Source organism: Buteo buteo, chromosome 19 (genome assembly GCF_964188355.1).
Source record: "Buteo buteo chromosome 19, bButBut1.hap1.1, whole genome shotgun sequence".
Taxonomy (NCBI): Eukaryota; Metazoa; Chordata; class Aves; order Accipitriformes; family Accipitridae; genus Buteo; species Buteo buteo.
In genome coordinates, this window is record NC_134189.1 from 6,898,508 (window position 1) to 7,020,403 (window position 121,896).

The window sequence follows — 121,896 nt, forward strand, 5'->3', positions numbered from 1 at the left end:
CCAATCTAAATCTATCTTCTCCAGGCTGAACAACCCCAACTCTCTCAGCCTTTCTTCATATGAGAGGTGCTCCAGCCCTCTAACCATTTTCGTGGCCCTCCTCTGGACCCTCTCTAACAGGTCCATGTCTTTCTTGTAGAGGGGACTCCAGAGCTGGATGCAGTACTCCAGGTGGGGTCTCATGAGAGCGGAGCAGAGGGGGAAAATCCTTCCCCTTGACCGGGGAGTCCTCCCCTTAGAGTGTCTAAGATATTTGCTCTTGTGTTTGCAGGCTCTTCTCTTCCAATCTCCAGAACCTTCCCTGCTCAGCACACCTCCATGCTCTCCCTGTGCTGTTCTTCCCTCTCCACTTCCAGGATTTTGACTGCACACCCCTAGCCTCTGCTCTTCTTTCTTGTACACCCTTCCTCCTCTCTACCTTCTCTGTAACGTTTCAGGAGCGAGAGCAGGGTTATGGAGAATACAGATAGGCTACGGATATAATTACAGCAAGTAAGGGAAGAAAATGCAGAAATACCTAAACTGTAACTACCTAACCCAGGATCAGAAGCAGTGCAGGACAGCCCTATGTAGAGGTGAGAATAGCCATATTTGCCCTACGCAATGCAGATATAGCCAGTCATTTCAAGCTGGCATGGAAGCCACTAAAATTTTGTGTGGTGTAGACACTGTTCTTCATGCACTGTCCTGGAAACAATGGCATAGGGAAATAGATTTGAATGATTTCCTCAATGACATTGAAGATCTTTCAGTTTTAATTGTTCATTGACTCTCTGAGCAGACAAGGTATGCCTAAGACATAGGGAATATTCATAAAATGTGTGTGAAAATTTGTTAACAAAACTGTACTGAGGATGTGTAAATTAAGACTATTAAAAGAATTACAAGTTGGTCAAACCTGGACAAATTTTCAAGGGCAAGTAAATGATCCAGCCCTAAAACTCAAACAGTTCTTCTAGAAACAGAACAAGTCCCTGCTCCAAAGTACAGACTCATGATCATTGTCATGGCAACAAGTGTAAGACAATGTGTAAAACTTACCTTGTGAGAAATTGAAACTTAAAATGATCAAAACCAGCCCCAGTCAGACAAGGAAATTCCAACCCAAGCAGTTTAATTTTAGCAAAGTTATAAACAATTTAAAAAAAGCATCTTATATTGAAAAATGTCAGAATTTTCTTCCATATAATGCCTCTAATGTTAAAAGATCTTAAGCTATCTGTACTTCCAATTTCTGCAGCACATGCCTAAGTGAAAATAATGCTTTGATGTTGTACAAAACACAAATTACTTCTTTCCACGTCTCAAATCACAGTACAGACTTTAACATTGTATTATTTGATATTTATTGCATCTCATTGTTTGTAGTATCTTGGGTACAAATTTGGGTCAAAGAGAATCACTGACTCCAAAGGGATAGGTAGTGTTTGCAGATTTTGTGGCAGAAGAGAGTAATAAAGGTGAAAGCAAGGTAAAATTAGAAGGAAAAGAAAAAACGGCCAGTTGAATTAGAATGACATTGTACACCTCAGGGACAACACAGCAGATGAAAATATGAGACATAAGAAGGGAAGATAATTTAGTTTGGAGTATTTAATCTTTCTTCTGCACATATCAAAGGATTTTATAAAAAAAAAAAAAAAAAAAAAAAATCCAAAAAAATGTGGATTAGCTGATATTACCACATTTACATCCAGGATTATTTTCACCAATTTGTGTCTGTTCAGAGACATATTTAAAATAGCAGAGGATCACATCCTACACTCTTAAGTCCTATATTTAATTGCAATCTCCTACTCTCAACCTGTGTATTTATCAGAGTCAAAGGTCTCCTCCAGCTTATAATTCATTATGTTATATAGTTGCTCTTTTTTAAAAAACAACACAAATTACACAGAGGAATTTGCATCCAAATCACCCCACCTGAATCAGTTTTAAATTAACAGTACCTAAAAAGAACTCATAAAAAACATGAAATTAACACTAATACTGAGCTTTTAGTAAGGTACTTGTGTAATTTTATATTTCTATGCTTTGAAGTAATCTTCAGGAGCTATAAAATAAATCTTTGGCCATTATTTTTTAACTGACTGAAGAGCTTTTTTTGAGAGAGAATAGAAGTTACAAAGCGATTTTCCCTTGGGATATGGTAACTTGAAAATGGATATAATGTTCTTTTTTAAATAGAGTGGGAAGGGCTGAGAGCTCTTTTACTGCTAATTTCCCCTACAGTTTTCTATTTGTGAATATACGGAACAATTTAATTATGAAATAGCATCAGATTATTACAGAATTAATCAATTAATAAATAAAAAGGACTCTTTTTATGGAATCCATCAAGCCTTGCAGCTCAGCAAATTTAAAGAAGTAAAATTAGCATCCTAAATAATTATAAATAAGTCACATAAATCAAACAAGCTTCTAGTGTGGTTTTAGTAAATGGACCCATGTCACACTCGTAAATACCAGCATGAGAATCTTCACATCCAAAGTACACTGTAGCAAAAATATCTGAGCATAGAAACCTTGAATCACTAAATCAGATTCTAGAGGGTGGATGCTTCTCTGACAATTAGTTTACAACCTGAAATAATATAAGAACAGATTGCTAACCTGAAGTCAGATTTCATACTTTTCCTTTAGTGTCCTACAGACAGGTGTTACCTTGAATACAGTGAAGCTCAGTTGATCTGCATCATATAAACACATGATTAGTGCTCAAGCAAATGAGCAATCTTCACCAAAAGTGACCAAAAGTATGAGTAAGAGATAATACCTGGTGCAGAAGACCAGTGCAAGAAAAAAACCCCTAAAATGTATGTTGAAGATCAAGTAGGATTTTTTTTTTTCCAAAATTAGTCACTAAATAATCAGTTTTGAAGGCAGAAATCAACTTAATTCCAGATTATATCTAAACCATAAATGTTCTGTTTGAAGTGCAAAACTGGCTATAATTCATGTGCTTTAAACATTTACATGTAGAAGGCATTCAACACTGGCTTAGACATCATGTGGTAACAATATTGTCCAGTAATTAGTATTTCAGTTGAGAATTTTCAGTTAATATTCTAGTATGTACTTGAAGATTTTCAATTCAGAAAACATGACAATATCCAGCCTTGGCTCTCTATCAAGATAGAGATAGAAATAGGCATTTTGAAAATAAGCTTGAGCAAAACTAGGTCTTAGCAAGATAATATACATAATCTAATATTAGCTGTTAGGCGATGGGAAACAAAGGTATACATCTGTCTCTTCAGCAGGACTTTTCAAGCTATATAATGGATCTACAGTGGCAGAAAATACTGACAGAAATGTATTTCAAACAGCATCTGAAAATCATCTCACCAGTGCCAAATGAAATGTATAAATTTAAGACTACTAGCAGTGAAACTAATCTTACACGCTTTTTTTTTTCATATCAATGCTATGACCAGAACTAATACCATAGCTAGACTAAAATATATTCTCAAGGGCTTTAGCAGATAAGTGGTAGCTTACTGTCTGTAGCTTGAGAGAGCAAGTGAAAACCTTTCATTTAGCTGTTTCTAAAGCCTATTGAGTAAGTAATTTTGCTAAAAACGCTGTGGAGATAGTTTTGAAAAATCAGTGTAGTGCATTGCGAATGGTTCCAGGTGAATTTTTATGGAACATAAGGGTGAAGTGCTAGTCCCACTGACATCAGCAGCAAAATGTGTATTTAGTTCCAAAGGACCTTCAGCTTCAGCTGAAGACTTCTTCCTCCACAGCACGGCTACAAGATAAGCAGTAAAAACATACATCTCACTCCCATCTATATCAAACATGAGACCTCAGAACAGTGCAGATAGAGCTATACTTTAAAGGAAAAGACAACGGTTTCTCCTTGACTTCTGGTGAACTTGTCAATTAAGGTTAATTCTAATGGCTCTTTGTACTGCCTTCAAGTTGTGGGCAAAGTTCTCACACAGTAAATGAAACTTCTGATTTCTTTAAATGCTCTCCAGATAATAAAGCATTTTTGTTGCTACAGAAAATTCAGTCAGCGACTCAGAGCTGAAAGACTCATTATACAGTAATAAAACCCACGAGATGATTCCTTAAGAAGTTCTAATATCCAGACTTAGAAATCTAGGAAGCAGCAAACCAACTGCAGGTTTGACACTTGTTGGTGTATGGCATCTAAGCCATAGATTAGGTCCAAGAGCTCTGAAAAGGCACTATTATATTTCAAATCTAAAAAGTATAAAATTTACCTCAAAGTGTCATTTGAAATGTTCTGCTAAAATATACTGCTATAACTACAGTACTACGGCCTTTTACTGAATTATGGAACTAATGTTTTCCACACTTTCATAGTATTCTTATTTTCAAATACAAAAAAAGAGAAGACATCATACTTTCAGGTTTTTGAGGTAGAGTTAATTTCTGAAGAATTTGCCAAGATGTTTTGCAGATTTTTGCTGGTGCTGCACTTTAGCAGCAGAAGCAAAAAAAAGATTTTTCAACAGTTTAGTGGAAAATCAATTATAAATTATGTGAGGTACCTCGAAAATTTTCCACAGAAATGGGAACACATCCATTCATTTTCTGTAAAACAAAATGGCAAAGTTCCCTGCAAATTTCTTCCAATTTTTCACCTCGATTTTTAAGTAGACTCAATGATATTCTTGTTTCATTTGGGTTTAAGACATCTTTTTACAAGACAGTTTTGTTTGTTTTTCATGTGATGTTTTCCCATTTCACTTAGGTGGTAATTTTACTTAAGTAATGCCCGTGAAATCCATTAACTCCAGTCTTTCTGAAATTGGGTTAACCTTTGCAGTGAATACCACATGGAGATTTTGGATATCTGGACAACACAGCTTGTTTGAATATTCATTCAGAAGGAAAAAAAAAGTTTTTGTTGGTTTTTTTATCACTGTGTGGTGGAGGCCAGTAAGTTTGGAAGAGGCAGATGAGAACTTTGTATTTCAATTTGCCAGAGAAGTAGAAAAATATCTGGAAATGTGGAATACATTTATGTGCCTTGTCTGCCTGGAGAAATTATATTCATTCAGGTAATCTATATATCCTACTAACATTCATAGCCCTTTTTCAAATAAATAAAAATCCATTTTAATTGTAATTGGAGTCCATATAAGCAAAACAGGAAAAAATCTGCATACGCAAACCAATACTTCATACACATAGCCCTGGTGTTGAAGAAATTGAAGCCTCTGGCTCTATCACTCAGCCCAGAACCACCTCTGCTTGTATTGATGGGGTCATTTTAGAGCAGAAAAAGTTCCACTTGAGAAGGGATTGCAACACCCAGTCGTGAGATACATGGATGTACACTAAACATATTTGTATGTACGCTAAACATATTTGTATTATGAATGCAAACTAGATATATTCCTTGTATGGAGGCATTCTAGAGATAACTCTATAAGGGATACAGAAACTATATCTTCAGTCTGGAAAGCACACCGCTATGGCTATTGTGCTTACCATCAGGTTTTTTGAGAAGACAGAACAGTCACCCAAAATTAAAATAAAAAGAAAAGAAGGAAGCTACCTGAAGATCTTCAGGAAAGGATAGCTGATCTTGGAATCAAGTTTCAAAGAAATGAGAGGATAACTCGACTGATCACTTCCTACTTAAAATTAAGTTTCTGTTTTGATCATTTACCAAGAAAAAAAAAAAGGAAAGAAAAAAGTGATTATTAAAAGCTCTGCTCTTTTCACTCCGAAATATAAGAGAGCATTTAAAATACAAAACATGAGCAAATCAGAGGCTTTTCTCCCCCCCTCTCTATTACACACAATTTCAGGCTTTGTATGTCATAGACATGAAACAAAAATCCACACAGTTCATATGCCAAATGACTTCAGATTTTGAAAATGAAACATTTGCATTGACAGATTACTAATTCCAGTGTCACTGAAAGCAAGGAATTGCCCTGGTGCTTTACAAAATCAATTGATTCAAAAGCAATTCTCCAAATCATAGGAAAATAAGTCTGCATACTAGGCCATGAACACAGCATAATCTTCACAGGTGGTAGCCTACTCTTAGAGTTCCAAGTCTTCAGGGACTGAAGAGAATATGAACTGTCACATTCAGGCCATTCCCTCTGCTAGCAAAGTTAACAGGATACTCAGACTGAGGTTTTATTTACTGCACCCATTCCTTGCCTAGTGTAAATGCTGCGGTTTTCATTACCATCTTCAAAGCTTGTTAGTTTGAATACTCACACTTTGGGTGACTTCTTTTCAGTAATATTCCTCCAACACATGTATCTTAATTCTGTTCTGAAGAGAATAAAAGTCATGGATGTGCCTTCTTCAGAAAAAAAAAAGGAAAGAAGAAGTTCTTATTAACTTCAGACAGAATGAAAACAACCGTTTTGGCTATATGTCTCAAAAGGATGCTATGCCTTAAAGTTCCTTCTCCAGATCATCTTTCATATTCTACCTTTTCTGTTCTTCAGTGTTGCTAAATCCTTGATCCAGGTCTTCATTATCTCATGTGGGGATTCACTTTATCCAGCTACAGCCTGCTAAAAATTTATCTGATCCAAACTACTTGCTTTTGTTGTCTATATATAGTTAGGGTACACAGACAGGCATGTTCAGAGACAGATTTGTCCCAGCCCAGAACGGAGGTCTCAGATGGTAAAGACACATGCAAAGCGTGGATGTGAAGATCTGGAATCAAGCCCAACCCAAAGGTTACGCCTGGGTTCTGGGACTGAGTAAACAGATTAGCATTATTCATACTGATTAGAAAGAAGGTAAAAGGGATTAACAGGGAAAAGATTAAGAGTCTTCGTTTATCCATATCAGATTTGAGGTAACATCTGGAAATTGGTAGAAAAATCTTAAAGAGACAGTAATTAAAGTCAGTAAAGTGAAGCACATTTTAAAATATATAGCTGGAGTGTGACCTTAATGCTCTGGCACTATTTTTCAAATCCAATATTTATTTTCACATAAAAAGTATTTGGGGATATTATAATAACTATCATCACCATCCAAAGTACGACTACTACAAATCACCTCGCTCTTCCAGTTCCTTTCTATTGATGTCCAATGCACAGCCATTTTTAAGACCTGGAAAATAAGTTCATGTGGCTTTCAGGAAAAAATGTTTTGGTTCTCTGCTAGGCAACAATATATATAGTTTCTTTTAATGTTTTTATTTAATCACTGTAACTGGCATGTCTCCTGTGTCCTACCACTGAAACTGTGTCATTAATCTGGAAAAGGTCAACCACAAAGTAAAATTTTAAATTGAGTCAAGCACAGTTCAGTTATATTATTCTATAAAAACTGTGAGGTGCATTCAGCACACTGAGGATTCATCTAACCTTTCTTTTATCTTTCCTCTTCACAAAATCCTTGTGGATTGGTGTGTCCCAGAGTGCCTCTGTTACAGTTTCTGAGTTTAATGCATCTCTAATCCATTGTGTCTCTTTCAGTGGTCCTATTTAAGTTTTAAAACCTTGGAACAACACAGTTTTTTGTTAAGGAGCCCTTTATTTTCACTCCATCCAGGAGGAAATTGAGGCTGTGGGTCTTTGAGATGATCTCTGCAAGTCTGACTTCAGGGAGGAACTTCTATCCATGTTCTCACTGGGACAATGTCAGGACTTGTAAGGGTACAGTCATCTGTAACTGCTAATTATCATCTACTTAGAACAATAAAAGCTGCAGAGAAAACAGTTCATAAAGCAATGAAGAACTTCTATGCAGATGTAGCTTATTAGGCAGGCATACAGAAATGTTGGAGAGCCTGATTACTTCAGATCTTTTCATCTGTCTCTGTCTCTAATACAGACCCTTGTCCTATTCTGGAATATACGATGTCAACTTTTCATCCATAAGGGTTGGTACAGACAGTTTTAAGATCATGATCTGCCAGACCTCTTTAATCTAATCAAATCAGTATAGGTTATTTCTCAGAGAAAAAAAGACTATGAAACACCCTTGGCAACAGAGGTTAATCACCCTGACAGCCTCCCTGAGTACATGAACTTTCCCCTTTCCCCAGTAACCTTAGTACCAGCAGAAAATGTTCCTTTACCACCTTTTTTACGCAGGAAGATAGTTCCTGGAAATCTCTTAGAGATATTCGATAAGCTTTACAGCATTAATATGATGCTCTGCACATGCCATGCTTCTGAAGTATTCCAAAGTATGTTTTTTGGTTTCATTCTTCAATATGCCAGGATCCACGAACTACAAACAATGTCATATTCTAGAATATCTTCATTACTAGAAGGATTTTAGTAAAATTACTTTATTAATATACTAAATTAAGGTAGTATTAATAATTTATTTTAATATACACTTCCATTTTTTTTCCAGCAAAATATACATCAGCTTTCATCTGGAGAGTTTAGAATGCTGCGGAAAGTGTTCATTACTGATTGTTTGTAGACTCTGTATCAGACATACGCACCTCTGTCTGAAGATCCATCCACTCCCCCATGCAGAGCATTTTCATTGAAGCCAAGAGACGTTTTGTGTGAGGACTGAGTTACTAATTTATTTCTAAAACTCAAGAATACACTTTTGTTTTTAAGTGGAATGCATAGCACAGATGATGTTTGACTATTCTGCATCAGGCTAACACTGTTTCAGCTTCTTGAAGTGGGAGAAGACTGACCCTTCCATTTATGTGACATGGATGATTATTGCTCAATTATCCAGTTTATAAAACAATATTTGCAGTCAGCCTTAAAAGAGACAGATTCTAGCACATCCCCAAATTATACACTCAGCACAATGCCCATGATCGCAAATTATATCCTATCAATGTTTGCGTGAAATAGAAACCAAGTCTAACAGTATTCTTCTGGCAAAACAAGTGGCCAGAGATGCTTCCAAGTATTGCTTTTCCACTACTTACATTTCTTTTAAATCTTCCATCGGTTAGCTACCTGGCCCAAGCTGAAGACAGTTTTGTTCTGAATTAGGTATCAAAATCAGAAGTGGTTCCCAAGCCAGATGTGTCTCTTGTTCCTACTGCCTCTTCTCCCAAGTACTATACTATTGACCCTTGGCTCACCAAGCAGCTCCTTTCTCTTCCTCTGTTCCTGTCATCTCACACGTGTTACCTGAAGGCCACTGTTTCCTCCATGTGAGGAAAGGCCCAATCCTCACGCTCACATTCCCCTCTCTTCTGGCACCACTGAATATTGTTTTGACAGCAACCATGCTAAAATTTGGTTCATAAATTTCAGCTTGTGAATGATTCAGCTGTTTATATCCTGCATAACCGAAAAAGGAATGATGAGGAGAAGAAGAACATCAGGTGAATCCCTTAATAAGGCTTAAAATCATCACAGTCCCAAAGCAAACACTAATTGTCTTTAATTAGCTTCCAAGAAGCGTTATAGAACACTTCTAGTCATTAAGCATACTTCTATTCCTAGATACAAGAACAGCTATCCTAACATAGTCTGATACAATGTGAAATAAGCCTTCTCCATAAAATATTTAATAAATCTACAAAAGTAGAATAGCAGATAATGGGCTACCCCAGCAAATCCATGAAAAGTAGGATTTAGTCATTAGATTTCATTGTTTCTTGACTTCCTAAACAGATTATCCGAACAACATAGCTTACCGCACATCAGAAAAAATAACCACGTCCTAAAACTGAGATGGAAAAAATATGTGGGGATGTTATTCCACTAAGAATTTCATTGGATTTTTTAATTAATTTGTAATAATAGATTAGCTCCATCACCATTGAGATGAGCAGGTTTCAGTTCTCATTGAAACTCCTGAAAGGTCTATGTGGGTGAAGGAAAAATTACTGTGGTTATAACTACCAGTACAGTATTAAAATATTGCCTATATTACTTAATTCAAGAAGGATAAATGTATATAATATGTAAAAATCTCTCCCACATAAGCTAAAAAATTCTTGCTGTGGATAGATATACCCTCTAAGGCAACTTTTGCTTACTTTACTCATCCCAAAGCAAGAAACATAAAAGTTCCAGTATTCTACATAGTGGCAATTGTATAAATCAGGCTGTGTTTGCCCCTGAAGTTAAAGTGAAATAACTCCCAGAAGGACAAAGAAAAAGAATTTACTATAAAACATATCCGTCAATCAAGAGTGCAAAATCTCCTTAGTTTCCAAAGTCTACCTTAGAAGCTATGGATATTAGTTGGTTTCTCCTCATAAAGCTAGATATTTCTTTTAAATTCAGTAAGAACTCCAAATTTCCTAAAAACACTTACATAACGTACAAGAAAGGGCTGAGGAAAAAGTAAAATCCCTGTGAGCTGAAACCTAATAGATTGCAATTGGTTGCTCCAAACTGTTTGTGGTTAAAAGCATTTTAAAAGCACAGTGTTATTACACTATGAGTAAGTCAGGTTTTCTTTCTTTTTTTTTGTTTTTCCTCTCCAGTGTAATTTTTTACCAGGAATTGTCACCTTGAGCAAATCTTACATTAACCCAAATGCCAGATGTTAATTTCCCTAAACTGTTTTTGTGTGACTGCCTTTCCTGAAGTATCATGGAAGCCATAAGCCCAGCTTCAGGGCTGCTGAGCACCCAAAGCTCCAGCTAAATCAGTGGTGGCTGTGGATACTGGGTGGCCTTTAAAAACGAGTTATAAGGCAATGCTGCTGACATAGAGAAAGTAGCCCTGGAAGCTCCTAGCACAGAGAACACCCATTGACTCATCTGATATTTCCATACATGAAAACTTGGAAAACTGCTTTCTGTTCTCAAATCTTAGGAGGTGCTGGGACTTCATTCAGTCTCATTATGGATTTTCTTAGTTTCCATCTCACAAATACACTTATGCATTTTAGAGTAAATTAAACCTAACCTCTGTGTTTGTGTGCATTTATGTGTGATTGTACGTGTGTACATCCATACGCACATTCCTCCCTATTGTATTTTGAGGTAGCAAACAAACTCTTTTTGCTACTTGGACTCCAGCCCAAAAGAATGGAAACAAGATGCATGTATATATTTTAATACCTTTGACAATAATAAAGAGATGATCTGTCTCCTGGAGAAGCAGCAAGACAATCACCTTACTACTACTCACCTGCCACAGTATCACCTCTGTCACTTTGGTGAGGTCTTCCAACTCGGAGAATCTGGATGATGCCCCCTTTACTGCGATGTCACCTTATTTTTGACAAATTCACAGTCTTGTGAACTTTTGCTGTTCTCAGCAAAATGATACAAATGAAACACTTAAGTTTAATGTAGCTCGCATCAATGTTACTAGGATGTCTGGGATTGCCAGAGCCACATGTGCACTTCTGCTAGCCACCAAAAAGGAAGAAAGGTGGAAGAAATGGGTCTGGTAACATGTGGTTCACTATGACAGCTTTATATGCATTTGGAATTCCCCCATATTAAACAAAATAGCTTGACTTCTTTGCATCGTCAGAAAAGCACAAGGACGTGATAAAAGGGGTAAGTGGACCTAGAATAGGTGAGAAAAATGGCTGTCCAATAAGATGACAAAAATTTAACACTTCATCTGCCAAATGCCTACTATCATATTTCACAACTCCAACTTTCAAGCGCAAAAAGGCAATGTTTCTCCCCCTTGTTACAGATGTTCTGCAAAGTGAAAGCTACACCAAGCAAGAAAGAAAGAGGGGTTTATACTGGTTTATTTTAATGGAGAGAAAAACTTAAGACACCTGCAAAAATGAAGCTTTCTTAAGTGTTCCTTAATTAAATTAGACAGCATTGAGCTGAGGCCCAAATCTGTGTAAAAGGGATTTCTCCTGCAAATATAGCCCTTACACAGTGTTCTGAGCAATCCCTTCTAGCCAGTGGCTAGCACAGGGGTAAGGTCTTCCTTATTTTTCGAGGACAGGCCTGAAAATCACTTGTCTCAAACTGCTTTGAAAAGCTGATTTACACCTTTATGCAAAGATAAGGAACCAAGTAATTTGCCATCAACAGTTGCCTTTCCAAAAATAAGTCAATGTTTATTGACTTTCTCAATGTACAACAAAAGCTTTTGAGTTACAAAAGTCACTTCAGCAAAGTTTTTTGGTCAGACAGAGAGCAGATTAGCTGTTCAAGATTTTTTCTGACCTCTCTCTGTGGGTGGAATACTTCTTTTTATCCAGCTTCTCTCTGTGGCTATATGCATGCTGTATGAATGAATGCTGTATGAACGTGAATGTTACAGTTCATTCAGTGATAAAGCAAAATGACAATGTTCCTGTCCACTCCCCCCTCATTCTTATCTCAACTGTTCATGGTGCTGCACTGCAAACAGGTAATTGAAACAAACAGAAAAAGGCCACTCGTATAGCTTTATCAGCGGAATGGAGGGTGAATTTCCATACTTTTTTAGTCCAACTCATGCAAGTTGGCATGGAAAAAGATACCGAAACAGGTAGTGAAAAAGGGAGCAAAGAAAGGGTCCATCTGCAGCCAGATCAGTTCACTGAGCTGATTACTGAACAAATGGTCTCTTGCTAACGCCTGTAAAGGGGAGGTGGCAGGGCAGGAACATACAGTCAGAAGGCTGGGAAGGGAGAGACAGTCGTTTCAGTGACAGCTCTCACTCATGCTGCATTGAAGCGACTGTAAAATCACTCCCTGAGAGGAAAACAGGGTATGGCATAGTGGTGGGGGGAAGCTTGGGTTTGGAATTTCCTGTTCTCTGCTTGTGTAGGGACACAAGTAGTACCCATGGACTCTTCAACATCTTCTCCCATTGTCCTTCCCCTGTTCCCCTCACTCATTTTCTCCCACAAACGTCTCAATTCCTTCGATTCTCATGAAACTGGGTTCTATCCATACAGGACAAGATCCAGCATCTTCCTCCTCAAAAAAGAAGCATATGGGCTTGGTACATATTTTGTTCTGCAGGCTTCCAGCAACAGTTATTAGGTGGCAGGACGTCACATAAACTTATTTTGCTATGTGATGTAATGTTACGCAGACAACTAAGGCCTATGGTTTTAATACGAAGACATACTAGACAGTACTTATAGGTAGAGATAGGCAGACTTCTGCCAGCATGAACACAGCCTGTAGCATTAAAATCTTCAAACATAGAATAGAGCAACTGTGGAATCAGCCAAGGAAAATCAAATTAAAAGACAAGAAAAGAATTTCTAGTGTAAAAAACCACTCCTTTTTTTTCATTAAAACCAGGTCTTTTCATACAAGTAAAAAAGAAAGGAGAAAAAGTGCAAAGACATTTTTGTTCATTTGTTCACCTTTAACATTCAGGAGGACAAATAGTCTACAAGTTGGATGTGGTATTGACATAAGAGGTATCATTCTAATTAATACGGAACACTGAACTTTTATTGGAGAACAAGAGCAATGAGTGCAGAATGGTGACTTTCTGTTTAAAATATTTGGAAGACAGGCTCACACTATGACCTGCTTCCAGTTTCCAGTGGTATTAGGGATGAAGCCAGTATAAATCCAGTTGTCACAAAAGAACAAGTTATAGTATATATTAAACCACAAAAAAATACTTTCAAATAACATTAAGGGTATGACTTAAGCCCACAAAAGCTAGGAAATTCAAAGTTAGGGCTGCAACTCTGTCCTCAACTCACCCCATTTGTTTAGGTATTATAGCAGATATGAAAAGAGCTACATGAAACATGATGGCTTTGGTTTACAAGCGTTAGCGCAAAATTTGGCATTCATCTGTGCTGGGTAGGGTTTGCCAGTTAAGCTGGAGCTGACAAAGCCTTCTCATGGAGTGGAAGATTATATCACGAATAAACCAGATCTCTGCATTAAATGTTAATAATAGAATGCATGCTTCCCTTTACCTGATTAACTTTGTGATCCATCTTCCTGGATTTCAGATAGTTAATTTCTTTTGGAGACATTTGCTGGGAGTCATATGATTAGTGGGCTAACCTGTGTCACATATACAGGTCTGGACAGAGTGAGCAGGTGATCACAGTAACTGGTATTTGAATATGCTGAAGATAGCAGCCAAAACAGAAATGCAGCAAAGTGGGTTAATAACTAGCAATGAATCTAAAGGAAAATACGTGATCATTTGATACAAGTGATGAGATTCAAAAAAGGACACTTAAGAAGTAATAACAGGTTAAGAGATGAGCTCAAGAAGCAACTAAAAGCAGAAAATTAGCTACAGAAGTGAGCTGAAGGAGATTTTTCTCTCATACCCAAGAAGAGTATGACTTGCATCAGTTTGAGTTGAAGTTGTGAGGAAAGAGAAAGAGAGAAACACATGCACACGTTTTATTTAGCTCTACCTATGTCTTATGCTTGCCAAAGTGAAGAGTGACTGCTTTCTGGAACACTCAAAGCTTTTCTATGTTTGCTATCAAAAGTTGAAAAATATTCAGGATTTCCACTTAGGTTTGACTAGTCTTTGAATCATTCTAGCAAATATTATGAACAATTCCCGCATTCCTGCAATTACTCCATTAGTTTGTCTTTGAAACATATTACATTCCGAGGTGTATTTACATGAACAAAGATACCTTTTTGCTGACATAAGGACATCTACACAAGGGTTTTCATAAGTATTGCTAAGTCAGGTAACTTGTAATTTTTCCACACTCCCAATAATGTAACAAAAAAAATTCACACAGGGCCTTGGTTTCATGTTCTACATTATTTTTAAGTAAGTCAGTAACAGCTGGCTTGGGTCCACTGAATGACCTGGCACTGTCAGCTCCTTCACTGGATTTCACAGGAGCACATCAGTGAACTTATCATAGCAAAATCATATGGTGACTGATCCCTGAAGTTTCTTCAGGTATTGATCCATGTTTTCAAAAAATTCACACCATGACTTACTTTAAGGTTTCCCAAACATTTCAGAGAGCTGGAATAGCTCTTGAATTTGCAATGAATTTCACAACTTGCTGAGTTTTAAGTAATTCCATGTTTCTTGATGTGAGCTTCATTGCTCTTCACAAAATACCACAACCTGTGATTCTGTGCTTCTTTGCAATAGCTATGCACGAGGATCTAAATAATAGCTCCATACTTCCTGGGTTGAAATTTGTATTTTAATTTCAAGACGTAGCAAAGAGATTTAATAAAACTAACTGATATACATGGGATTCACTTTTTTAAATCCCTCAGTGCTACTTTGAATTGTGGTGGTTACTATCAGCTCAAAGTACATTTCTAAGGTTTGATCTCCTCACTCTTTAAAGAAACTGGATTCTTGTAAACATACTGCCATTTATTTATAAAAATAATATAAATGAACTGGCAACTTTATTTTAGCTTTCCCTCTGTCATCCACGCTCAGACTGAAGATGATGAAAGTACAAAGTTGTCATCATTCTCCCATTCACATTTAGAGATAAAGTATGGAACCTACTCTTCCTATGAAGTCCAGTCTCATTCAGGTTTCAGAGCTAGACTGAACAGTTGCCAAAGAAAAAATTTTCCTTTTCATTTAAGCCTATAGGTTTGCATCAGATCAAAAGCAAAAATTAGCTGAAACAGGCAGGCTTTACACAGTTCCCCTCCAAAAATTGCCCCATGTTTGCTGGAAGTCCAGCCTATTTCACCAAAAGTTTTGCAGTCTTTGTTAAATTCTATGTAAGACTTGGGGTTCATTTCCCAAAAGTTTCATACTACTAAATAGGTACCACAAGGCAGATGATAGATACTTTTTAACAGCAATCTACATTACAGGGATATAGGCAATGAAGTTGCCATGCACCAGTGGAAATTCTGCTACATTTTATGGTTGTCTTCTTAGCCTCCTTCATATGTGAGGCAATATAACTTTTTTCCTTAAGACTTAAGCTAGGTTTTATTAATATATGACTGACTGGCTGAGAGGATACACAATTTCAGCTACCAAGTCTGAAAAAAGCTTGTATAATTCAACCATGTGCCCAAACATTCATGTTGGGTGACCTTATATTTGCTTTGAGCCAATACCATCCTCCCATGCTATGAGTGTTGCTCTGCTGATGCATGATTTCTTGTTAAACTAATGTGACTTTGTCATGAGTCCTCAGCCTGACCATGCTGAACTCAATTTATATAAGGTAGTGTTTTGAGGAAATCACAATCACAAATGTTATTAAAAAACAGACCTCAGTTTAATCCCCTATGGAGTCATTTTCACATTCAGTAAACTTAATTTAAAAGAACTACATTCAAACTGCCACTTACCTTCCAAATACAAAAATATTTTAACTTTTAACTTCAATCAGTAACTCACCAGAAAAAAAAAATGAACAGGAATTAACTTACAATAGCATATTCGGAAACATTAAAAAGCATAGTCATTTAACTCAGGACAGTGTTCACACCTGCCACCTGAAACTGTTAAATTCAGAATTCATTGCAAGCCCTAAGTACAACCGATGTTCCTTGAAAGGGCTACAAATATTGTGAACAAGCCATGACCCAGTTTTCAGCACAGTTGCGCCAAACTATTTTTGTGTTTAAATAAAAATAACAAAAATGCACATTTTTGCATAGTTTCAGCACAAAATTGAGGGGGCAGAAGGGGAAGAACTGTGGGCTGAGATGAGTTTCACTTTACAGTTTTGGAACAACTAAAACTCAAAGTAAAACGAACATGGTGAGTGCATAGAACCACAATAACCAAAACCAAAGAAAAGGTTGGAATGTAATGTTATTACAGCTTTTATATCTATCAGGGTAGCTAGGTACTATCCGGCCCCTATCACAGTAGTATTTGAGTAATGCATTTTGTAGCAATTTTTACATGTGATTCTCACCAGTGAGGCCATTATTGGAATAGTGTGTGTAATTCTAATGCCCACACTTAAGAAAAAGGTATTAAAAAATCGTGTAGCGCTCAGGAAAGCAAAATAAGAATGAATCATGGTGTGGAAAATTAGTCTCAGAATGACAGGACCGAAAAGCTCAGTCTAGTTAATTTATGCCTGAGAAGTTAACTAGGTGACCCGATAATAGTTTATTAGTGATTAAATGAGAAGGCTTTCAATAGTGGTTTTGTTGATTTTTTTTTTAATTTATAAAGATAAATATCAAGATCTAGTAGCTAGAAATTGAAGCTTGACAAATTAAGAATAAAAATAAGGTGCATTTTTTGGATTATCAAGATAATAACAAATAACTTACAAGTGTTATGGTGAAATTATTCACCACTTTAAGTCATTGAATGAAAAAGAAATGTCTATAACCATTTTTCCTAAATCCATCAAAAGGGGTTTAACACTAAGTTTACTAAGATTTAGAATAAGATTGTGATAACTTTAGTCACAATGCAGTGAAACAAAATGGGAAAATTCCCATAAATGTCAGTATAAGAGACCAACAGATGACAATGCAAGTTGAAATCTTCTATTTCTATGAAATTTCTAATGATTTTTTTTTCATTCTGGTCTAAATTCCATCAAAGTGAATACAATTTTTCCTGCTTACTTGAAAAGATGTAAAGTAAATTTGAGGACTTCTGAAAATCTTACCCTTACTGTCACAAAAGCTGACATTTGACAAGGAGCTGGCTGTTTTTCTCCTTTACATTCTTTTAATGATAAGTTCCTTAAGCAATAAAAGTGCTAATAATAGTTCTCCCATACGGTACTTTTGCTTTCAGAACAAAGTAACAACGCATGTAGCCAGATTAGAAGCTGTAGAAAATAGTCTTTAAAGCCATATTTCTTGCAGCACTATTCCTTTCTTCCAGAAGTATTCCAGATCATATCATTTACTGAGTCTCATAAACAGAAGTGGAGAGACAAACCCCTGCCTTATCCATGAGTGAAATGCAACTATCCTTGAGTGCAGCACAACAAAATTTCCCAGTGGTTTGCTCATCCAAAAGTATGGAGAATTTAAGGTAGTTAGCTGGATTAGCAAAAGCAATCATCTTGCAAGAATATGCAAGTCATTTCTGACTAGATTTTGTTTTTACTGAAAAACAATCAAGAAATTTACTCTTGCTCACCCAGAATGCAGCAGTAGTAACTCAGAAACAAACTCTCAGCTGCTAGAAAAGTGGTACTCTGCATCACCAGCAGCTGAGAATATTAAATCAAGCTGAAGCTAGGACATAAAAGCTCTTTTAGAAGAGGGCTGTTGCTGACCCATTTTTAGACTCAGCTCCTCAGGATTAAGATGGCTTTCCTTGTGTATCTTGCAATGAGACTAACTAAGCTACCAGAGGTTAACATGGGACAATGATTCAAGTTATGCAGTCAATTGAACAAAAGTTCCTCTCAAATTAGTGGCATTTCTGCTCAGTTGAAGGACTCACAATTTGGCCTAGTATTAGAAGGCCTTACTCTAATTAAAGTTATTCATTTTTAGCCCTAAGCATTCCTCTTCCTCAGTGGAGTGTGCCAAGAAAACTAAGAAACTGAGCAGCACAGAAGTAGTATTAAACTTTAACAATGCTTTGCACTGACACGGGGAGGAGTCTCAGAGCTATTTAGAAACAATGGCATGATCTGCAACTGGAGCCAGGGAATTCACAGTATATGAAACTTACAGATGTGCTTTTCATTGGGACCATCCCCTGTTCTCATATGCTCAAGTTGTTCTCATGCCTTATGCTCCTAAGCGGAGTGCTTAACCTAACCACTTAAATCTCACTGAAGTTACTTAGTTACATGCCAGAGGTTGTAAATGCCCAGCTGGAAAGTTAGATGTTTATTTCTTACATATTGCTCAGTTGCAGTTAATATATTTCTACTTTTTATATTTAAAACAGAATTTCATTGAACTGTATGTTAACATTACTGCTTTGGCCTCAGTTCAACAAATAATTAAAATTTGTCTAATTTTTATTATGTAGATAGATCTCTGATTCTGTTGGTCCATAATACATAACACCAAACTAGGCATAACAGTATTACTCTGCACAGTTAGATGTCAGATCTAGTTTTAAAAGAAACAAAAATACTTATAAATCTTTTAGAAACAGTTGTTTACATTTTGCAAGGATTAGTTTTTTCTAAAATTTGGGTTTTTTTCTAAAAAATATTTTCTACTTGTTTAAATCCTTTCGAGTTATTTGCATGTAGCAGTACAACAGCATGTTTGACTGACTTACATGTTCTTGTTTGGTTTTCCTCCTCTGGGAATGTGGGGAGAGGTTACTGATTTCACTCTTCCAGGCATATCTGGTTTTGTTTTTTTACATAGGCACGTACAACCTTTAAATTCAGGGAAATATGCTGGTCTTGAATAGGAACAGTGTAAACTCCCACCTGAGATTTCCATCTCATGGAGAGTGTAGCATGGATGATGATCCTTTAGGGATGAACTTAATGGCAATTCTCACTTTTCAGTGCTTGACTTTGAATAAATGCCTATGTTTTTAAAACAGCAAAGTATGAAATCGGCAATATCCATCAAGTTGCACTATTTTGATACCCACATGATTCATAAGTAGGGCTGATATATTTTGTCATGGCACAGACCACTACCATTTAGAAGAGGAAGGGAGCTGGTAGTTGTCCATAGTAGTTGTTCTTGCCTTCAGCCCCAGCTGCATCATGAATTTGCCAAACAATTTCAGTCTCTCTCTGACCAAATCTCCTTGCTGAACCAGTCCTTGAGTTTACCAGGTTAGGCTTTTTGATTGGCTTCATCTCATATAACAGTGTATATGTTGTCATGTGACTACTCATCTGCAGAGGATTAATTTTTTATTTACTCAATAGAGCAAGGTAAACATTTCTAGAGCATGATTAATCCTTCTAAAGACAGTTTATTGAAACAGGTCCCAGTCTAGAAGTCCCAATAACATTTCACTGATGATTAAAGAGAGCCTAGGTGGTCAGCTCAGTTTTCAGTGTTTACATTACAGACATCTAAAGTTAAGTAAAATGAATTCCACCCTTCATGACCAAATGATATGTGCAGATCAGGTGGTCTGGCATTCAATAAAAGAAGTACAGGCATACAACAAAATCCCTATGACTACCCCTAATAATTTTCAAGTAGCAGATAAGGTTCGCTAGTGGCATATTCAAAAGTTGTTGATGTTTACCAGCCATGTCTTATGAACTAATCTCTATACTAACGGGCTGTTGACTGAATTCAAAGATTACATATAGTCAATGGAAAGTTGGGGAGGACATGATTGCTAGTAATTATTAGTTTCAGATAATTTCAGCTGCTGACTATATGAGCTAGCATTCCCTGTCCCTGCCATAGGCAAGCGGTCTTACTCCCACTCCTGTGCTAGCATCTGCATGGCTACAGTGTCAGCAAACTAATTCAGCCAAAAAGTCAGTAGTCTTTATCTGGATTAGTTCTCTAAAAGTCAAGAAGCAGGAATATGCCACCATTGTCTGGGGATAGGTGAGGTCACCACTTTTGGCAGAAGCATCTACTTAGATCATCTTCAAGTGATTGTGAAAGCACAACCTTAGCTACATGCAGAGAGCTAATTCTCATTATCTTCTGCATTGCCACAGCGTGTAACCACTCATTTTCAGATTCCTGCTAAAATGCAATGTAAAACTCAAGACTGAGTGTCATTTGTTAGTGTCTGAGAAGTCATCTGACAACTGGGGTAGAACCAAAAGAGCACTGAAGAGGTAAAAACCTTGATGTTCAAGAGTAAACAGAATCAGATCAGTGGAAAGCTTCAGTTTTAAGTGGGAAGAAGTTAAGTGCAGAAAAACTGCTGCCAGAACAACTCATAACATCCTGAAATTTTTGGTCAAAACAGGAAGAAAACAGACATCCAACATAAAGATCACCTTTTGAAAATTTTATATCCGTGCTCCAAAACACAAGGGTTCAAATCTTCTCACTAAAAGAGTTGCAGGTTTTTTCTTGGTTTCTTAGAAATAACTGGACTATTCAGAGTAAAATTTTCTCAAAAAAATCCTGTCTGAGTTAGATACATATTACTGAAAATGTTCCTTAAATAGTTAAAGTTTAGCTACTGAAAACAAGGTTTTATAATGAGACACATCTGAAAATTTTAATACTAGGCAGTGTTTCCAATCCCAATAATACTACTTTTATTGTAGAAACCTGTGTATGAAAATTCTGGTGCTGAAGTGAAAATCGAGCTGTGCAGTAAATATTGACTTTTTAAGTGTTCTTTCTATAGACGCTACATGAGCTTCTATAGAAGTATATACACTGAGTGCTATGCAATAATAATAATAACAATAATAAGCACTTCCTATTTAATACTCATCCTTGCAAATATATATGGGATACAGAACAACTGATACTCACAAATAGCCCCGCGGACTAAGCACATAGAAGTATCATGGTGCAACTGCTTATGAACAAGTGAAGCTACACCTCAGAAATAACTTCTAACTTTAGCTCTCATGTCCAATTAATAAATATTCATTATTATTAATTTATACCACAGTACCGTTTAGAGTGTCCAGGAAGGTACTGTACGGACATATTGAAAACACAGCCCCTGCCTTTGAGAGCTTACAGGATTAAGTCTGACCTATTTATAACAAAGATGCTGATCCAGATATTCACAGGGATTTGCTTGAAGTAGTGTTTTAATTGCGTGTTTCTCAAGAACACATATCACTTCAAGATCTTCTAGGTAATATACTGGTAAAAGGAAATTTACCACACACACCCCTCTAAGCCTGATGAGGGCCCAAGGGCTAATCAAAACCATTACAGGCCTTTTAGCAACGAATCTGAATTAATCAAATCATCCCTGCTGTTCTTTGTTAATGTTTGGACAATCTAGCTTTTCTGCAGTATGCTCTTGCCATCTGAGTAGAGGACAGAGAGCCAGAAACTCCTTGAGTTTTAATCCTGGCTCTGACACTGATTCTCTCTGCGGCTTTGGGCAAGGAGTCATTGTTCTATAGTAAAATGCTTGTATTGGCAAGATGAAGAACTACTGTAGATGATCTAATAAAATTTTTCCATCTTTAATTTCTATGATTCCGTAATGCTAACAACCTAAGCTTCAGCCTCTCATCTGAAGAGAGGAGATAAGTACTTACCCAGTTTGCCTCCACATGAAGAAGTATTAAATTTATAGGACACCAGACTTCACAGGACTGAAGCTACAATGCATAATTAGTATCTTGTTTATCAACAACACCTATAGGGACTGAGTAACACAATGCCAGATTGAATAGCCTCCTTTCCTCTCTACTAATCATTGTTCTAGCTGGAGTTTGTTGGAAAATTCTGCCTGTAGCAATTTGGGGACCCTTCCGTTGTGTTTAGGCCTTGCTTCACTAGAATGTTTCAGAAGAGTAAAGCAACCACCAAACTAGCCGATGGTGGACTTTTTTTCTTCTAGGAAAGGTAAGGGAAGAGGGTAAGCGCAATAGGGCAAAGTTCCTAGAGTGATGCTTATGCCAATGCATACAATGACACAGTCACTGTACGAATGCCTGCATTCCCCAGCTGTTATAACCAGCTCAGTTACACCCACTGGTTGCTAACCGAGGATAGAGATTCTTATGGGTGAGTCTAACTTGACCTAGGGAATGGACTGAAGAATAATAGCTCCAAGTTTAGGATAACCCCCCAAAAGTCCACTAATAACAATATGCATTTGAAAATATTATTAAAATTTCTAGGTCTAGAAAGACAGAAGACATGTAGTATAATGGATGGTTCTGCACATACAATTGTTTCATGTTAGCTTAGCTGCTTCATTCACTGTCCGAAGAACACCAGCCATAGTAAACATTATAGTCTACTGCTATGGACCCCATTCTGCCCTTTCAATGTATGTGCAAAAGAGGCAAAAGTGAGGCTGCTGCTGCTAATACATAAAAATCTTGCTTATCAGCTATACAAGACTGGATGTATCACATGGAAGGATACAGCAGAGAAGAGTAACCAGAATATGTTTCAGTGAAGGACAGTTACAAGCAGATCTACCTAAGGACTTTCTTATTTTCCTACAGCTGAAAACTGGCTTTCTCACACCAGGCAATGCACAGAGGCAAGTACTTAAGGAACTGGTTGCTAATGAGTTATGTCAAAGTTTGGTGGGTATTTCCCTCTCTTTGTTTTAGCAGGCTATATTGTTGTTTCCACAACTGAATTTTTTTTCTTAATCTACTTTCTTTGATAAATGACGTCACCTTGGTCCTTGGCTCCATTGCTACGCATCATACTAAGTTAGATAAAGCAGAAAGAAGAGTGATCCTTGCTTGAAGAGTGGCAATCTCTTTGCAGGGCCAACAAGTAGTTGGACTTTCTTTATTCTCCACATGGAAAACAGGAGAGAGCAATATAGACAATATAGAGATATATAGAGATAGCTTGCTGTTGTTGCAGGAGGATATGGTGATCTGAAAGATGAATGTTGCAAGACAGGGATCCATCAAACCAGCAGGGGTACATAGGGAGACAAAGATGATGAATGTCTCTCTCCAAGTTATAGTGCATTTTGGGATTCTTAATGGTATGCCAACAGCTGGAGAATTAGCCTTTGCAATCATGTGACTATCCTGACATGAAAATACTAATAATGATGATACATTGCTCTTATAAACTGAAATTCTGCAAAATTAATTTTTGGCCCAGATCTCTTTGCCATACTATTTTAACAGGTTTATAAGACTTGTGTCAATAGACACTTGCTGCCTTAAATTAGTCTGTAATCTCATGACATTATCATGAAAAATTCACATAATTACTGTTATTTACAGCAAATATTGGTGGAGTTGTTAGGTTAAGCAATCAGGCCAACTACAGAGGAATGGTTGGTTAACCAATTATCACATTTTCTTAGAAATGAATGCATAAACCTCAAGACATACCACAGTTAAAAGCTATTTCAGTCACTGGAAAACAACTGAAAGACATCTAGAAACCTCTGGAAAAGGATACCCCCCCCCCCCCCCCCCAAATTTACTTCATGCAAGTCACAAGAAAGTTATTATCCAAGCTAGGTCACTGACAAGAGATGTTATTAATGATCCCATTGAAATTATTAATGCATTTAACAATCACTTTGCAAACTATAATATTATATCCTGGGAGAATACTGAATCATGCTGGTTACTTGGATGAAGATCAAATAAGCTTAGGATGAAAAGATCAGACTTTGAGAAAGTTGAGAGTACTTTGTGATTAATAAAAATTAAACGCCAGAACTACTTGATTTGCATTTAAATCCACAGAAGTGTGTTGACTGGGATTTACCACATGATTCGGAATTATACAATAACTAAGCACACCTCAGCACACACAAAATATTAACATTAATACAATATAAGGATGAGTCTACTGCTATAGTTATATGCAAATATGATACAGGAATATTGCATGCATAACTGAAACCTCTCTTCAGTTCACAAAATGGACCTTACTGTAACACTTTGGTAATATGTAACTGTTATGGCACTTTGCAGACAAGAATTTCTTGATCTCTCTGTTTACTTCCCAAGTATTTTAATGACAAATAGGCTAAGTTTCCTATCTTATCATGTGATAATAAAATACTGTGTGCATACAGATTTTATACAGTATCTTACAGCACAGGGTAAGACTTGCAGCCTGTTATTCTGTAACAATCTAATGAAATTGTAAAAGATCTCATTACTTTTTAGATATGATATGGACAAGAAGTAAGAATTTTTGCTATGAAATAAAAATGTAGTCAGTGTAAAAGAGGTAAATGCTTGGAACTATTCTGTCAAGAATAATTTGGGGATAGTGAAGCCTGCTGAGGAAACGAATACTGAACTAAAATGCAGGTTTTTTCAACCCTCTTTAGTTCATGTCTCATTTCCATTAAAAAAATTCCTTTGTGCCTAATCACAGCATGGCTCTGAAACAAGAAATCACAAGGCTGCTTCATGTTTCATCTGCCATTCAGAGCACCTCCAAGATGGCATATGCTTCCTGGTTGCAAAGAGCATGACTAGATGCTCTCCTGAAGTCGCTTCCAACCTGATTTTCTAGAACATCCAAGTCCATGAGTCATGTGCCTCCTGTTTTCTTTCTTCTTATTCTTTCTACTTTGTCACTTGTGCTACTTGTGCTACCTCAGCTGAGCTACCGCAGATATGTTAGCACATTCTGTTCCCCCTTCATGTATGAAAAGGGGAAATTTTCCCTATACTATGCTCTTCTCCTATTGTTTTACTTTCCCTTTAGGTCTTGCATCATACTTCCTGGAATCCTAACAAATTACATCCATCACACTGGAAACTTTCTGCTCTGTTGAACTTTCATTACTACTCACAGTCTTACTACCTGTCCGTATATCTCTTAAATCTGACCACAGTTCTAATCCAGATTATGTAGGTGGTGACAGAAATATATTATTCACCAAATAGCATACCATGAGCAGTTCACTTCCCTTCATCAAATAAGTTAGGGAATGTCTGTCAAATACTTGTCACAAGTACTACAGGTCAACAACCACCACCATGACTGGAACCCTTTCCAGCTGGAATTTCACAGAATGGCTGTACCTTGGCCAGTTGTCTCAGCTCTCACTCCTCTAAGTGGCCCCTCAGATAAAAAGGAGGCACTTTGGTGTGAAAAAGTGTGAGAATTTCATGTTACTGTTGCCTGTCATGAACCTATTTAGGCAGTGAATAGATTATTTCTGTCTGGAATACAAAAGAAAACTGGGAAATGAAATTATTTAATTCTGCTCATAAAATACACTTTAAAAACCAACAAAATAAGTTTTCATGTTGATCTTATCTATGAAAATGCCAATGGGAAGAGAGTACTGTTGAATGAGAAAGAGCCTGTTGCAAGGAAAAAGTACTATTCAGCAGTTAGTGAAACACACAGTTAACTGTACTGTTGAACAGAGATACTACTTAACCACATACTGATTTTCTCTGCTGAAATGAGTGCTGAATTAATCCTGCAACCCCTCCTAAAACTCACATATAAAAGAGAAAAGGTAAAACCTCAGTGCTACAGGTATTTCCCTCCTTCATGCATACATTTTCTACTCATTATCCATTCTTAAATTATAATGAATAATCAGAGATAATTATCACATTTCTGTAATGACAGAGAACCTGCACATGCTAAGATAGTGGCATAATTTGATATTTATGAAATGCTTCTTTATTTATGAAGCATCTGTCTAGAAATTTAATTCCCCCCACTGCAGTGTTTCATTACAATTCTAACACAGATGAATAATGAACAAGATTCCTATCTAGGCTATTAAAATTTGAAAAACGAATACCCTTTGATGAATCCAAACCACCACCTCACCCAGCTACTGTATGAAGTTCTTAGTGCTTTCGTTTATTTTTCTGTTTCTTATTTCAGTCAGAGAGGTTAAAATAGGAAAGCCAAAAACTGGAAAAGAAACAAAATGAAAGAGGGACAAGGGAATGGGTGTGTGAAACATTAGGGAGGTTAAACAGCAAAAGGTTCAGATTACAGTGCATAAAGAGGCCAGAGAAATATTAAAAAAATATGAAGTTTATAATATTGGACAGAGACTTAAAAAAACCTAGAGAAGCAGCATAAGAATAGATAGATGACAGCTGTGGGTGGGTGAAGAGAGAAAAAGAATAGGAAAGGCCAGATCTTGTTCCCACGGAAGTCAATGGCAAAGCACTCGTTGACTTCAGTGGGAACTGGAGAGGCCCACAGTGAATGAAAATTCATTGCCACGAGGGAGGGAAAGGGAGGAGAACTGGCATTAACAGACGAATGAACAGGGGTAGGGAAAATAAAAATTGAGAGGAGTAATTGAGGCCCAAGGTGACACAGTCAGAAGAGCATCCATAGCCAAGGCTGTTAGGGAGCTGAAGGCACTCAGCACATCACAGGACTGAGGGTCTGGCTGAGTCCCAAACTCAAAAGCCCTCCCAGCTTTGGCAATCAAAGATCCCAGAACCAGGATCCTTGCATCATTAGTGATTTTGGAAAGTTTTCTTACTAAATGCCAGGTCCTGTCACCTTTGCTTCACAGTAATTTGATATAGAAACCACCGGGACAGTTTGTCAGGTAAGCTGCTTTTGACTGTAGTGAATGGAGTAAGGGTAGCACCAGGAAGCTTTGAGTCGTTGTATATAGCACAGGAACTGGTATCTGTGGTGGAGGCAGCTCAGCGCTTTTGAACTGATGACCCTGCTTTCAGTCACCAAATACTTTACTGTATTTCACCTACTCAGACACTTTTACTGTGCATCTTCTAATACTTGGTGTTTTTCTTAATGTCCTACTTTTTCAATTTTTTTCCTCTTAGTTGCAGAAAAAAGTTTGACCTGAGCATATCCCAAAGCTCTCAGAAATCCAGAGACAGATAAAAGGAAACTAGGCATCATTCTTGGGGTCTGTTTCTACTTTTAGACTATGACTTCCTTATTCTTTGCCTTAGGACGAGTTAACCTACTGCCCCCAAGCCTCATAATTTCTTCATGAGCTAGCAAAGATTTGTTACGCTCACCAGCAAAGTATGTGTATCCATTCCCCCCTAGTGGAAGACAAAAGCCTTCTGCTACTACAAATTACTTTGTTAGCTCAAGTGATAAACAACTGTGTTACACATTTCAAGAACCCAGCCCCACTGATAACCCACATGAGGATCCACAATATTGCGCAGGATTGAAAGTTCAGTGGTTTTTTAGTCTAATTTTTGTTCCTGTGCTGTTACCGCAGTGTAAATTGCTTTATGAAGTTGTGATGTGCCTCCCTTGTGCATATGTATGTGGATACAATCAAGTCCATGATGATACAGTTCTCCCGAGTGAAGCCAGGTCTTATTTAGTGCATGGTGCTCAAGGCTGTGGGGTGAATGAGGAGAGCTACCAGAGTCTTGCCGTAAAGCATAACATTGAGAGTGGAACATGCAGGAGGCAGAGGGACGTCCTCAAGGTTATAGAAGTTAAAGCTTCCCTGGGTAAATAGATTCTGTCTCAGCTGTTCTTGAAGCTCTTAGGTGCTGCTGGGAAAGTCAAATGATGAGAAATTTTCTGAAGCGGACAAGGTGGTTGCTTTTTTTGCTTGTTGTACAGTGTCAAACCGCACAGCAAGTGTGCAGAACTCTTACTGCTGTAACTAAGGTCAGTGAGACCAAAGAGGTCTCAAGATGGGCTCTACTCTTCACTTAGACTGTTCTTATAGTGTCAACTCATCTATGTCAGACTGGCCACCTTATGTCCTTTCACTGTTTTAGCTATAGTTTGTCATAGTTCTGTGATGATAATAGTCTCTACTGGACAGGACTGTCACTAAAATAAAATCATTAATATTTTTTAAGTGCTATGGACAGATTGAAAGGACTAAAATAATGACAGTAGGTCTTCATGTGAATTTAAGCCAGAGTCTACTTCTAATTCTGAGATCTTCTAACACCCATTTCTGTTTCCACGCAATCTTGGAAACACCTAATCTCCATAAGAGTCTCAGTTACCTCACAGTGTAACAAGTATCTAAAATTCTGCTTCTGCATATTCACAGAGAGGTATGCCACTGTAAATAGGGCTTATTTCAATACACAGGCTTTCCTCAACCTGATTTGAATCTAGAAACTCCCATCTATGTCTATTAAAAGGCTTACTCCCACTGATTTCTGTTAAAACCTAACTGGCCAAGAAGGTGGTGCCTCCTGTTAGGTAATAGTCTAGTCCATATGGCATTTCTCAGGGATGTAGGAGGTACACACTTAATTTCCTCCTTCTTCTGAGCTGACTCATGCTCAGAGCTTCCACACAATAGACTTTTGGGGAATGCAAGGAAGGGAGGGTAGAAACACTAATTCCTTTTGAAGCTGTGCCACAGCATGAAAGGATGATGCGTATAAACTTTCTGGACAAGTTGTTAGGCTCCAGGCAATAGCAGGGCTGTATTAGAAAGCCCTGCACTGCATTGTAGGCTTTTCATATTTTTAAAGGATTCCTTATTAGGAAAAAAGCAAAATAGATATTCCCTATCTTAGGCAGCAGCTGCTCACTCATTTCCTCCTTTATTCTCAACTGTATGTTCTAGCCATTAAATTAAGGAATTACAGTTCACCTTGTTCTCTTTCTTGCCTGATTAAGTAAAACTTGAATGCTTTTTTGCACAGTGGAATGGCTGTTGAGTACACATTTGATTCCTCTGTCAGAGAGGGATGGAAATTAACTAAACCTGGATTTCTAACATGCCAAGTGAATGCTTAACTAGCAAACTATTGCATCACCAACATCTCCGCAACAGTACCATCAACTCCTTTGCTGCCTCCTCCTCTAGTCAAATTTGGAAATAATAATGTTCCCTGCTCTTTACTGAAAGCAAGAACTTTCACCAAGGGTGAGGGATAGGGCTTTTGTCAAAAGTGCAGGGATGTGCCTTCCTGTATCCTTCAGTAAGATCCTTCAGTTTCCATGGTGGAAAGACTTGAACTGTACTTTTGTTTTCAATAATCCTCTGTGTGTCATCCCTTGACAGCAGTCTACTCAACTTGATAGTCAATCCGCATAGCCCTCTAGAATATCTTTACCCTCCCTTTACATCACATATGGAGTCTGGTCGCATAACTCCAGGGTTCTGGAATCCTGTCTAAGGTCATGTATTTCTTTTGAACTAATCCATTGGCACTAATGCAAGAGCCCAGTAGAAATATTTCTGTACATAGTAAAAGTTCTATATTCAGGACAGGGTTTGGATGGCATATGATAAATAATGCATAGGGTCATATACTGAAAAATGAGACTGTGAAGAACTACTGAATAAAGACCAATCTTCAATGAGCACCATTTGTCATAGCCATTAATGAGGTTGGAGTTCTGTAGGAAAAGTGAGATGTGGCTGTCTAATTAAAAGTGCTATGTAATTGAAAGTGGTGTCATATCACATGTATGTACAGAGAACAAATTTATGTTGAAACAGCAACTTCACTGTTAGAAGTTCCTATTTTCTTAATATCCTTTAGTAAGGTTTTTTTACATGTCAGTTTAGAGAAGGAAAGAAAATTGTTGAAGGTTGATATAAGGCTAACAAGCAGATATAGAAGATCTCTATATGTCTACTGAGTAAGAAACAGACAACACAGGGTACTGCCTGCAGGTCTTTAGAAGCTGTCTTGGATTTCTTTTTTTTTTTTTATTCCAATGATTCAAAAACATGTAAGATGACCCATTTATTACAATTAATACACTACACTAGGGTGTTGTACTACACTGATAATCCCACCCATTTTAGAGTGCTTTCATGAGGCTTAATGAATTTATTGGCTGGTCTTGCTTTCTTCATGTACTTTCAAGACTGGTTTTTACACAAGTAGAAGTTTTGGATAGTGCAAGAAACATACACACCTTCTAACAAATGAAACAGGTTTTGAAATCTTCCCATAAAATTATTTTGAGAAGTAAACTGCAACACTGCATACGTGATTTTAGCTTAAACCTCAGTACAATACTCTTATTGCCATTGCTAATGCATTTTACCCTAGACTGTCACTCCCCAGGCTGTCATTTTCAAATCAAGTGTCAATGATTCCCAGTGGTCTTTATTAACTCTTTTTTTGTTGAAAGATTAAAGCTGAGCCCATGGGGTATTATCAGACGGGAAATATTAATTTACTAAAGCATCTGAACATTTGGAGTAAATTTGAAAACAGAACCATCTGTTATATAAACTAATCCAATAGACTCCACACTTTGTATAGCCAGCCGCTGTCAAGTAACAGATTATGAAACCAAGTAATAAATCTTAATTCAAAAAATGTTTCTCCATTTGAAAGGTTTGAGAATTTATTTTTCCTTTCGTGTTTTAATGTAAACTTGATGCAAGTTGGCAGAACTCTCTGACCTGTAGGGGGTCTAGTATTCCCTCAGATCCCTATGGGAAGCTGTGGATAGAAGTCTCACAGAGGTCAACTGCAAGGCAAGTCTTGTGATATAGGCCTCTTCTGCGCATCAGTCACTTACTCTCATGCACACCATGCATAAGTTGCTGGGTCTGGTTTTGAGGTGGGTACCCACCTTTTCTGAGACTAGTCAAAATAATGAAAAGAATCTTTCCTGCAGCCAAGATTTGAATCAATAGTTCAGGACTCTATTCATCCTGGGTTGCAATCCCTGCTAAAGACAAACACCCTTTATGATAGTCAGCATTTAAACAGACTCCAAACAGACAAAGTTTCCCTCTTTTTGATATGGAGGTTACGGCTCCATGTACCAGCCACCAACAGGTTTCTTACAAGATGCCAGAAATCACTCTGTTCATGGCAGCTGGTTCAACACAAGTAACTTGACAATTCCTGCATGTAGCGCGTCTAAGTCTGCCTTTCCTCCACTCAATGACATGGCAGAGAACCCTTCTCCTTCTAGTTTTTGAGTATGGTTTGTCCTCTTTACCCACATCACATCAAACTAAAAGAAGTTGTGTAACCCACCCCCTTTCTTCTTTTTATACTAATTTATGTGTGTGTGTGTGAGTGTAACACTCAAAGAGGGAAAGAAATTTTTATATATATATGTATACACACATACGTATATTTTTACTTACTGAACAGAACAGAATGAGACAACATGGTTAGGAAGGATCCCAAACAAGGTGTGTTTCCTAAGTACAAGAAGGATTTTAATCTTTGGTTCCTAATATCCCTGTCCAAAACACAACAACAATTGTCACATATTAGAAGAAAAATTGTTTTGGTGGTTGCTGTGAAGACATTTTGCTTTCCTCATTTTTGTCTTCTGAATATATAACCTATAGATTCACCAACAGGTACAAACAACATTCTTACGCAGTTAGCTCATTATGCAACCTGTGAAAAAATTGTGGGTATTAGTAGATGAAATACTGGAGATTCATTGGGGTTTAGGTTGCTTTGGCTTAGCTCAGGCTGCAGCATGGTGATGTAAGCCAACAATCAGCTTAAACAAGGGAGGAAACTTTTCAAAGCACTGTGCTGATACACAGTGAAAAAAGGAAAATAATGAAAGAAGTTTTTAAACACATTATTTCCTCCGCATCTTTATATGAAAAACAGTCCATTACTTCTCAAGGCCTTCTGCTGCTTTCAGGTATCCCACCTGAAGAGTGACATGCTAATTGTTACGAGCAGAGGAAACAGACTCTTTTCCTAATGTGATATAACTGATTAAATATGTATAATAGGTCAAATTCTACAAAACTTTATAGCTTTCAATGGAAGAAGTATACTGTTAGCAGAAGTCCCTTTTTTACTTCTCTGATTAATCTATTCCAGTATTCGCCGAACCCATTAAACACTCAGACTGCTTAATTCACTGTCCAAGATAGTCTTTGGGAATACAGTGTACAATTGTTTTTCACGTAGGGGAGCACTTTCTGTTGGAGTAACATCACTGACAATCTGATCATGTTAGTGATTAAGTGATTCAGAGTTATATCATCTAGCCATTTATCAGCCCTCTATATTTCACAATTAAGTATGAATTTCTGCATTTCTAGCCTGCATGAATTAGGCACATTCTATGTGGACTTTTCCAAAAGTTTGCATATTCTTAAAAATTCTAAATAGCAAGAAAAAATTGTCAATGGAAAACTACTCAGAGACATCTGTTTTCCCATCGATTTATTCAACAATTTCCCATTAGCATGTACACTGAAGGGAGAATAAGCTCTGCAGAATGCAATAAAAATGTGTTTCACTAACTAAATAAATTCCTTTATATATTGTGGCAAGACAAATAAATAAACCCAGAGATTTACAGACAGCCACCTTGGCTGACATTTCAGAGAGCTGGAGCCTTTAGCAATATTTTTTGCTTAACTCCATCCTAGCAAAGCCCTATCTCTTCTCCCAAAACCTCATTTCTCAACTCTCCCCTGCTCTCCTCTTTCAGGCCCACTTCCCAGTTTCTTTCTCTTTTTCCTTCCAAGGTGTGATTGCTCTCTTCGCTCCCCAAAGTCTTCTTCTTGATTGTTTTGCTCTGCTTTAATGAGTCCAAGGCTTCGCTCTACTCCAGAAATTGCGTTTACCCTTTTTGTTCCCAAGCACATCTGTCTCCTCCAAGCTTTCTCTCCTGTTCTGACCTTCCTGCACTTCAAGATTTTTTTTGCCAAGTTTATTTCCCCTCTGTCTTTCTAGTCTCTTTTTACTGCTCTACTCTTTTTCTACTCTCAGTGCACTAAAACCATGCCACGATTTCTTTTTTTTTTTTCGCCTTTAGCAGTGACAAGCTAAAATTTGAGAATTCAGATTTGTAAGCACAATAAAAAAGCAGTCATTGTTGCATTTTTTTCACCCCGGTATGTACAGAAAAGAGGGAGGCTTTGAAAAACTGACCCAATCTAGACACCACTAAAACAAATAGAAACTTTCAAGCCTCATCTGTCTGTGATATCTTATCCATAGTCAGAAATTCATATGGAAATGCCATTTGATTTTAAGCTACAATTTCTAATTCAATAATGAAATATTCAGTGATTAATGTAATAATGCCTATTTATATAATTTAGATTTGATAATGTGGTATCATCTGTATGCTAATTCTTACAAGTCCTTTGTCCTATAGATTTGCTATTTCTTTCATGTCTACTGTGGCACATGATAAAAATTTAAATTTCTTCTACCTTGAAAATTAATAACATTCCTACCTTATCCTTCACTGATGGACATTACTAAAAAAAGTCTGTTCAAACTTTTACTATATTGAGCAAAAATTACTTGTTATAGGGTATTTGCAGGTTGCCTTACATTTTACTTTGCTGCTAACAAAGGAATTAATTTGATCAGAGGAGAGGGGATTCTTCCCTGTTCCCAGTGATGCTAATAAACATTTTGCTATTTAATTCACTAGAGGCGGGATTAGAATGTAGGCCAACACAATAGATATTTCTTATTTAAATTCATTACTTTCCTAGTGCTCTATGCTACATTCCTTAGCCAAGCAAAACTCCTACTGACTTCCTGTATTAGGTCCATCTTTATTATTTAGCAGATTGACAGAACCAGAGTGGTACCATCTATTACTACTGGCAAATAACACTTGAATTCATCTTCCCCTTATTCACAGGATGAGTCACTCTGTGTCGTACACACTTCATTTTTGATTTATGTAAGACGTACATTTTAACATCCTTTCTGAGACTCAATTATTTAATCTATTTTTGTCATTCTATTCATTCGCTTATTCAAGTCATTTTGCATTAATAATCAGTCTCCATTCTTCTTCATTATTTAGTATTATTTGGTATAATGGAGTGTGTGCCAACTACGACTTCTGGATAAAGCTTCTAGATGAGTGACACATTTACTGCTGAAAGTTAAAACATATAAAACTTCAGACAGTGAAAAAGGCAAGATATTTGTAGAAGTACTGTCTAGTTTTGAACATCATAATTGTGACCTGAGCCAAGTTAGTAATAACAGTATGCTTTTCCCAGCTGTTTGTATCCGTACAGGAAATAAATACGTTCTCCCCAACAAGTCACTACAGAGAACTAGAAATGTAGCTCTTCTCGATTTTTGAAATACCTTGTTAGGTACATCACAGGGAATGGGAAATGTTACTTTAGCAGAAATCTTATCTATGAAGAGGCAAATATTAAACATCTTATTTATTAATTAGTCCATATATGTGGTCTACTTTGCCTGTAGGCTGTGGGCTCATGAAAACTGAAGGACGCTCAATAGTTTCAGACTTCTGCTTTATAGACCCTGTATATTGTTTCCTATAAACAACTGAATGCCAAGACAACTGCCAAAAACTTCTCATGGGCTAGAAAAACAAACGAAATAGGCTTCTTCCAACCAATTACCCCAGCTACACTTCTTTGCTACCTGTATACCCAACCAATTCCTCACAACCCCAGGGAAAAGGTCGAGGCTAAATTAGCATGCACTGTGGTTCACAAAACAACATTTTGCCTTGTCAAACACATTTTCTGATTGTTTCAGTCATGTAAGTCATGACATTTTATGCAGACATACTAGTCTACCTAGTGTGTGGATAGTGTGTGGAAGGTGTAGTTCTTGAAAGTCATTTCACAGAATCATGGAATCACTGGGGTTGGAAGGGACCTCTGGACATTGTCTATCAATCCTTTAACAATATCAGCTGCTTTCCCCTCATCTACCACCTTTCTGGTCTTAGCAGGGTCAACTAAAGCAGATTGCTCAGTAATATATCCATTCAGGTTTTGAATATATCCAAGGATGGAGATTCCACAATCTCTGCAGGCAACCTCTTCCAGCCTTTGAACACTCTCACTATAAAACCCTTTTTCCTTATTTTTAATCTGAATATACTGCATTTCAGCTTGTTCCCATTGCCTCTTAACCTTTCACAGGATATCACTTAGAAGAATCCAGCTTCACCTTCTTTAGCCCCTCTCCCCTTTACCACTTTGAAAAGATCCCTGTAAGCCTTATCTTCTCCAGCCTTAACATTCCAAGCTCTCTGTCTCTCACTCATGTGAGATGCTCCAGTCCCTAAATCATCTTCATGCCCTTCAACGGACTCACTCAGGTATGTTAGTGTCCTTTCTGTATATGAGGGAGTCGAGGACTGGAGTGGGAAAAGGGAAAGGGTGACCTCCCTCCACCTGCTGGCAATGCTTTGCCTACTACAGCCCAGGACACTGTAGGCCTTCTTTTCCACAAGGACACATTCTTAGCTCGTAGTCCACTTGTCTACCAGGATCCCCAGGTCACCAGGTCTTTTCTGCAAAGCTGATTTCCAGCTGGTTGGTCTCCAGCTTGTGCTGGTGAATGGGGTTATTCCTTCCAGGTGCAGGACTTGATATTTCCCTTTGTTAGAAATCATGAGATTCCTGTTGACCTATTTTTCCAGCCTGTCAAGGTCTCTCTGAAAGGCAGCACAATCATTTTGTGTATCAACCATTCTAATTTTGCATCATCCACAAACTTGCTGTGTGTGCACTCTGCCCCTTTATCCAGATCATAAGTGAAGATGTTAAACGGTATCGGCTCCAGTATCCAGTCCTGGAGCACACAAACAGCGACTACTCTCCAGCAGGACTTCATGCTGCTACCCTTTGATCCCAGCAGTTTAGCCAGTTTTCAGTCCACCTCACTGTCTATGTTGTCCAAACTTCATCAGTTTGTCTATGCAGATATTACGGGAGACAGTGTTGAAAGCCTTGCTAAAGTCAAAATAAACGCTATCAGCTGCTCTTTCTTTTTGTCCTTCTTGAAAACAGGAGTGTCTTTGCTGTCTGCCAGTCCTTAGGAATCTTGCCCAACTGCCATGAGTTCTCAAAGATTTTTTAGAGCACCGTTGCAATGACATTAACCAGCTACCTCAGCACTCTTTAATGATAATTTCCTCAGCAGGGTTACAACACATTTAGAAAACACTATCAAAGCATTCCTGTAGCTAATTGATATGTATACACAGAAAACAAATCTTGAATTGTGTGACAGTTGTGTTTTCTGATTTATGTTGCACAGGTAAAGAATTTAAATCTACTTCAGGTGATTCTTTCACTAGCCATTCTCAGCAAAGCCAGAAATTATTTATTCTTCCTATTCTTCCTGAGATGATGAGAGTATCACCTGAGTTCAAATAAATCATGAAACAAAAGCAGAATAAAGTTCATTTCACTAAATAGGTGTCATTTTTTTGAAGTGTCCATGGTAGGAAAGGATTAGCTATGTAAATGGTCAACAAGAGATAAGGTGAACTTGGCTGCTGCAGGTTAAATGTTAAGAAGGTAAGCAAATAATTGAATATCATGTTAGCAGACTTTCACTTCTCATCCAGAAAGAGTACAGCTGGAAGGAGTAACTACTCAAATCTGTGATCCTCTTTATAACAATGCTGGCCATTATTGGAGATTGCCATTTGGCATCAAAAAGGTAGTTCTCTCATACACTCTAAATTATCTGTAACAAGGCGTCAAATTCCCAAACCAAAAGAATATAATTCTTTTTTGACACAAACCTGTATGAATTAGCTACCTAGAAGACGCTTGCTAATCCTTCATCATTAGGCTAATGCAGACATCTCAAAGATATATGTACTGTGAGCAGAGCCAAATATTTTTCTAAGGCATTAACAGTAATATCTTCAGCATAACTGATTTCCAGTTCCTGCATATGTATCCCATGTCACTGTTTCCCATAACTCTGTATCTGTTCATTTTCTGGCTGCTTCCACAATTGCAGTTCAAAAACCATTAATCACTCTGGTGACTCCAAGGAAACCAATGATGATCCTCATAGTCTTTTAGGGAGATATATATTCTTTTTCCTGTTTAAATTCTGTGATTCCAGTAATCCAGTAAAGTGTCCCACCATTAAGAACATGGGCCTGGTTTTGTTAATTATTGTGTCTGCATATAAATCAGTTTGCTTTGTAAGTTCTACCAAGCATAGATTTTTTTAGAATATTTAGGATATCTCTCAATAAGGACTCGGACACACCATCAAGTTGCTTGACAAATTATCATACAACACATGATTTTTGTTTGCCAGTTCACTCTTAGCCAGAAACAAAGTTAAAGTACTGACTTAGCTCAGTCCACAAGAAAATGCCTTAAAGTGAGGCTCACTTTTGCTCATGCTACAGGCTAAGAAGACCCACTTACATTTGCCACAGTTCAGCTGACAGACAGCCTGTTAAAACACCATAACCTCATCTGAAATTGAGGGTGATAGAGTAGCACTAACAATATTGGATCTTGAGCTGTGCAGAAGATATAGGGCTTTCACTGCTGTTTGAAAGCCCAGTTTATTTTTGTGTCTTCTGGAATATTTTATGGGAGAGGAGGTGTCACCCAAGACCTTTAATTAGCTAAAAGTTAGTAACTAAACTAGTAGCCTGGGTTGCCTTCTAGTAGCACAGAAGAGTAAGACTGAGAGTGCCAATACTCATGCAAGATAGATAGATAGATATACACACACTTATCTTAGAAATGTACAGTGACTATTCATTGACTGGAGATAAAATACAGCTCCTAAAAACCATTCACTCCCTTTCTGCCACTTTCTTTTTTTTCCAGATATTCAGTACAAGTCTTTATGTTGAGGTATTATTGGACTATATATCTCTGTGATCTTTCTGTGTAACACTATATGTAAAGAGTTCCCCACAATGAAGAATATTCCATATATGACCGAGATGTTACTAGCACAATGTAAGCTATCAAACACATAATAATATATTACAGTGTTTTAAAGTGAGAAATTGTTATATGCTTCAAGATCACTGAACCAGTTCAACTAATATTGAATATTTCTTTACTAATTTGAAGGGATTCTAAAAGTATTAAAGCTCTTAAGTTCTGTTTGGCTAAAATTTCACACAGTGGTAGGTTAAACCTTTTCAATGATCTCAGGATTAGCCTTAGCTTTCAAAGCTCATACAAAGGAAAATTCTATAGTCCTTTCATCTGAGATCTTATTTTCTTTAGGATTATGAGATAATGCATCTGGAACAACATTCATTCATCCAGGTTTGTGGTTTAGCTGAAAGTCAGTCCAAATTCCTGTAATCGCAAATGACATCTGGCTAAACATGCACTTGGGTCAAGTTTAGACCTCAGCCACTATAAAGGGCTGTGGTTAGATAGCATGTTCAACCTGACACCTCCCAAACAGAGGAATACATGCTCAATCTACACCAACACAACAAGTTAAAGTTACAAATTCTTTTTTTTTTTTTTTTCACTGTACTTCAACATTTTCTTTCAACAGGCTTCAAGATTTATTGTCAAAAACTTTTGTGGTGTTTGCATGGTGCTTTCCACAAGAACTTACGCTGAAAAATGCTCAAAGCTATACCTGATGCCTCCTAGTGTCATTCAAATCATAAATCAGAATTCCAGAGCATTTACCAGTAGTTCCAAAGGTAAAAAGTGTGTTGCACAATCTGAACAGTCAATCAGTTTATGAAAGGGGAAAAAAATGAACTAGTTTGACAGTAGAGAACATACCAGAAAGTCTGTGAATTCAAAATCAGCTAAACTTCAGCTGTACTTTAGTCAAGCTGTAACAAAACTAGGGAGATACAGGTCTGCTTGCACCAGGTGTTTCAGATGAGACTTCTTATTGGCAGGTCTTAGCCTTTTTCATTCTCATTACCCATTCTCTTGTACGGATGCATGTAGACCTTCATTCATCATTATTTGCTTTGGATCTGAATGAGACTGAATTTCATCTCATAGTTCCTCCATGACCTGGAACTGGTCAGTCTTGCTTACATTTTTAAGGGTTCATACAGAAAAATTACTCCTTCTGAATCAGCAAAACTGATAAATCTCTTTCTGCATCTTACATTACTGCAGAACTGAAGACTAATACATGAATGGAAACTTAAAGAGGATCAATTCTAGTCCTCTCAGCTATTTAATGATACTGACTATAACACTATTCTGTTGGGTAGAGACCATGAGAAATGTAAAATGAATGACTGTATCTGTCCAAAATGTAGATATTAGACTTCCAGTGAATACCTCTGCTGTTACATGAAGTACTATTGTAAACTTGTTTGCTGGGTATTTTTCTTTCATGTTACTTTTGATTAATACTTCAGCAAGACATTGAAGACACACTATACTATTTTGAAACAACATAAAACTACAGTCCTTGCTGTCATTCGTCCTAGGCTAATTACACCACTGATCCCACATGTCAATATTTCCCCTTCATCTCACAAGATTTGAGCTATCACTTCTTCAGTGGTCAGACCACACAGATCCATCTCCCATTAGGCTTTGGGCTTCAGAGTCTTAATATTAACTGAATAATTTTGCTGGCACAAGTTATCACACATGGCACCCAATGACCAGACATCCCTCATAGCAAAAAACCTTGTTTAATTAGAAGAAAAGCTTTTCCAAGGAAAATCTCTTGTATACCACCTTCCACCTGAAGTTCACTGTCCTGAATGCTCAACATGGTTGCAGTTAGTAAATAGACAGCAGTCAAAAGGAGAATTTATGCTAAAGGCGGCAGACAACCCATGAAAGTACACACTAATAAAAGTGAAGAAGAGCACACAATACAGGAGAACTACAAAATACTTGCTGCGCTGCAAAATATAGAGGGAGAAAACAGAAAATTATATGGCAAGAGAGAAAAAAGGTGGCATAAGCCCACTATAGGAAGAGTAGAACAGAAAATTAGATAAGCATTTTAGTTAGGTTTTCTGTTGTTGTTTTTTTTGTTTGGGTTTTTTTTTTTTTAAACATGTGATTCAGCTTGACCTTGGACAACTCTCAAGCTATTTCTATACTTTTCTGCTTCTAAAAATGTACTTTTCTTTTGAACATGTACATTTTCTATGCCTTATATGGTCTCTGCTTACTCCTACTGTTTTCTTTTAAGGTGACCCTTTATGTTATTATATTTACAGCTCTTTCCTACTCCTTCTCCCCAGAGTATGTTTTTAACTGCCTCCTTTTCCCTTTGGCTCCAAACTGAAAGCAACACCTACACTGTTGATGGCTTGGTCATGGTCTTATAATTACCCCCAGCTGTTTGTCCAGGAGGCTTTATTTCTAGAACTGTAACTTGTTTGTTCATTTTTCTATTGGTCAGATGTGGAAAAGCCTGTAATCCCAAATAACTGTACAGGAGTTCATTTACTAACCAGATCACCTTCTGTTTGCGTATGATTTTCACCTAGCAATCTCCTACTTTCTTAAAGAGAAGCTTCAAGTTTAGCACTTTTTTTCATTAAGCATTTCCTAAAGGTTTTTCTGGGAGCTGGTCCAGTACCCATTTTATAACAGTTTTCAGTACGTTAATATTTGTTAATACTGCAAATAGACTTTCACATTGGATAAGGACTGCCCAGGCAGTGTCATTGAGAATCAGGACTTTTTTTTCCCCTAAACTTCTGTTTGAGTTCCGTGTGTTGCTGGATGCAAATCAAACTGATTTCTGAATGAACCATTTCTAGAAATTTATCTAATAGTCTTTGGAATTAAAAAAATCCAGTCTACCATATGGGGTAAATGTATAGAGGTATATGGGGTAGAATATTTTAAACTGAAATGATATGGAAGTATGTACCTTTAGGGAGATAAAACTCTTCCCTGTAAAAATCAGTAGCTTACACAGAGTTAAATACCAGCCACCCAACATTAAGACTATGAACGCATTCTTTAGCTCAAATTCTCTATCTTTTCTTGTCAGTATGATTAAAGGCTCAGATTCAATGTAACTGATGTCTAAGGAACTTTAATTTTCCTTTGATAAACTGACAAAAAATCATTTCTTTAATGTTAATCCAAAGGGCACAATGTTACAATGGAGTCCTTGTGATACACTAAAACATGTGAAAATCTGTTCTTATCTTCAGAGCCCTTTACTAACAGCCACTACAATACCCTGCCAGACACGAGGGTACATGCAGTGGATTAGTCTGGAGCAATTAACTATCAACACTTGGTAGTTGTTGCTATGGTGGGGAGAGAGGCATATATAATATCCCATAATGATGACAGTAAAATAATAGTTGGTTCAGAATCAATCCAGGTAGAAGAGGGAGCACGTGAAAGTAAGCAGTAGAACCCGAGGCCTTGCACATTAAGGACATCTTCTCCGAAGTGGTGTTGGGGGAGTGTGAGGGACTAGAGGTGGTGGTGGTCCATTTCTGGGTTCTACCAAATTCACTGCTTTTGTCTGTCTGTTCTGTCACAATTGTCTGAAGAGATGCACGTGCAGCCTTAAAACCTTTGTGCAGAGTAGGGCTATACGGCTGCAATCATTACAAGGGAATTACAGGATATGAAGTCTGTACCAGAAGTGAGAAATGGAGTGTTGTCTTCATGATTCTAGGCCAGTGCTATAGTGTAGGACCACCTTTCTACTCCCTTTTTGCCTCTTCTCCATAAAAACATACATACTCCAGAAATGTACATAGCCACATTTCCTGTCGATATGTACATGGCACGTGTAACATTTATCTATATTTTAATTTGTTTCCTCTGATATTTTGTGCCTTGCTTCATTTAAGAAGAAATATAACGTGACAGAAGTTGGGCTCAGAGGAATTAATCGTGTCTGTATCGTCACTGGAATGAAATGTCTCTTTCTCCTATCCCTTGTTTCCATTTTCATTCAAATTGGACGGAAGAAACAGCCCTAGCAGATTCAGCTCATCAGCTATATTACTGGTAAAAATCTGTTTGGAAACCAGATTCCTCCACATGAAAATGTGTGTGTTAATTAGCCCCTTTTGTGTCAGCCTGTTTCTGAGCCAAATCTGAAGAGTCATTTGAGGGCACCGAATGTCTGTTCTGAAGAGAAGCTTACATGATTGAGTGTGTCATGACCACTTGAAAAACTTTCTTCAAGGATGAGAACTTTTCTGTTGGCAACATGTTATCAGGAACATCTAGTCCAGAACCATCAAGGATTTTTCTGTTTATTTTAAAAACATGCAGACACTACAACTCCTTTTGGTCGTAGTGATACAGGGAATTGAGGGCAGAAGAAAAAAATGCTCAGAGAGAGATTGATTTAATGAACTAAATAAATTTTATAATGAATAAGTGCCTGGATTTAAGTGCCACAAGTTTACCTATCAACTCCTGCTCCATCTGTAATGCTTTTAAGCACAGACCAAAGCCAAGAAATACAGCTATGGCTTATGAATTTAAGTCCCTATTAAGAAGCCTTGTAATGATCGACTGAGGGGCGTTGGTCAACTTATTACCAGCAGAAGAATAAAGTCCAGGGGTATCTGCATGATATGTGCCCATTTTTATTAAAAGGGTGGACTTAAATACCTTCCCCTTTTAGCTTTTGTGGCCAATAAGGACAATGTATTCCAAACCATCCTGACTTCATTGGCTCATATAGGGCCCAAATCCTCTGGATTGAACTGGAGTGAGCAAGGAAAAACTAACCCATTTCCTAACAAAACCAGCAAGTTTCTTCATTCCCTTCCCCCACACTAAGTCCATGAACTCACTCTAACTTTCCCACAACTCTTGTCTCAAAGAGGCACAAGGGTTATTTTTTTTTTTCTCATAACCACCCCAAACTGCATTTCTGAGAGGACGCTACTTCCTTCCATTCTCAGCAATTTCAGAGGCTGCCAGAGGCTGCCCCTCTTCCCAGAAGTCACTCACAAAGTCAACAAGCAGTTTACCCTCTAACTGTTTTGATGTTGGCCTGCCTTCCAGCAATTCTCAGTTGGCACATAGTCTCCTGCAGACTATAATCAGCTTGGCACATTTTAAAACAGTCATGCCAGGGCTATGGCCAGAACAAGTCGAGTCAACTGCTGTGTTGCAGTTACAGTTTGTCTTGTTACTGTTTCAGCAGCACACTCAAGACCAGATTCTCCGACTGCCCACATTGCCTAGCACTTCCAATCTCCCTTACGTGAAACTGAGAGCATTGCTGTTTTAATGTCAAGAAAAAACCTTCAGAGAGCTCTCCTCCAGCACGCTCTGAATTCTTTACACAACTTAGATGATCTGCACTCCTGCCAGCCCATCCCAGCATTCCAGAACATCACACCTAACACAGCACAGCCCACCCTGCCTCAATCTTCTATCAGACTGCTTAAGCCCCATACCTCTACACAAGATATGTCCCTTCCAAAACCCTGCTGAACAGGCCAAACTCATAAGGCTGGCATTTTTCCCTCTGGAGACAAGATATTCACAACTGGGAGAAGGGTGTGGTCACGACCTCAGGGACAAGCGTGAGGAAGTGGACTACATCATTCCCTGGGAGGGGAAGTGTAATGTGGCAGATACCCAGGTCTACAGTCATGAGGATGCAGATAAAGGCAGTGGAACATCTCTCCTATCTATATGGCCACAGTCCCCTTCCCTGTAAGGCACAAGGACAGCCTTGGTAGGCAGGATCACCATTCAGCAAAAGTAAACAGTCAGTGCAGACTGAACTGCCACTGTTAATCGGATTATACACAGAGCAGCACTACTCCAGCTCAGCTCACCTGCCTGTTTACTGCAGTCTATACGTATACAGCACTGGGGAGGCCAGGCAAGTGATTTTACCCACATGACCAAGAAAAGAGTACAGAGGGGGCGTCCAGAATATCCTCAACACCGGGCAGTAGAGCAACTGCTAAGTACAAGTTTCCCAAAGGATTATTGACAGACATGGAGAAAGGGCTCTTCTTGACTCTTGATTTTGTGGTGGTTTTTTTTTTTGTAAGGCAGGATGTCCTGTTTGCAGTCATTTACAGGAACTGTGATAACAGACATTTTTTTAATGAATACTCAGTGGAGAATTCAACAGTCTGTATGACAGAGAAGGCTAGTGGCACTCACTCTTTGCCCACTGTTCTTCCACAAATACATGTTGCTGTGAGGGGTGCTTTTTTACTTAAATACTTTGAAAAAACTTGTCACTACATGACTTGCATTTAAATTTTCTGTTTTTCCCTGATCAAACTGCAAAAATTCATTAACACTATGAAAATATCCAAATAAGGCAGCCCATCAAAGGCAGGAACATGTCACAGTGTTTCTGTAAAAAGTAAATGCTTAATCTGACTGTGATTAATATGGGTAGCCTTTTTATGTAGATTCTGACTGTACTGGCAAAAAACATTTTCTGCCTTTTGCAGGGGGAGTGTTTGTATTTAACAATAGAGGAAAAAAAGGTCTGTCTTTCAGGTCTCATTAGTTTTTAAGACTATTTTTTCTCCATGTAAGGCTAATAAAAGCTCCTTAAATTGGAAAACAGAAGTGACTTTTACACTTAACCAAAAAAACTGGTTTTGCTGTTTACAAAAAGACTCTATTATTTTGGCCTAATGCCCAATATATGTTGATACAGATGGTATATTTCCCTTACCTTGCAAGAGCAGTATCTACCAAGGTCAAGGTCTTCACTGCACTGGAATAAACAGTGACAGTCTGTGCTCTCCCTACAGGCATTTTGAAGACTCTATAGTCCTGGGTGATCCTAATAGCACTCTCCACACTGCCAGTCCACCTGCTTCATAGGCAATACCTTTGTGCTTTGAGTGAACCGGAGGAAAACTCAGCAGATATGTAGCAGCTGTTCCATGTAGCTAAATTCCTTGTAGTCTCATCCTATGACAGTACCAAGGATTCTCACAATCCATGCCCAGAACGACCAAGACACAGTTGGCCAGAACTCTTATGTTCTTGGTGCAGCAAAGAGAAACTGGGACTTGACTATTACAAGCACTGTCCAAAAGGACATAGTCCTCAAGATACAGTGACTATATGTGCAGAGGGCAGAGGAATGTTGCTTTACTTCTGGGAGTAGGTCCACCTCCTTCCTTGGAGCCTCCTGCTTCCTTCCTTACTTCTCTCCGACCTTGTTAATCATGACTAATCAGAAATTGCAGTCACAGAAAGATCATTGGCAGTGTTGAAGGGGAACAGTGAGAAGGCTCCTTTATGAAAAGCAGCATGATGTGCCACAGAATGCTTGAGCTATAAAGCAAAGAAGAGACCAAGTATCTTTGCAAGTGGTACTACAAGGGACTGTATCCCAAGAGCATCCTGTGAACATCGGTGTGGTTGAAAATCATGGGATATTCATTATGGTCTTGTACGTGTCCTCTGCCTGATATATCCTTATTGGGGAGATCCTCTGGAGCAATGTAAAGGAGCTACATAACTATAGGAATGTAGGGCCCATAAATAACTTCCTTCCTTTCTTGAGCTTGTCCTAGGGCAGGAGAGTTTCTGGGCCATCATACCTTTTCCTAATTTATGCAGGGAGGAAAAGTTCTAGAAAAGGTATTTCTTACAACCTATTGCAATGACTAAATATATTTTCCAGCTACTACTGCAACATAGAGATATTTGCATAATGTTTCACCACCTCCCAAGATTCCTATTCCTTTCTTTCCTGGAGTTATAACCCTTAAGATCAATGTTAAATAAACATTATGAACAAGCCCAGACACGTCTATCTAACATAAGTCTAGTAAAATGTACTCATGCTGCTGATGAGGCATTGAATGTCAAGTTTCTCTTGGAGAAACCTTTGAAATACAAGCAACTAATAAATAAATGCCTTTTTTTGGTTAATATAGGTCACTTAATCTTACAGTTTATCAAAAGTCAGTCATTTAATGGTATGCTTGAATCTGTGTGTGGTTTGCTTTCTTTTTTCCTTTTGATACTTTTGGTATTAGCTCAATTTCAGAGTTCCTACAAATTTACTGTAAAAGATCTGTTTGACAATGAGAGAAGAAGTTGCCAGCCATGCCAATTATAGTGATTTTGTGGTGTGGGACTTGAGGCCACTGGGAACTAAAGGCCCATGCCAGAAAAAGAAAATGCTTTTCTAGGCATCTCTGTTTCTTTCACAATTGTATTCACATATCCAATTCAAGCTATGGCTTGCTAGTATGTTATCTAAAGAAAGTGATTAGGTTTACATTAGGACTTTTCTGAGTAATTGATATTAAACAGGGACATAGAAGAAATTCTTTTTTGTTTTTAATCTTTTTTTTTTGCCTAGGAAAGTAACATCTGGAACAAATAGAGTCTTTAACTGATTATCATTAACACAATTGTGTTGTGTTCTCAAAAAGCTATTAAAAAGTGTTAACATGGTTACATCATGAACTTCAGCTGGTTCTTATAACACATGAATCAACTCGAACCAGAAGTGTTCACATAATGCATATTTAAAATACTGTATTGTAAAGCATGATTTTGAGAACATTTTCATTAATATTAGGATAACTTACCAGTTCCAGCAGTTATTTTGAGGATAGATTTCACTACCCATATCACACCGAACAGTATTTAAGCATAAATGTAAACATGTTCACAGTTCTGTTGGTAGTAAGCAAGCCACTGATCAGTTTGGGTGGAAGAGCCAAAACCACAATTTTTTTCTTTTTATCAAACCATTCTGTCTCACCTGTTATTCAAACACTGCCTTTAAAAAAGAATCACACATGATCAAAATCAAATACAGACTTTATTAGTTTTGAAATAAATTAATAAATATTCATAATCAGTATGTGTCTTGAAGAGTCTATAAGAATGTTAAAAATGTCTTCCTGTATAGAGCCCCAGTGGAACATAGCTTTTTTTAAAAAATTTTTCACTATGCGCAGCATGGTGTATCAGTGCAGGACAGGAAGGAAAGAAAAACATAACCATCTGGGTATGGTAAAATCAGGGACCTAGGACCTATCATTAACATCTGCTAAATCTTTCTCTTTTCTCATCAGTGTATGCCTTCACACCTTTATGGAGAATAACAGCATCAGTTAAGCTATTTCTTTTAGCACACAGACCATCTTGGCAGAGATTCCCAACTAAATCATGAGAGCACCTTGGTTAATTTGTCATGTATAGTAGTGTGATAGTCAAAGGCCACGTGCCTGCTGAGCTACGAAAGGGTTTCATGTGTTTGGAATTAAGATTGCTCTAGACTTCTCAATTCACCTGACAGTCATGAAAACCCAGTAGCAGTTAGCAGGTACAACTAATTAGTACAAAATGCATCTGGGTCATGTCAGGTCTTTTTACATACAAGGTCAAGTAATGGTTGCCTCCAGGAAGACTGAGCCGCTAAAATTATAGGAGGCTGTCTCCCAGGCAATATTTGGTCAACAAGGTTTCTGTGACTACATATGGACAGTGAAACTAAGAAGCACTCCTAAAGTTCCCCAGTTGAGGTGTGTGTCCTGTCCACATCCTGAGCCTTGAGTCAAGACCTGAGCACACACCCTTCTTTGCTGTAATTTCCAAAGAAAGTTGGTGCCCAGGTTGCCCGCCCTGTGAAGTGTAGACACAGCCTCCAAAAACAACATCACTGCTAAGTATGGCACTGAACACAACCATACAGGCTGTTTTTCCTATCTTTGAGCACTACATGCCATGTGCAGCCACGGAGAAGCAACAATAATTTTACTAAGTGGTAATGAGATACCACTTTTGTGACAGGAGGAGTAAAGTATGAGCAAAAGGAGTGAGTCTCATGCTCAAAGTGCAAGAAATGACATGTTTGCTATTCAGATGGATGTTTTGCAAGACTGGAAATTCATCTTGGAAATGGCAAAAATGTGGCCACTCAAGTAGTCTTGAGTCCATCCTTTTATTAACCTGTAATTACATGACCACAGAGTATTTCCCCCAAAGAATTTCTTCTTCATTCAGGGAAGAAACTGAATGTGCACTGGGGGCTAATAAAAGGGTTCAGGTGCAACTGTAAATTTTTTTTTTTTTTTCATATCATGTGTTTGATTTTTCAACCCTAAAATCCCCCTTTTTAATTTGGGGTGTGTGTGTGTGTTATTTTTATATAGTAGCAATGTTAGAGATTCTTCTGATGGAAGAAATACTGGTAAAACAAAAAGATGTTGCTCCAGTAAAGAACTGAAAGGTAAGTTTACATCTATTTCAGTATGACTAGAATAATATATACCCATCACAACAAAAACTAGACAGAAAAGCACCTAGCATACTTTTGTTTCCATATAAACAATATATGTTTTTAGAATAAGAAGAAAATTATTAAAATTATTAGTAAAGATTAGAATAAAAGAAACAGAAACCTAACAGGCCTATCAGAGCACTGTAATAATCTACAAAAATATTCAAAGATAATTTTTAAAATAAAAAAAAAATAAAGGCAACTGATTCTAAGCCAGTATGTTCCAATCTTGCTAAAGTCCACGGTTCAATGATTAGTACACTCAATTTTAGGGCTTCTAATACTATATAAAAATATTCCAAGCATACATGACATGAAGCTTCAAACAAAACTCACTGTGCCTATTAAAATTTGCTCAAGTTTTGACAGATTAATTTTGTACCTGCAGTCTTTATGCCAGCTCACATAACAATTGCCTGCACCCCTCCAAAGTTATGAAGAATAAAATACCATGTCTCCTTCTGCAACCAGCATAAAACCACATCAATGCTGAATTCTGCTCTGCCTTATTCAGCTGAAGTGTGATCTTATGTTCACAGCTGATTGGGCTCGGACTTGCGTTTCTGAATGACCCGGTAGCATATAGATGCAGTATTAATGATTATAGAAACATTAAAACAAAAATCAGTTAAAAAAAGACAAAAGAATGGAAATAGAAATTTATAAAGAGAAACCTTTTAAATCAAACAACAAGCAAAGATTTTTGTTCCACTGATAAAATCTGCTACACAGCCTGCTACACTTTTCAAATCTTAAAAGGAGTGTTTTGCAACACTGATGATGTTTGGAAGCATCTCAAAACTGCACCATTATTCAGTTCTTTACTATAATGATGCTGCTGTTGCCCATAAAAAGAAAGATGGTAAACAGTAACATTTTTCTAAAGAAGCAATAATAATCTTTGATCTCGAAAATGTCCTATGTAACAAAAAACATGCAAGAAAAATCAAGATTTAGCAAGATAAAGATGTGATAGCTGTAAAAGTAGACACAGAAACAGGGAAGTCCTGTTTAAATAGATAACACAGAATATGAAGTAAATGTGTTCTCCTCCTCTTAAACTTTTGTGAGAAAAGCTAAAACTCTAAACAATGAAATAATTTGGCTTAAGACTCTTATTTCTCTTCATCATCTAAACTTCTAACCCATGATACTTCTCACAGAACTTGCCCCTCTTTAACAAATACAAAGTTTTCTTTGTGGTTTTTTTTCATGTGATAAAACCTTTCATATTCATGATGTTTTATTTTATTTTTTTAAATAGTCTACATAACACTGAAGGAAAGGAGTTTAAAGGATTATGGAAAGAGTAAGTAAGATTCAAATCAATTTTACCAATCTTAATTGGTAACCACCCATTAGCACCAAAAGAAGTCAAGTCAGCGCTGCAGGTGCTCATGACCACTGAAAAGAACCCAGACAGGAGTCACTTTTTGACAGCAGGTGGTTTTTTTTCTGCAGAGGGGCAATGCTCAACCCATAGGCAGGTTCAGAGACTGGAAAAAAGTTTCCTGTAGAGTCAGGACCTTATTCTATAAATCAGTCATGTGTACATGTTTAGACTAAGGATTATTTATTAAATTGTTCCCTATATATCCCAAGTAATATATAGCTAGCCATTGGTGTCTGCCACCTCATGGGATGCAATTCTTTTTCCAGTTATATTTCACTGTTTTCAAATGTATCACTCCTCACTTGCATAAGCGATTAATATTATTACTTTAACGTTACTTTAAGATTAGTATCATATAAAGAACAATCATTCCAGAAACAGTTTTGCACAGGTCTTTGACAAGAACACTTGTGAATGGTGTAAAAGAAAAAAATAAGAAAATAAGTAGAAGGAAGCATCTGTTGGGAATTCTTCCAGCTATGCTTAACACTTTTGGAAAATGACAGACATAACACACACAGGGCTAACACAGTAACTCATCAATTCCTATAAACATACAGAGGTGTTTTTTGGCCACGATGATGTTTTCCAAAATATACATAACGTGGCTCACTCTGCTTTCCCTCGATGAGTCTCAAAGTACATTACAAAACATTTCAGAACTATTATTCCTGTTTCACAGACAGGAAAATATGGAACTGGTTGGAGAAATGGCTCAAGTGGCTCAAGGTAATACAGTAATTCAGAGGTAGAAATGATAATAAGAGCCAATTTTGCTAAATGCAGAGACTCATTCTGCTATAGCCCAACATACTTCCTATTTTAAGATGAAAAGAGGGAAAGGAAATCTGATTTGGTCATTTGATCAGACAATACCATTTAAGATGACAGTTGAAGAGATGGTTGTTATATCCTAGGGCTACAGTATAGATTGAGGTCTGAGCTTTAAACAACACTGGTAAAGTCTTTATTACAGAGAAGCACTTATGAATCAGAATTGATATAGCTTTTATTTGGGGAATTTTGTCATTCTGTGGGTTCTTTTCAGTAGTTTGGTAGTTAAATGAATTATTCAGTAGTTTCTTAATGAAAGCATAGTTGACCAAAATCTAAAAATTATAATTAGGTGAGGTTGTTTATGGGTTTGGGTTATTTTTTTTCATTAGCTTTTAATGTTTTGATCAAAATAAACCAGACTATCACTGTAACTAATAGGCCAAACCAGGGGTGATCAATGTATCTGTAACTTCTATTTGAAGAAAATAGAAATGAAAATGTCAGTGAGGGGGCTTAGTCTTTGAAGGTGCAGAACATACTGGCTTCAGTCCACAAAACATTGTATAAATTTTATAAGATAAGCCCCTTCTGTGCCGTAAATCATGGGAGCGAAGAGAAATGAACCCAGAAGAAAGAGTCCGAAGCAATGCAGTAGGAGCCAGATTAATTGTAAATTAAAGAAATTAAAAATGGACTAAGCAGATGTTCTTTTTTTTTTAGAGACATCTTATTTCATCTCCAAATAGTGTTTGTTTATAAGTACAGACTTCAGAAAGTACTCCTTATTGTAACTCATGCAAGAATTCTTCAGGCCAAGATAAAATAAACAGGCATTTTGCCACGGGCTCACACTGTTTGCTTTGTATGGAAATATGCAACCTGCTTGTAACAAAAATTTACATGATTCAGTTTGTCCTCTTTTACAGTTCTTTCTAAGTCAGCAAACAAACAAAAAAAAATTAAAAAAAAAAAATCACACATATGAATGCTAATGCCTGTATCTAACTTACGGAAAAAGCAAAACACCATGAAATATAACTGTTAGATGGTATTTTATATAAATCTGTGATCACAGATTAACCCTTGAGATAACTCAGGACAAAATGAATATGCCTCTACATTTCATCTAAATGTGGACGTAAAAGTTTAGGAAATGAAAAGAATATTTAAGGCCTTCCTTGCATTTTTTTTCCTGTGATACAGACATTTAAGTGACTTGTGGAAACCATCCTTCATCTAGGAGGAAGCTATACGCATATATGTAAACCCCAGCCTATCACAATTCCCACATGTTTTGCCTTCTTTCTGTGCATGCAAGCACAGAGCTTATGCAGTCATATTTCTCAATTTTCTTTCTTTGTTAATTCTGACTTTTTGCTTCTTTTAGGAATAAGAAAGCAAGCAACTTTTTGGAGCAATGATGATCTATTCAGTGCTTAACATTGGGAAAGGGAGAGCAAGACTACAGACAGCTGAAACTGGGAATTTCCAGTTTAATGGAAAATTCTGGTATTCTGATTATTCTGAATCAGAACAAACTATTTCAAAATTTCCCACAAAGCAGAAATCAAAAAACCTAAAAAAAAATGCTTTAAAAAATGTTGAAACACATTCTGTTTGAGCTTTTTAGTTTTGTTTATTTAATTTCACTTTTCGTATTTTGTATTTTTGTTTTACCAGTCATAACTACACATCATCTCATCCCACTTAATAATAATTAATACGGAGTTTCCATAATATATTATAATTTTTAAAAATCAAGTTTTTAAATTGTGAAAACAATATATCCAATAGTTGATGTACATTTCATTTGAGAAGGAAAATAAGATCAATCTTTGGCTTTCTATTATTTTTAGCAGCAATTGTTTCTGAAATCTAGGGAAAAAAACCCCTACCAATACAAGGATATTCAAAATGGTAGCTACTTTAACTTATGCCATAAATTAAAATTATACAGTACTTCATTTTATTCATCATAGCATTCTAACCACACACTTTCTCTGCATCCTAGTTGCAAGCAATAAAGTCCTTGCGTTCTTGTGATCTTAGTAAAGCTATTATTACTCCACACAGTATGAAGTACGCAGTACTTTCAGTATACAAGTCTGTGGATTAATTCTGACCTGTTATGAACACTGATTGTTTCTACCACTACTACCTATAAGCATTAATTCTGGACTGAGGTTCTCAGGCATCCAACCTGCTCTTGAAACACTTGTGGGTTTTTTGATCAGTCAATATGAAAGGTTTCAATTTATTTGATCCTCATTCAGTCATGAAACTTGCACTTTCCTGGTTTTGCCCAAGTGAGAAACTGGTTTTCATGGCACTGCTCTCTCCTTTGTGTCTCTTCAATATTGCCGATGTAATGACAGCTCAAATTGCATGCCCTCATCCTCCCCGTCAAATATGTTACTTGTTTTTCATGTAGTGATGATGCTACTTAGGCCACCATGAGAAAAGGTGCTTGGGTTTTCTTTTTAAACAGTTCATTCGCTCAAATGAATAAGTACAATGATTTCTTTCTTGATTTCCTAACATTTAACTTGATGAAAGGAATTTTCCACCATACACTTGATTTGCCACTAACTTCAACACAGCATTCCATATTAATAAAATACTCCCTTTCACCCCTTTCTCCAAAGTTGTTTCCTAGAAAAGAAAGCCAAACTTCTCCAATAGTAAACACGTAATATTTTATAAATCATTCACTAGAGACTACAAGAGCTAAACAATCATTTGTGTGTTTCAGGAAATAATACTAACATTGCAAATAACATTTTATCTTATCCAAAAGTAAGGAGATGATTCATGAAGCAAATAAAAAGAGACAGCTCCAAACCAAAAGAGCTTAAGCTGGAGGATAAGCAAAGGAGAGTAAGGAAAATATACACTCAGATCATGCTGAAATTCAATGAAAATTGTCGTGTTCTCCACTTTAAAACCTCTTCACAAATGGATCACAAAAATAGTAAATGACAGAAGACAGACTATCTCTATTTATGAAGAAGCCAAAGGTAATACTCAGGCCAAAGGCTGCACTTACAAGAATCCCAGATCAGCATGCCAGAAGAAGGCCTTATGGTGGGGTTCAGTTACCTGCAGGTGCTGAAGGCCATTTGAGATGCCCTAAAGCATGCAAGAAATTTATATGAGGTCAGCAGATAGGACACAGAGACTTACGGGAAACAAGTATCACTGTAGTGGAAGCTGGGGGCATGCAGGATATCCTGCAGCACTAAAAATGACACTAGATGCCTAGATTTAGGCAAATTAACATGCTTAAATGTCTAATATCATGATTTGGGACCTCAACCCCCTCCCCTCCCCCCCAAAAAAAGACCAAAAAATACAGTTCCCATTGGCCCAGTGAACTGAATTCAGTAACCAGTCAGTAATCTAAGGGAAGACTGCTAAGGCATCAGTCCTTCAAAAGGCTCTTCTGCTTTTGGCTAGGGGGTGGAGAGGAGAAGGGACATATTACCCATGGCATTCAATATAGCTCCATCATCTGTTCACACTGCATGAATCTTACTGCATCTGTGTATGTTCTCTGCAGGATGAATGTCCTTAAAACAACATAATAAAAGACAATTTTGTCTCTGCTATTTTCATATAATGAGGAACAGCTGTTCGCCAGCCACTGTGTTTATTGTCTTCCCCCATCCTGTCTTCCACCATGGTCTCAGCCCTATCACCCTTTCAGGTGATATCTATTATAGTGATTCCATCTGGGTTCCAGAAAACTTACAATCCCAATGTAAGAAAAGAAACAACAGTTACAGACAACAAATAACCGCATACAGGTAAGAGTGATCTAATATAGAAGAATGCAAGAGGATGGCATGCCAGTTGCCTTACTATAGTTCAGATTTTTTCAGGCATTGTGGCAATATTCCTACCTTTTAAGGAAGGATTTAAGGAGGGATAATATATTAATTAGGATAATTGATTATTTGTAGTTTTGCTGTCTTCTATAAAATGGAGTTCTCCCCAGAAAAACTGACACATGAGCTCTACAGCATTACAGCACATTAGTGATATCACAAGAGTGTTAGACTGCAAAAGATGATGATCATAACACAAATTCCTAAATATCTCTCACACATTTCATATATCTTTGTGGCTATTATATCACTGTAGGTTATGCTTAAGAAGCCAAACAAAAATATATATATGCTGTTGCCTTTTAATGTAGAATAGCTATACACATTCCAATTAAATAATTTTTTTCTGGTCTGGACTTCTTTTGTTGAGTATTTTGATGACTATCATATCCTGTGTAGTCTATAGGTGCATTTTATTCAAGGAAATATATGTAACTGCATAAGCACTTAATCATAATGTAGTAATCACACAGTACTTTATTCTAAATGGTTTATAAAGTAAAAGCTATTATATTTAACAAGGGAGAAATGAACAAATCTCCATTAGTTAACAGACTGCTATACTGACTAGAATATTATCACCAGAATAGAAGCTATATTTTAGGAAAGTAGTGATCCCCAGATCAATATGTCCCGAGAAATGTTTAATTTTCTAGACAAAAATGGAATTACTTACTGAGGAAAAGCCCTGCACTAACAGTAAGTCTAAAGCTTACTACCAAACCCCTCTCTTGACTATTCCAGCTGGAAAGAAACAGGATTAGCAGTTGTGTAGAGACACGACAATTCTCTGGCTACCCTGAAAGCCAAAAGTTGCATCTTCTACTGCATGCTGCTCTGACGACAAGGAGAGGCCTGGTGAAACCTAGGAGAAAGTGAGCAGTGAGGAGTGAGACGAGGGTTTGAGGCGCAGGCAGTGGGGAAGCAATGAATGTTATTTAGGAAGAAAAAAGCAGAAGTATGTGTACCCATCTGTAGTACTGTAAAAGTGAAAGATAAAGAATATCAGAGCTTTGATAATTTGTCTTCCCACATTCTTCTATTAGGCTGGTGAAGTAAGTAAGTGGTACATGTGCCACGAGCTGCAGCAGGCTACGTACGTCAAGCTATGTGTAGAACTGTGCCGCTATTCAGTGACCTCTGAAATGCAGAGGGAAGAATAAAACAGACCAGAATATTAAAATACAGTACCTGCAGTGCAAATGTGTATTAGAATACTTGAAATACTGGTATTACCAGCACTAAACAAACTTAACTCAAAGCCCCCCGTGATTCTGCCATTATGCTACATCAGAAGAAATCCCTTCCAAAGATTAATCAGCTTAGCTAACCGTACACCATTTAAAACTGCACAGAGCAGAGTATTAGCCATTCATAGAGGATACAAATAACTAAATGTGCCCTTTCTGCCTGGCAAGCACCATATAGATCAAGGTGGATCTGAAAACTGAGAGGGGACCTGGGCAAACGCGACCTCAATTGTTATTTTCAATAATAAAGTACAGCTAGCACCTCAGCATGCAACTCTCACTTGAGTGCAAGGGGACAGGGACAAAATGCAGTGTTCTGAAACAGCTTTTATGGAAATCATGCGCTGTTTGGTCTCTGGAGCTGTAGTCTTGTTTAATCCTCTACTGTTAAATGCCATCTTCCAAAACCAAAGGGTAACAAGTACAAATTGTATCTATAAAACAGCATCACAACTTTATTCTCAATAGCTAAGTATTGAAATGCAAGCATACATTATAAATAGAAAAACAGCTGGCTTGGAGCACATTGCAAGCCACTAACACAGTTGAGGGATTTGAATGACATCATAACCCGTGAGAGCATGTTGCTGGCCAGCTGGTGTTATTTATAATATACTCATAATTGAGGAAAAATAAAAAGGCAAAAGTTAGGTATTGCAGAACTAACAAAGTTGAATTGTCTCTCTCCCAGTGTCACTTAAATTGTTATCAAGAGAAATTATGAAGATTACTACTAAAAGGGGGGAAAAAAATCACTTTATAATTACAGCAGCACACTCAAGATAAATGTCATGGAAGCCCCCCAAACTGGGCTACTTGTGTTACTATATTCATAGTACTGTAAATTCTAGGAAATGATACGACTTCTCCTGTGTGGTTGCTAAAAGATCACAAAGCTGTTTTGCCCTATTTACAAGTAGTGCTCAACAATTCTGTTATTTTTAGCAAATTACAAACTGCTATCTTAGGGTTAATAGCACAGAGAGTTGGAGGTTTTAATTGTTACTCAGCATATAGGCGTGCCAAGTTTAATAACGTAAAGATGCATTAAGAAAAACGTAGATAACTGCCTGCATTTCTATACTATATAGATAAAATACCTGTGCCTCTATGCATAAATAAAATGTGTACGTACATACAAAGGTATGCATATATACAAACAATGCCCTTACATGTGTAAGTTTTTATATATTTGAAATGCAGACACACACATAAATACAAATGCACACATAGCTATCTGAAAGTTAACCAGAATACATTTTCTTATTTTTCATGGCAGCACAAGCTTTTTTGTCTGCTCACCCCTCAGTCACTAATTCACATTCTTTTAAGGGGAAAAAAATATGCTTCTGTGCTCTAGTTTTAAAATGCAAAGGTATGATGTTATTTGTCACCATGCCCAAAAAAGTCCTTACTCGGTAACTTTGCCAGAAGAGGGAGAGAGAGAGAAGGCAAATGCTCCCCCAGCTGTTTCCTGTCTACAGTGTCTGTGTAATGTAGATAAATGTGAGGATTTTCTCTAAATCCCTCTTCTGTTTGCTAAATCTCACTGTCACTGCTAAAATCAGAGCAGATAGAGCCTGCGCAATGGAATAAAGTCCTCAATATTGAAATGTGACATTGCTCTCAACATCTCACATCTCTCTGGATTTCTTTTTTCTCATCATTACTGCTAACAAATTCATTTCCAGACTTTGCACTTTTAAGAAGCAATGGAAAAAATCAACAGTCTATCAACACAATTAGTTAAGTGCTGCTTTTGTGATTTCTTGAAGGTAAATCTTTATTACTATTTCAAATAATTTTTTAGTTTTATTTTACTGTGTATTGTCTGCTTCTGGTTTGAAGAGTATTGTGCACTTTTCAATAACATTATTTTAGAACTGAGAATTATTTATAAATTGCTGAACATGCAATTTTATGTGATCTGGAAAATGGCTGTATGTAATAGTTGCAATTACATAGATAACTGTAAGGGTAAACTATTGCAGATACATGTCTTAAATTTCACTTCTATTCAGAGAACTTTGCAATTTTACAGTTATGTCATTATTAAAGGGTCCAATTACATCATTGTCTATATTGTTAATTAATGCTTCTGAAAACAAGAACTTTTAGCTATTTTCTGCAGGTGCAGGGTTTTATAGGAAAAAGGTATTATTCACATGTTAAGTTTCTGCAGTTTTATTATACACATTTATAGATAAAATGTTCATGCTTTCACAGGGAAACTTTTAAGGGATGTTGTCACTGCAGCAATTTTCTGGCAGCATTGTAGCAGTTACTTGTTTTTTGCTTTCATAAATTAAAAGTAAATGTGAAGTTCAGTTTGTTTTCTACACTAGAAACCAGCTGCAACTCTTGCTGACCTTGCATATTTGTGTAGCTTAAGCAATTGTACATAAAGAAAATGGAAATTCCCCTACATGTTCATCTCCAAGTTTTCCCTTGTAGGGAGGGCTGTTTCAGGAAAGTTTGCTTGTGAAGTTTCATGTTACGACCCTGTAATTTCTACACATTAATATAAACTGTCTTTAAGTAAATTTGGCTTCAGTAGGTGCATTGACCTCTGTTTCTCTCAATTGGCCCTAGTTCAACTTTCCATTATCAGCAAATTTATACCCTTCACGAACTTTTTTCTTTAATATTTTGCAAGGACACTTATGCAGTTGACAGAATTCTCCTGTTTTAATTGTTTAGGGCTTGATTATTTTTTTAGAATGTCTTACACTTAAAACACACTTATGTCATTCCTTAATGTGATTCAAAAAAGCAGGTTTGTAATTGCAATGGATGAAACCATTCTCTTAATGTATAAATGGGCATCCTTTCCAATATACTTGAAAGATGAAGATGATTTTTTTTAAGTATTGAGCAAGGCACTAAGAGACATAAAAGTAATGTGCTAGTTCTTCAGCTGGTGCATCCTGCCAAGCTTCCTTGGAATCAATGGAACATATTGATTTAGGTTAGGATGTAGCCCAGATTCTTTAATCAAAGTTAGCAGTATTTAAACCTTGATCCATTCTAGAGTAAATATGCTTTATTTCTATAATAATTACTAGTGAATACTGTTATTACATGCTAATTACATACTTCTACTATGGCTTGGCAATCAGGTCCAAACTTTATGTAGCAAAATGTAATTTTGAATATAACTCTTTTTTTTTTTTAATAGCAAATAATAGCTATATGTAGCTATCAGCTATAATAGCATATACTATCCATAAAAATGTTGCCCCCTTCAAGATATTTGCAATTATTATAGATGTTCTTATGTTATTAAAATCACCAAGCATGTGAAGAATTCTTATGCACAACTTGTGCCAACTGATAGTTTGTTAGATGAAGAGGACTTACATAGAAGAATCAAGAAGTAAAAGAGATCTAGAGTGTTCATATATGACATTCCTCTGTGGTGCCACTCTTCTGGACTATTAAAAAAGGAATGTAGCAAAAGCTGGTTATTTTACTGAAAAAAAGAGGAAATTCCAGCTGTGAAAATATGGTCAGTCATTCTATGCAACTAAAAGAAGTGCTTAACCAGGCTCATCCTGAACCTGTATTCAATTTCCAAATGTAATTAGATGCTTCAATAAACCCCACCCACATGCCAATGCATTTTCTTTTAAACTCTCAACTTTCTAGTCAAATTGGGGACACTGCAAGCACCCTGCCTCTTTGTAAAGAACTTGAAGCAATATTGGATTACAACTCTGTATTTTCTTAAGAATATTCCCCTCAGATATAAATGGGAACTTTGATTTTATCACAAACATATTGAATCAACTAATGTTATGTTTAATTAAAATGATGAAGCAAAGTAAAAGTTTTAAACTATGTTTTGGAATTAGCTTTGATGAAGCAGCACTTAATTTAACAAATAATTGATTGAGCCCTAGAAACATGTGAGTCTGTTTTCTTTTCCCCAAAGTTTTTACTTGTTTGAAAGTTCTTGACTGTTGTTAAATTTGGAGATAAAGTTAGAAATTCTCTGTGGTTTATACTGTGCAGACTTTTTGGCTTCCCCTAAAGGAAAAACAGTAGATAATCTGTTTTGTTGTAGTTCAGTGCTGATATTTATCTGAAAATGCAACCCAGCTGAAAAGTCTTTAAAAATACAAAATTGTTAAATGTCTAAGATTTATGTTTATTTCTGGCCCAAATGTTATACAAGAACAAATTGTTAAATACATAATGTTCTTGTATTTGTAATGTCTTTCAGCCTTCTGGGGCGGTGTGCTAAACAGCTTTCTACTTTACCTCCTCAGAACTGGGAACCATCTTAAACTGCAGGTGCATCACATTTATCTTAGAAATTCAAAAATATGGCAAGGGAAGAAAGAAATTGATGTTGTTAAGATATGGAATCATTACAGGAAATAATGCCTCGTGTTATCATCACTCATTTATAATCTGATCTTCCTCCACTTGCCATTGAAGTCGTGTCCATGCATTAAAGTTTCTTGGTTTTTGCATGGCAAAGTTGGCTAAAGACTCTTGTGTATGGGAAAATAATTATTCTTTCTTTTTATGATATATCATGGGATTTAGATTTGTTCATTATTTTCACAGTGGAAATATCAGGAAAAAAAGGGGCATAATTCCCGATTTATTTATAGATTTGTCTCCTATTCAGCTTTGACTTAAGTTGAAATAGGGGACTCATCCAGCAAGGTGCTAAGATCCCTTGCCAAGAAAATAAGAATTTTTAAAAATTATTGACTAGAGAAGGCTCAATACCCCACTGGATCAGATCCCATGTGAGCAGACAATAGATAATTTCATAGGTTTTCCAAAAGTTCAGTGAAAAAATAAGATTAAATGGTCCCTGAAACCCTGAAAGAAACTTTAGGGAAGATTAATCATTTTACTCCAATTACTTTGCACCAGTCTGCTAATACAAAGCCATTTTCAGTCAAGGTTAACTGTATGTGCGAGAAAGATTTGTAACTTTTACCTGACTGCAATACTAATGTTAACCTTGAAAGAGAATGAAATTAAATTCAGATTTACACTTTTCGAAACTAGTATTTTTGGCAAGTGATCTGAATCAGTTCAGAATATGCATTAAGCACATTCTCCACTGTCCTGCTACTAAATATAAATAGCTTTTCCTAGTATTTAAAAAAGATAATGCTATCTTCTTTGACATGTTGGGTAAGGTCTTTGGTTGATATAAATTGATATAAAAGGAAGTGCATAAATGGAATAGTGCAAATTTACACCCATTGAGGATTGGTGTTTTGTCAATCATAAGTCCAGGAAAAAGACAGTTTGTAACCAAATGTAAATGAGAAAAGAATTATCACCTCTGTGTATACCTCATAGCCAAACCTGACTAAGAGGATATAATGGAGGTCATTGCTTCCATCAAGTGGAAATACAAATCCTTAACACTCCCACTAGTGCTCCTCTTAATTTCTTGAATGCTTCCAAATGTTAACTTGCCAGTAACAGAGGACTGTAAGAGTCACTAAATGCAGTCAGTCCCCTACTATGTAAGGTCCCACATCAACTCTTCTGTAATTTTGGCAAGCTCTGCCTTGAAACTTCTTTTGTTTTGTCCTGGTATTTCCCTTTATAGGGTGGCTGGAGAACCATGGAGTACTAATTATGTACCCTTTTCCTATTGGGCCAAATTTCCTTCCATCCAGTTTACAACCATTTATTCTTGTGCCAGTGCTGTTTGTTAGTTTAAATAGCTCTTCTCAGTCATATGCCACCTCCACCTGCCACAGTACCTGGGCAGGTAACTGTCATATTCCCTTATAGCCTATCTGGTCTCAGACAAAACAATTCAAGGTTGTCTAGTCTTCCTTACTTTTATTATCCTGGGCTTCTCTTTGCCTGTCTATTGCATTCTTCCATATCCTCCTTTTGCAGGAGCAACCATAAATCATAGTTACTACAAGGTTCTCTAACTACGTGTGAATGTGAACCAAGAATATTCGCCAGAGGAAGTAATCACTTTACAAAATACATGGACTAGAATATGTAGACAGTTGCAAAATTATGGTGAGGCATTTCCTGGTACTGTGTTTATTGTCTAACAAATTACAGTACATATGCATTTTCAACTCACAAGGTTGCAGGACTCATTTTCTTTAGGACTCTGTGGGGAAATTCTGACACTGCTTTTGCTTCCTTGGCAGGTGAAGATGCACACTGTGTCCTACATTCATTTATTCTACCTTGGCCTGTGTTTGCTTACCTTAACCAGTTCTGCTGCTGCTGGCCCAGAAACACTCTGTGGTGCTGAGCTGGTTGATGCTCTTCAGTTCGTGTGTGGAGACAGAGGCTTTTACTTCAGTAAGTCAACCCTTTCTTTCATTCAACTGCTAAATTTTCCATGTAATCCACTGGAGTTTGCAACTGGTCTAAGTTTAGGAATGATCAAACCAGGCTGCTGAGCATGACTAGTACCGTCTACCATGGAGACACCCAAGACTTCAGCGACCATTAAGTCTCAGTAAAGAATAAAGCTGTGCCTGCGTTCAGCCTCTCTGAGTTTCTGACAAGTTTTCCTTTTCAGGCATGTTATTGTTTTTAACCACTTTCCAGCTGCTGCTTTTCCACTTGCTATATTACTGCTTTCTGCTGACCTGCCACTGAAATTAAATGAATGAAAGCACATACTAGACCCAAGATATTCGTGAGGCAGAACTGCATGTACCTGTTATGTCAGACTACTTGTAAACAGCTTAAGTACACATTGTATCATATTAAAAATACACTAGGCTTCAACATCTGGTTTTTAAAAAAGAAAAGCTGGAAGGCAACAAGCAAAAAGTTACCCCATCCAAGTATCCACATGCTTCGTCAGTTAAACACAGGTGAAGGAAAATTCATGCATAGTGAGATAATAAAGATTAACACCAGTACAGAAAACAGACAAAATTAAATCTGCAATAGTGTGGATACATTACTACTCAAATAACTTTTTGGAGCAAGACCTACACTTTGGAACTGAACATCACAGTATTTTTCCTTTGCTGTGATATAGATTGTGCAAAGCTAGGGCTGTTAGATAACACTTTTATCTTAGTACCTTCTTGCAAGTGCTGTCAAGATCAAGATATACACAACTTGTAAATAATAGAGATCTATTTCTGATTCTCAGCTATTTGCTACTCAAATAACATAAAGTTAATGAAACTTTTAGCTAGGAATATATTAATTCTGAATTTACTCATTAATATATTTATTCAAGAATTCAACACGCAAGAATTTGTGCTTTTAGTGCCTCTGAAGCTAGTGTTTACTTTTAGTATTAATATATGCTTGTCTGAAGTTACGTCTCCTTCAGGGCCTCAGTTACCTTTCCAAACAAGAATATAACTAAGAAGAGGAAATCCGGGGTGGTTAGGCTATAAAGCCAAGAAATTAACTGAAGGGGGTTTTTTTCTATTTATTTTTATATTCTTTGTAAGGTCTAGGTTTTGTTTCTTGGTTTGCTTTTGGTTGTGGTTGGTTTGGTTTGGGTTTTGGTTTTTTGTTTGTTTGGTTTTTTTTTTACTTTTATAATCCTCATTTTAGCCTAATCACTCTTGCTTTCTAAGCTATCACTTTTGTTTTTCTGATCTTACCCACTTAATTCCTATCCATTTCTATTCATGGAGTTATTGCTTTCAATACTTGTCTCCTTGCTTGCAATAAAAATAGAAATCCAGATTCTTGCACCTTTAATTTACAGAAAATCCTGATTTCCTCAACATACCAGCTGCAGACATTTTCACTGTCTTCATGGCACTTTCTATTAAAGTTTACCTTTGAAACTGGGAGCCTTAGTTTCATATATGCAAATTAGTTCACTAAAGAACCCTTTTTTTCTGTATTTAACACTTTAGCTAACGTTAGTAAGCATCTATTCTAGGGTGCTGTTTAACTTAGTATTCTGGTGCTAAACACAATATTAAAAATACTGGAATCTCTCATAAAGGAATTTACATTTTTCTACCAACTCTTTATGTGTTCATTTGAACACCAAAATCTGTTACATTTATCAGCAGCTGAGTTACACTTAAGGGGCTACTTGAGTGTCCTACAAATACTTTCTCTTTGTGGCTGGAAGGAAGGTAAGGGAAGACTTTCATCTCCCCCTCCTGTTTCTGCACCAGAAAACAATGAGACAATATACTGCATCCTGAGAGCAGCATAGCAGGGTTTTTTTACTGTGCATGTATCTTAGGCATTTTCCCAGTCATTCCTCTCCCTGCAGAATATTTGCTGCTTGTTCAGAGAACTATCACACTTGCTTACCACAAGAGTGGCTGTTACTGCCAAGCAATCAGACTTACTGTTACGTGTACTCTTTGTATTCCTCAAGTGAGAGGACATGTGAAATGCTAATCATCAGCAATAACTCCTTTTGTTTTCAATCATTACAGTTATTCTAAGGTTGCACAATCTGTTTCAAATCTCTACATTACCTAAGCTAGATCATCCTTACTTAAAAAATCAGGATGGGTTTCTGAAGTTTTAAAGGAGATCTTTATGCTTGCAATCTTGAGTTTTATCTGCTATCAGTAAAGGCTTTCTCTCTAGTTTTCTTTGTTGTTTTCCTACATTCTGAGTTTTCACTTGAAATAATGGAACTGTTGACACCATAAAGGTCTACCTTGTTTTTTATGGAAGACTGTGGAAGGTTTTACTAATGAATGACCATGCTGGTTTAGGAAAGTCTTGCACTGTTGTAATCAACAGGAATTTTATGGGCTTGATACGTGGCCCTTGGATGCTAAGTAATGTGTGTCCTCTACCTGACTACTTCTGATTCATGAGGCAGCAATTTAATCTGTTTTAGCCTTCTCCCTCTAGTTTTTTAGTGTTTAATCTAAAATATAGAACTATAGAAAAGTAAGTCCAGTGACGGTGGTAAAACAACTTGAGATTCTCATAACAAATGTATTACAGAATGCAGCATGTTACTGGAAGTTAAAAACATTGCTCCATTTCTTGGGACTTTTTAAGAATGCAGAAGTAAAAATCCAGTGAACTTTCTTTTACTGTGAAGAGGATGTCAATTTAAATTGTATTTTAAGCCTTCTGTTCTCATACTCTGGTTCCTTTATATAAAGTATAATCAATGGTAATGTTTGTCTTTAACTTGCACAGGAAATAGCTGTGAGGGAAGGTTTTTATTCCATCATTCTGTATGTCACTAGAGACTCCAAATATAAAGAATACCTTTTGGCTGAGGTGGATCTCCCGGTTCCAATTCAAGGTCAAAACTTCTGACTATTCCTTGGGAGTTGTGGGTGGAAATGAAGATAGAAATAATTGAGTTACTTTCTGTTGAAACTCTACTCCACAACCACAAGGCTATATCTATGGCTAGGACTGGAAGGAAAAAAATTCCTTTATATAGCCTACTCTGCCCAACTTCCTAGCTACAAAAGAAAATTCTTTACAGCTTCTGAAGAAATGCCCCAGCTGCTTACCACACACAAAGAAAAGTATTGACTTCAGGAGGAAGTCAAATGTGGTTTCTACCACTCCCTTTCTTCATGAGGTAGACTGGCAAGGAGCATTTCTTAAAGGTTTTTTAGGGGAGAACACTACACAAATCCCAAAATAGAGTATCTGCCTTTTCCTTTGGTCACATTTCACCCAACCAGCACTGGCTGCTTCTTGGACAGCTTCCTTTCTCCCATGATTCACCCGTGAAGAACAGTTTGTTGCCACCTTTTATCTAGCAACACCTCCCTGGCAGAACTTCTGCCACTCAAGTTCCTGCACGCTTCCTGATGTTAGGAGAAGCCAGCAAACAGAGAGCCTGGCCACAGCTGCACAAGTGGCTATGCTTAGATACAACTCTTCTCAGTTAATGTTTCTCTAGTCTCAAAAACTCTGGATTCAACAGTCATGAAGCAAAGTAAGACGGCTGCTGTGTTCATTTGCATTTTAATGAATGCATTTTAAGAAAGGTCTACCATGCCATTGCTATTACAAAACAATGCTGAGGGCAGAGAATGTTGGAAAAACTGAAAGGACAAATTACAGGAAACTTACAGAAGCCATGGCTCAGGAGTGGGGGAATCTTACTTGAAATAGTCTAGTCTTATGACAGGAATTTACTTTGTAGATTGACAACAAAAAAAAGATATTTGTTTTCCTTCATACAAGTTGAATTTGATGGACAATCATTCATTCTTGCTCATGTTGTTTCCTGAGGACTGTTGCTACCATGAGATAGGAAAGCAAATGTAGTTTGCTCTAAGGAGCAAACACTATATTCTTTTTTATCTAGTTTCTTCTCCTTTGAAAATATACCTTTTCCTTTTCCAATAAATGGATACCAGTTTGGCTAACAGTACACACAAGTGCCAATAAAGAAATACCTTTCTTGTTTACTCAGACACTTTCAGTCATTCTAATTTCTAAAGTCCAAGTTAGATGGCAATGCTTATTTGAAGCCATGGCAATCAATTTCATGAATTAAAAACCCACTTTTTTTCTGTTAAAAAACCTGCTTTGGGCTTATGGCGAATCTTTTGAAGCATCATTTGCATGGAAAAGAAGGAGCTGAATTTACATACCTGACACAATGGAGTTCCTCTGATATTCTTCAGAGAATGGAGAATGATCTAGCACATGTTTCCTTATGCAAAAGAGTGAATCCCATAAAAAACAGGCTTTTCTGGTATCCAGCCTAATGGTCTTTGTGTCAACTGCTTTGTGGAGAAGCATTACAGATTTTTACATTTTTTTTTCCCACTAAAACAATCAGAATTCTGTGATGTCCTTGGGAATATACCCAGCTGTGTGCAACATAAGACTATGGGTTTATCATCATCAGAAAATCAGGATAAGACAGTGAACATAATTTTGGGTAGTCAGAGCTGTCATCAGATCTCATTGCTTTGTAGAACTAAGGTATATATGGAGGAATTGCTGCCTTATGAAGGAGGAAATAAGGGGCATAGCAATAGGCAATTACGTTTTGCTGCTTCCATTTCCCCTTTACTTAACAGCTTGTTTACTTCAGGAAGTCTGCTTTTAAGATGTTATTAAAGTTTCTAGGCCTGTCAAGCCTATCAACATAATTACAAGAGATGGCATGACACTCAGTTCTTTAACTACTCCATACCTGTAAGGAGCTATGAGTCATTAGCTCCTCTCCATGTCCCTGATTGAAAGGAAAGTTAATGTTACAAACCCAGGAGAGGTATGCTGAAAAGCTGCCGTGGACACACACAGCCTGCGGTGTCAGTGACAGTCTTACAAATCTTTGCAAAGAAATGTTGGTCATCTTGGCTACGTTCACACAGCAAGATCTGAGAGCGTTTTTCAGTTCCTTGGTCTGGCTATATGCCCCATTCATGTCCAAATCCTGTATCCTTGGAAGATTTGAGAGTATTCCTCAATCTTTATCCCCAGGTTCCTTACTTTCAGGAAAGCTAGCCTGGAAAGGAGCTAAGATGTGCTTTAGCCAGGTCTGCAGGGTCAGTGCTTAGGGAACCAGGACTACAGGCACAGTTATTGATATACTTCTGTAAGAAAAAAGATAGCTCTTGCTTCTGGAATTGTATCACTGTGTAGTCAAATAACTGACATGTAAGTATGGTGTGTGCTCTGTTGCCCCTGGTAGTAATGATTGAGGAAATTCTCTGAAAATAAGCCAGTCTGAAAGAATTTTGTGCCTTTTTACCACATTAAGAAAGGCTAGGGAGTGTTCATAAAGGATAACCTTAGTTTCGTGCGGTTAATCTTCTGAAGTTACATCTTTAATAACAGAGAAAGAGGTTCTGCCTTCTTTCTCCATGGATCACACAGTGAGTTTAGGAGGATTAAGCCTCTAAAACACACTAAATTTAGACTCTGCAAACAGGTCTCCTCTACAGCTAGTTCTCAGTTTACCAAGGATTTCATAATTTTTCAACCTTTTCATTAAGAGGGACTGTAGTAGTAATGATAATTTTAATGAGGTGACTGGAAGCAAACCATTTATATAAATTTCAGCAAGAAACATCTCTGCAGAAAGTGTCCATTACCAAAACCAAATAAGTACAGATTCTTCAGAAGTTCAATTTATATGTGTCTATATTAGTAGTTAGATGTTAGAGATGCTAATGCTTTTTATGGTGTTTGCCTTTATCTATGCACTAGACCAAGTTTCAAATTTGGTCTCAAATAGCAGAAAGCTGTTATTTGACATTTGATTCCCTAACTGCTATATGTGTATTTAATACATTGTTTAGTCTCATGTTGGATAAAATCACTCAAAGAAGCACTTGGCAAGATCAGCATTAATTCTTGGCATAGCTGCCCCTCTTACTTTTCCACTGAATCTTAAATACCAAGAAAAACCCTTCACTGACTTCAATTCTGGCATATGCTCTATGCAATTGGCCAAAACCTTTACATATGGACCTCTTCATTTATTCTGGTAATAATCATGCATTTGCAATATTTGATCAACAGCAGCAAGAGTCACAAGGCAAATTACTCAGTTTAGCAGAACCACAGAGTCTCTTAATAAAAACTTTTTACATTAAATACTTGAGCATCTAGGGCAATCTGTACAGAGTGCTCATTCAGAGAAGGAAGTTCATACAGCCGTTTCTCTAGAGGTTATTCAGCACTTTACATCTTATACACGTTTCAAACCCTCTCACATCACTGAAAATCAAAGAGACTTAAAGCCATTTTCATTTCAGAGCTTTGCTAAAAAAGGATGGAACTGAACTTGTTTATTAAACCATACCCATATGTCAATATTTCCCTATGATAAAAGCTTAATTGTTAAAAAATATCACAACAAATGAAAGCAGTAACCAACACTTAAGTCATTTCTCAGTCTAGAAATCAAGACAAAAGAAATACCACAAATGTATACTTATTGAAGAATTTATGCTAAATTTATCTCTGGTAATAACCACAGGAACTTCCATGTCAAAAAGGAGAAAAAGCCATTAATTCATACTTTCTTTGTGGTGCATTTAATGCAAAATCACTATGTAAGATATAGTCCAAGTACTGGGTCTAATTGTTAAGTAATGACAGTCATATTTCATGTTTTTATCTGTGAATGAGGTTCTGAGAACAGGAATTTTAACACAACCATAGACTTTGGAGGGGCATATCGTACACTGACCAGTTGGTCACTCCAACTTACAGAAAATTTTGCATTGTCACTCTAAGTAAAAGTTTAAAAAATTGAATCTAGTTAAATACTAAATGTCTATTTCAACCGAAAAGCTGTACCTTAGGCACTGGTTAACACATAACCTTCAGAATAATAGGATAAATTGCTTTTCTTACGGCATCAAAGCAAGAAAAGTCAAATGCTATTTTCTTTTCAGACTTCTTTAAGTATTAGACATATTACACAGGTGAGCTTATCTTGCCAATTTTATCTGAGCAACTTTTAGGTTAAATTTCGGATTGCCTCTCCCATGCCAATTCCTGGTAAATTAGTTTGGAATTCCTTAGAAAACTGCTTTGAATTCCTTAGTAAACCTAAATTCCTACAAAATCAGACACACATCTGAGGTACTTGCTGTATTTTCTGACTGAATCCCATATACAGTCAAATTTCACATGTTTTCAGTGTTCTTGCTCTTACGAGACAGAGTGGAAGCTGTTTGCTTACCTCATGTTAAATCCTTTAATCCTTTGCTAGTGAAAACTGGAATAGCTTCCTTTTATCAAAGAAAAAATTTAGGGCTCATCTCTTCCCCCCCCCCCCCCCCGAGTCTACAGCATATTTATATATTTCCCATCTTACTTTTGAAATTTCCTGTGATCCCAGCTTTCCCATCTATGTAATATAAGTGTTCTAGAGTAAGAGTGTGCCTCCAGACAGCAGATCCTTCTGCTTCCTTATGTGCCCATAAAAGTGTGGAAGTAGGGAAAGAGTGTCCTGTTAAAGCACTTCCATTAGGAAATTATGGCTCACACCCAAACCTGAAATTATATGACTTTTTTTGATACAGAACTATTTGTTTATAGTGTTTGTGTCTTTGTGTGTTGGGCAGAAATTTACACAGGGCTGAGTACGCAGAAAAAAGAAGGGGTTGGCTCAGACCATTCTGACTCAATCCAGCCCAGTGAACAAAACTGCTTTCTTTCTGACAATAAGTATTCTAGCAATACTTATTAACTATTTCTATCCCCAAACAAATAAGCACTTAAGTAACACCCCCAGCTCCTACAAACTGCAACTTCTAAGGAAAGTAAATATTACTGAAAATTGTTTTGATTTCAAAAGACTGTTAATTAAACAGCCATAGCCTACTAAGGCAATGGATAAAAGCTGAAATTACGCACACAACTTCGTATTTCACAACAAGTCTGTATTCTAAAGAATATTTTTAAATATATGTCTTATGCAAAGGTAGAAAAAGTATAAGTGTTGTGGAGAAAATGGTAGAGAAGATGTCGTTATGGTTGTGGATCTGAAAAGATGAGTATATTCCTAATAAGCTTTGATGGCTGTGTGGTACTATACATAATAAATCCAGTTTACAACAGAGGGATTTTTTTCAGACTTGCATGAATTGTACTGAAGGTTTCTTTTAACTCAGTCCCATCAAAATGACTAGATCAGAGCTTCTACTGTTATAATGAAATTTTTACAACTTCCTTCTGTAGGTCTTCATTGATTACTTTAGGTTACATGAAAGCTAATAAGGACATCTATTTTAGGTTAACATAGCAGGTTTAAATTGAATACGTTTCATACCCTGAACCTTCTGCAGACAAGTAAGATGTAATAATTTGTTTCTAAATCCCCTGAATTCCTGAATTACTAGTCAACAGGTCTTCCATGAAAAAACTTAGTTTTTCCTACATATTTCAAGTTTTATGTTTCTTTCCATTAAAGTTTCCAGCCTTTCACAGACATATTTAGTTTGGCAGGAAGAATCTGGTGACTCATAGACTGAAGAGATTTGAGAGCAAGCTACTGAAAATGTATCTAATTTCTTCTTGTGTAATTTGGGAGCAAGCTACTGATAGTATGTCTAATTTTCCTAGTTTAATCAGATGTATTATTGGCAAATACATGTCCTGAATAAGAGCCATGTTTATTTCTGAAATATATAGCTAAGGTTAAATGCAAAAACACCATCTATATTTGCTTTTAGAACACTTCTATTTTTTCTAATTGTTACTGGCATTTTACTCTAAATCAATGGGCACTGAATGAAAACAGAGGTACTACTGAAAGAATTTGCATTATGACCCTACTTATATTTTGGAATTCAGTAATATCAAAGTATTCCTTACTGACGTTTTTTGGTGGTTTAATTTTCTTCTTTTTTTCAAAGGAGGATAGTGGTGTAGGAAGAATAGGTAATGTTGTTACACCTCTATGATTCATATAGAGGAGAGATGTATTAGAAAAGCTCTCATTTGTATTTTATGTTGTTGCCTGTATTGTGCCTTTCGCCTCTTTTCAGACAAAAGACTTTTAAAATCAGTTCTTTATAGTCAGACAATCTGTGACAAACATAATTTTCTTTTATCCACATACAGACTGAACCTTCTGAATGATAAAGATTAAACAGAGCTTGATCCAATATACACAAGGAGATTCTGGTTCAGATTCATTCCATCTACTTTGGGGCACTTAAATGAGGTATCTGAGTTAGGAGCCTACTCAAGCTCATTCTACAGTCAGTGAGAGGAGTAAGAAACTTTCAGAGCTCTCATTAAGTTCTGAATATTCCATAGGACATACTTTTCCTTCTCCACTAAATTAAGCAAGGAAGCTATGGCAATTGTATCCTTAAACTAGTTAAGTTGGTTGAGTAAGGACCCTTCAATAAGAGCCTAAATTTTGGTGGGATGACTCAATTTAAAACCAGACAGTAAACTTCAGTGTGGAGATAAGTATGCACTCATATGGACCACATTTCAGATCAAAGGAAATCCAAGCTTATTTTAGCTGCCATCATATAATACAGTTAAGCAAAGACCCAGAATGTGCCTTATGCAGGTAACACTAGTTAGAGTTGCTCCTTTGGCCTTTAAGAACTGCCAGGCCTTAGTCTGACTCAGTGTGAATCCTATTGGAGAAAGCACTCTGCTCTGTGACAGTAAAAGGGAAAAGCTTATCTATCTTTGCTTTCTTGATATAGTAGATAGAATATACTCTTACACACCATAATAAGTAACACTCCTTCACATTTTATTCCTGCATAAGGAGACAAGTGGACTCACCCATGCATAAATAATGAAGCAATTTTTTACACTGTTGTTCACACCGATTCATGTCTATTCCTATGAATATACATGGCCCAGCAGTTTTTTAAGAAATTGAGAGAATAATAATATTTAAAACCTAGAGTGACATCTAAATATGAGATGTCATTACAGAAGCATTTTCTCCGTTAGAATGCTGTACCATAAAGTATTATCATGGAGAAAGGACACAGAATGATGCTCAAGTACAGTTTTGAGATACTCATTGATACAATGGCCATACAGTTTTGAGATACTCAGGCAATTTGAAGATTTAAAAAATAGCTACTGCTGACCTAATGAGCTCATCTATAAAAGCAATAATATGACTGAAGTAAGACAGAACCCCACCTGAGGTTGTTAACCTTTCAATGCGTTGAATCAACAGCACAAAGTCCCTGTACCTTCCTCACTTCAGTTCCTTCCTTCATCCATGGCAATATAGAAATAGTACAGAACCACTTCAAAGATAACCGCATTCCGTGATCTCCTCTGAAGTGATCCCTTTGCAGGGAAGAGTAATTGCAGCAGTTAAAATTTCTAAACCAGCTGTGGGGGGTAGGAATTGTACTTAAGTTGTCCAGATCTTGACCAACCTTTTTCAGTAACTGTATTGTTTTGAAGCAGTCAGAGTAAAGCACTAAAATCAAGAAAGGATTATTTATACTTGCTATGAATAAATATGTATACAATTTAGCTTATTTCAGGCTACTTTTAATATTGTGCATTGTACCATTTGCAGTTGGTCTTGCTTGAGGGAAATGGGGTAGAAATGAGGGTAGCGTTTCTACAAGATTCTCTCACTTCACAGTTATGTAGTGACTTCTCTATTTAAAAGTCATGAAGGGTGATCTGGTATGAGATACATGAATGATTTTTGTACACTTGTAGAGTTCCGCTGCTATTTCAGGAATCAGATACAGTATATTTAATATAGCTATCCCAAGATACAATCATCTAAAAAAGTGGAGTGATCAAGATAATATGGTCATTCAAAAAATAATAGGAAGATATTTTTGTAGAATTTGACCCTTACCTTTCTTTTTTGCAAACAATGGAATGAAATTCTACAACTGCAGCTCTAATGGCGTTAAGTCAACTACTATAACTTTTGTTACACAGTCATCTTGGTTTTGAAAGCAGTAGAAGTAGATGCAATAAAATACAACTATTTTCTGTTATCACTAAGATGAAGACTAATAAAATGAGCAGAATTCATAAGTGGTGATATTCTTATTGTCTGCTGCTCTTTTCAAATATAAATTTATACTCTGATATGAAACAGATGAAGCTCTGTGAAAAAAGAACTTTTTTTTTTTTAATAAATCAGACTTGAACCCCCCTTCAAGAATCAAATAACCTGTAACAAATTTTGAATGCAAAACCATTATCTTTGAATTATGAAACAGGTGGAAGTGTCCTTGTTGGGTTTTTTTAGGATGTAATATAAAAAAAAGTATATAGCTATGCTTTCATATGGCAGAGAAAAAAGATACATTGTCAAGGAAAAGCTGATATATAGTATAATAAAGAAGGGACAAAGATGATACCAAAGAATGGGAAAATAGTGATGTATTAGAAATCCAGGCTGGCCCTGTCCCGGAGTTTCTTCACTTCATAATCCGCAATCAGGAGTCCATGGATACTTACTGAAGGTTATCTATTAACTTCAGTTGGCTTTGGCTCAGTGCACTGAGGATAGTGTGAGTTAATTTGAGAAATTCTCTATGCTCACTAAAGAAAACATTGATCATTGATTTTCCTAGGTCTTTTGGCCATAAGTATCATTGCACCACAAATATTTTCCCTTGACTGGATTCCCACTGGTTTCTAACTAGTCATCTGTTTTTCCTAAGAACTACCAGCTGAACTTCTGATATTTTTCCTTCTGCATTATAAATATAGCAAATAGAGGCTCTTTTGAGCAATCAATAGATACTACTTGTGCCTGATTTGAGAAGGGTACACGTACATCAAAAAACTTCTCATTTTTAACGTTCATTCAAACCAACCTGAAAGGTTTGTAGTGTAATTTTAAAGTTCATCTACCATTCATGGTACAAACTATTAAAAATTATCAATTCTTTGTATGTAAGTGTTTGCTGAAGTGCCTAAATTGGTCTTGATTTTGCGGCTGGTAGATGGCTACATCTAAAAGACTGAACACTAACGTTTTAGAAGTGTTAATCTATTTTCAAAAATTAGTATGAGTCTCATGAAAAGTCAGTGAGACCTTGGAGGCTCCTAAAGGCATACGAGGCAGATTTTCAATGTTTTTTTAGGCACTGAAGAGGCAGATGGACACTCAAGAGATTTTTCAGAAGCAGTCATGTATCTAATTTCCACTGAAATCAATGATAGGTGGTCCTAGGCAGGGGTTTTTTTTAAAAAAAACCTAGGCATATGCCTGTGGTTTTAGTTGCCTTTGGAAATAGGAGTCAGAGTCCTTAGCTACTTGTCTAAATTTTGCTTATGGACCTTATTGACTACTTGTGAAAAAGCTATCACTATTAAAAGCTCTTTAAAATAAGAATTGGCATAATGACTTGGCTTCCTCTCTGACGTTAAACATACTAATACGCTTAGTATGAAATCTTCTTATTTCTAGCATAAATATGTGAGGCATCAGATGAAAGCTAATAATTTCCCAAGTGAGCTAAAAATAATGAAGGCTGAATTTGAATAAATATTCTAAGAGGCATTCTGGAACAGACAGTGGTTAATAAGTACTGTAATGCTACCTTTCTACTAACCTCATTTGCAAGATGCCAAAGGCTAAACATGGACCACAAACAATACAAGATAAAGATCGAACATGAGTGAAATTATAATAATTGCAGGAAGTTAGAGACAATGCATATTTTATTGGGTTTTTTGGTCTTCTGACCAGAAAAATATAATTAGAAATCTCTCAAACTTCTTTAGGATGTCATATTTTGAAGTTTCATGTACTGTGAATTAGACCTAGTCTCCACTGCAATGAGACCATCTGATGGCACCTAAATTTATTGCAATAATTCTAAATACATTGCAATATAGGGAGTAAGAGAATCTGCAGGTGTTATTAAAAAGTATTAGTTTGCGTAAGACAAATAATGCAGGACTGTATGAATTAAACATATTTTTTAAACATGTGCTGCAACTCAAACAGAAGAGCTTAATGAAAGAACTAGTGACTTAAGCTGTGGTCTTAAGAATCCCTTAAAATCAGGGAATATTAGCGTTAATTTTGGTCACAAGCCAATCAGTTTTACATTATGATACAGTCCACCACTAAATGACTACAGTCTTTAAAAAAAATATCATATCCGTAGTTATGCAGGATGCACGCTTCTTGGGAGAAGGAAAAAATCATTCAAATATTTATTCTGTCCTCACTATGTAATGGATGGTCTCATGCCCTATTGACTTCCAAGACCCAAACACTGCAGACAATAAGAATTAATATTTTCCTCATAAACTCCTCTAGAGTGCTCAGCATAGAAGTATTTGATTGCAGCACCCAGACAAATCCATTTTATTCTACAATTTCCTAGGAAATCATCTGTTTCTTTAATTTTTTTTGTTGCGCTAGTAATTGCATATCCAACTGGAGATGGCAAGGATTTTTTTCTGCAAAGAATTTTAATATTTCTGCTAGTACTTGGTATGTTCAAAACAGAATACAAATAACAATGAATTTAACCTAGATATACAGTGAAGTAGGACCTTCCCTTTATACAGGGGAAACTGAAGCAAAAAGGCAAAAGTAGATTTTAAAACATGCAGCTGCAAGTGTGCCACTTGCTCAAAAGCAGTTTCAGCATATAGTCCATCCTACCTGAGCTAACAAAGCACTTCTGCCAAGACAGCTAGAAACAAAAGCAATGTAATCCTCCTCTCTTTTTCTTCAAACCTAAGCACCTTTCCAAAAAATCATTAGCCTCTTTCTGCTTTCATTGGAGCGACAGAAATTACCTCATCCTTGCAAGCTGCAGAAATTCCAGAGCAGCTGCTGTGCAGGGCAGCAGCAAAGCACTGACCAAGAATAGTTCTTGTTGCCAAGTGGCTGGTGATAGATAGAATTCAGTGCAGAATCATTTAAAATTTTAAATGATGGAAATCTCTTGGTCAAGAGATCTGATTTTAGATGAAAAGGTTAAAAACAATTAAGAGAGAACAAAAAAACAATTCTTTTCCTTTTCAACTAATGAAGGAGGTCATGAAAGGTGGTACAGAAAATCCCTATATCTGTTCACAAGAAGTTCCTGGAGTACTGTGGTTGTGTAAACACCTCTCAGACTTGCATGTTAAACCTTCAGCTGGAATAATTAATTTCCTATCTTCAGTAATGACAACATAAATTAGGCTTATCCATTCATGGGTAGTCAATAAACTACCAACTGGATGAGAATACATTCAAGTAATTTTATGGTGTGAATGTTAGCAGAGACCACCAATGCATATCTCAACAGTCACTATAACGTTTTTCACATATCAAGCTTTGTTGGCAATGGACAGTAATCTACTAAAAAAACCCCACTGCATACGTCAATTTGTTTTTTTCCTGCTTTCCCCACTCTGCATCACCGTATTGTATGCAACATGTGGAAAACTGTTCTGAACAACCTAAACATATAAATATGATTTTGTTGGTTGAGTCCATCCTAACTGTCCTTAATTTGATTTTTTTTTCAGACAAAGGAACTGATAGGCTATCATTGCCAGTATAGATTGATAATATTTTGATAAAGTTTTCATTTTGCTGTTTCCCTATAGTCTCAGGAGATGGAGAGATGTCTCGGAAAACTAAGACCTAATTTGTATCAACAGTAGATTGATTTCTTGCTGGAACAACTATAATCACAGAAAACTTGTGGCTGAAGTAGGCAGTTGAAATCTGAAAGTCCCATTGTTTCTTAGTTTGAGCCACTACAGAAAATCTACCTTTTCTTTGAACCACCTCTACCTCTTTGGTTTGTGTTATATACTTGTGCCATGTTGAAAACAGAGTCATCATGCTGTTTTAAAGTGCTTCTTTGAATTCTTTTTAGACACATTTAAACTATAGTAATTTAGCTGATGGCTGCTTGATTTCAGTGCAGCCAGTGAGAAAGCAAGCAATCCAATGACCCCAAGTTCACTGAGATTGCTGGAAAATAAAAACAAGGCTTTGGAAGGCCAGTGCTTCAACACATAAAGAAATATATTGAATACTTCAAAAGATATAAAATTCTTAGAACTGTTGGACAGGCTTCTGTGTGTGAACTTTCCTGTCCAAGTGGCATTGCTAAATACCATGGCACCAATCAGAGGGCTGACATCATGTTGTTGTGTAACTCATAACCATAGCAATGTCACTTTTTAAAGTGCATTATATGTGCATTCAGCAGCTTAAAATCTCAGCTGTGTCAGTTGTTAAACGAAGTACAATTCAGGAGATTTATTTTGAAATATGAGCTCTTTCTATTTTTTTTTATAAGGGGAAAAGAAAATGTAAAGCTTGTTAAGCCAATGTTAACACTGGAAGCTTGGGTTCAGGCAACAGACACAGTAAGAACAGGTTTCATCACCAATATAACTCATAGTGATATAGTCTCGTAAGAGAGCTAATCCTGATCATTTTAATGGACAACAATAAACTTGAGCTTCTACATTACAAATGGGCCACAATGCACCTAAATGTATGCCGTCAATAAATAGCATAGTACTCCCAATTGCTGAGTAAGTTGTCTATCTGTCAGTCCAAATTAACTTATTATAGGTTAGGCCCGACAACTATAAGCAATGGAGAAGAGCATGTAACAGAAACTGGGAATGTAATCCTCGTCTCTTTTTCTTCAAACCTAAGCACCTTTCCAAAAAATCATTAGCCTCTTTCTGCTCTCACTGGAGTGACAGAAATTGCCTCATTCTTGCAAGCTGCAGAAATTCCAGAGCAGCTGCTGTGCAGGGCAGCAGCAAAGCACTGACCAAGAATGATAGTTCTTGTTGCCAAGTGGCTGGTGATAAACAGAATTCAGTATTGCCAGGTACTAGTAAAGGGAATGACACATACCTTTTGCCTCAAGTGACATGCAGTAGGGAGTATCTGGTGTTATCTGTTACCTCCTTTTAGAATATCAGTATATTGGAGCTGTAAACCAGAGGCACTATGTTGGACTCATTGTCCCTTTATGTGATCACTGTCATCAGCAGTGGTGTAATGTAGCCATTGCCCTCTTGATAATCCACTTAGGAGACCACTAACACTGTCTGTATGATGCATAAAAATATGAAATAAAGGCTTACTATACCCTGTCGGCTGCATTCTATTCAATGAGTTTTGAGGCTATGCTTTCACAAGATAAGGGATGATATGCCCCGTACAACACCATCATCTGGGGTAGACTGAATTACAGCTTCTTTGGCAAAGATAAAAGGACCTGAATTTCTCTGGTAACAAATAACAAGACCACCATCTGGTCTTTCAACACTTGGCAATTATAACTGCTACTTAAAGTGCACAAGAATTCTGGACACAGATTACTTCCAGCATCAAACCCACAGTCACTTGATTTCTTGACATGCTGCATAAGATGATCTTGTTGCTAACCAAATTCTCACATGTACAAAAAAAGTATTTATAAATTTTGCACCCATAAAAAGAAATGGTGAGATGTTGAAATGTATGAGTCCAGCAGTACACAATTCTGGCTAACAGAGTCCCTTTCTGTACAATCCGTGCGTCCAGAAATAAGACTTCTGAATACAAGAAGCCTAATTGGTGTAAACTCTCTCTCACCTTTTATATTTCAGAGGACAGACCAAGTGCTTCTGTAGATAGGCAATGGATAAAGAATAAAGCAGCTGGGAGGGCTATGACTATTTCTAGCTTTGGGACTAACTAGCTTACTTAACCTTGAACAAACCCATTTTATCTGTATTTGTCTTACTTTCACCATGTGTGAAAATGAAGCAAGGATGTTTATTCACCTTTTAAATGCTTTTGAAATCCCCCGATTCAGGTAACCATTCAGATCTATCCAAATACTATTTTTCAGAAGCTCACCCATATATAACTCAACCACTGGAAGGGTTAAAGTTTTAAGCAAAATGCCACATTGCAGTAAGGATGATAAATTATAGGTAATAGTCTATCAGACTTAGGAAGACAGTTCAGTAAATACAATAAAAATAGATCTGTTTACATAAGGGATAAAAATTGGCTACTACTTCCAAACTAGAAGTTAATGTATGCCATATTTCTGCAGAGAATCCCTCAAACTGTTTTTAAACAATACTATAACAGTTACATAAAACTTAATGGCAAGTTAAGTAGATCACCCCAGCAGGCCCTCTGCTTACTGCAAGTATATGGCACAGAGTTCATAGGTTACTTGAGACTCACTCTCCCAGCCAAACGAGTCAAACAATAACACTTCTAGGCACGGAAACACTTTTCCCTGGATTTCAGCAGCAGCAGATGTGGGGCTGACTACACACTGAACAAAAAGAATATTTTGAAAAGAGAATGGCAGCAAAAACATAAGCTCAGCTTGCAGTTTATCTGTAATCACCCTTGCCTTTCACCTTGACACTAGCTTTCTAATATTACCCTCTTCATCTGAAGATCAGTGCAAAGCGTCAATAAATTGGAAGCTCATTTCATCACGTGTGCTTCAGATTCCTCTGCTAAACAAATTGGTGCAGTGTTTCAATCTTCATTTTACTTTGGGGTGTAAGTTCTGAGTCATCATCATTTAATTTTCTCCAAGCCTCCAGCTCGTGTTTTCTGTTTTTCTTCCTGGATGTGTCATAACAACTGAATTGTACCAACCCAGTAAAATGGTGAAGCCTAGCAGACATCTGCCAGCAACAAAATACAGTGCTCTCACTCTAATTCCCCACACATTCCACTTTTCACACCACTTTCCTTGCATCCTCTCAATAAAGTGGTAGAGCCTAGTAAGCAATTTCTTTTCATTCTCCACAACATTCTGCCAATGCTAACACAGAGATGAGGCAATAAATCAAAAGAGTCGCCTCAGAGAAGAGTGCACTTGCCTTGCATGCTTTTTTACTAGCCCTGTTTCTATCAATATTCCCATGAGGTTAACTTCCCTGAAGTCAGTGACCCTGCTGTAGGTAAGATATCTGTCAGTTCTGGGTCAGTACTGTGTTAATGAGCTGTGACGGTATTATTTTTCAGAATTGCTAAGTAATTTTGGTTTAGGAAAATCAGTTGAGAAAAGTTTTACTCTTTCAAATTTAATAGAAACTCTGTTCAAAGTTTCTAGTATTCTCAAGGCAGGAACAGTGGAAAAAAAATCCCTTAGTCTGAGCTTTGAGATATCCATCATTAATTTAAAGGAGTCAATACTCTAGTATATTTCTTTTAAAAACAGTCATTATACATCCAAATTGCATGCAGAAGAAAAGAAGGCGAGAGTTAGCAGTAAAAGAAAGGTGTCAACAAGCAAGGCAGAAAAAATTCATCTGGAAAGAGGTGAAAATGATGAATCAAAAGAAAACATAATTTAAGACAGAGGAGCCTTTAAAAGTTGGTAATAAAGTTCCGTATTTGGCAGCTACCTTACCTGAACTAGGACTTTGATTCCTTTGAGGGTGAATCATGTTTGAACCAGGTTTCAAGGACAGTTCTCCTCTCACAAACTCACAGCACATGCAACTGTGTCCAATTTTTCTCACCAAATCTGGGCTGGGCAGTAACTGCACCATGTACTAGCAGTTGCATGTCAGTGACTAGCTATAGAAGTATCGATCTTGCAGTCCTGCTTAGCGCAGAGCAGGAAGCAGGCTGTGAAGCATCTCTATAGAAATACCCACATCAGATCAACTAACCACAAAGCAGCTACATCACAATTAACTTCAGTCTCAGTAGAGTCCAAGAAAAAATGTTTTTAAGAGAAACCTCACCTCAATGTTCAGATGGGGAAACGTCAATATCAGACAGCCGGTTGAGTTATGGTAGCAGTAACAAATGATAGCAGCCATTCTGAAGAGCAGGAGAGTTGCCAAATCACAACTCCTTGAAATTATTGTGAAGGGGGTATAAAAAGAAAAACATTTGTGGCAGCCCAACTCTTCAGAACTGAACCGGTAAATACTTATACCGGACTGATAAATACCTATACCTACTTTCACTGATAAATACCTCAGAACCTTGGAAATTTGCAATGTTTAGGTGAATTTCCACATGCAGGACACAAGTGTACATATCTGAACCAAAGTAATTGCCTTTTTGCCTCCTCCACAGATTCCACCTTCACATCATGGAAGCCCAAGGGTTATTCAATAAAATAGCCATACACTTCAGAGAAGAGGGGCTTACGTTTTAATAGGGGCAAAACCATGTGGCTTCTAATCTTATTGTAGGAAATGACTCAATGGTTTTAGCCGCACCTTTCACTCTCCCATTCCTTTACAAGACGGCAACAAAAACCATCAAAAACTTATCAAAGATGCACAATGCACAAACCCTGAAACCCAGACAGCTAAGTTTTGGTTAAGTTATAACAACATTAAGGCAATGATTAATACTACAAAGTCGAGGCAATCTGAAGTTTAGGTGTTGTTACCTGCTCTAACTATCAGTGTCAATGGCAATATTATGGTGCCAAAGAATGATAATTTATATGTATGATTACCAAACTTTGTGTTTGGCTGCTCAGTTGATGGTAGTGTTAAGGGATATTTAGTTTGCTTTTGCAGAAGTATTTAATTTTCAAACATTTATATGCACTTTGTGCAATAAGACAGGATGAATTGTTCTTTAGGGATTGGGCTGCCCCTCACTGATTCCTGCTTGAGCTATACCAGATGCCATATAGCCCATCCAGAAGAGCTAACTCTTAATCTTTCTTCTTCTATATCCACTAAATACAACTTTATATAATTGCGCCAGAGCACTGAGACAATAATGAATGAATCGTCCATGAAGAACTCTGGAGAGGTTTCAGCAATTTCTGTAAGGAAATGAGTCAAAATGAATCTGAGCAAGATAGAGGACATGGTGCAATAATGTCTGGTTTCTTCTGAATAAAAAGAAAGAACAAGTGTCCTATCACTGATATTTTATCTTGAGCCAGTATGGTGTCTAATGCGAAAATTTACAACATGAAATAATAAATTAAGAACGTCTGTTCTATTAGGGAACAAATATAGTACTCAATAATTACTACCAGCTTCAACACTGAAATGTTAACAATATGTTTGAATTTTTAAAGACTGCATTTCTTAGCAATTTTACAGCATATCATTTTGAAAGACCTTGTAGATACTTGCCAGATGTGATACAGTGGTCGAGGAACACTACAGCAGAGAGCTTATTTATCCTTAGATCACCCCACTCTTTTTCTCTCAAACCAGAGAAATGATTTCTGAATTTCCTAATGATCTTGCAAGATAAACATTGAAAGTTAGTAGAGCTAGAAATTACTATATTAAAAGGAGTATTATATTCTTTAATTCTAGTGCTAAGAACATAAACCTTTCCTAAGTCCTGCTTATCAGTACAATGACGTCATCCTGAAATAGGGGAAAGGATAATCTTCCTTGTTGCTGCATTATTGAAGAATGGCAAGGAGTTCTGATAAATATACTGTTCTTCACGCATGTAAGTTTAATTGCAGCCAATACTAAGCAGTCTTTTACATAGGATGGAAAATGTTGTGGAGTTTAAAAGCCATATATCGTTTTCTAGATTTCGAGTACCTTTTCTCCCCACAATACAGCAACATGTTCCAAGCATTTTTCAATGCTTCCTCTCTGCTCTTTGCCTTCACTCCACCAGCTGTCACTCCAGTGACATTTTCCAAGCATGAAGCTGACAAAGAGCAGGGCAGGGCTTAAGTGCTTAAGCTGTGGAGATCAGTAGCAGTATTTTAAAATATCAACAAAACTCAGTGTTTTGGGAGCAAGTTCTGATATCCTCACTTGAATGGACAACGCTCTTTACTACACAACCCCTCACACTGAATACAGTTCAGTTGTTTTAGAAACTTAAAAGGTTGCTAAACTACAGCAGACAGCTATTTTGTCTGTAAATTTCCTGGTTTTCTACTGTAATACTTCATTTAAACTAGAAATGAAGAAAGCCTACCCTGATTAATACTAAGAAATTTCTGTATAGACAATTAAGAAAACTATTCATAGTGCAGAAAAGAGGCCAAAGGACAGAGTACAGGGCAGATACCAGAGAAGTGTTTTAGTTCCTGATTTGCACATCTTCTTTACCAATTTATTTTTAAAATTCCAGAACTGTATTTACAGGTCAAAATTATCTGAAATTCTGGTTTAAAAAAAGTCAAGAGGAGTTATCACATGGGGGTGCCTTCCTCCAACAGTTAAGTTTCCTTCTCACTTTCTAGTTCTTGTGTTATTTGAGCCAATGTAGTCCAAGATCCAAATACTGACAGGAAAAGCTACTGCAACATGCAGAGCGAGCGTAAGCATTTTCTTCAACCTGTAAAAATACAAGTCCCACTACTGAAATTAAATCAACTTAGCCACTCTAAGAGCAGAGAGACAAGCTGACATGATTTTCAATAGCCTCCAAAAATGTTACCTAGTGACCATAATTTAAGGAAACATTCAAGGTAAGATTTCCATTTTGCCAGCTGGCTTGATTACAGCATTTACCATTCTCCTGTGTACCTATAAACCGAACAGGGAGCAAATCTTAACTTCTCTTTGCCCAGAAATAGTCCCATAGTGTTTCCATTCTTCCCACTTATGTGGTAAGAAGGAGGAAAAATTATCACAGGCCTCTCTAATACTGCTTGTGAGGTGACAGTATCATGATACGCAGAAGCAATTTCTGTGAAGCGAAGACCCAGCGAGCCTGTTATGTCCTATAACACAGGCATACCCTCACACTGCAGCACGTTTCCACTGCTCTGACTTGGAGGTTCTGCCACACTGCTAACCAAGGCTGGAGGAGCCCTCTAGTGTAAAAACCAACCTGAACCGACCACCTATATTTTGCACATAAATAATACAGCAAAACAATGACCACAGTGCCACTGTCAGTCCCCAGGCATTCCAGCAGCACATGCTGGCCAGAAGATGTGACAATTATAAAACCTCCTGGATCTCAACACTGAAGAAAAAAAGATATATCTACTTACAGCTAGTCTTAATGGCTGCTACGGATAATGTGATTTCGGGGCTAATGTGTGACCAGCCACAAAACCAGTCTTAACTGAAAAAGGAAACCAAAAACTTGAGAATGATGCAGAAATAAACTGCAGTCCCTGTCAGATAAATATTTGGTTTAAATGTTTCAGTAGACCTTGACCTTAAGAACAATTGATAAAAAGCATTTAAAGGACAGAAAGTCTTTTTATAAACCTTATGTACTAGAATAAATTTTATCTATTATATGCTGATCACTCAAATCTTCTAGAGCCAGTTTGCTCTATAATATAAATAATATCCAGGAAATTCCAGTGCTCAGATCTATTTGCTAGTGATACGGCTTCATTACAACAGCTCCATCTCTCTATCTCTTATGATAGAGAAAAAAAAAAGTCTATATATTTCACTACAGCAGGTAATTCATATAATATTCACATAATATATACAGTTGAAGACACAAGAAGCCATTGGAGAGGCAGCGTATGCCTCCGTAGTACCTGTAGTATTCTATGAGGATGCTGCATAGTAGCTGTGGGCAAAAGATCACAGCCATGCAAGCAGAGAGACAGACACATAAAGAGAGAAAGACAGAGATTCAGTCCCACACAGGTTCATAATATGCAGCTATTTCCTGCATCAAAGCTTTCGATTTATGCTTTGTATCACTAAGATTACAAAAAAAATGGCAAGGATGATGCTTATGTTGATTGTATTTTATTGTCACTAATTCTAAATGAGATATATGTTAAATTTATCTGGTCTAAAACCAACTTTGTTCTGAGGTTGTATAGAGAAAACCATATGCAATAGTGTATTTTTGTGTTTTTAATCTTTAGAGTGATCACAGCTGATTGCATAGCAGTTTTATGATGCTGGATAGAAAGTCAGAACAATCATGAACTTTAAATTGATAACAACTTATTTAATGCCCTGCTGTCTAACTGCTAGAGGGATAAACAAAGAATACCTAGAATACTAGAATGACTTTAGGAAATTCATTAGAAAAGTTCTGAAGTGATATTAGAAGAAGAGAAGTAGTAATGCATGAGAGGCATAAGCAACTGACAGATGAGGAGAGATTGCAAATAATTAAGCAAAATCACAAGAGAAGCAGTTTAGATAATCATTTAAAAGCAAGGAAGAGAAAACTCAGAGCCATTTTAGACAAACAGAATTGTGAAAGTGACTTCATTTTAGTTCCCAAATGGGGAAAATGAGTTCTGCAAAATTAAAGCGTCGTCCCGGTTAAGGCCCTTACGCTGGAACTTTTACACGAACAGCCACTCTCGCTAAACTTGCTGAACTTCTCACTTCCGGACAGGCTGCACAGCCTCCTTGGGTTATTTTGGCACCTCCTTTTCTGGCTAGCAAAAAGAACTTCAGAGGAATGTAAAATGAAAAACAAGGGGAAAAAAATTAATCCAACTTTCCCAAACCACAGAAAACTTTCATTTGGTATACATTTTGACCAAAGGTTCAGTGAGACCAATGGTTATATTTTATCCAAAAATCACTCTCAATGGAAAGAACTCTAAAAAGTTTTGGTACAGAAGGGCTAAGAGAAAAAAATATTGTACTACTGGCATCTACATCCACACTCAAAATGTATAAATACTAAAAGTGCAGAAGGTTGCAAGTATTATCACAATTATGCAATAGTACTTTTAGAAGGCAAAGTCAGAGGAAATTGTATAGATTATTCCACTTCTAATGATATTTGAGTGGCTAACAACAAAGCTAATTTGAATATCTTATTAAAAAAAAAAAAATTTTAACTGCACATCTATAATATCTCAAAATGACTTAACCTCTCTTGGACATTTGCCCATTCCTTTAGTTGTATCAAGTTAGAAGAAGCAAAGAAGAAAAAATTACAAGGGTTTTGGTGTTTTGGTGGGGGATTCTGTGTGGAAGTATTGTTTTCTATCCTATTTGATTCGGTTTATGTATATCAATATCAGATTTAATTGTAGGATTAACTACAATTAACTACTTAAGGATAGTTATTTGAAAATACTTATGATCTTATTAAGTCAAATTTTGCGTACCAACTGAACATAATTTTCCTTTGTACAGCTTGACTCTTAAGGTCATATTTGAATACTAGATTATTAATTTCAAATACAGCTAAGTAACTTGTAACTTCAGAACTGAATATCAAAAGACAACAAAAATATTTGAAAAGGCCTTAATACTGATGCCTATGTCCAAGCAATATCTTCAGACACACCTCAGAATCTATGCTTTTCAGATGATCAAAAGCTTTCTTCAAAGTCCTCCAGGCTTTGAGATTTATTAGCATGTAAAGGGATAAAAAATAAATTATAGGTGTTGAAGGCCTGAGAATTAAAAAGGGCTGTGATTTCTCATAACCAACACAGGAATAAAAGAGATTCTTTAGAAATGCACTTCGTAGGAATTACTTGGTTCCACTTTCTCATTTTCTGTGATACCATGTAAGCCCTCCACTGGCCAAGTATGCTTAAGACAAGTATTTTTTTCATTTTTCCACAATATGTTAGGGAGGGGTGGGGGTGGGGTTTGCATAACCACCATAGCTCCTGAGCAGGGTTGTGCTCAGCCTGATGAAGTCGACATCGTGATGTGCAAAAACACTGACGCAGTGCTGGGAAGAATGATTTTGTAGACTGAACCACATCTGACAGAGTCAGCATTTACAGACTGACCTTACACTTTAACAAGGTGAGACAGAGTCAGCTTACACACGAGTACACCAATAAGATAAATGAAAAAGTCTACGCCATTGTAAGCATACTTATTCACAGCCCTTCTAAAGTTTGTAGCATTCCTATGAGCAAAACAAAAGGACAGCAAGATTGACAAATAAGAGAAGCCATTGAAAAACATCTTTAACTGATGCAGAGGTTTCAAACATTAATCAAGTTTAATCAAGTTTAAACAAGTTGGAAAGGAAATAGTAAAAGAAGAGAATAATTCTGGTTACTTAGAAAAACTTCTCCTTAAATGGAAATTAACTTTTAAAACCTTTGAACTTCCCTGAAAAGGCCATTGAAACTTGGCAAGTGAGAAATTAAAAAGATCTACTCAGAAACCACATTCCATTTTAAAAACTGTGACTGAAGAGGGCATTGTCAGCCCTGTAAAAGAAGAATTACTTCCTATTTGCTTCATAAACCAACATTACTGCCTATAAGCACTTCCATTTTCAACAATCCTACAGAAACTGTAGGTTTGGTATTTAAGATGGTATACTGGAACCAATTCTCCCTGCACTATAGCAGTGTTCCTTTATAATCCCCCTGCATGTCTTCAGTAATAGCAAGGTGAGTGGATGGTCAAGGAGAACAAGAGTAGTTTCATTTATTATTCAGTGGTGACTTTTTCTTTATGTTCCTGTCACTAGAAACGATTCTCCTAGCTGCTATTGCAGTATTCAATCACTAAAGAATGGAGCTACAACTGGTAGAAAACCAGCATGAGTGAAAGGTGAATCAAGCATAACAGTATATTTTAGCTAGGTTTGGTTCTGGTTTTGTTTCCAGACACAACTCGCTGTCCCTTTCTCATCCCAGTGACTTCATCCTCACTCCCTAATGACTTTGCCTCCACTGGAAAGTTTCACTTCTTTTATCTCATTAGACAAGTTTAACAGGAGCATCATGACCTCAAAAGAATGTTTCATTTCAAGATTAGATTCTTACATGCCCTACTGACTCAAAAATAAGGTTAAAGGAAGACAGGTATATAGTTAAAGCATTGGCCTTGTGCTTATGTTGATGTAGGTTCAGTTCCTGGCACTGTCACAGCCTTCTCCTGGGCAAATAATTGATAGGTAGGCGCCATAAATATTAGTCAAATTATGTACTACCTTTCTCTGCAAAGAGCTCTCTCAATTTAGACTAAAGTACTGTTTAACATCAGTGAAGCTAAAAGAATCTCTCTTAATCTTTCTGTCTTAATTCCCTTTCTGAATGTAGTGGTTAATTTGTCCTTTCTTATCAGGAATCTTGTAAGTCAGTCTTCACTAGTAAAAGTATCCCAATATGCCAAAAGTAGCAGAAAATCAAAAATAAGTTTTCTGGAAAATATTTCATGTTTAAAATATTGGCCATATGAAAACTACATGCTGGACTTCTATCAAAAGCATTAAGTCATCTTACTGTGCATAAAGTAATTTTTGAAGTAATTAAAATAATGTCATTCTGACTTATACAGAAAGGTTCAATAACTGAAATTCTAAACAAGATTCAGATAATACTGCACAGGCACAATGCTGAATCTTGTTCATTCCTTATGCTCTGTTGCTGCATCATTGTACAAGGTTGGATGCTTCTTGCTGACAAAGCCCTCGGCAGTGATATCAGATCTTACTAAACAAAGCTTATAGCTCTAGAGCTTTAGAGCACATTTGAGTAAATACACTGAAGTTAACTGCATTAGACAAATACAAAACTAGTGTAAGTGAGAAGTGAGCCAGGCCCTTACTGTTATCTTCTTTCTCCCTCCTGCTTTCTTTTCTATTGTCATGCTTGTTTCTAATACGGGAATTAAAATTGTCTACCTCTATAGTAGATAAGATGACAGTGGCCTGCGCTCAACTGCTTAACCTCCTGCAAATGCTAGGGCTGTACAAATAGAAATAAAAATTAACGTGTGTCAATATGCACACTTCTTTATAGTGTGAATGGTATTAGACAGGATTTACTTAATGCAACAGCCATTCATACCTTCTGCCTTTAACCAGATAATGATTCCAAAATTCAGAAACAAGGGTACCATGTTTGTCATTTGTTATTTGCTTTCATGTCTCAGAATACAGCTGAGAAAGAGTACCTATAGAGATAAAAATCTTGATTACACAGTGCAAAGCAATGTACTGCTTGTTATGTGGTCAGCGGCATTAACCACACAGCAGTCATTCTGCTTCACATTGTACATCATTTTGTTCTCACCTCCTTCAAGGAATTGCATCATATCCATTCCCTGCAAATCTCTTTAAATGCCACTAAGATAGTATTTACTCACTGAACTGTAAGGTTGGAAGAAAAAGCAGGTGATTGTTCATTATCAGCCTGATGCAAAGCCTACTAAGGGCAATGGAAGTCTTTTCACTGATTTTAATAGACCTTGGATCAGGTTATATAAAGTAGCTTCTGTCACCGGATTCATCAGGACATGATTCTAACTGCACTAAAAGATTTCCCAGTGACTTCATTGATGCTAGGTTTTCACCCAGTTATGGTTTTTGCATTGTTATTCATTCGGTAATCCAAATAAACGGCAGTTTTACATCGGCTATGGGATAAGAAAGGTATGAAAGGTCCTATCATGACTGATCATCCTTCCACCACACCTAAGGGTGAGCAGTAATTATTTACTGAGAGAGCACAGACAAGAAGAGGAGAGAATGTATCCTCATTATGGATGGGTGACTGTATTACCATTGTCCTCCTTGATGCACTACAGGGGGCAATATTCAAATGTAACAATGACCTACTGGTTTCTAATTATCTTGTTCTAAACCCCGATAAACCTGGCTATTCTTGCAATAGTGAATTTCTTTCCAGCAAAGCATTTCTCTTGCCAAAGTATATATTTTTTGGCAGCTTCTGGCACTTTCCAGCCCTGGAATCTGACGTAGGCTTGTAAATTGTGCTAGGTTGGCAAGGTTTTCACCTTCTAGAGCACTGAATTGGTGTAAAATAATACATTATATTGTTTCCCACTCTTTCTGCTATTTTTTTTCCTCAAAAGAATTCTAAACTCTGAAATTTCCGTTTCATATCCCAGTGCAATACTCACAAGACTATAGGCCTTTCTCTTCACATGTTGCAACTGGCTTAGGAACTACTGTGTGAAGCATAATGGCTCTATCACATGCTTCGTATACTTAATGGCCTCCAAAGCAGCCATTCCATAAAAAGGGCAGAGTACAGCACAGCTATATGTGAGAGGAAATTGTTACAAGTGCTATACTTCGGAAATAAGTTTAGGGGAAGCGGAGAATTTTTTTTTCCAATTAAATACACAATGAAGAAAAAAATGCTTCTGAAAGCATATTTCTACGGGAAAAAATTACCTTCTTCAACTGTGTGGCAGACTAAATAAACACAGACATACAAATTAAAAATTAAGACACCATTTGGAATAAATCTACATTTGTCAACTTACTGACTTTAAAGAAGCGCAATAGTTATTTTACTCTCCATTTGAAACATCAAAGAGTTTTCATTTTTTCATAAGGTGCAGCTTAAAAATCTTAATTATTCAGGCAAAACATTCTGTGAAGTCTTGATAGATTTCTCTTATAGATCAGTACTAACTGAGCGCCTATGTTTTCCCAGTCTTACTCGCCTAGAATTTCAGAGCAATGAGCAAACATCTTGCCTTAGACTCGGTAATTAATGCAATCCAGTATTCCACAAAGCAGTAGCTCTAGTGCAGTATCTCAATATTAACAAATGCATATGCTTTCATAAAGATTTTACTTGTGCATACTGATAAAGCTTATCCTCTATTCTCATGCATATTAAATTAGACTTCAGAGCTAGAGCATCCATTCATTGAGCATTTATAAATGCTAATATATGCTCATTTTGATGAATACAAACAAAAATCAGTCTAAGCATAATTATTTTTTGGCTCTAACAAAACATTGAAGGAAAATGGAAGCTAAATATTAAATATTGTAGCTTCAAAATGCATGCAACTTATTTACATGAAAATCAGATTGCCTACTTCGCAACATTTAAACCTTGAGGTATTTCTCTTAAGGGACTTTACAACGGTTCACAGGATCTGTTGTTTGCTTGTTTGTTTGTTTTAACAGTTCATAGAAGTATCAAAATACAGGCATTTCCTGCTGATTGAACATTGACTCATAATTTTCCAAATACAGATTAGAAATTCCAGAGTACCCTCAAGAAGTATTACCAATATAACATTAAACCATTTGTCTAAGATCACAAGGAGACGAAAAGTGATATCAACAATCTCTTATTTTGCATATGTATGCATTTATCATGAATACTAGCCTGATGTACAGAACATAGGTGAAGAGGTATGGAGATATATAATTAAACAGTAGGCTGGCTGCTATGCTTTTTAGAACAATATGTGTCATTACATTTAATCGCTAAAATGGAAATAAAAGAGAATGGCTTTGTGCTCTACCAGTGACATGCATTTTGCGACTTAGGACAAATCGCTTTCAATGGAATTCATTTTCTTTGAGTTCAGTTACTAGAAGTTGTACGTATACTCTAAATCAAGTAGCTTTATCTGTAGTCCATGAAAGAACACAGGCTCTTTCAGAGGACAAGGATTCATTTCATTTTAAGGAAAGCATTCAAAGCAGGAATAAGTCACTCTCCAGACACACCTGCTTGTTGACTTGACTATCTTAAACTAGATCCCTAATTTTCAGATAGTAAAGCTGAGTAAGGTGAATCTCAAACTCAGCATCCCTAGTCTTCTCTGCCACCATAAGACAGATAGTACATGCAATTCAAAAATACTCCAACCACCAGCTCCCAGTCTGGAACTAGCGTACAGGATCTGCTTGTCCAGTTACTACATTGTAGTACAGCACCACAGACTCTCAACCTTGTTGTTCAAGCCACCGAAAAATTCTGTCTGCCTGACCTACTGCTTCATAGTATGCTTACGTACGTCCAGATACTGTAAGCTGCAAACTGGACACAGTGGTAAATGAGAAAAGAAGTTTGTCATCACACTTCTCTGGAGGATCCCTCACAGAAGTGCCCCCAAACAGCTATCAATGCTTGAAAATTGTACAAATTGTATAACCCTGATGTTTTGAAGGAAACATTTTGAGTTTCTCAGGACAAGATTATAGTACAATGATAGGTCAATAGCTTTTCACATTACTTTAAAAGCTGCAGTTCTAGCTGAAGATTGACTCTAATAGTAGGTTAGGAATAAGTTCACTGTTTTTCAGATTTATGATGTTTTTCTGAATTACAGTCTAAATGGCATTCTTGGGTTCTATTGCTGGGCTAAAAAAGACACTACGTACAGCAAATATAAAGAGTCACATAAAAGCTTACAAACTGCAGTTCTTCCTGGAATCTTCTAAATAGTAGATGAGCTTTGTGTTTATCCTGGGCTATTTCCCATGTAATTTCTAACATTAATGCTACAACAGTAGATTATAATTCTCCACAGAATGCCTAGATAGTTTGACAGTTAAGACTTCTAGACTCCACCTACACCAGTGCTTCTCACATTGAAACCATCAGTAGAGCAGAACCAATGGCAGCACCAGGGAGATATTTTGGAAAGACGGAGGGGAACAAAGAAATGAAGCATAAACAAGCCCTGCTGAATTACTCCACTGACTTTGCATTATTTAAAGGGAAGTGCTGTTAGTACAGAAGCCAGCTGTTTAACTATTGGAATTCTGTACCTTGGCCTGCATTCAGGGGACTTCAGAACAGCGTGACTAGACTTCGTATCTGCTTGTAGCACATGGAAAGAAACATTCACATATTTGGTACAGTAGATTAAATGAGAGCCAAAAATTCTATTAAGTAAACTTTGACCTACATGATATGAAACCTCTTTTGAGCTAGCAACTGACAAAAAAGGAAAGAAAGGAGATCAGTGTACATCAGCAAAAAGGAATGCCTAGGACTGTTATATGTCCACAGGCAGCACTTTGAAGGTTGAGTAAATATAAGGAACTTTTTGATAACAGCTGGAAGGCAGCACTCAAATTGTGTCAGAAAGATGAGAAAGAACTATACGGGTGCCCAGTATACTGACACAGCAGGATCAGTCAGTATTTTAAGGCAACATCATAAAATAAAATTAAGGAACAGAAAACTGTTAAAGCACCAGCCATTTATTTTCTAATACAGATTTTGGTCTAGAAATTAACTTAAGTGCTTAGTTACATCATTCCCTATGTAGGAGGGCACTCAGGCATGTCCTTACTGTTGAATATGTGCTATAGTCCAACAGACTGTGTAGGAGCGTGAACATTTGCCTAGATCTAAATGCATACTTTGGTAACTCAATGAACTGGGACCACCTGCTCCTGCAGTCCTTCCAGAAGAAGATGGGCCAAATACTGATAATATGGGTAGAAGTGGTAGTATCTCCTTGTAATTCTTTATCTCATCTTTGTCTGCAATAGCATCTTTGTATACTGCAGCACTTAAGAGGACAGCAGCAATTTAAAATCTATTGGTTTAAAATTAATTTAGACATCAGATACTTCTCAAAAGTAGAGTCCAGAATCATTGTTACAGAAAAAGAATAATTTTTCCTATTTTTTTTCTATTTATTTGCACTTTAGGTAATATCACCTTCTATTTCATATGAATTTTAAGTATACTTGATTGCTTAGGTCTTCCAAAAACCTTAGGAAAACATATTTTTTTTTAAGCAAAAAATTAAAACCATTTGACTTCACAATACTAATGTTATCTTTTTTATGAAGGATGAGCATTTAGTATGCCATGTAATGCATGAATTGTAATACATGAATATTTCAGTCTATAAATAAATATCAAGTTTCATTGCTGACCACATCACCGATGTGTTAGTGATTCCATTCAAGCTTCTTACATGTACTATGCTGGTTTTTTAAAGAGTTATAAGGTATTATATCCTCCTTCATAAAGTTATTATTCTGTCAGAAAGAAGAACAACTCATAGACGTCTTTGGTCTCTCTACAGTAAAAATAATTGTGAAGTACACTGAGATTTTCACCTGAAAGATTCCAGGTTTCAGGATTTGTATTAACTATTTATGCATATGATAGTGCAGGAGAAATGTTGTTACTGATTACTAAATAAGGCAGGCAATGCATCAGGGGTTATTCAAGGTATTTTATCAACTTTATGAATGGTTAAATTCAGATGCTGAAGGGTAAAATAACTTCCACATAATCACACAACTAGATAGTAGCTAGATGAGAATAAAACTCAGAATTGACAACTTCCAACTAACAAGAAAATTGTGTAAGTTCCTGCTTGACTTATTGGGAAGACATCATACACAAATAAATGAGTGATGTTATTAAAAGTTAGAGTACACAGCTCTAGTTCCTCTACATCTTGTACCATCAAAGAAAACCTACCTAGCACGAATGTCATGAGCAGCTACCATTTGTAAGATTCTTTGAAGTGCAAAATCTTACAAATCCTGAAATCTTCTATTGGATTGATAGAATTTTTTTAATAGGTAACATCTTTTCTAGGTAGAAAGGTCGTGATAAGCCAGATGAGACTAACCAATGAACTGTCCATCCTTATTTTTAGCAGTAGGCAGGGAATCAACCAAATCCCTATGACTGTTAGCTGCTATGAAATACCATTTAAAGGAAAATTCTCAAACAGAAGCTTTTAGAGTGTGTTTGCTCATGAAAAACTGGCAGACTGAGAAAAGAAAGGTAAGCTTAACTAATCAACTATTTGTACCTACAGTTCAGCTGGATCTGTTAGGGAGAGTTACATCTGTATATCCAGGAACAGAATTTGCCCTTCCATGCTTTAAATGGGAGCAAGACAAAATGTGGAGCAGCTCTGAGTATCCCGTGCAGTAATGACACTCCACATTTTACCATGACTGCTAAATTTCAAAAGTATTAGGCTAAGACAACCTGATTAACAGACTTCAGAAAAATCTCCAGGAAAAATCTTGTACTTTATATTGTAATTCAGTGAGTGAAAATAGTCTGGGAAAAAAAAAACCAAACTCTGTGTCTTAGTATTTATAATACTTTTCAGTGATACACAGAAAACAACACACGCGCACACACACACACACAGACAAATCAAAATATTACTGTAATCTACTCTTGGCTGGCTGTTCTGTTTAGTCTTATGAAACAAATAATTTAGCAGGCAATGTACAGTATAGAGGCCCTCAGTGGATTGCAATATACTAACTAAGCATGTTTTTCTTTTTGATTAATTTATAGTCCCTGGAAAAAAAGACATTTAAAAACCTATTGTCTGGGTTTATAAAGCTCATAGGGATAGTTAGTTCTTAGCTGACTGTATTGCTGGCTAAAATGTTAGACATACTTTACCACTAGAGGTCTTTTCATTTACGGATGTGCTAAGGCCTCAAGGGTTCTTCATCAGTGGACATATGTTTTAATCACAGAGAATTGCAAAATGCAGTGTTGTCTTCAAATTGACAACTGCAGGACAAGTATATGGATATTAACCTAGAATTTGCTGTGTAAGCATTGGAGCCAATAATTGCCCAAAGAGAAACTGAATTTTCATCTATTTTGATACCCTTATTCTTTATCTAGCTTGAGTAATTTCTTAAAAAGTAAACTCCTGCCAAAATCTGTGAATAACAGATTTTTGGTCTCAGTGATAAAAATGAAGGGGGCCGGGGAAGGGGGGGGGGGGCAAGAAAAAAATTGCTGACTAAATTGAGTTACTTCATTTTTTGGCTCTTGCTGCAATTTTCTTTCCTTTTTTCCACATTTTTGGGTTCTTAACCAATGTGGATCATTCTGTAAATGGAAACATTTAATGCTTAAAATGTCAAAACAAAACATTTAACCTTTACAAAATTTTACTGTCTGAAACCAAATTCTACCAGAATTTTAAAATAGATATAGTAAGTAAGCAACTACTTATTTTTGTGAATTTACTGTTCCTTCATTTCTAGTTAGTCATAACAGGGCAACTGAACATTCAACTGGGTTGCATACAAACAAGGCCAGGAAATAATGAGCCTGTAATCTTTGCATAGTATAGCAGAGAAATCAACAGTTACTAAAGAAATCATAAATCACTGGGAAAAAAGAGAAGAGTGTAAGAGTTCTATGAATGAAAACATCACCCTTTACTGGAGCTGAGTGAAAAAATATTTGCCAATCAAGTAGTTTGTACAGATGCCCAGTGCAAACACAAAACACAGGAAAGACCACGTTATGTCAGTCCCGTTTTCTGTCTTGTGCAAAGCTATAGAATATAAAATCTTCTGCTTTTATCTGTCCTATCGATCATCTTCCTATTTCTGCTGCATTGCATTGCTTACTTTTTTGCCTTATTTCCTGCCTCCCACTAGTTTTTGAGCTTGCAGATCTTGCAGCCTGTGCAGTTGTATACAGTATTTATTTCCCCTTTGGAACCCATTCTGACTTCACATAGTGGCTCAGTGTAGCCTTTTTCATTAGAAAATACTTGCCTACAACACAGGCATGATCTATGATCTTTAAACACCAGTCAGCTTAACAATCAGTTTTTATCCAAAAGCTAAAGGGCAAATTTCCTTTGCAAGGCTTCTAAATGCCAGATTTCATCTTCCTCCCTCTCCATTTTAAATGCCAAGGCAGTTCAAGAAAATCTTTTAATACGTTTCTAAGAAGATACAACTTTGCTCAAATGCTTACATAGCAACCACCCATAGACAGAGATCAGCACTGGCCTTTTCCAGGAACATCTTTTGAACCTGTGTCTGAGAACAGGGTCTTAGAACAGATACACACAGGCAGCTTCTACAACTGTCATTGGTGACTCAGTTAAAATAATGCAACTTAATATGATTGCTTCTGACATCTTTGCATTTTCTTTCTAACATAAAAACTTTCCATTTGTGTTTTGAATAGGTAAGCCTACAGGGTATGGATCCAGCAGTAGACGCTTACACCACAAGGGAATAGTGGATGAATGCTGCTTCCAGAGTTGTGACCTGAGGAGGCTGGAGATGTATTGTGCTCCAATAAAGCCACCTAAATCTGCACGCTCTGTACGTGCTCAGCGCCACACTGATATGCCAAAAGCACAAAAGGTAGGCCAGGCTGGAAAACAAAACAAAACAAAACAAAACAAAACAAAAAAACACACAAAAAAACCCCCAAACCCCTCCCTATTTTAGGGAAGGAAAAGTCTATCAAGGCTGGTAACATAGCAAACAACTGATGTGTTCTGCCTACTAGGGACACTAAGATTTAGTGGAGTTTTGGAAAATATTGTCCATAGTAGGAAATAAGTAAAAAATAGTGGGTTATATCTCATTTCTTAGAACACTGAATAAAACATGGCATTGCTCAGCTAGTAGTTGTGAGGCTTTATCCTGCTACTGGGTAGTAAATGACAAGTGCTCACATCATTCAATCATAAATAGCACCTAAGACTTCTTTCAAAAGAGAAACCAAACACTGAATGTTTTACAACTGATCTATCCAGAACCTCCTCACTCATCCTTCCTTGTCAGGAAGAGGTAGAGTGAGTGATCAAGAGGGAAAACACAGTCTTCTGCTATTCATTTTATATGTAAATGAACAAATGATTTTTTTCTTTCCTCATTATTTTGGCCTTTTTTTTTTTCTATCAGAACTAAATTAACTGAATAGTCACTGTAATCATTACATGCTTCATTTTAACTATTTAATGTTTAATATGTATAATCTCCAAGCACTTCAAATATTCATTGGTATTATTTGTATAGTTGTGGAGTTCAGGGTATTCAGATTTTTGTTCCTGTCATACTAGATATATACTGTACATACATGTAGTTAAATCTCATCTCTCCTCAACAGAGCCTATAGTTCAGTAACCCATCTTAGACTAGGCTACCATTAAGCTCACGTCCAACTGTCTCTCCTGTTTGAGTTCTGAACATCTGTTTTACATGTTATCTGTCATCTGCTGTAAGCCTCTAGTGATATATTTTATTGCTGTTGACCCTGTCTGTCCTACACATATGTTGACTCCACTCCTGCAGTTATCTGAAAATTTTTTCTTATAAGAATGGAACTGCATGAAATCCTAAGATTTCATAGGAAGTCAGGAAACCAGCTATATATAGTAATTTCCTTAATATCACCTTTATGAAAAGAACAATTTTAATTGTTCCAGCATCCATTTCTTTTCCATAAGTCAATCCATAGAATGGAATCCTTTCACCTCTTCCTCAGGAGTTTTCAACCTTTTAAAGTAGTGGCTGTACGATTCTTCCGGGGAAGTATCACCTTAGCCGTGAACACCTCAAAAGGCACACATGACAATGAGTGAAGTCTTCTTCAGTTAGAGCTCAACTATAGACAAGAAAACTATAGACAAGAAAACCCTGTGGTTCATTCCTATCCGGGCACACATAGATTTAAGGCTTGCGGGAAAAGAAGAAAACAGGCTTAGCCAGCAATCTGTGTGCTCCGTCCAATACTTGTTGCTAAGGTGATGGGTAAAACATTCTGTAACTTCAAGTAAAAGGAGACAAGATACCTGCCAGCTCTCTGATGGATCTCCACATCACTTTCCTTGGAGGGCTAAGGAATGATGTCATTCTTTAGGCAGCTGTCCTCTTCCCGGCTCAAAAGATAGGCAGGAAAACACTTTTCTTACAAGCAGGAAGGAACAGAAGAAAGGCCTTGCATCTTTCTGCAGCAGCAGGGGAGGTAGTGTTCAAGAGGGAATACTGGAAGAAGAAAAAAATTAGAAGGAGTATGTAGTAATTGAAAGAACCTAGCTGCAGAAGAAATCATCTGGGAAATTAAAAGGAGAAAAAATCAAGATGTGAAAAGGGCAGTAAAAGGACAGCGAGGAGCGGAGGAAAAGAAAGGGGAGGGAATTAGATCAGAGAGGTTGAGAAGATGAGAAATGTTGAAGAACTGAATGCACCATGGTGCATTACACAGAAAAGACAGGATTTTGAGAAGAGGGGAGAGAAAATAAAATTAGAGAAAAATTAATATTAAAGAAAACAACACCTTTAAAGAAAATGTATGTGAAAAGTAGGAGAGAGGTGAACAGAAGCAGAAAAATCATAAATGCTTCTTGATGGGAACTTGATAAAATAACAGAAATCTGATAGAAAAAAACAGACTGAAATTTTCATTAATATCTGTGGATGGAGAAAATTAGATTGAGAGAACAAAAATACAGAAGAGGTAGGAGAAACTTATTCAGATCTATGATAGGTAAAAGGAAAATACAGAGAAGGGAAGAGAAGGGAAACAATTCATTAAGAAAAACTGTGTGAAACACCTCTGGTACATATTCTTATGTAATTATTTTTTCTTGCTTTCTGCAGTCAGCTGTACATGCCTCCATTAAGAAAGACAACGCTATGTTCATACTTTTTTCTTTGGATAGGCTCCCCCAATATGAATGCATTTAGCTAATTCATAGTGTTAATATGTCACTGATTTTAATTAAACAATTAATTATGCTAAAGTAAAATTATTTTTCAGTTGAGCAATTTTTTTCTGCTTTAGTATATTTTTCTCTCAATATTATGTTATATATGAGACATATATCTTGTACATATAAAGTGAATATATATATAAAAGATAATATATGTCCTCTTTAATATTTTCTTATTTAGATACAAGTTTTAAGGCAGGCTTAAGTGGAATACATAAGACATTGTACTGCTGCTCTCAGATTCCATACACAATCAGTTTCTTATGCTTTTCATACTTCTAATGTAATTTTTACGTGGCATCGCCTCATAACCTTTTTAATCAACAAATACAGGATTTGGGTTTTAGTTTAAGTGTTTTTGTAAGTAAGTGGTCCACATTCCCAATTCCTTGAGCAGATCATTCCTCCTATGCACAATTTGGTAGAATAACTTAGTTCAATGGCGCAGGGCTGTTCTGCTTAGAGGTTATGTTAATGCTGGTCTTTAGTCATTACATTACAAAAGTTGCTACACTACACGCACAAATCTGAATGATGAGAGCCAGGCACTGAATGATTAATGTCAGCTGGGAACTCCAAAAATGTCTATCTGCTGCTATAAGGCCAACATTAAGAACTAGTTTTAATCCAATTACAGAGGCTGTATGTGTAGAGTTTTATTTGTTTGTAGCTAACGAACAAAATATTTCTTTCTCTATAAGACCGTTATTTGTTCTGTTCTAAGACCTTCACTTACAAATAAATATAAAAGTACATTGAAAAGTGAAAAATAAACACATTATTATTATATACTTAGGGTTATTATATAAACAGCATACTTCACAGATTCACAAAAAAAGAAATGAAGAAAGAAATCCAACCAACCTGGAGGATCTGTTGATCACTCATTTACTGATCACTCATCAATTACGCTAATCCAATGCCTGTTTTGTTTACCTGCTTGCTATTTGAATACTCTGTTGAAAGCTTTCAGTAGAATTCTTACTGTTAAAAAATGAGAGATACTTAGGTTTTCCTCTTGCCAGAACTAATTAAAAAATAGGAAGTGATCAACTGCATGATACAAATCCATTATAAAATTCTACCTCAACTGCAGTTAGTTGTGTATATGAGCAGAAGTTATTAAAGAGGACACAACTTAATCATATCTCAGCATTTCTAAAGCCAAGAAAGATGTCCCTGATTTTTTAACAGAGAACAGGTGTGAAAACAAAGCACATTACAGATCAAGATTTTTTTTTAACCTAAAACTATAAGAATAATTGTTGACATTGCTTTCAGATTAAAATCTCATTTAGTGAGCAAATACATCAGCTCGTCAGGTAGGAGTAAGGAAAAGGGAGAAACTTTCAGTATTTGTGCTGGAAAGCAAAGTAATGGTTTCACCCTTTTTACACTAGGTTTATGTTTATAGTTCTAAACTGCGAAAGAGGAGCAAGGAGGGGAATTAAAGTTCTGTCTTCAGTGTATGTGGTTCCATCTAGCTTTTCTTTCATTCTTTTCTTTCTCTTCTGAGAAATACTAACAAAAGTTTAGTCTATTTACCCTTAAGTGAATTAAGTTTTAACAGCAATTTGGGAAACCAGTGAATAGAACATCGAAAAACCCCTTGTTCCCTATTCAAGCAAAGGAAATAATTGAGCTATTTCCACAACAATTGTGTATGTGAGGGAAGACTGACCTTTTTGAATGAAGCAGTGTCACAGAACCAGTGGCACAAAGTTTTTACCAATTTAAGGCTACAAGGTACCTTGAAAATTGTTACATGAATGTGAACACTGGTAAGGCTGATTTTAAAATCCAGTATATAAAGAAGAGGGAAAGCAAAAAACCATAATGCCATGCCATCCCCTTGCACCCTAAGCAAAAGGACCAAAGAGGGGTACATCTTGATCTAACTTTGCTCTTCCTCAGATTTTTAATCCTTATTCTTCTTTAGGCCTCATATGTGGAAAATACACATAAATATATATATATACACCAACAAAGTATCAATAGGAAGCAGATTGTCTCAAAAATCCTTTTCAGATTTTATCTAATCTTCAAAATTTAAATAAATACTAAGTGGGACTAAGAGGGAGAGGGAAAAGATGTTAATATTTTTAGTTTAAGAAAATATCATTAAGAAAACAGAAAAAGTATAACATTATTTCTCATTAATCTTTCTAAGATTGGCAGATTCTTTTGTATTTGTCTCAATATCAACTCACAGATACATTTACAGGCCAAAATATGCATAATGGCACTAATCCTGATTTCTACAGCCATGCCACATTACCAAGCCAATGGGGGAACATTTAGGTGTACCAGATGGAAGAACTTGGCCTCTTCGCTTCAGAAAACTATTTTCTCCCGTTGCTTACTTTCCAGCCCTGTTATGATGTTACTGATCACACTGCCCACAGAACTAAAACGTTTTCAGAGACCCCAGGGAGTTCTTAGCTAAGATATCATGCCTGTTACTACAAACATTAGACTTTCCATTTATTACCAATAAAGCAAGAGACCTTTTAATGCCAATATGAGGTTTGAATGTCCAGCCTAATAGGATAAGAATGCTGCTGCATGCTTCCCAATACCCCTCCATCTTAGTCAAATGACCTTTACTATCACTGAGGTTGTCGTTATCCTTATGTTAATGCTGCCATGTCTCCAAAGATCCATGCTTAAGGTGACAGGCTAGAAGTCTGCACTGCTCTGTTCCTGAACTGACTTGTGCAAAGTTGACATTTTGCACCTGCCACCTTAAAATGCTTATTGTCTTTGTCTGGGTCTGAATATCAGTTCAGAGGATCTGATAATGAAACAAGCACCACAGATAACAATTTTATTTCTAATTACCTTTTTTTCAAAGACTTGAGAAATAGGGCAAGCTTTTCTATACCAGTGCAAATGCAGGTCTGAGAACCTGATTCAGGCATTCACACTGGTTTTTTTTCAAAGGTCTCAACACTGCATACTTGAAAAAATGTGTTATGTGGGTCAAAGCATTTTCTGGCATGCATGTTACTGCTGCCACCACCAGTGCCACTTTGTAGTTATTCATCAAAAAGCTGATTCCAAAGGAGAAACTGTTCTAAAAGTAACCTGCCCATCTTCCCTCAATTTCAAAGCTAGCCTGCGTATTATGACAGCTCTTTTTCCATCTACATGTCAGTATTAAAAGCTATAACTGAAACCCTGCTGCATCTTAGTATTTGCTTTATTTGGATGATAAAACCATTTTAAAGTCAGGCAACAACAGCAGTGGTGAGAATTTATATTTTCATTTGGGAAACATATAGTTAATTTTCAATCTAAGTATACTTTGAAAGCCACTGTAATGCAAATGGCTGTTGTTTCATAATAAGGCTCTCACTGTCCATTTTACAGGTCATGAGTGTGCAGCTTTTAAGAATGTATGACTTTTTGCAACTAAAATGTAGCATATAACTTTTCCTATATGCTGGTAAACTCTCTTCAAAGAGGAGAACCTAGGGGCAGCACTGACCAGGATATTTTACTTTGTTGCCATGAGGAGAAAAAAACAGGGCAGATGAGTCCAGGAATTCCTGTTTTCTTAGTTCATTGCTACCAATGTAAGCATTTGCAGCATAAGGCAGGATCCTTAACAGTGGTAGACTCCTGTGAAGTGCTGCAATGATGATTTTAGTGAAAATCAGTGCAAATTGAAGGGTTAATCCAGAATGAGTACTTCAGGGTGAAATCTAAGGTATAACTTAGGGAAAACTAAAGACAGAAAAGGTATTTTTTGAAAAGCTGCAAGAGAAACAGGCGACAGAACAGCAAAATTTTAATTTATGGATAAGGAGAGTTCTGTTGACATTTCTGTTTCTTTATTTGACCCGTGCTGAGGAAGCTATTCTATAGCGGTATTAGCAAAATTTGATGAAGACAAGCCAGTATCCTACTGAACTGATCACAGGAATAATGACTAGATGATTCATCTCTTCTTCCTCATTTAGTATTGCATTTCGGACTAAGAATGTCTAGAATGGCAGATTGCTAACAAAGACATTTCTTCATTATGAATACTTTGCTATTAACAAATTTGGCTTGTCAGTGATGATAAATCTTAGTTTGGCTCAATGTTTTACTTGTTGGTGGTATAATTAATTTAACAATTACTAATACTGCTTGGGGTTTTTTTATATTCTGAAAATAATAATTCAACTCATATCCATCAGAACCCAATCCAAAACCAGTGAAAATTAATAAGGTCTATGTGAGCTCAAGTTTTGTGATCCTTTGCCAGTTTCTGATTTATTTTGTGTTTAATAGATACTAGAGGCAAATGGAAAAGTTATATATAGAATAGTATTTTATATAGGAAATCATTTTTAAAAAGCCACAAAACTACTGTAATGCATCAAATCAGCCTCCATTTTCTTTCTGTCCATTAGAAAAGCAGGCAAAAATTTCATTACTTTTTAAATTTTAGAGATTACATTTCCTTTTTTTTTATTTAGGGCTTAAATAGCAGATAATGCAGTGGTAGAGCTGCATACACATGCCTCACCTTTCTCAGGGAGATTTTTTTATTTTTGGCTTTTCTTAGAACAACAGACATGATTTCAGTTAACTGAGAATTTTAGTTCTGATGAGGATTATAAATATGGAGAGTCACTTAAGAATTCTGTCTCTAGTCTGGTACTGAATATGAAAAGATTTGGGCCCAGCTAATATTTACCAGCATGGCAAATAAGGAAATCAAACTGAAAGATCTATGCCACAACCACCACTGCTGCTGGAAACTGGCCTGTGCATAGAATGACAGTGAACCAAGGGCATTATTCATTCCAAAGCCCTCTCGATTTGCCTGGCACATCAACAGGTCTCTTTTTGAAAATAAAAATTATTTGGCTGCAGCTTCTGCAGTGAACCCACACTTTTTATCCTCCTAAAGGCCTTATCCAACAAAAACCTTACACATCTAATATGCCATTTATGCAATATGTAGGTAACAGAGTCCCACTCAGCAGTTTTAAAAACCTCTGACCACTGGGTACCAAAGCCCAGGAGGCTCCATAAATCTTGCAGTTACAACTCTAAAGTTCCCTGGCCCCTAGACATCGTGCTTTTGCAAATGTCCTTGTTCTAAAAGAAAGAAAATCTTTGGTACCTACTGTGTGTCTAAGCCCATCCAGGTTCCAGTATGCAGATGTTTCCTCTGCCAAGATCAACAATGGCAGCAATCAAAGTGCTTATGCCTGAGAGAACGGGGAATTTAGTGTACAGAAGTTTTGTGTAGTTAAGTTCTCTGTGAACTGGCAGAAGGGCTCTAACAATTCCAGCATTCAGGATAACTGTTTTCCCACCAATATGAATTTTGTGGTCATACAGCATGTTAAAACCTATCTGGAATAATTATTTTTTTCTACACCTTCAGGAAGTGCATTTGAAGAATACAAGTAGAGGGAACACAGGAAACAGAAACTACAGAATGTAAGAACATGCCATCCACAAGAATGAAGAATGAATGTGCCATCTGCAGGATACTTTGCTGTAAATAAATTATTTGTTAAACATTGGAAGACTTAAAAAACCCTATGGTTTAATAAGCTTGATGCAATCTCAACCAATGGGCATTCTCCCAGCGAACAATGCAACTAAACATTCCAATATTAAGTCTTTAGAGAACAGAACATTTTAACCAGCCCAGAGCTAAAAAATTCTGTGGTTGATATATTACTGTTTGTTAACCTGTTTTAAATGTCCTGCACAAAATCTCTTAAAGTCCTGTGCCCCTCAAAAGCCTACAAATTTATGGGCCTTTGATGGATCCAATTGCACTAAATTAACCTATGAACACTGGCTGCTGGAGTCATTCATCAGCCTTGTCTAAGTGGTGGTTTTTTTATTTGCACTTCTATACAAGCAACAGGCTGTTTGTTTTACAGTGTCTGATAACATTGTTTGTTTACCCCTTCATATTTGCACAGTTTAACATTCCCAGTAACAGCAGCAGTAAGGTAACATATACAGTTTTAAACATCCATTAATTCCATCTGTGGCATTTTGACGGAATATGGGTTATAGATGCATTTGTTTTAAGACAGTTTTATTTTTCCTTCTCTTGCAAAGATGCAGTTTATTGCAATTTGTGAGACAAAAGATTTTTAAAAGCAGTTAAAGCATACATAGGCTCTCAAACCATTAATGATTCTTCCAGGTAATTATTTTGCAACAGTATAGGTAACTTCTTTCTTCCTCCATATAATGCAGTATGTAAAATTTAGCATATCAATAATACACATATATCAAACAGTATGTAAAAATCTCTGTTTTATAGTACAATGGTGCTATTTTATAGTTTGTTACATGAAAGGGTCTGGCCAAAATGGTAATGGGTAAAAGCAAATATGAAAAGATCAAGCCAAAGATTAAATAACAAAATAGTTTTTAAAATACTCAGTTTAAATGAACTAAAACGGCTTCAGATTCCTTCACGGAAATAACTTTCCCATCTTCAAAAGAAAATTCACATACGTGTTTCCTTTCAGATGTTTGAATGGTGGTGTTTTCACTTACAGTTATGTGGAACACAAATTCATAGATGCCTAGGCCCAGAGAAGGCAGTTAGAAAAAACAGCCCTTAAATGACTTCAAAGGGTAGCCCGTCAGGGCCTAAATCCTTCTGAAATATCAGCATTCTATTCAAAGGTAACAGAGGGTTACTCAAGTTCTCTGCCATTTTAATTCTTCCCACAATCAGATGTGACTAAATTGACTGTCAATTAGGCTGCTGCATCTCTCTGTAAATCAGAAAAGCTAATCTAATCACCAAATTACAGTGTGGAAAGAGTTCTCAAGAAGAGGTGAAGCATAACGTCCTTCAAACTGCTACTTACAATAGCCTTTCATGCACTCTTGTGGGAGACATATTTCTGGATAATCTCTGCCCTGTAACCTTGATAGGTACTCCACTGATTCTACCTTGACTGACGCTGTGTCCTATGCTCCGTTTCTGTCAATCAACTCAGTGCTAGATCAGCCATGCAGTACAGGGGGATAGGTAGCCAACAGTGTCCCAAGGCGAGTAATAAACTTCTCCGTGAGAGAAGGGAGGAGAGGGCAGAGGAAAATGCACTGTTCCACCCCATCCAGAACTGCAATGTGGTTCCACTCGACTTCTTCCCCCCATTCCCCTGCACGCGGTAAGCTCAGACAAGGGGTGAGGTATCCCTTGGTCAGCCCGAAGGAGGGCAAGGAGAGTACTGTATGAAGGGAGCAATTAGGAAGATGTTAATTTAGATCTGTAAAGGGAGTATCTCTTTTTAAAGGCTCAAATCTGCCTTACTTTCTACCATGTCCATGGGAGTAGATGACTGAACTATTGATTAAAACACAAGAGAAGAATCTCTGCAGGCTGCATATTGTACAGCTCCTCAGTAGTTTCTTGTGAAACAGACAGGAAAGTAGGTTTTAAAAGTCTAACAAATTATTCTAGTTCCTTTTTTATTCCCATAGAAAATTTGGGGTTTGTATTTTTTCCAAGGAAAGAGCAACATATTCCTATGCAATTCTTTAAACCCTCCGCTTTCTGAGATGCATGTTTACATGCACAATAGGCTGCTATTGCAATTTAAAAGCAGAACAGTAAATGAATAAAAAGAATATATCACAGCTGTCACTGACTGAGATAGTTATGTTGAAAAAGGAAGAAAGTACAGGGAAACAGATGGGGAAACTAACCTAAATTACTTACCATCAATTCAACAAACAGGTAGCAATTCTGATATTTATCGCAGCTCTTACAGGCCTTTTTTCGGCAGAGGGGATGGAGAAGGAAGTATTTTTACTTCAATGGCTGTTCAGAATTCCGAAATGCATTCTAAGAATAAGCCATTATTTTGATGCTTCCACAGACATAATACATATTTCCATTTTGTGTCCCATGACTCTCTCTGTCCCCTACCTCCTCTGAAGTTCTAAGGGGAGGAGGGAAAGATGTGAGCACAAAAAGCAATTTGTAGATCTCTGTGGTGGCAAATTACTTCATAGCTAACATTCTACTGATGCTCTGTTAACATAACTGAATAACCATACATCATTGTGCTATTTAATTCCTGTAAATTAATTCAAATTTTGGTCTTATTTCGGGATTCATGCACTCACATTCATGCCACCATATTTCCCCTGTTGAGAGATCATAATTAGAAAGTATCACTCATAGCAACACCTAACATCAGAGCTTGACTATCTAAACAAATTAGAACAATTCTTCAAAGAAACTACAATGAATAATGAATAGCTACAAGCTTCAAAGGCAATGTTTTGCTTTACTAGAGAACAAATGGTATCACAAAATGGAGAGTAGCTCCACCACCATAGAGGAGAGAAATGCATGGATGGGAAATGCATACTTGTATAAGAAATCTCCAGTCATATGGCAGGGACCACATGATATACCAGTCGGTGTGAAAGATAAAGGGCTGCATTAGCTTAGTAATCTCAATAGATCCGCTACTTAAAGAAGTTGAAGCATGAGCCAAAACATCTCCCTCCCAAAAGTACAAAGTAGTCTGGCTTGAAAAACTTCTAATTAGAGAAATTGAAGGGTTCAGCTGGATTTTCAAAAGCACTCCAGATATTTAGGAACAGGGCTCTCACTGGATGCCATTGATACTCATAAATCACTTAAGTGGTAGAGAAAATCCCACTCCCCATCCTTCCATATCACGTAAATCACATGACAGAAGTCACAGATTTTTGCATTCTAGAACAGACATAAAACTCCAATTATTACACAGAATGCCACTGAAGTGCAGAAGTAAAAAAGTGAATTAAGCCTCATTACTTTCAGTTAGTTCAAAAAGGACCCAGATCTAAATCCACTGAAGATAATATATCTCTTTCATCAAGGTAGCAAAATTTGAGTCTCATCTCCATAGTAACAATAATTAGTTGTTAAGCATTTAAACGGAAAAGGTATAAATTCTATATTCTGCTCAAAATGTACTTACAAACCTACACTTATATTTGTGTGAAAGGCTTGTATGAGGCTCATTTGTACCATCCAGTCAAGAGAGAAAAGATAATCAAATAAGGGAATATTGCATTCAGTCCCTGTAGGTACCTAAAATTAGGCACCTTTTGCCTGAGACAGATTAGTCAATTTTTAAGATTAAAGGGTAAATTAGTGGTAGGCTTTCTTTACAGAAGTGAATTCCATACACAACTAGTAACGGTGTTCAGTTGCCCCATGAGCTGTTTGTTGACCTAGTATCAATGGTTAAAGTTGATTAATGAAGGCTCTAGGCCAAGCACTGTGTCTTCTTGGCTCTCCATTTTAACAAGCACATGCGTGATAAGACAAGTTCAGAAAAGCGTATGCGTATTTGCTTTACCTCTTACTGGTTTGGCCAACAATGCCAAAGTGGTGCTATTGTTTTGTTTAAGAAAGTACTTGACTAAAATATAAAAGAAAGCATAAATATTTTTTTAATGTATGAAAATGACAATTATATAGGTATGGTTATTAAAATAGAAGTACAACTAGCCATAACTTTTCAACTTTTTGTCACTCAGTAATGGCAAAGAAATCTTCAATCAGTGGAGATGGGGCAGGAATAAGAGTCAAAATGCCACAAAATTTCGTAGACTTGAAATGCAATTCTGAATCTTTACTCCAAGTCAGAAATACAGATGAAGACAAGCATTTAAAGTCAGGGAACAATGGATATAACTGAAAGCCTGTTCAGATTAATGCAAGTCCTGTATCATACCAAAGATTTTTAAGCCACACTCTAGCATGAAATCAGCGTAGAGTTTGGCTTAAAGTCAGTGGCATGATATGATTGAGATTTTCATTGATCACATATTTTTATTTTTACCTGATTACCTTCTCTCTCATGGCATGCCCCCCCAAATTCAATAATCTTAAAAAAAAAAAAACACAAAAAACAGAAAGAAATGCATCTGATTTTAACAAGGAATGAAAAAATAAATATTCCTAACATGAAACTGATGCTATTTGCAATTCTCACCAGTTTCAAATGTGAGAAAAAGTTGAAATACATGGCTAACAGTCTGTGAATTTTTTTTTAACTTTATGTGGTCACTATGAACATCCTGATGTGCAAAATTTCACATTTCATTGTTTTGTTTTGAAATGATGGTAAATTAAGCCCAAATAGAGATTCTTGGAACCTATAGGCTAGATAGAATACTTATGTTCTGATGAAGGTATAATCAATATATTTAAAATGTTTTATTTTTAGTCAGAAAAGGAATAGTAATAATTTATTTGGGGACTCAACCTATACTGGTCCCTCTTTTAAGGATACTGTTCAGTGCAAACAGGTCTTCCAAATGCCAAACTTCTATTCAAAACCAACATTCATTCCTCCCTCCCCCCAGCAAACCTAGTTAAAACAGTATTGCAGCATATTTTATTGTTTGTCTGTGTGTTTTGGGGGGGTGGGGTTGGTGTGTTTTGTTTTGATTCACTTTGTTTTGATTTGGGGGGCAGGGGTAAGGAGGAGAAGATGAGGCTTTCAAGTGATTAAGATTTTTTCGTCTCGGGTACAATCCACAAAAAATAAAGAATTTGCCTTGATGAGCTTACTAATTATCCAATTCATCTGTGGAAGTAGCATTAAGTAAAGCAACTAGATTCAAGTTGTCTTGAAAGAAGGAAAAATGTTATTAACACAAAGTTTTTACTCATTGTGATCCTACACTACACATTTTGCTTTTCACAGCATTGGAATATTCTACTGGACTATAACTGTCCAAACACACAGTATCTGATATATATAAATCTTCTTTGATTTTTTACATGAAGGATGTTATGGGAATATCTGAAACTTGATTACATATAGTACAGTATAGAGATACCAGTCTAGCAGAGACCAAAACTAGAAGGACCTCCCTGATGCTTACATTAGGAAATCTTATACTAGTTGCATAAAGGGTGTGTGTATGTATATATAGATATATACATATATAGAGACATATGTATGTATATGTGTATATATATAAAATGTTATAACGTGTGCACATGTATATTATGCTTTTCTTCTTTTTCCTCTCAAGTAAAATTTAAACTTCTTGCTTTTTACACATTATTTCTCATGGATTATATTCAATAATCCAACTGGAATCTAACTTTAGAAGAACATTGTACGATATGGGTGTCACAAATCCACCTAAAGAAACAACCTGATTTTTAAATCATAAGACACTTTGTTGTCATCAGGCAAATTTATTTATCTGTTTAAGCAGAGACATAAAATACTAACTCTGAGGGCCTTATTATGAAAACATTGATTTTAAAATTTTCTTTTATTTCATTCTTCTCCAGATAACTTCTGTTAAGTGAGATTTTTTTAAGTGTAAGCATCCCTTCAAAGTAAGAACAATGGGTAATATAAACAGAGAAGAATGAAAATTTCTGTCATTTAATATCATTTCAATTATTTATAAATTAGATGGGTTTTGTAAGAATAATTCATGCCTCTCTATAGTACCCTTAACTATTTCAGAAGTGGAAAAGACTTAGCACTGTAAACTCCTATATCCCAAATTATTTATAATAATTTTTGATTTCTCTATATTCTTCAGTAACTTTTTGTTTTGCCAGCTTGGCTCACAAAAGTCATAAAAAGCATCAACATGATACTTCTGCTGCTAAACATCCTTTCCCACAAATATTTAACATACATACACCCACCTACAACATTTACATGTTCACACTTGATTGAAGTTCTTAAGAAACATCACAAATATAGTTGAGAGATTTTTTTTTTCACATTTGAAAGGTATGAACCATTTTTTAACTAAATCAAAGACATTCCTTCTTATTGTATTTTACATTCATTAGTATAATCTCATTCCTCTAAAGCAACTACAAAATACCTGCAGAACAAAAAGGACTCTATCTTGATAAATAGGATCATGCTTCATGTACTCGTGTTAAAAAAAAAGGTTTAACCAGATAACTATATTTACAACTGATTCAATGAAATTCATCTTTTGTAGTGAAATATTTAACTTTGTACATTTTAAAATCAAATGAATATTCACTCTTCCTGGTTCACCGGCATTAACCCGGTTTATGGTATGAAAAAGCCCACTTTAACAATGATCAAAGACAAAGAGTCCAAGACCAACAGACTAAAGTGCTACCAGTGAAAGAGGTACAGTGTCCTTATTTTGTGCACAGGGATGAATTCCATCTTTTTTTTTTCTTTTTTTTAGATTAGAATTTCAAATCAAATTGATATAAATACTGTATAAGAATTATAATACTCTTCATTATTTCCACTTAGAGACAAGTTTGAATATAATAAAGCACATGCAAGTTACACTGCATGATACAGTATATAAATCTTACCTTTTCATTTATTACCATTTCTAAGGAATTAGTTCAACTGAATTCTATAGAAATCCTGTGCAAGATGAAAAACCAATTATTAAAAGTGTATAATGATAATAGTTGCCTGATTAAACTAAGTCTCATCAAACATGAGTCATAAAATGCTCCACTGAAAGCATACTAGTACTTCATAATGTTCTAAACAGCTTCACCTGTAGTCTGATACTTCACATTGCTTTTATCAGAATGCGATGGGTCTGGTTTATAGTTTCTTAATCCTTGGAGTCTTTGGGTTGAATATTAAACATGTTTATCAAGCCTCAGGATTTTAGGAAACAAAGTTAAAGTAGAAGAAGTAGCACCACCTGCTGCTGATAATCAAATCATGTATGAGCTTTCTCTCCTCCCAAATTATCTCCAAAGCCACCCAGAAGTGCTAAATGAAGAGATCAATAGCACTTGGTTTCCAGGACAGCCTTTCCAATAGGAATAATAACTGTCCTCCCTTTCTTCACTGTTGGACTTCAATTGGTATCCTGACTAAAACTGGGGTTTCCATGATGCAAGCATGAATGTGGATACATGAATTTCTGATTTCACTACTGAATAATGCTACTATTAACATTTCAAGTCATTATAACCAAACAGTGACAAGTGTTAAATGTTCATTCACTAAAAACCATTTAAACTCTCTATTAAAGTTCTAACTGGATTTATTCTTTCTTTTTTATTTTCTTGTGCTTACTCATAATACAATGTCACTACTTGATGACAAATAATATTTCATACTGTGTATGTAACATCATTGTGTTGCAGAATCCCCCAAATACCTCAACAATGTCTTTGTTGCGCTATTCTCCCCATTTAGCACTTACAAGCTTTTCTAGTAACAACCAATAAATCAAAAAAACAGAGCTCTTAATATGTACAAATATAAAAGAAATCAAGAATTTTTGCTAGTTTGCAGTTCATGTAATGCCATCTTGACCATTCTCTTCCCCTCTCTCTATGAGCTGTCTAGAACAGTAAACTTTGCTCCATAAATAATAGTGTATTCATGCTTTTAAAGGCTTTTATATGCATTTATGGTAGGTAAAGGTTGGAAGAGGTAGCTGACTGATTTTCACTTTTATCTATCTACTTTGATTTCAGTAAAGGGCTTTGTCACTCTGTATACATAAAGGCTAATGCACCCTTTGGTTTGTAGAATGTACTGAAATGTTTGCAACCCTCTTGGTATCAGGTCCAAAATGTGAAGCATTACTGTTAAGAGGGTATCTTTCTAATGTATTTGTATGTATAGTTTACACCTCTGTGAGGTCTAATAAAGGATTATGGTTAATAAAAAATGCGTTGAAAATTCCTCATCCACATAGATTTTGCAGTAATTTGCATTCTTCCTTTCTGTTCCCTGATAATATACATTTCAATTCTCAGAATACACCAAAATCAGGACATACCTGAACAGGATGAGCCGGCTTCACTCCTAAGATAGGACTGTCATGGAAAGTTAACTAGTGGCTCAAGAGCCTTGATAAGATGAAGTGTCAGTAGAAGGAATTATGGAACCTATAGATAAAATTAATAGTAATGAATGACCAGGAACAAACCATATTCACTCACAGATAAAGATATCTGAACCGTGGTATACAGCCACTCACTCAAAAGTTCCTTGCTATATGAGAACTAGGTAGTATCTAATGTGTACTGACTCTTCCAAAAATATCCAAGGGACATTTAAGGAACTACAAACTACTATGCCGTATATCTCTATCACTTAAATTGTTCTAAAGAGCAGAATCTGTGGGTATGTGAATAAATATTATGTAATAAATAAGGTATCCTGTAGGAAAAGGAAGATGGTTGTTGTGAAGTTAAGCCTTAGAAATCTACTGGGAGTTCTTTGCAAGAAAGGACAAGCATGGAGTCAAGGAAGATAAGGGTGATCTTGGATTTCCAAAATTCTTGTTAAGTAAGTCCCTCATCCAAAGTTCTTAAAAACACTAAACTCTTGTGGAATGAGAGAGAAGTTCTTCATATGTGCACACCACTGGTTAAAAAGCAGAAAAGATAAATCAGGAAAAATGGCCAGTTGATAGTGGAGGGGCTATCTGCTGCAACCTGTTCTAGCACCCATGGTGTTCAACCTTTTCCTAAATGAGCTGGAGAAGGGGTGAACAATAAGAACACAAAGTTTATGGGTGGTATTAAGGCAATCAGGTCGACCAGGCATGATTATGCCTTGGTAAATCTATACTGACTGTCCCCATTTGCCACCTTGTTTTTCATGTGCTTGGAAACAGCTTCCAGGAAGATTTTTTTCTATAACTTTCCAGATACAAAGGCCAACTTGTATCTCCACAGATCTTGGCCCTCTCAGATGGGTACAATGTTTGCCTTTTCTCAGTCACTAAACTCCAACAGTTGCCATAACCTTTCTAATATGATAGAGAGCAGCCTCACAACACCACTGCATAGCTCCCTCATCACCCTCATATGTATCTCATGTGGTCCCAAGAACTTGTGTATCTCCATTTGGCTTAAGTGCTCCATAAATCCATCTTCTTTTGTTGTGGGCAATGCTTTACTCTGCCAGTGAACTCATGGTTCTGGGAGGCCTGAGGACAGCCTTACCACTGCAAATGCAAATAGACATAAAAATTTGGCTCAGGAAGTCCCTAAACTGTAAATCAATGGAGGGTAGGAAAGTTTCACTACATGTAGCCTTGTTCTAGCATTTTTCCCTAGATATTGATTTTGGCTACAGTGCAAAACAGTTTCCTGGACTGGTTTCCCCATCTTATCTTTACTCTGACTTCTTGTATTTTTATCCTGCTGGCATAGTAGCCACTCTAAACTCTAAGCGCACAATCTCTAAGTGCACAATCCCTAAAGTAATACCCTTCACATAAACTTCTCTGTATTTAAATATTCACAGCCAATAATTTTTAAACCCACACTGTCTTATCATAATACTTAAGCAATGTGTGGAGATTTCAGTTTAAAAATAATCACCCAACAATAATAAATATATTTTCATTCTTATTTTCTGATGATGAGATGCAGTTAACAGACACCACAACAATTTGTGGATTTGGTAACATGGTCAAGGAGCATTTTAAAAATCCATTCATTTGTATTCTTAATCACAATTTTTTAAAGTTTTTAACCATATGTATTGCATACATTACCACAAGTTTTCAGTCTTGTGTGAACAACATGTACTTGTTAATAAATATGACTGTATGATAAGCTATGCTAACACAAGCAAAATAAGAACACTCCACAGGAACTAAGGAAATGTCTAGAAAATTACTAATAGTTCAGAAAAAACCAAAACGTTAGTAACCAGCTCCTTTCTTCAGTTGTGCACTTTCTCACATGCAGATAATTTAATTTATAGAACCTTTTGATCAAAGAGTTGCTGCAGATTAACCAAGCCTGGATATTGACTTACTGGGAAATTATCTTATTTATTGCCCTAACTTGGACTGGTTTTGGATCACAGCTAAAGAGAAAAATCAATACAGAAATCCAGTGCTACTTGAGGGCCAGCAGGACTTCTGGAAGCTTACTAAAATTTAAGACTATCAACAGCAGCTGTTAAAAATGTCATGGAAGAAACTCTTATTTTATTAATGCAAAGTTTACATTGTGTGTGGAAAGCTAAACTGATCTTGTTTTTTTACCTGGGCAACTTCATTCAGCTATGTGGGGTTTTGTCCTGTATTTTCATACTGGTTTACACATGGTTAAAAATACCTTTATTCACACATTATTGCCTTAATTTTGGTTTATGACATTATATTGTTACTTATTATATGTCTTGTACATACTTTTTACATAAAGTTCATTAGTGGTGATTCTAAGCCAATCTCTCATCTCTACGAAAAGGAGTTACCTCTGAGAAATATGTTTTACCAACTGAGAGGGTGACAGAGCTATTAACATTCAGAACAGTTTGCATATGTTGCAGTATACATCAGTGGTACACAGATTTTCTGCTGGCTTTCTGAATAAAAGTCATTTGTCATCTCTGTATTTTGACAACCAAAATATTGAGAAGAAATTGAACAGAACAGGAAGAAAAGTGTTAGTCAAACAGATAAAACAAAGATTAAAGCAGGATTTCCAGATTACCACTGGGTTGGTTTTGTCTGTTTGGGGAGTGCTTGGACTTCACCTCTAATACAACAACCATTTCAATTAAAATGCACTCTCTTTGGACCAGACTCCAAATCCCTCCAGGACTTGCCTTCACAGCATGTGCTCTCTCCACTAAGTAATGTTTTCACTCTTTTTGTTTGCTTTTTCCTTCTGTTCCATATACCACCTATTCTTGCTACATAGTGACCCAGTGCAATAGGAGAAGCAGCGAATGCCTTCCCAGTCCATCCAGCAAAAAAAGCTGGTAAGTTTACTGATTTGGGCATGTTGTCAAGAATTGAGAGATAAAGGTTTGAATGCCATCAGGCTGAAAATGGAATCAAATCAGATCTCCCATTGATTCTACACATACATACTACAATAGCTTGCAATTTGAAAACAAAACAACAACAACAACAAAACCCAACAATGCCAGCATTTTTTGGGTGCCCAATACTACACCATTAAGCGTGCCCTCAGCCTTCTGATGAGATAAAGACCTTTGAAGACTTAAATGCTATACTGTATGGATTCCAGATCCCAGTGTGGCTTACAGAAGAGGGAGGTATTTTAATTCTGGAGGTGGAACATCTCTGGGCACACAGCATACTACACAACTCTAATCACTTTAAGATCTTTTAGGTTTAAAAGCAGACAGAGCAGGGGAAATCTGTTATTCCCACCATTAACAGACCACAGAGAAGCTGCTAATGTTTGTTCAGTTTTGGTCTAGGCATTGGTATTTCAGATATAATTTTCTTGAATTCTTTCAAATAGTTTACATTTCTGTCACATCCATCATTTGTACTCTAGTTCACATTATGGAAGTATCAGTCTGTTACCTGAGTTTGGATTCATACGGATTTTATTGAAACTACCTGGCAGCAGAATCCCTACCAAAATCTGTATTCATACTGTGCAAGGGAGATCGTTTTCTTCATTTCACACTCTCCAAATCCTTGCTTTTCTGAAAATAATCTATATCTTTGCCTATCCTGCAGATCTTCATCTGTATATTGTTATCATTGCTGGTACTTCCCAGCTTCAAATATGTTTTTGTACACATAACTCATTCCTAGCTCTTAGAGCCAAATCAGTCAGTAAATTTCTTGGTAATTTAACAGGCTGAACACAATCTTGTACTGCTTTAAGCACATCTCATTGTTGTTTTAGTAATCAATAAATAAGTGATTGACTTCAGACAAAACATTTGAATTAGCCTTTTCTGCAAATATAACATACTATCAAACACATTTCCTGCTGTTCTTGTTCTGTCTAAACAGCATTTAACTTTTTTACCCAGCTTTTTAAGTTGGTTCAAATACTGCATGCTCTCTGCTATGCAAGCCAGAACAACAGTGCCAGTTAATACTAAAACATTTCCTCCTATCCTTAAGTTCACTTTTTGCTCTTTCTATTTAAGTGTCCATACTGTCTGTAATCACAAAATCAAGATAACTTAGTAGCTGAGCTTGCAGCATGCTAACCCTATCACTACCCAAGGAGTCCAGTGAGTTAAGGAATTTCATCAGCATCTCACAAACTTAGATCTCATATTCAAATGGGGACATTTCTACTGCCTTTCTGGGTAACCACTGACATCTAGGGTTTTCCCTTATATCAGTTTGAAGCTTGTATTTCTGTATCCTGTCGAATGCCAGTGGCTAGCAAGTCTGGCTCTGAAATACTGCTGAAATCTTGAGGATAAGGTCAACCCACTTTCTAACCATTCTATTCTGAGAGGGACTGGAACTTTCCAGGGAGTAAATAAAGAAAATCTCTAGTTGGCATGATTTGTCTTTCAGTCTTCTTGCATTTCTATTTCCTTTTAACAAGGAAACAGACTGGTTCCTTAAACTTCTTGGCTCTAAGTGCCAGTGCAGTAACAGAATTACCAGTATAAAAACGCCATCTGAGTCTTTGGCCAAGATTCTGTAAGGTACTTGAATCAGTACATAAATACGTACCATAAATAGGTCCATTTAAAATGTTTCTTATTCATAAAAGTGATATTGTTAAAATCATTATAATTCTATGTCCATAAGTATTTTTTCCATGTAATCTAAGTCTATTAATATAGGTGTACTACTATATGTCTTTCTTTATCCACTCATGATATGCCCTTTGCTAGTTCAACAGAAAGCTATGAAATGAGTTTTATTCTTTTTTAATTTCTCTCTCTGGCTATGCTTTTTACTTCCTTCGCTGACATTTTTCAACAATATTTAATAAGAGCTACATTCAAACCTTATTTTATTTAAGGATTTTAAATTACTATGTGCCTTTCAAATAAATAACAAAGTACAAACTTCAGGCTTCTTATATTTCATATAGCTCTGATTCTTTCCCCTGTCAGAGTACAAATCCCTTGATTTGATTTTGTTCTATTAGTTACCATTTTTATATATGCTGTCTTACTTCTCTTCTCTGTTCCTTTAATTCTTCTTTCTTTCTATTCCCTTATCCAATGCAAACCCCATCAAATCCACGTATCCTTTCTCTGATTTTTGAAAGAGGATTCTCACAGAATAAGGTTCTTCACTGTCTCCTAACAACAGACAGACTCTTAATTCCCTTACACTCTCGGGTTGTCTTTATGCAGCTGGATCTTTGCTTTTCAGGTAACACTGTTAATTAAGGAGCTGCCACCATGATTTGTTAGTTTCCTAGAAAGTATCCATATAATCATATTTAGCTAACACAATATATCCAAGGTAAGAATACTCTGTAAATGTGTGTTTAAATTTTCATCTGAAAGTATTTTTCCAGTGTATTGACAAATTATTACTTCAGAAAATGTAATTTGTTACATATCTTATTCTAAAACTATCCTTTCTGGCATATCTTGATCATTCATCAGTACTGTAAGCACCTTCTTTCTCTCTCTGTTTCCTTTTCAACTGTTGTTTTCTGTGTGCACAGTTTTCTTTGTACAAAACATATCAGTGCTAAACATTCTTTCCCCATCCCTCATGTTCTAGGAATCATACATCCAGGGACTCTCTCAGGAAGCATTTTCCATGCTATCTGGCTTCTGTGTGAGAGTAAGTCTAGCGTATGAGGAAGAAACTTTGTCCTCCCCTTTGCAGTGCTCACTATTCCTTCAAGCTTCCCAGCAGCAGATAAACACAGTAATTTATTCGCTTAAAGCTGAAAATTTCCAAAGAATATTACAAAACCTCCCTCATTATGGCTCTCACATCTTCAAATGTGGGAAATGAATGGCATTGTTTTCATTTTATTATGGGTTGCACAGAGTAACTTCCCCTATATCACTCAGCACACTAGCATCAGATACAGGTAAATTGTCCCTGACACCTTGATTAAAAAAATCAGAGTTTAACTGATGACACCACAGTGCTTCTCCAGCATCTTGTGATTTCTTCCTGACCTATTACATTATTTTCTTAAATTCTTTCAAGCACCAGAAAGGGTGAAAATCATTAGAATTATATGGATGTATGCAGCACAAGCTTGTGTACATGAGGGATTTTCCAGCTGGAAAAAAAGCTGATTTAATATGCAATATAAAATTTTGAAAGGTTTGAAAATCTATCAAGACAAACAATTGAACAAACAAAGGTGACTTTTATTTGGAATGTCTCTCCCATTCTAAAAAATTCTGTTCAATATTTGGCTAAAACCAATACTCAATAATTTATAATAATACAGTGGATTCTTTCCTATTCAGCTTGCCCCCTTACACAGAAATGTCTATTACTTGCCCAGTTTCAGAGTGTACATACAATTACAGGTAGTACTCAGGAAGAGAGTAAATCTGCAAAATGTTAACGTCAAAAGTTTCGGGAAACTGAAAGGTCAAATGCAAAAATGTAAAAGCTGAAACATAACAGTAATTATATAATAGTCTATGATGAAGGGCCCTCTAAAACTCTCACTTTAGAAATGTGTCATGTGGTGTCTCAGATTACTGAAGCCTGAACACATTATCAAGGTGGTATGCCATATAATTTGCACATAACATAAAAAATTGACAGTAACTAGTACAGATAATTACGTTATGAGATCATGAATGAATAATTCTTTCTACTTATGGAACATTTCACAGTGTTTTTCAGAAGAAAATGAAGCAGAATTATCTTCATTTTGCATCAGACAAAAGTGAAAGACCAAATTCTAGCTAACTTGGTAAAAAATATACAGCTAGTCCATAACAGAACCAAGAGCAGCACTCGAGAATTCCAACTCTGGTTTTATATACGCTGTTAACAAGAAGTATCTTGCTACAGACATTCTATTATTCTAGATTTGGGAAACAAAGCATCAAGTGTAGGATAGATCTGATGAGAAAGGTACTGAAATCAACAGGCGGTACTGTCAAGGCCTTTGAAATGTTTATGACATCCTTTTCCAGTTACAAAGAGTTTATCTGTCTTCATATGTCAGGGGACAATGCTACTTCATACATTTAAGTATGTTGCCTGTTTCTTTAAGTTTGCCTTTTAATTGTTCTTAGTCACTGTTTCAAATTCTTTGTCGATGAAGAATTTAGCCTGTGTACTAAAATACATACATAAAGTCAACCCAGACTTTTCAGAGTAACTTCAAAGAAAAAATAAGCTATTACATTCATTTGAACATAGTGCTAGATAAACATATCAGGTATATATATATAGGGAATATATTTAACCCACTATTAACATAGCACCCTAAAATTTAATTATGGAAGTCTCAGACAGTAAGCTGGTATCCTGACATCAGCCTAGAAGTCTTACTGAAAACACCATAGTGTACAGTCCTCAGATATCACAGACTTCTAAAAAGTTCTACAAACAAAAGGATATAGGTTTCTACAATCACTGTAAACACTTACATAAAGCAGCTTTGATTGCAATCGAAACTACATATGTCCTCCTAATGGGTTTATTTTTTTTATTTTTCTGCCAAAATGTAACCTCATTTGTCTCCTGGAAAAACATACACAGAAATTCAGCTACCAAAAGCAACGGTAAAGGGGTTTTGTATCTCTCTCTCTCTCTCTCTCTCTCTAGTAATCTCTTGAGAAATCAATGCCTAGATGGGACCAAAACAAGAATTTACATCATGTAAGCAGACAACTGATATTGAATTAGGAGAAATCAGCAAACTGCTACACATTTCTCAACACTTGCTCTGTCAGTAGGGCTGCACAACAGACGTTACTCTCTGTCAAAAGAGCAAAATCTTCAAAACAGACAAAAAAAAAAAGAAAAACGAGCTAATTCAAGAAGGTAACAAACCAATACTTTTTGAATCACTACTAACTGAGATCCCTCTTCTAACCACCATGTGGCTGGTAAGATTTAAGAGTCTTGTAATGTATTTAGGAGGGAAACAAGGGCATCAGACAAACAAGATGCAACAAGTACACACTAATTTACCAACTTTAATTGAAAAAGGAAATGCTTAAAAAAATCTCACTGTGTAAACAATTCCCTTAGTCTCTGGAGAATAAAACTGTATTCATATAAGAGGAAAGACTAACATGCAATTTAACAATGTCTTAGCAAAAACAAAAGGAGGCAATGAAAAACTGAGTATTCCTCAATACTCCTAATGGCATTCACAGAGGTTTTTTTATGGTTAATCAAATGAGATTTGGACAGTTTTTGAATAGGGAAGAGACAATACACTAATTTAATGTGATAATTATTTGTCATGCACTTTGCTCAGAAGAGGACTAAAATTTTGCTTATTTTAAAGGTTTGGTAATGACATCTCTGTTTACATATTGTGTCAAGAAGAAAGCAGTAAAAGCATGTAAGCATCTCATTATTGATTGAAGAAAAACATTCATCTCACCTTAAATTCAAGATCTGAAGAAGATCAGATTCATAACAAAGAAATTATAGTGCGCATTTTCCTACTTTACAAAAAGTCAGGTGTCTGCCTCAGATTTATATTTGGAAAATATTGTATGGAATATTTCAAGAATTTAAACTTGTTGAAAAACCATTTTGATACAGAAGATTATGTGTGAAGTTTATATATTGACAAAGTATTTTCAGGTGAAAACATTTGTTTCAATATTCTTATTCTGGTGTTCTAGGGCATGCAGAGGAGCTAATCCACAGTAGAAACGAAGAGGAATGAATGCCAGCTGAGCCAGGGACACCTCTAAATGTCAAGTTACAGCTTTGGGGTTAAAGTACTGATTTTGGTCATCCATATTAACAAATGCACACCTACCTCACTGTAGAATTTTAGCCATCATGAGACACTGAACAAGTGATTTCTGATTTCTATATTACAATTCATTTCTGCTAACTTTAACTGCTAACTTTACATTAGCATCTGCTTGACTCACTACAGAGAAAGTAGAGAGGAATTTCCAAGTTTCTGTGTTCCTCTACTGTGGATTTGCACTCATTCATTGCACTTACATGTAGCCTGTAGTTTTCAGGCCTTCCCTTTAAGCAGTGCCAAAAAATGTCCTTGAAAGTGTCATCATTTTGTCCTATCGTACATAGGATGAACTTAGTAGACACTTAATATTATAAATATTAATACTTCACCTTTCTT

The 121,896-nt window shown here is 36.5% G+C and overlaps 1 protein-coding gene across 2 annotated transcripts; it reads left to right on the top strand.

Moving 5' to 3' along the window:
• Positions 1 to 57,020: 57,020 nt before the first annotated feature.
• On the top strand, positions 57,021 to 108,840 carry IGF1 (insulin like growth factor 1). Of its 2 annotated transcripts, XM_075050906.1 has the most exons (4): positions 57,021 to 57,244; positions 61,625 to 61,781; positions 96,368 to 96,549; positions 104,296 to 108,840. In XM_075050906.1, exons 1-4 carry the CDS (start codon positions 57,182 to 57,184, stop codon positions 104,353 to 104,355), a joined length of 462 nt encoding a protein of 153 aa, XP_074907007.1. In that variant the 5' UTR covers positions 57,021 to 57,181; the 3' UTR covers positions 104,356 to 108,840. The 2 variants fall into 2 exon arrangements, with proteins under 2 accessions (XP_074907007.1, XP_074907006.1); XM_075050905.1 differs by lacking the exon at positions 104,296 to 108,840 and having other exon boundaries at positions 96,368 to 98,856.
• The last annotated feature ends 13,056 nt before the right edge of the window (positions 108,841 to 121,896 follow it).

Excerpts from the sequence above, each read along its gene's own strand:
- IGF1 (XM_075050905.1), top strand. The coding sequence starts at position 57,182 with ATGGAAAAAATCAACAGTCTATCAACACAATTAGTTAAGTGCTGCTTT. Across the intron at positions 57,245-61,624 it reads GCTTTTGTGATTTCTTGAAG|GTGAAGATGCACACTGTGTC; the intron begins GTAAATCTTTAT and ends CTTCCTTGGCAG. Across the intron at positions 61,782-96,367 it reads AGACAGAGGCTTTTACTTCA|GTAAGCCTACAGGGTATGGA; the intron begins GTAAGTCAACCC and ends TGTTTTGAATAG.